Source organism: Biomphalaria glabrata, chromosome 12 (genome assembly GCF_947242115.1).
Source record: "Biomphalaria glabrata chromosome 12, xgBioGlab47.1, whole genome shotgun sequence".
In the NCBI taxonomy this organism is placed as follows: domain Eukaryota; kingdom Metazoa; phylum Mollusca; class Gastropoda; family Planorbidae; genus Biomphalaria; species Biomphalaria glabrata.
This window is the reverse complement of record NC_074722.1, coordinates 23,017,820-23,148,145: the sequence shown is the minus strand read 5'-3', so window position 1 is coordinate 23,148,145 and position 130,326 is coordinate 23,017,820. Positions and strand designations below refer to the sequence as shown.

The following is a 130,326-nucleotide window of genomic DNA, read 5'->3' as shown; positions in this document are numbered from 1 at the left end:
ACCTATCACTTTTTAAGCTTCCTCCAATTAATCGACTATTCACCACTTTTCAGCTTTTGAATTCTGTATATAGCACCTTAGTATTTTTTTTTTATTCTTTAATCTTAAAGTAGGCAACTTTCGGCATCTTCCGAAGGCCCCAATTCAATGCCACACTACTGTTTCCGACTCTATAATTATTTAGGTATTGTGTTCTCTAAATAAAAAGAAATATCAATTATTTGATTATTAATTCTAATCGTTTATCTGACCACTTTTGAATATAGGAAAATGATAATAGATCTAGATATATGTTTTGGATGGTATTAGGATTATTTTTTTTTATTTAGTCAACGTCTAAAGTGAAACGGAAGTGACGTAAGATTTTTGTTAAAGTTCACACTTTTGAGTGTGTGTGTGTGTGTGTGTGTTTTTTTTTTTTTTTGGGGGGGGGGGGCTACTTCTATTTATGCTTTATATTAGACTTCGGTCTTTTGGTGAAATACCGAAAATAAAATACAAATGTTTGATAGAAAGCTTGAGGTTTTTTGTAAGTTGCGGTAGTCGATTTGTGAATCAGTCAGATTAGTTCCTCAGTGAACGCCTATGAGGTAATAAAAACAAAACTGTGTATGAAACTTCATGCGAATCCGTATGACAATTGATGAGATCTCTTGATCAGTAAGTCAGTAGTACCTTGTAAATATGTAGTAGATTCTTTTTTTTTTTAGTTTGCTTCCCTACAATGATAAAGGAAATTTTAAAGCAAATCTTAACGTTGTTTGAATCCCCCGTTGCATACTATCATATTCAATTACCACGCATTACACACTTTTTTTTCACCCCTATGTTTATAAAGTACTCTGTGACAAATTTAGGATGTTTAACTTTTATTACAAATAGAGGCCTGCTTGTAGATTTAGATCTAGTAGTAATAAATTATTCTACAAATTATCAAATACTACGCTCAGCCTTTACATTTGAAACTGTAGTAATTGTCTTCCCACACACACACACACACACACATACACACACAGCCCGCTACAGATGTTTCGTGTTGTTTGTTTGTTAACTAAAACATTTGATAATCAGAGACTAATCTAAGGATAATCCTTCACATTCACTCTAACAATCAAATTAGATCTGGAGTAGAACTGCATTTGAGATCTAGATCTGTGTGAGATAAAAAAAAAACACATTTATGACAGAACAGGCACAAATGCACCACAGAAGTATTAGTAAGTGCTTAAATCGGCAAGAAATACAGTTTTATATTTGAGACATTTAAATGTCAGCTTTAAAAAAAACATTACGGATAAATTGCTAATAAAAATCGTTTTTGATAAATTTAAACACTGCGATTTCGATCGTGATAATGGCATAGTTGTTCTATGTACCCGAAAAGTAATAACAGGTTTATAGTTTCATATTTTATCTCAAGGGATAATTAGTGATTACCTGTGAGTGAATGAATCACCGGGGCCAAGAGCTTTATATTGTAGACACCTTGATTTGTTCCCAGGCCTTGTATTGATTATTAGGCCTGGAACATCCCCTTCTTGTTCTCTTTTGAATTGTAATAGGATACAAGGGCCACATTTTAACAATCAACCAAACATACTTTTTAAGTCCGTCAATTAGTGTATCTGTTGTAATTAAAGTTTACGTCACCTCTCTCTCTCTCTCTATTATATATATATATATATATATCTGCGCATCGTAATTTCTCCGACATAGACTTTTGACTTCATTTGGAAACACTCGCTCCATTATGCGCCCACGACACATATACGCACTCATATGACTTTTCTTCAGCTTTTCTTTCAATCTATATTATATTTCGATCGTGACTTCCTTATCTCTTTTTGATTAGTTTTACTTTTTTTAGCGGCCCCCGAAAGGGGAAAAGACGCTATTAGTTTTGTGTGGCCTGTCTGTCCGTCCGTCCCGTTTAGATATCAGAAACTAGAAGAGAAAATGAAAATCAGACATCATGATATTTTAGATCATTCTAAGTTCTGATGAAACGGCTACTTTTTTTTCTTTTCCGAAAGTGAACCATCTAATTTTTAAAATTATATATGGAAGCAGATTTTTCAAAAAATTACACCACTTTTTAATGAAAAGCTTTAGGGGAAGTAAGTCTTATTAAAAATTTCACAAGCTTCTTCATTAATAAATCAAGCTTCATTCATAGATTCGCGCATTGGTACAAAAAAATTGCATCTAAGGTCACGATTGAAAAAGTATCAATGGATCATTATAAAAAAAATGTCCGTGTATTAACTAATTCATGGAATAGAATACTGATTCGAATGTTGTTTTTAAAAACTTCGTTTCAATTGTTTGTTTAAAAAAAAACAAAAAAAAACTACTTTTTACCGCGCAGTTTTCACACATCCTCATTAGGCTATACACTTGACAACAATTTGAAACTAAATTACAATAAATAGAGTCCAGATCTACATAGATCTATATAGGAGTTCTAGTCTAGATATAGGATTCTATATCAAGATTCTAGATCTAGACATAAATACAGACTTAGACTATTTGATCTAACTCTAGATCTAGACTTAGTAGATATAGACTGAAAGTATAAGGAAATATTTCAAATATATTGTACATTTAGATATGTGTTTCCGTAGTGTAGTGGTTATCACATCTGCCTTACACACAGTAGGTCCCGTGTTGGAAACCCAGCTGAATCATTGAATAATGTTTTTAGTAAATAAATATTTCTACATTTTTTTGTGAGTCACATTCTGTAAAATAGATATGCATTTTTTGATGATTATTTTTTTGACAGCCTAATATGTTCTATCTTCTACCTTTGTCTCGATCTGTCCATCTGTCTCTAGGCGGACCACTTCGGGGGCCGATTTTGAGTTTGTGTGTCCACACAAACTTTCTTTGTAACCTTGGTTTTTTTTTATTTGTGCCACGTTTTAGTTGAATGCAAGAAATGTACGGAACAAGGCACCGAATACATTTCTTCATACCATCCGTTTCAGGCCTAGAACAAACAAATGCATTTTCCAAAGGCCTCAATTGAATGTCACATTGACATTCCCCTTTTACATTTATTTGGATATTTTGTTCTCTAAAAGCAAACCGTTTTGTTTTTAAAATGAATTAAATTAATAAATTTAATTAAAGCGATCTTTTGTTTCATAAAAATAAAGCACTTCTAAGACAAGACATAAATGTAAGGGAGATGATATGAACACTATGTTAACATAGAAGTTTATTTTGTGTACTTTTAGTATCACTTAGTCAAATACATTTCACAACAAATATAAATAGCTACTCAAATTAAAACGACAACATTTATATTTGTGCCTTCTAAAGAATGCACTATGTGTGTATATGTCATCCACATTTTTTAAAACCGACTTTTTATGCAGCGACTTTCGTGTAATAGCGTATCGGCCGCGCCCAACAATACTGCATTAATCACCTTAAAAGTTTTAAATAATCAGATTTTATTTATTTTTGTTTAGTGCCGGGTTACAGCCTCTTACTTTTATGTGTTTTGTCTTTCGCTGTCCGTCACGTTAAGATCGAAAAAAAAATGAAACTCCAATATCACCTTTAATTTTCCTTCCAAATCATCAAAAAAATTTAAATATCTATTTTTAGTTAGTTCGGATGTTTGTTTTATTTTGAAAACTAAATAAACGCCAATGAATGTTTGTAATTGCTGTTTTAACTTATATTAAATTTAATTTTCTTGCTTAAATGGTGCAAAAACTCTTTAACAACAAAAAATAAGCTATTAAGGATTTTTTAAAATAAATAACATATATGAATTAATTGATTATTTTAAATCTCTAAACTGTATTATGTTTCATTAAATCTCATTACCGTTATAAGTTGTTCCAGTTATTGTCTTATATGAAAAAAAAAGAAAAGAAATTTACATGATAGGATTGAAATCTCTTTTCTGATTTTATACACTTAATATTCTTGGACAAAACATCAGAATTAATTATCGATAATAAATTGTTCAGGATTTTGAACTAAAAACAAATTATGTAAAATGACTTATTAACAAAAATATCGACAGTCGGCAGATCAGGATTTTAAAAGGAGGAAATATTGTTCCTAATTTTCTATGGAAATTTAACTAACACTAAATTACTGTTTGAAATCGCTCTTCTAATTTGTGCAATAATTAATTTTCTTGCTAAAAATTCGCAAAAAACTCATTATCGAAATTCGGTTGGTCCGGATATTTTATGAAAGACTCTAAATAATTGTTTAAAATTACAATTCTAGCTTATATTACTTTTAATTGTCCTGCTAAAACGTCACCAAAATCTCATTAAAGTTAATAATAGCTTTGTATACAAATGTCTCTTCTCAGTATTGGTACATTTAATTTTTATATTAAACCATCCCGAAAATGTAATTATCGGGATTATATTATTCCGGGATATTGAATAAATACATTGCTATTACATGACGCAAATGCTATAAGAACTCGTGCGCCAATCTGCATTAGCCCTCGTCAATTCTCTCGTGTTGAAAAAAGACATTTTTTAAAGTCTAACTAAGCCGTGTGATGCACTAGAGATCTTTTTCCTCTTTGACGTGATTTGGAATGAACATAGGGCTTCAGTAAAACACGCCACTCTCCACGGTCCCTTGCTAGTTTTTTAATGGCTGATTTTATGAATTGAAGAGCATTAATAACCTGCTCTGTTAAATGATTTGTTTAAGAACCAAGAGTACCGATGTCTTTCACGAATTCCTCGTATTTGAGTATAGGATATTTATACATAAAATTGCTCGTATTTGAGTATAGGATATTTATACATAAAATTGCTCGTATTTGAGTATAGGATATTTATACATAAAATTGCTCGTATTTGAGTATAGGATATTTATACATAAAATTGCTCGTATTTGAGTATAGGATATTTATACATAAAATTGCTCGTATTTGAGTATAGGATATTTATACATAAAATTGCTCGTATTTGAGTATAGGATATTTATACATAAAATTGCTCGTATTTGAGTATAGGATATTTATACATAAAATTGCTCGTATTTGAGTATAGGATATTTAGACATAAAATTGCTCGTATTTGAGTATAGGATATTTAGACATAAAATTCCTCGTATTTGAGTATAGGATATTTAGACATAAAATTGCTCGTATCGACTATATGATACATACACCGACATTTATTAGAATCTCATTTGACTAATTAAAGATCTGTGACTATGTGTGTTGTCATTACGTTTCGATATTTTTATGAACTTTGCTTGAATACTTAGCTATGGTCAGTCGGTGGCCGCCTCTAAGTTTATGTTATCACACAATCTCTGTTTGTAATCTTGCACTTGGTTGTTGTTTCATTAAATATTGGTTTTAAGACTAAAAGGAACCACACGAAAGTAGAGAACTTTTTATACTGCATTGATTTTATCAAACTTGATATAATACTTGTGTGTATTTTAGGGGAAAACTCTGGTTTGACCTTTATAATTCAAATATAATCGCTTGAAATTAATTATAGCTTAACTCTTTCTCTCCTAACTGACGATGCCAACGTTGATTTGACCCCATTAAACTAAATTGATTTATGGATTTATGTAATTTAACTTGTGTTATGTAAAAATAGCACACATTCGTCTATAATTCTATACCAGATATAACTTTCTGATAACAAACGAAAAAGTTATTGAAGTTCAATCACAACAGGACAGTGAAATACAATTGAACAAAATGAATAATTCTATCGGAACGAGGAACTAATTACGGAGTGAAAGCGTTCATTCTTTTTTTTTTTCGGGAAATATCGCATTCTACTCATATGTTTCTTTGTATCCTAGGGACACGCGTAGGACGTAATCATCTTCTTTTCTGAAGTAATGTCTGCATTTGAAAAGACAAGATAAGATAAATAGCTCAATCAATAAATAGACGTACAAAAACATTCTGCGCACAGTCTTATGTGGACATGACGTTCCAGCCCACATTGTACTTGGTTGTACAAAGCTAACCGGAAACTGGAAAAACTCCTTGCTATAATGAAGAATTACAACACCAAAAAAATGTAGACCTGATAGACCACTATTTTCAAAAAGAAGAAATCGTCAAGTTGCTTTTCTGAGACTGTATGTTAGTTGACAAATTGTTTATGGGAGTATTCAAAGCCATTCTTCCTTTTCGTTAGGGAAGACAATATAAATCTGTAACTTACGAATCAAAGAATGATCCAAAGTGTATTGTGAGGTGTTTATGTATAAGTGTAGGCAAAGAAGGATTAAAACTGTCGGGCCAAAAATGTTAGTACAATCATGGTACAATACATAAATGTAAGGGAGATTATGTTTACAATATGTTAACAAAGAAAGATAATTTCATTTTTTTTTTTATTTTCAGAATCACTTATTCAAATATATTTATAAAATGTACAAGAAATGTTCGTAACAAATATAAATATTAGTTAACTGTGCTTTTCTGGTACGTTTGCTATTAAAATTAAACACCACCTAATTAGACTAAAAATGCCATTATTAACAAACCTATTGGCGGCTTTTCCCCTTACGGAGACCGCTAAAAATCATAAATGAAGTGTGAAACAGGAACAGGGCCTTCTGAAAATGCATTTTTTTTTACACTAGGCCTGAAACTGAAGCTCTAAAGAAATGTGGTTATTTATACCGTATATTGCTTCCCTCGTGACAAAAAAAAATGCAAATAAAAAAAGGAGCAACTAACTAAAGGTGCTATATATAAATGTGAAAACTGGTTGCTGGCAGAAGAAAAACGCCAGAGAAGAAAAGCAAGGCCAATGACACTAGCTCCAGCTGGAATAACCTGCCCAGTGTGCAGCCGAACATTCCGGGCTCACATAGGTCTCACCAGCCACAGGAGGAGGCATAAAACCCCAGCGCAAAGCCCTCAGCCCCCTGGATGACAAAGTGGTCATCATCGAACCACGATGGACGAACTATATATATCTCTCTATATATATAAAGAATTTAAAAACTGCACATGTGTGGTGAAAGGTCGATCAATCGGAGAATAAGAAAAAAGTTATGGATTTTCATCGTAATAACAAGGTTACAAAGACAGTTTGTGTGGAAACACAAACTCAAAATCGGCCCCCGAAGTGGTCCACCCAGGAAGGTAAAAAGGCAGGTTTCAATATTTTTAGAAAGAACATCAGAATGAAATTCTATTAAAGACAAATGACAGAGAAGAATGGAGAAAGAAGGTTGACAGATCTTGTGTGGTGCCCCAACGGTCCACCAGACCAAAGGATAGGTGTTTTAGGATGTAAAGTTCGATGTGAACCTTGCCTAATTGATGTCTTATAATGAGGATTTTAAATTATATCCAACTTATATGCATACTTAACACTGGCGGATCCAGGGAGGGGGGGGCGGTAGGGGCGATCGCCCCCCCCCCCACTCGGCCGACCCCCCCCCCCGAAGGGGGGGCGGACGAATTTTAGTTTAGAATTCACACAATTTGTATACGAATTTATTACTTATGTTAATAATATATACTAATTATTTATATTTCAACCTATTTTTAGATTATTTCGCCCCCCCCTCTAGTATTTTGGCCGATTTGGTAGGGTCGGGAGGGGGCGATGGCATCAATCCGCCCCCCCCCCCCCCACCATAAGCTTTCGAGTGGGGGGGGGCGGTCCTATTTATTTGTAGAAATCACAGCTTACTAACAGAATCAATTAAATATCTATATGATTAAAACTTGTCATTGGTATTTTAACCGGTCTTTATATTATGTCGTTCACCTGTTGGCCGATTGGAAGGGGAGGAGCGAATACCTCTACTGCCCTTCCCATCTAAACCCTTTGAGTTGGGGGGGGGGCGGTCCTACATTAATGGAGAAATCATAGTATGTGAACAAAATTAGTCGAATATCTATATAATATAAACAGATGGAAGTGCGATACATGCAATCACCTTCTCCCCATCTGACAAACCAATACTTTTTCTTTTTGTATTATAGTGAGAAATTACAAAATAAAAAAAATCCGTTACTAATATAATTTATATATGCTATAAAGTAAATTATTATATCGAGTCGCCCAACCCCTATTCTTTAATGCAAAATGCAATCAATAGCAGAAATTATAAAAGAAGCGAGGATTAATCGTTTTCATTTTACCCCTTTCCAGACAGAGTTTGTGTAATTTCACATTAATTTATCATAACTATTTTAAGAAAGACTTTGCTTTGGAAAAGTTATAATTCAAACGAAATTTTTCAATATAACAGTCACGGTTGAGATGAGTTCAAAAGCCAGATAATCTTTTCCTAGTCGACTTTTTCCAACCTTTACTCTATCTCATATTTTTCTAGTTAAATAAATTTAGGACTATAACTCACAATTTATACTTAAATTCTATTGAATATTATTAATCGAATTTTTTATCGGCGGCAATCCTCAAAGCCTTAATCTAAATATGTGGGTTATCTTATCTTTTCAAAGAACAAATCGGTTGTATTAGCAATGTATTAAGGAACTATAAATTCATATTAGAATATTTTTCCACATTATTCAAAAGGTCCTTTATAATAGAATGAATAATGAGCTGTAGATGTCAGGAGAATGCGTTTCAGCAGTGAAAAATGCAAGAAAACGCTTTTGGCCTTGGGGCTTCGCCCCGAACCCCACTAATAAGTAATGAGCTGTAGATGTCAGGAGAATGCGTTTCAGCAGTGAAAAGTGCAAGAAAACGCTTTTGGCCTCGGGGCTTCGCCCCGAACCCCACTAATAAGTAATGAGCTGTAGATGTCAGGAGAATGCGTTTCAGCAGTGAAAAGTGCAAGAAAACGCTTTTGGCGTCGGGGCATCGCCCCGAACCCCACTAATAAGTAATGAGCTGTAGATGTCAGGAGAATGCGTTTCAGCAGTGAAAAGTGCAAGAAAACGCTTTTGGCGTCGGGGCTTCGACCCGAACCCCAGTAAGAAGTAATGAGCTGTAGATGTCAGGAGAATGCGTTTCTGCAGTGAAAAATGCAAGAAAACGCTTTTGGTGTCGGGGCTTCGCCCCGAACCCAACTGAGGAAGGTTACAGCGCTCTCCCAGACCCCCAAGCTTGCAAGAGAAAGGCCTCAACATGACAGTTTTTTTTTTTGTTTTTTTTTCGCCGAAGATTGAGAAACAATCTTATTTTATTTTCATCTATCGAATATATGTATATATATATATATATATATATATATATATATATATATATATATATATATATATATATATATATATATATGTTGTACGCACGTTTATGCATAGGGTTAGGGTTTACTGGGCGATAAGGTTAGGGTTTGGAAAAAAATCGCCCCCCCCCCCCACTCCAAAGTTCTGGATCCGCCAGTGATACTTAATAGGTTTTTTCTCTTTAAAAAAAAGAAAACATTTTTTTTGTGTGTTTGTAAATGTAGTTAGTATAACAACTTACTTAACTTAGTAATACAAATGTAAAAAAAAAAACTTTTGACACTATATATTCTACATTCTCGCCTGGTTTCGCACAAAAAGTTTACACACAGATTGGAAACATGCTTTCTGAATTTTAATAATTTCCGTAGATTGTCAGGAGATTTTTCATATATTTTGCAATTTCAGGAGATTTCCAGGAGCTGCTTGAAAATCAGGAAGCCGTGTTAACCCTATTATAATGGTTTAATTTAATAATTTACACCTAGAATTAGCGCGGGCCTTTGAAAATGCTGGGCCCACTGCGGCCGAATAGGTTGCAGTTGCCTAAGACCGGCCCTGGTGTTGCGCGTGCATAGTTCTATATTTCTTCAACAGAACATTGGCGTAGCCAGGATTTTTTCAGGGAGGATTTTTTTTTTTGGGGGGTGGGTAATTTTATATATACGCTATAAATGTATGTTTGTGTCTAAACGTGAGTCATCTTTATCTCGTTCCAACGTTTCATTCTTTTGGACGTTTTTTGTAGCCTGGAATAGATTCACTCTGGAGTTCATGGAAAGACACCCCGCCCTTGCATAATGTACTTTATAAATATATGTCTAATTTCCAATAGTAGGCCTATTTAAGTAAGATTCACAAAAAATAATCACTAGTACTCTATAAATGAATAGTACCGTTGTTTATTGGCAAGAAAATCTCAATTCATATCGTGCTTTCTAAGCAGCAAAGGCATCTATAACATCATCTAGATTAGAGTGGGCAAATTACGGACGCAGGCTAGTTGGAGTGTTTTATGCGGTCCGCGGAAACCTACTAAAATCAGGTAAGCCCACAATTTATACATATAAAAATGCAAATATATTAAAAATGAATAGTTTTAAATACCTATATAAATTATTGAAACTAACCCTAACCCTAATGCTAATCACTTATGATGAAGAGGCTAAAGAAACATTGTCTCTACAGGTCATTCTAAAAAGTTTAAAGTAAAAGAAAATTATTTTTATGGTAATATTTCTAAACATCAGTCAAAGACTCAAACCCAGGCCAGCATTTATTCAAGCTATGAAGAATTCGGTTGAAAATATTGGGTTGGTTTAAAATAAGATGGTAACTTTAACATCTGATAAAGCCCGTGCTATGTCTGAGAAAAACATGTTTTTTAATAAATTAAAGAACAATATCCCAACCATAGACTATAAATGGGAATGTTTGCGCATAGCTGCATCGAATATCAGACATATTATTGACACAATTACCTCAGTGATCAAATTTATCAGAGCTAGGGGTCTTAATCATAGGCAGTTCTTAAAAGTATTAAAAAATTTGAAGAAAAAAAATTCAGATGTGAATGGAAAAAGGTTGCGTACCCCTGATCTAGATCTATGCTGTCTAGTATATTTTGACTCCACATAAATAGCAATATTATAAGACAGTGTCGTAATATTTAATATTTGATGAAAAAAAATTAGGACATTCATTTGGGGCACCTTAAAGTAGAACCTGTGGGACTTTCGCATTTCGACCCTCCTCTCCCCTCCACCCTAGCTACGCCACTGCGCCCTTGCCAGCTAGGGAGTCTGGGGGAGCGATGGGAGCTACCCCAGCGGGGTCCAGGGTGGTGCCCCGACGCCAAGCATATTTTCGGTATTTAAAACAAAAAAAAATGCATAATCTGAGATGTCTTCAGTGCCGTATCCTGCATCACTTCTTTAAAAAAAAAATTATTCACTGCACTTTATTAATGGAGACATCAACTAGTAAATAGATTTTCGCTTTAATTTTCTGTTGGATGGTAAGGGTTACCACAAAACCCCTTTTGACTACGCTCATGAAATTTGGTGTTTGTTTCAGTTTTTTTTTATTGAAAAAATGAGTTTTTTCGTCAAAACATCTGTTGGGGGTGGGGAAGGGGAAGAGTAAACTCAAAATCATCTGGAGGGGATTTTTAAACTCTAACTCAGACTCTCTGTAGGGAGTTTTTAAGATCAAAACCCTCTGGAGGGTGTTTAAACAAACCCCTCCCCTTCAGCTACGTTTATATAATTTGTTGACTGCAGTGTGCTTTAGTTTTATAGCAGAGATGGGGGTTTAAATCTCAAAATCCGTAGGAGAGAGGGTTTTTTTTTACCACAAAACACTCTGGAGGGGGAGTTTAAACTGAAAACCTGGCTACGCTCATAGAATATGGTGACTGTTGTTTGCTATAGTCTTGTATTGAAGAAAGGGGTTTTAACGTCAAAAAAAAAAAAAAGGTGGGGGGTTTTAAAATCAAAGCCCTCTTTGGCTACGCTCATAGCATTTGGTAACTGTCGTTTTCTTAATTTTTTGTTTTATTGAAGAGGAGTGTTTTAAATTCAAAACCCCCCTTGGCTGCGCTGGGGTAAGTGATGGTTTAACATTAAAATCTCAATACAAATTTCATTTCGGAAGGGGGGGGGTTTCATGCAACAGAGGGTGACCAAACCAGACTGACTATTGCTCTTGCCGTTGGCTTAAATAATCATCAGAATAGTCGAAAAGTAGAAACTTTATGCAACTTGATCTGTTTCATTGACATGAACTAAATTTAAGCAAAAATATCTTAATATTTGATTTTTTTTTTGTCACATCGGCACAATTTAGGCCATGTAGTGCCCATTACATAATCCCTTCAAGGGCTACTTCCCCTTTATAGCTCAAGTGCTAAACGTTACACAACTAAGTTTATTAAAAATAAGGTCCACTCAAAACTCAAATTAGTAGTAATTTTATATAATTTAATAAAAACCTGTTGTAATTACATCTTATAAATTACAGATGTTCCATATAATAGGCCTATTTGATTACGCCTATAGTTCTTCGAACTTGCAATATGTTCAGCTCGGGCCCTGCAGAAAAATGTTCATATATATATATATATATTTATATATATGATATAGAAACATATACTTGATTTTAAAAAAAAAAAAGAATTATAAATAGGCCTTAAGCGACTGACAATTTAATGGAAGTTTCTATCAGCCCCTACGTGTCAATTAATGTCAGAAGTCTAGGCTCAATATAGAAATTAATCCTTTTCTTCATTACAGTTGACAACTGCGTTTCAAAATTTAGACGGTGTTGCTTCATTGTGGGAATTGCTGTATAGATTATGAATCTAGGTCTATAGTGTCTTATAAATCTGGACTCTGTTGTCTCTATCAGCCTAGATTTTTTATTTCAGTGTTATTTACATTCTCAGAGATAAATCTAGATCTGGATCTAGCTAGGCTTAGTAAGATGTAGATTCTACGTCACATCCGCTAGCCCTATTCAACTGACAACAAAAAGCTTGCCGCCATGGAGCTCTCGGTTTAGAGATAAATATTGTGCGAAGCGAAGTGCTGAAAAAAAATGTGGTCGTTGAAATGTAAGTGATGGTACTTCTGTATACACACTAGAACTAGATGATGTTTATTTTCTAGAACCTTAACTATCTAGATCTAATCCTAGAGCTCTAGTGAGTGTGATTGTTATCATTTTGACAATGTTTGGGACTAAAAACGTTATCGATTTTAAAGGGGGACAAAGTTCTATGAAAAAGGCGAAGGACAGAATGTTACAATAGCGCTATTAGGCAGTAGGCTTACATGGTGGCACCGCTAAACGTGCCAGATGTGATATTGGTACGATATCGTAGATCTAGACTTGAGACTTCTAGATCTGTATTAATTAAAATTTAAATGTATGATGATTGTATCTAGACTCTACTCTAAATTATAGATAGATCTCTAGATCTACTCTAGACTCTAGAAAAAGAATAGACTAAAAATCTAGATCTAGTTCTAGATTTCTAGATCTAAATTTCTAAATATTATTTTATTAGATCTAGATTCTAATTCTAGATAAGATTATCATTAGATTGAGTCCAGTGATTCACTCTAGACTAGAGACTAGAGTAGTCTAGAACTAGATCTAACAGTTTAATAGTTAACTTTATTTTAAAAAATGACTTTTTAATACTATTCAATATTGTAACTGTTTACTAGATCTAGACTCTAGTCTATAATTTTTAGAGTATAAGATCTATTTTATTTAAAAAATATTATTTTAATTATATATAGAGTTATACTATACTAGATACTAGATCTATAACATATAAATAACTATTTTTACTATAGTAAAGACTAGATCTACTATCTAATAGAATAGTATATACTGAGTATAGAGTATAATTATAATATACTTAATATAGAGTAGATATCTATAATTAATTTAGATTTAGTAGATATTTTATTTAGAATTTTAATTTACTAACCATCTACTTCTAGTCATTCTAGATCTGGACTAGATATATATATATTCTATCTAGAATTAATCTAGATTATAGATCTAGATTTCTATACTCAGTATAAAGTATACATATAGACTATTATAGACAATACTCAGAATATCAATATAGATCTACTCATTATACTACTTTATTAGATTAGTAGATACTAAGTTACTAAGATTAAGATACTTGACTTTCACTAGACCCAAGACAGTCAATATCATACTATCGTCGTCTATTAGATCTAGACTCTAGTCTTATATGACTTATGACAAGTGACAGTAATAATAAAATATATATATATATATATATATATATATATATATATATATATATATATATATATATATTATTAATCATTATTATATAATAAATAATTATTATTATTTATTATAATCGAGTCTACATCTAGATCTATAAATGCTTCTAAAGTCCTAGATCTAGTTAAATCTAATTCTAGGTCTAAGATTTTGTTTTAAATTTTAAAGGTTTGTTAATCATTAATGGTATTACTAACTAGACTAGATTATATATATATATATATATATATATATATATATATATATATATATATATATATATATATATATATATATATATATATATATGTATATATATATATATATATATGTATATATATATATATATATATATATATATATATATATATATATATATATTCATGAGTGTTTCTCCAGTACTGGTGTCAAAAAGCGTCACATAAGGCCAAAAATTAAAGTGGAAGTTTTTGGTTTCATTTTAAGTGTATTCACTTCTTCACCCATTGTACTTTAAGAATTTATCAATAGAAAATGAATTGGAATACATACATTTCCTCAGCAGTGCTGTTAATTTGTTTGCTTTTTTAGCATAATTTAAATGTTTCTATTGTATTAAGCAGCTAGATAGAGAAATAGAAGTTTTTGAGCACTTATGTTATGTTTGCGCTCAATTTAAAAAATGGGACACCATAGCACCTGTAACACTACTGACAAAAGTTTTTAAAATAAGATTTTTATAAGAAAATAGAATTTATGCTATACTTGCATTTTTATAGCTAAATATAATAGGTTATTATTAGCTGCAATATCTCAATTTATTATAACATGGACTGTTATATCACAAAATGTTGCGGGTGCTACAACGGGACACCAATATGAAATACATAGGTTTTTTTTTGTTAATACATGCTGCAATTTTTTAAAAGTCTGTATATACATTACCAATTAGTGCTTCACAAAATAGTTTTCTATAGTTAACCACAAATAAATGTACTAGGCCTTTGTGTGTGTGTATTCAACAATCCTTTAAATATATATTAGACATAACTACGTCAAACATGACTAAAAGGTGCAGCTTTCTGACTTTCAATGCACCAAGAAAAAAATCCAAAACTAGATTTACATATAAATTGAAATATAGAGTAGATTTAAATCAACACGAGACATATTTATAATTCAAAACTTTGATGAGAAAAATACTTTATCTAGATCTCTGAGATTTTCTGGTATGATTCAACATGTTGTGTTTCGGGTGCTACAGTGAAAAAATGTCTCCTGTTAATTACTATATGTAGCCTTTTCCCAAGAAAATGGAGCTAATTGTGTACTAAGCAGTATCATAGATACCATTAAGTAATTCCCATCACATTAATAACTTTGTTTAATAAAATACTTTTCTTTTTGTCAAGCGCATTTGAGGTGCTTCTCCTGGGACACCAAGACATTTTACTAAGATTATATAAATTTTTACAGTTTTAAAGAAAAATTACACTGTGTAAATTAATCATTGATGCTTTTAGTAACAGAAACACAATTTGGAGCAGAATCCTTTACTTTGTTTACAATTGATAAAGGTTTAAAATTTCAAATTTAGTGGGACACCAAGTGATGCACCTGTGACGAATTTTTTACGGCGACATCTGAGTAATACCAAAGTAAATATAAAATAAAAAGATATAGATAATGCGATAACATTATATTGTTAACCTATTTCAACAAAAATGTCTGTTCAATAATCCTTGCTTTTAGTAGAATATTACTTCAACCAAAGCCAGTTGTTCCATGTTACATCAAAAGATGCCATTTTGTGCTTTATTTCACACATTTTCTACAATTTAAAAATTCCACTATGCACCTTTCAAGCTCAAAATATCACTATTTATACATAAACCATTTCTAAGTGCAATGAAAAGAAAATTGACATTTGAATTTAATAAGTTTTTGAGCTATAGACTTTTTAGTGAACCAATACCTATTTGTCACCAGTACTGGTTCAGATGTCCAAATGGTTCGAGGCAAGCACACCCCTTTTATAAACCATGTGACCAGAGAAAGGCTTTTATCTCGTGGCCAGAATGAGAAATTGGCTCTTCACCAATCTCTCTGTCAGGAGACCCCCGTCGACTAAGTGATCCTTTATTCACACCAGTCTTGGCATGTTGCACGCTCTTCCAAACCTCTGCACAAATTCCTCCTTTCATGTGTGGCTGGAGGCTCAATCCCCACGTGGGGGCCATCCTTATGCCTATGCTGTCCCATCGTACCCGTGAGAAACACTCATATATATATATAGAGAGAGAGAGAGAGAGAGTCTACAGTTGTATTAAACTTTTGACATGTATTTTCTTAGTCTATATAGATTTAAAAATCCTGTATACTTCTTTTTCTTTAGCTGATTCATTAATTCAATTAATTAGCTTAAAAATATCATTTAGCTCTGTCCTACCCTAATTGTTCACTCGGAAGTAGAAAAATGACTTTTGCATACTAGTGAAATTTGACCCCAATAAAAACTGTTGTCAAGTTTTACAATACAAAATGAAGCCCACGTGTTGAAAGTGTTAAAAAATTGTGCATTCACAATACCAATGAAGCAGTTCCACTGTAACCATTATAATGAGGTTATAACAATAATACGCCGATGAGAGATAGATCTTCAATAATGCTTTAGGACTAGAGATCAATTTCTAAATATTCGATTATTTAAAAAATATTTTTAATGAAATTCCACAGCCTTTAAAATTCATCAGGGTCATACCATTTTTTTATGAAATGTTATGATGATTATTATTAAGAGGGTAGAAAATAAAAATTAAAACATTCTTCTTAATGTAATTGCTTAGAATCTAAACCTATAAGTATGCTTTTAATGTACATAATACAGATTTGCAATTTCTAGCTTATCCTTAGACCAAGTAGAACTTTTAATTTATTTACTTGGGCTTCTGGTATCATACCCAGTAACTTCTATAACCTTTAATAAAGCCAGGGGCTCATTTCTTTACATCTGCTTGCAGTTGCAGACTAAAGTTGGTCACATATAATATTTAAGGTTAAGTTTGCCGAAAATCTTTCTGATACTTTATAAACATGTTATATACATTTAGACACCTCAATATACAAAATAAGCTTGGCCAACTGAAGAAAAAAAAAAGTCTTTTCTGATGAGCTGCCATGCATTGAATAAAAAATGGATAATCATAAAGTTTAGTTGGTATTGGTATGTTATACCATCTGAAAATAAAATAGGTTACGGATAAAATACCATTTTTGTATTTATGTGATAATAGGCCTGTGTTTCTTTCTAACGTCTGAAAATCTGAATACTTTTTGACTGTATTGTCTACACTAAAAATAAATCTTTTAATTCAGTATATTTTAATGTAAAAATATTAAGCTTTGAAGTATCTCAGGAAATTTCAGGAAACATCTGATAACAACTAGCATGAATTTTTACAAATTTATAACATTTGGTGTAACATTTTATTAAATTAACACATTTACATTCTCACAGAAGATGTCTCTATTAAAAGTACCTAAAGAAACATCATGAAACGTTTAAGTCAGATATCTTCTGACAGGAGTAGAGCTACAACTAGGAAATCACAAGGTTTATCAAAGATTGCAGAAAAAATGGATGACCAATTTATAGGTAATAGAAGATTGCTTTATATATATATGTATATATGCAGCATTGTTTGAATTCTTTTTTAAAACATAACAAGAAATGCTATTTTTATTTATTTTGTTTACAGATAAAAAAGCTTTGACTGGTGAGCTGCAATCTGGTGATCAGTCAGAACTAAATGTGTCAAAAGTACTTAAAAAAAGAATTGCAGTTAGTCCAGTTGGAGATGGACATGAAGAAAAAAGACGAAGAAACTCATTAGATACAACTGCTAGCAAACGGAAAGGTCCTACAAAGCTCAGAGCTACAAATGCTTTAGATTTGTCATTACCAAAAGCTAAAGGAAAACAATCCCTGGATACACATAACAAAAACTCTGGAGACTTGGATACTTATGAAAAAAATAGTTTTTCTCAGAATGTACCAAAAGAAGTTGTGAAAGACTTGAAAGAAGTTAGGACTCAAGAAATCAAACGCCTGGCTACTACAGATGGTTTCTGGTCATCAAAACCAACCAGTAGATCTAACAGCCCAGTTATAATGAGTGATCTAGTAGATAGCCATTTGCATCAGAAAACACCAGTAGCCTCATTAAGAGGCAGTCGCAATGCCACACCTGATGTGTCTCCTTCCTCAGCAAGGTCAAGGTTGTCACTAAAACAGCAGAAAAAGGAGCTGGAAGGTGAGGAGTTAGCTAAATTGAACCAACTTTTGGAGTTGAAACGTTTAAAAACAACTGATGGCTTCTGGTCCCCTAATACACTGCAGTTTGGGCCAAGAAATGCTGGCTCCCGGGATGAAAGCCCTTCTTCGGCTTCATCCTCCTTAGAAAGACTAAGTAAAAAAAATAAACAATTGGTGCAAATGATTGAAGAAGAAAAAGTTGGAAACTTCAGCAACATGAAGAAAGATAAGCTTGAGAAAGCAAAGTCAAGGAATGCTCCTAATTCTAAAGAGCAACAGCAAACTATAAAAGAAAGTACAGGCTCTGCTATGGAAAAAGAAACTGTGTTCATTAAACGTCGTGGTAGACCTAAGAAAAAAATATCCATTGGGAATGCAGCAGCTATATCAGTAGTGAAGAAAATAATGAAAAAGACAGTTGCAAAAGCACATTATAGTAATGATCAAAGCTTAAAGACTGTAAAACCAAAAGGTAGGCCTAAAAGGCAGAACCCTTCATTGTCAGCAGATGAGATGAAACAGACTGCTGGATCTATCCTAAGTAAAACTAGCTCAAATGAAGAGATACAGTCAGTGCCATTGCAAGGTCCTTCATTGTTTGCAGAGGTTTCAAGTAATAAGCCAAAAAGAGGCAGACCTAAACTGATAAACCAAGTTGGTAAACAATTAGGCAAACCTAGAATGTCTGGGAGACATAAAAATTTAGGTACAACTAACCAGCAAAATCAACATGTTTCAACAACAAAAATCAATGGAAAAAAAGTTAAAAATACTGGTTCTGAGATGGCCTTTTTGAAGCAAGATTCTAGTAAAATCAGTCCTGTTGCTTCATCTGTAGATAAGAAATTTAAAGTTCACATGCAAACAGAAACATCAAAGCTAGAGAAATTAAACAATCAAGAGACACACTGTCTAGAAAATGTAGCTGTGAAGAAAAGAAGAAAAAAGAAAGTAAAAGTTATTGACAGTGATAATGTCAACATGAAACCTACTGATGTAAGCAATGAATATGAAGAACAGAAGAACATTATTATTCCTGAAAATTTATCATTATCTCTTGCAACTAATCAACCATTAGTCAAGCCAAGGAGAAAGAAGAAAAATAAAATAGCTTCAGTCGATGTGAAGACAGAAGCATCACTTGAGTCACAGTTAAGGTCTGAGTCTAACATTGCACCATCTGTAGTTGCTGATGGCACACTTGTCAAACCAAGAAAAAAAAGGAAAAAGAAGATCAAATCAGTCGATGGTGATACTGCTAGTATTAATCTGCCATCAGTAGCCAGTTTACCAAGTTTGACTGAAGAACTTTCAAGCAATACCCCATCTATTGTCACTGAAGTTAAACCTGTAAAGCCCAGGAGAAAAAGGAGAAAGAAAATGAATGCTATCAATGGTACTGAGACTTTCTTGGAACATGGTGATAGTGTTGGCATAGCACCTGAACTCACATCTGGGATAAACTTAGAGGATGTTGCACCAACTTCTGATCTCACCACATTTCAGCCTGTCAAGAAGAGGAAAAAGAAAATCAGATCATTAGATAGTCAAGAAGCTACTACAGACACTAACACTTCAAATATTGAGGCAACTATTGAATGCCAGTCAGTGACAAATGTTTCTTTTCTAGAAAATTCAGTAGTTACAGAAACTATAGAAGTACCTCCTACAAAGCACAAGAAAAGAAGAAAAAAGAAAATACTAGATGTGCATAAAATATCTGAAAGTCAAAATGATGAAAAACTAGCCAAATGTAGCCCAACTTCTACTGACCTAAAGCCTTTGACTTCCGATATTCGCATAACACCTGAACTTCGACGCTTAAACACCACAGCTGGATTTTGGGCACCAACCCCAGATTTTGGATCTGTTTTAAATATGCCTAACTTTAGAAGGTCAGTAGTGAAAAACAAGACACCAAAGACCACTCAAAGTTTTCCCTGGGTTGCTAAGCCAGAAAGTAGTTTGCTCCAACATCGCAAAAAAAAGTTGAATTCCTTAAAACAAACCTTACATAAAGTCAGAAACTTGTCCAAATTAGATATAAATGAAGGCATTCATCATCCTGACACTGGCAGCATTGGCATTAGTGCCATGCTCACAGACAGCTCTTCACCCGCAAGAGTTATCAAAAAGATGAGCAGGCGACAAAGACTAAAGAAGATTTTGTCTAAAATTAAGAGTGATACAGTGAAATTAGAAAATAGTGAAAGCAGTGTCATTAGCACATCTAAGGAAATTTTAGACAAAGAATCTGAAAGTGCATCTTATTTGGAGAGAGATATACAACTAAATACATTTCAAACTGAAGAATGTGCTAAAGAGCAAGAAAGCACAAAGTTGTGTGGCTCAGTAACTGATTCAACACAAAATATCACTGAAGATATGCAAGTAGACAGTGTAAAGTTTGAGGATAGAAATGAAAAAGTTTCCTCAGTTTTACAACTTTCTGGTGGCTGTTTAAATCCAATTGACCAACATGCTTGCACAAGTAGTGTTGAAGAAAATAGTTTAGAAGCTGAAGACAGAACTATAGTTACCAGTAGTTGCTTCAATCCAAGTGATACGGCAGATCTAGAAAAGCTTGCTACTAACTTAGGGAATCTCACTAATGATCTTGAGACAAACATTTTAGCACCAGATCTCATCAGAAATAGGACAGACTCTTCACCAGAAGAGCTGTCTCTGACAACCAATCAGCATTTGGTTGAGAGTAGTGATGAGCTGCAGCATGGAAATGAATCTGTGTCGGGTGAGACAAGTGCTTTGCTGAACTTGCAGAAACAAGAAAGGGAGAACATATTTGATATGTTCAGTCAAGCAGTTAGTGAAGCAAAACAGGAGAGTGAGAAAAAAGCAGATGATCAGCTATCTATACAATCTGAGGGAAAAGCAGATGATCAGCTATCTATACAATCTGAGGGAAAAGCAGAGATTGTGAGTGAAAGCATGGAGGAAAAGCTTAAAACAGAGCCAAGCACCATTTCCCTTTCTACTTCTGATCAAGAATCTATGGTCATGATCAGTTGTGAAATGGTAGTGTATGATAATAAATCCAATACAACTGAAAGCACAGAAAGTTCAGGAAAGAAAAAGTTTGAGGTCACATCTTTAAAAGACACCATCATTGCACAGACTTTATCAAGGAATAATTCTTTGCTGACTGCTCCAGTTGTCAAACATTCATTTGATACCAGTTCCACTACAGAACTTAGTTCTGGCCATTCAGAACAATTAGAAAATCCTGATAAAACCTCTAAAAAACTTAGTGAGGACGATGCAAAATATGAACTAAACAAAACTGTAACAAATGGAAACTTGATAGATGATATCATTCAGCCTGAAATTAACACTATTCAAGACTTCAATGATGAACAACAGTTGACATTCACAGAGGAAACAGGTCAAGCTTGTAATTCAGCAGTTTCTGCCTTGGCTGATAACTTAGAAAATTGTCTGTACAAAATTGTTGGTCCAACTGCTACAAACTTACTTTCTAAATTGTCTCATATTGAGAACAGAACCTTCAGAAAAAGGAAAGGTAAGAAGACAAAGACACTTTGTTTTGTCCAGCACAAGTCACACAAGGCTGTGCAACTTACAAAATCTGATCTGAAATTGGATGAATTGGCTGACAGTAAGACAATACCTTCCCAGAAATATTTCCCAGAGTCCAGCTCTTCATTATCAACTATCACAGCAGCTTCAACATCTCTCAGTACTGAACATCAGGATCAATCTATTCCATTGATTTCAGTACAACAAATACCCATGAAAACTCCACTGCGACGTGTTCGAAAAAAGAAAAGAAATATTTGGAAAAAAGGTGTTGTGAAAAAAAAGTCAACCTGTTTTGCAAATAGAATGAAGAAACAGCTCCAATCTGAGCAGTTGCTTCCATCAGATGATAAAAGTTCAAAAATACTAATAGCTAAAGACAATCCACAAGATGTTAAAGGTGATGATTCTGTTGAGCAGGTTTCATGTCATGGTCAAACTAATACTCCATTGTCCGCGATGAGTTCTTTAAAAGAAAAAAGAATGCTCAAAAGACTTCAGACCAATGCAAATTTAGCTAATGCAGTTTTAAATGATGAAGTCCTTAAAGGCAGATTTCTAAGACGTTCACATCCTAAAGATGGGATTGATTTTGAAAGCAGTTCTGAGGGTTCTAACATGATGACTGCCTTGCGGGTAGATATTCCAGAAGAAACAAAACGGAGAAGAGGGAGACCCAGAAAGTTGCACAACTCTTTGCCCCAGTTAACTCCATCTCATCTAAGTGGACCAGTAAGCAGGGCATTAAGAGGGAAATCCCCTCCGCACTTGTCACCACAGGTTGACCCTAGTTCTAAGAAAAATGGTTCAACTCCTAACTTGTTTACATTTGATGACTACAGATTCAATCAGGACGGGGATATCCCTTTTGAAAATGTTGATGAAACTGACCTTCATTTGTACCTCTCTGGAGTTAGTGATGAAGATCAGTCACCACAGAAAGATACTTCTACTGGTTCTGTGTTTGCCCATTCATCTCATGAAAATGTTGAACTTTTAAACTTCTGTGCACTGCCACCAACAAAAGAAGCCCTAACCTCCTCTTTAGATATACTTCAGTCAGTAGCACACTCATCTCCCTCACTCCCTAAAGAACCTAAAAAGGTTGGTCGTCCAAAGATGAAGGGTCGAAGAGGAAAGCCCCCAGGCATGCCAATGACAGAGGAGGAAAAGACTAAAAAGCAACACAAAGCAGATGCCAAACGGTCAAAAAATGTTACCAATCTAGTACCTGCAATTACCTACCAACAGCAGCCAACTATCTACCAGTTTTTTAAACGACCAAGAACAGCCAGAAAATCTCTCAAAACCTCACCAGACAGCATGCCAAGCAGCACATTTTCACTGAGGAAAAAATTCACTCGTTCCCCGTTAGAAATGCTTGAAATAAAAAGAAGACAAGAGGAAGCTATCTATGATATGGAAGAAGAAAGAAAGCAAACTAGGCGCATTCTTTTGAGAGAAAAGCGTGTAGCAAAAGAATCATCAGATGGATCTCTTGAAGAGGACATTGAGGTTGGGGAACTGGTAATAAAACCCTGTTCAGTTCTCTTATCTGACTTTGTCAAGAAATTGCAGTTGGACAGCATAGAATCATTCTCTGACAATTCTGCTCATGAAGAACTTGAGAAAAGTGTGAATATATCTCCTACCAAATATGCTAGTATAGAAGATGATCTAGATGATGAAGATTGGTGTGCAGATTTAGAGAGCTTTGAAAGTGACGATGAAGAGGAAGAATGGAGAGTAAATGAGATGCAGGAGTATCGTCCTTACATTCCAAGGTTAAAGCTTAAGAGAGTTGTGAAAAAAGACAAAGCTCTAGAGGCTGGAAAGAAAAGCCCACTGTCCAGTACTCCTAAACCAGTACAAGAGCCTATCAAACTAGTCATTAAAGCTGAGTCTGTCACTGACTGCAGCTATAGTGGATTCAAATCTAGTCTAGATTTGTTAACAGTGGTACCCAGTGGGTTTGAAGCAAGTTATGTGGATTTTTTAAAAGATTGTCAAAGCAAGGATAAAGGCCAAAACAAGAGGAGTTTTTCCTCCAAGCCTTTACAAGATAGAATGCAAAGTAATTTACTCAATGCAACTGTTAGTGAGGCATGCCAAGAAAACCCCACAGTGTCTAGAAAGACTTTACCTGGTGAGGAGGAGGATGAAGATTTGCTGATTGTTGATCTGGAAGATGGGGTCCATGAACAGAACTCTATTGACTCCAATAAAGACAGTGATTCTGTAATAACAGAAGGCAACCCAGATGAGAACTCAGAAATGACCCAACAAAATGTCATTCAGAGAACCATTTCCAATGATGAAATGGGACTAATGCTATCTTCATATCATGATGGCAAAGATGTCGTAGTTCCTGACCAACTTAATTTGTCTCTTGAGAAGCCATCTGATCAAATAGATACAAATTGTGAAGTACAAAAGACTGCATTTCAAGAAAGTAATATTACTGTCAAAGACAATGCAGTTTTAGTATGTAGTATTAATACTTCAGACATAAACAAAGACCAAGAGAAAAATACAGATGTTATACCAAAGCAAGTACAGAAGCAGAGAACAGAAACTAGGCTAGAAACAAGTAATGAGATTCATGAAAAAACACCACAGTCATTGAATGCCTCTGAGAATAGTACATGTGAACATAGTGCAGATAAAAGAGCATCAGAAGACATAAGCTATCAATCTCCCAAAGCAGTTGTAGATGGGAAGAAAAAATCAATGATCTCAGACCAGAGTCCTATACATTCCACACAAGATGACTCCTCACCCGATGGCTGGAGGCTAAAGGTCATCCATCAAAAAGACAAAGTCTCATGTGGTCAGTATAAATGTAGACGTTGTGACTTTACAAGCTCAGTCAAACTGACCATCGAGTCGCACATATATAGCCACCATCATGGAGTTCAGTTTCGATGTGGCTATTGTGAGTCAGAGTTCAGCACTGTTGTGGCAACTGTGACACACCTGAAGAACATTCATTCTGGAAAAGAGGCCCAATTGTACATCAACCGCCACATTGATGAAAGAAATTATTATGAAATAGATGAAGCTGTTGTATCTGATGAGAACACTCATTTGGCTAAATCCCAGACGTCCAATATAGGTGGGGATGGTCAGTCACCTCCTTTAATCATATCTCTGGTTGTAAAACGTGACAACAGAAGGTCATCTGCTCCACTTAGGCGCTATGTTTGTACACACTGTGGTTTCTCCACTAATGTAAAAGAGGATGCAGAGCACCACAAGAATGACCTTCATGGGTCAGATAACCTCTTTGCCTGTGTTCTTTGCAAGGAAACAATTTTCTCTTCCGAGGCAGAAATTAAGCAGCATAGTATCTCAGTGCACCCGTCTCATGCTCGCTCATACAGAAAGTTGCCAGATTATTATGATTCAGAACATCTAAATGCAAAGGGGAGTAGTCCAAGCCAAGAAGGAGATGATATTTTGGAGAAACTGACCTCTATTCTTCATGGAGAGAAACCTGTTCAGGACTCTGTAACTGTTGACCACAGACAGAAGGCCAAAGACTATCTCTATTTGCAAGAAGAATGGAAAGAAAAGACCACAGTTGAGGCTGACAGCACAACAGAAGTAGAGTTTTCTGAAGAGGGTCTTGTAGATACAGCATCTGAGTCTTTGAGTCAAGGGAAGGAAAACAAAGAAACCTCTGACAACTCTGAAACTTCTGCAGTCTTATCTAATGTCGCTTTAACATCCACGGAGCTGGAACCACAACCAATGGTCACTATAAGTATAAGCTCATCCAGTACTGTTGAAGTAAAGGAGGTACCTATTACTAAAGAAGAAGAAGAACAGATAGGCCAAAACTTAGAGTGTGCTGAGAAAACTCTACACCATTCAAGGTATAACCTTATTTTTTTTAATGTAAACATTTCTCATTAAAACGTTTTTCTTTAAGTTAATTATTTTAAAATTAAAAATTTACTTAATTAATATCTCTATATATACATACCGGTATATGAATTTTTCAAGCAACATTTTTTGTTTCTTCTTAAAAAAGTACTGAGCAGTCAGTGAAAGTAGGCATTAAACCACATAATACAGCAGTGGAAGGAGGCATTGAACCCTCTGATACAGCAGTGGAAGATGAAGAAACTACCAACACTGATAATTTAGATATATCTGCTGATGATAGTATGGGCTTGAAAATTATTCAGGTTGTCAGTCTGAGTGAGGCCCCTGAGAATTTAATCAAAGATCCCATCGCCAAAGAAGTTTTAGAAGCTTTGGCAGGTGAAACAGACCAGCAGGTAAATCCATAAATTAAAAAATTAATGAAACTCACTGCTTTATTTATATTCACAAGCTTTTTTTTTTTTAATTTTAGACAATATATAATTTAAACACACTGGGCTATCAGATTTAAACAATAAAGATTAAATATAATCTATTATAATTACACAATTTTAATATTGTCAAGTAATGCCTCACTATAAAACTTAGCTTGGCTACTTGATGTTCATTCCAACTCATGTTGTTCCACCTGGGATTTTTTATTTCTGGTCTTTGGGCGTCTCTGGGTTCACCCAGCATAATGGTTACCTGACATTAGCTGGGGAAAAGTAAAGGCAGTTGGTCGTTGTGCTGGCCACATGACATCTTTGTTAACCGTGGGCCACAGAAACAGATGCTCTATAGACCGCAATGTCTAAAAGGGGAACTTTACTCGGATCAAGTTGAAATTTTGCTAAATTATTCATAGTCGATGACAATACACAGATTAATAAAAACTCAACCCATTAATTAATTAATTAATACAAATAAATTAATTTTGTTTATATAGCACAAAGGGAGATAAACCCTGCCATTTTCGGATAAATGGAAGTAATTAGGCGTTCTTTCCCATAGATAAGCATTGTTTATTATAAAGTTATCTTTTGTTCTATTGCTTGTTTTTCAGAATATTGCAGAGCAAACTGAAACAAGTGATGATATTACAGATGATACTCCACAAGATCTTACAGTCAACAAGCAAGCTAGTACTAAAGATCAGCACAATATTACCACATTAACTACGTCTGCTCCAGCCCCAGTTACAGCATCTACTACTGCTTCTGCTGGCCAGACATCATCATCATCTTCTGCCAACAGTGGATTGCCTCTTTCTTACAAATGTAATGCTTGCAAAGTGCATACCCCATATTTGCTCATGATGGTGAAGCACCTGAAAGCTAGACACCCCAACATGCGCTGCTTTGCCTGTCCGTATTGCAAGGCCATCAACAGTTTTATCAGCCAGAAGCAACTCAGACATCATGTTAAAAATGCACATCCAGATAAAATTGGCAGAAACGAAATAGCTCTTTCAGATGAAGCAAAAAAATTTGTAGAAGCCATGGTGCTTCCCAACAGCTCAGAATGTATTCGTGTAGGTAATAGGATAGTGCTGGAGGAAGATCTTCACACATGTACATACTGTCAGCTGAAGATGACATCATTGGCTCAGGTTTATGAGCACCTGAACAACAAGCACTCTGATCTCTTTGAATTTGTCTGTCCAGTGTGTCAGGGTTTTAAGAGCAAAGCTCTGCAAGAGATATCTATCCACTGTGTGCAGGCACACAACTCTGCTCTCGATACTGATAAGGTCCATGTTTCTGTGCCCAAAAACTTGTTTCATGTTCTGAACTGCATTTCCAAAGGTGGAAAGTACATTGAAAAAAGTCTTAGTGCTTCTGAGGATCCTTCCATTAAGCAGACTGTGGATGCAGGGCAAACTGTATCACAGGATGCCTCCACAACAGCAGCAGCACGCCTGACAGGAGAAAGTTCTAAAGACATGTCTAAGTTGTCACCAGGAAGAGCTTCAGTAATGCCACCATTGATAGCTGCAGTGAATCAGTTGCCTGCAGTCCAGCAGCAAGTTCCACACATGGTCTTCTCACAGGCTCCACTCATAGCTATTCCTTTAATGCCTGGTAGCATAAGTAATCTTCCAACAGCAGCCGGGGCTAGGCCAATGATTGCATTTTCCAGTGCCCTTTTTGATACATCCACTTTGACATCTCCTCCTCAGTTAATATCATCTGTTGCTCCTAGCCCAGCTTCAGTCTTGCCTAGTACCTCTGGATTACCAAGCTTTTTATCCCCAGCATTTCAACAGCAGAACACTACTGACTTAAAGGCCACATCCCCTGTCCGACAGATCAAACCAAAGCATTTGCCAGTGTTGAATGTCCCAAATATTAAGCCTAGGGTATCCCAGCCATCAACATTGGTTCCAGTGTCTAGCCCCTCTGATCAGTCTCATAGACACATTCCAGTACATACTATCTCATCACCGATCAAAGGATTTAGCCCTGCATCACATGAGGTCAACAATTTGCCAGATACTGATCCAAGTCCTGATGCTTTCAAAATATTCAATCTTCGTCCAACAGCCCCTCTCCCCCCATCATCTTCCCCATCTGCAAATGCGCCTATGGTCTTCCCTCCTGTTTCATCTTCTGGATTTATTCAGGGACCAATTGCAGGCTTTCCAGCTGGCATGGTAGTTCCACAAAACTTAGTGCCTTTTGTTTTTAATCAACCTCAACCCATGATGATTGCACCCAGACAATCAACAGTACATGGTGGTAAAAGCATGAGGCCATCTACCATGTCTGCTTTAACCTCAACACCTGAGCAACGGATAAAGCTATCAATGCCTTCAGAGCAACGTATGAGACCAACAAATATGCCCTCTCCATTAGCAGAATTTGAGCCATCCTCATCTAAGAGTCAGCCTTCATACTTTAAAACTAGAAATGTTCCTCTTTTAAAAGAGCAACAGCTGGAGCTCCAAAGACAAAGACCTACTCACCCCTCAGGAGCTCGCTCTGTATCAACACTTGCTGGAGCTTTCCGCTCCTCCTCCTCTGCTACAGCCACATCACAATCTTTGGAACATAGGAAACATTCAGAAGGCCTGACAAGTGTGCCAGCTAGTCCTGGCTTGCCCAGGCCTTCAAAGGGTATTCACAAGCGAAGCAGCTCCATCTATCAGTGTCCATATTGCCCAGGAATAGTTACACTAAAAGCTCTGGAAGTTGCTTCTCACATACAGAATTACCATCCAGGGCATCAAGTCACATTTAAGAAAATAGCTCACTAAAACAAGAGCTAAACCTGTCACACTTAAGTGTAGTACGAATGTCATTTAATCTATTGATGAATTTTGTTTGAGAATACTTAGCAAGGCTAATTGCCAAAAAACTAAGTGGTTGTCTTAGTTCAATAATTTTAAGCCTTAGACATTGTAAAACTGGTTCACTTACTAGGACTACAAGTAATGAAGGTATTTGTCTATTAGAACTTAAAATTGGCACCTGATCAAGAAGTTGTTAAAAGATTTTCATGGAAAAATGTTGTTTGAGTGCTTTCATCTAAATATCATTTGGATTGTTGGCTACCTCTTGCAGTGGATAAAGCTTAGCAGTTATCAATTCTATTCTAACTCATACATGACTTCTAAAAGGAAGTGATGTTTCTCTAATCAACAGTTGGATTTATCATCAATTAATTTCAATATAAATCTTAGATGTCAATTTTTGTGGGGGGGTTTTTAACATTCAAGTTAATGGCTTCAGAATTTTGAAGCAATTAAAATGTTTAATTCATTGGATACTATTCTATTTTTATTACCAATGTAAATAATATATTTTATGTATTTGTCAAACCATGAAGTTATTTTAGGTTTTTAAAACTGGCCACTTGATTGCTGAATACAATGTTCTTACACTTTTAGTTGATGACTACAAAGTATTGAATACCATTCACTCTATATACTGAAACTATTCTTATTCTAACCTAGCACTTTACAAAAGTTGACTTTTGGAGGAATGAGAACCTTGAGCCCACTGATACAAATAGAGATCTAGGTATTTCTAACCTTGTAGTATCTAGGGGCTATCCTCTTCCTAGTAGTATGTATACTCTTGTTGTAGTGAATAGCTTTTTATATATTTTTCTTTCCACATTCTGTATCCTCTATGTTGACATTCTGCCTTCTATTCAAGTGCCTTGTGTGACCTAATGTGATGTGTGAGAGGGGGAGGGCTATCTCTCCTAGCTTGCATTGAGTTTGTTGTGCTGTGCTGAGTCTAACAACAAAGCTAGGAATGTACAGGATACAAGAACTGTTGTGACTGTGTAGTTTTCTACTGAAGAATGAGTGCCATGGCTTCACAACCACCAGTCTACACTTATGAGCTGTTAGGGAGTTTGTATGTTTGTCTTATAATGTCTCTATCCTTCAAATTAGAAATCAGTTTGTGGTTCTTCCTCTTTTTTTATAGTTTTCTCCTCTGTTATGGCATATGAAGTTAGGGTTCTGATTGTCTGTTTTTGAAAGTTATGTAATGACTGTTTCCTATTTAGCCAGATAGTAGTTTACAGTGATAACATCATGTGTCAAGTCTTGAAGGATTTTATTGTTACTTAACAGACAACTTGCAAATGAATTTATTATATATACATCATAGACAAGTCCTGTTTTATTTCATAGAACTTAAACAATTATATAGTATCTGTGCTGTTCATAAGATGAAAACTTATTTTGTACAGTTTTCATTTTGTTTAAAAAAAAAAAAAATATAGTTACTTGTTTTAAAACTTATCTTGAATATTAATATGATACTACAAGGCATTTATGTATAAACTATTTATTGAGAAGAGTTTTGTTTATTCTCTGATGTATTATGGCTATAGACAAGACTGTGTTGTTATATGGTCTACATTATGCATTATGTACATAGTCAATTTATGCCATGAACTTAGCAGTTAATGAAAATGTTAAATCATTTTGTATTCATTCAGTTTGAACTCGGACTATTTCATCATTAAACATTGTCTACAAGAAGTGTATTTTAGTCTTTCTTGATCAGGTTTTGGGGGATACTTTGGAAAGTATTGAATCTTAAAGCACTAGATATTTATACTTGGGATATACTCTTACATACCACCCTTTAAGGAGTTTCCAGCAGTTTTCTATAATTATTCACACAAAAATAGTGCTGAGACTTACAGTATTATGTCAACTCATGAAGTCTCTTCAACCTGAAGGCACACCTTTTACCCTGCTTGTAAAATTAAACATTTAATATCAACATTGTCATATTGATCATTCAAAAGTAAACAAAAAAACTACTTTTTAAATTGTAGAAAAATATTTGTATTGTGAATATAACAAAAAATCATGTGACCTGCAGCCATGGAAATTTGGATGTCCTCTTAAATGAAGAGATTACCTCCCATCTTTGTCATCATTAGTCTTACAGCTAAATGATGATGCTTCAGTTGGAATCCATTCACCTCACTATTGATGTTTCATTACCAGAGACTTGGAGGCTGAGATTTGAATATATTTCTTGGAATTCATTTAGTATTGAAAACAAAGCCCCGCATGTTTTCCTGAAGATAATCTGTTGACTGGAACTTTCATATTTCCACTGTTCTTTTATGAGAAATTTTAGCAGCTGTGGACACTGGTGACTCATTTTTCAAATAGCTAACGTTTCGTTACTTTGAGGTTCCCTCCCTTTGCCCACGACTACAAAAGTGTCAACCTTCTGATAAAGAAAAAAAAAAGGATATAGCGAAACAATGTCATGAGGGGACTGAACAACAACGATAGTAAAGGAGCACACAATGTCAAAACACAGAACAACTACCACAATACAAGACAACAAATGTTTCACTGAGGTAAAAGGTGTGATACCAGATGGACTGAATACTGGTCAGAGTTGTTGAACTTTGAAATCTGAAGAGATCCAGAATTTCTATAAGTCCATGCAGTATCCAACATCGATGCATATCCTTCTTCCCTCGGAAGTAGCATTAGTGGTTAAAGCCTTGAAAAAAAGTGAAAATCAGCCAGAATTGGCAACATTCCTGCCGAACTTCTACAGACTGAAGGAGAAGCCATGATAAACGCACTTTTTAAGTAGCCCAGACCCTGGACCCAATTGTCACCTTGCGAAAAAAAAAAGGCAACTCTTTCAGCCTCGTAAGCCATCCCAACAAAGTTACAAATATATGAAACTGTCTTCATCCGATGGCAGACACAATTATATTAGAAAAACAAGCAGATTTTAGACTAAGTCACAATACAACAAAACAAATTCTAAAACTCAGGATACTCTGCGAGAAATACCTTCCACACCAACAGAATATTTTTCATGTCTTTATAAATTGATTTCAAGAATACTTTGGACAGAGTATGGCATGAGACACTCTATACGTTTATGGTTAAGTACAAAAGAATAAAAAAAAGATTACAAAAAAACTAAGGGGAAACACAAACTCGGTCTCCAAAGTGATCCAGTCAGACAGGCAGGTAGAATGGCAGGTTTCAATATTTTCAGCATGAATATCAGAAATGATGAGCTACAAATGATCAACAAGCCCAACCCTATGCTTGCCTATACAAATAGAAGAGACGTGTTGAAAGTGTTGCTGGTGTACGACATGAGAACTCGAAACTTGTCCATTATATCGAAGTGTGTTTCATTTGGACAGCTATCCACTTCTGTATTATGCAACACTGCTTATTAATTGTTGTTTTATATTATATTCGACTTATATACATACTAAACGCATTCTTTCTCTTAAAATAAAAGTAAACATTTAGTACAAATGTAGGTAGCTTGTATGACAGAAACTATCAAATTATGTAATACAGATATTTTGTTTACATTATTTTAAGAAAAAAGAAAACGTTTGCATTTCACAATATGGAAAGACAAGGGCATATCTCTCAAAACCATAATCAGACTTAATACGCTTCCATGGTCATGACCACATTCTTATATGCTTGCGAATATTGGACGCTGACTGCAGAACTAGAGGATCCTAGCAATGGAGCTAAGATGCTACAGAAAGAGCTTACGTACCGGTATCCCAGACAATGACCGCATCACAAACGAAGAGATGAGAGACAGATTGGATCCCACGACACCTGCTAACTACTGTCAAAAAGAGCAAACTCTTTGGTCTATCACAAGGTCCTCAGCATTAGCAAAGATCTTCTTTCAGGGAACAGTACCAGGAAAAAAAAGAAGAGGCAGAGACAAATAAAAGAATGGATGGGTTTGTCATTGAAAGAGATTTTTTCCAAGGTAAAAGACGGAGATGGATGGAGAAAGACGGTCAACAGGCTAAGGGATAGGTGATGTGAGGTGAGGTGAGGTGATGTTAGGTGAGGTGATATGAGGTGATGTGAGGTGAGGTTAGGTGAGGTGATGTTAGGTGATGTTAGTAAGTGAGGTGATGTTAAGTGATGTGAGGTGTTTAAATGTGTTAAAATTTATTGGCAAGTCACCTCCCTTCTTTATGTAGTCTTCTGTGTTGTTGTTACTATAAATAATGAACTTTTGTATTGTTAGGAACAAAGTTAATTCCTATTCTATAACTTTTTTTTTCAGAACTTTAAAAGATAACATCGTTAGATATTGAATTTTGTATACATGGGCCAGTTTTTGAGATCTCAGCGTGACCACAGAAGCCACACAACTGTATGACGTTCCAGTGGTATAACTGTTTAAATTATATAAGCCAATAGTTTCGTAGTACAAATGAAGTTGAAATTTAATTTAGAAGACATTTGTCCAGATATTAAGATGGCCTCCTCTAAAAACTAATGAGTGTTTTCATTTTCAACCAATCACCGCAACTCAAAAACGAACATGCTCGAGAATGATACAAAAGCATTATTTCCCTTGCATTTGTGTGAGCCAGTGGAAGGTTAGGCCTAATTATAAATATAATTAGAATATTTTAGTGGAATTCAAGCAAAATATAATAATACTAAAAATGGCAATGTCTTCGATTCCGAAGATTAAGGATGCATGCAGTGATTCACATGACTATGCAGACCAAATTGCGACCTGCATATTTTCACGCATCTCGTGCAGACAAAGCCGTTGTCCGCTGGCGATATAAGTTTTCTTTAAGCAAAATATAAAAAAAACTGGTAGCCTATGACAGGGTTCGTTGTTTGGTAAATATTACTGTTCACAAGAGAGATTCTTAAAATATTTTAAATCACTACGGTGGTGAAATAGATTACAATAACGCTTTTCAATTTTCATAAATGATAAAGCCGTTAACGACCTTTTCTAGTAATTGTTAAAAAAGATGTTAAGCAAGCTTTTGGGTTTACATTTGTAGATTTCAGAAACTATGAGTTACAAACTAAACATTTCAAATCTTCTAGAATCTAGAATATATTAGACATTACAATAGCACTATATGCTTCCAACATTCATTCTCTAAAAATCGAGTTTATAACTCTATGCTTTCAAAGCTGCTATCTTTCTCTTTGATCGCTGAGTTGTTAGTTGGCACCAGGTCCAAGAGGTTGTTATCCAAGTAATTCTTTCACACTGCTGCCACTGTCTCTCTACTGTGATATAATTTTATTTAGACCTCTTATTAATCATATTAATTTTCAAAGTTGTCAAACTAGTTGAAAAGGTCAAGTAGATTAATGGTTAAAACGTTTATGAACGTTGGCAATTTAGTTGCAGGTTGTTTTTTTTTATCCTTATGAAATACTCAGAGTGGTATGTCCAATCACTTTCGTGGACCTGAAAAAAAAAAGTGGGGGGGGGGGGGGGGGAATTATTTTGGAGAAGGTTTCTGTGCTGCCTTTTCAAAACAAATAAAAAAAAAAAAGAAAGAAAGTTGCTAGAGTCAGAATTCTACGATGAAAGGCCAAGTACTTATACAAATAGAAAGTTTATAGTTAATTCTCCACACAAGGCTTATCTCCTCTTAGATAAGTACATTTTATATATAAAAACACATTTAATTAATTACGATAAATTGATCTAATTTGATATTGTTTATTGCTTCACGCGTTGTCATAGACTATAAATAATTGTGAAAAGCTTCAACTTGATCCGAGAATGGAAGTATCGTGAACTGGATTTTTACCGGATGACAGACAGACAGACGGAGTGACTTCTGTGACAAACCATTTTAGCTCACTCAAGGTATCACTCAGGTCTAAGCATTAATTAACTTAAATTTAACATCTTATCGTCAATTTTACTAATTTAGCCAATCAAGAGCTAAAACATCACCACCACCCCTCCAATCCAACCCCTACGTCCCTAGACACCGTCGTCACATTGACTATCCCCACCCTAGCCACACTAGACTCTTGACAAGAGTACACTCCCTACATCTATCTTGGCAAACATCCGTTGACCCCCCCCCCCCCCATCCCGGAAGCGGCTGGTCACTTCAAAGTGCCCATTCAACTCAACGCCTCGGGCAACACTGTTCGTCTAGCACTAGCCATTATCAAGGTATAATCTCCCTTAATCCGGCCGAGCTCTGATAATCCCCCCTCCTTTTATATCCTCTGACCACCTGGGAGAACTCTCTGGACTTTCAATTCGCGCGGTGTCTATCTCCCGGAAACGCCGGCACGGTCAAGCGAGGATCTCTCTGTCAAAGACGCCGGATAGTCTAGACCACCTTTGCACTTATCTCCCGCCTCACCCCCTCTCCACGTGTATATGGACAAGACTTTATCGCCCGATCTCATTCTCGCTGGAGAGCTGACAGAGAGCTATCTCTTGCTCGACCTCTGGACTATTTTCATTCACTTATTTCACTTTGGATTGGTGGTATGTAACTTAGTAAAGTGTTTGAGAACCATTTTACTTAGTAATGTATATATATATATATATATATATATATATATATATATATATATATATATATATATATATATATATATATATTTGTGCATTTATTACCACATTATTTGTGTATATATTTGTGCATTCTTATCATGGATAATGTTTGTGCTTTTGTTCTGGTTTCTATAACACTATTTTTTTTCATGGACAGGTTGTTAGCCTATCGCACAACCAAGCAGTTTCACAGAAAGTCACCAAAATGATTAAAGACAAACGATCATTTTACAATAATCTGGCAGAACAGGCAAAAGAAGCAGCAGGTAAAGGAGATATAAAACAACTGTACAAAATCACCAAACTTCTCAGAACCAAAAAGGCTAATTGCAATGTTCCAGTCCGAGACAAATACGGAAAACTACTTTCTCCAATAAATGAACAACTTGAAAGATGGAAAGAATATTTTCAAGAAGTGCTCAATAGACCTAAACCACGAAATCCACCAGATCTAAATGCAGGACCAACACTAGACATAAACATGGAAGAAATAACAAAAGAAGAAATAAGGAATGCACTTAAACAAATGAAGACAGGTAAAGCAGCATGAATTGACAACATACCACCCGAAGTCCTAAAAGAAGGAGGAAGTGAAGTAGTTGACCAAATGCACAAACTATTCAACAAAATTTGGTTAACAGAAACACCTCCGGGTGAGTGGAAAAAGGGCTTGCTAATAAAAATACCAAAGAGTGGAGATCTATCACAATGTGAGAAATGGCGAGGCATCACTTTGCTGTCAGTACCAAGCAAGATTTTTAGCAGAATCCTACTAAAAAGAATAAAGGGAGCATGTGATGAACACCTAAGAGAAGAACAGGTCGGATTCAGAAAATGGAGATCTTGTGCTGACCAAATAGCTACACTCAGGATAATTGTAGAACAATGTGTCGAATGGCAACTTTTGTCGACTTTGAAAAAGCTTTTGATAGTGTCGACAGAGAATCTATCTGGACTGTAATGAGGCATTATGGGATCCCAAATAAAATAATAACCATAATCAAGAACCTTTATGCTGGTTTCACCTGCCAAGTAACCCACTGTGGCAAGCTGTCAGAGGAATTTCCAGTCACAAAAGGAGTCAAACAGGGATGTCTTCTTTCACCACTCCTGTTCCTTCTAGTATTGGATTGGGTCACAAAAGAAGCCTACTCTAACGCAGGGATAGGAATCCAATGGACTCTCACACAAAAGCTGGAAGATCTGGAATTCGCTGATGACATAGCCCTATTATCACACAGACTACAGGATATGCAAGAAAAGGTCACAGCTTTAAGCGAAGTAGGAAAAAGAGTAGGCCTCAAAATAAACCACCAAAAACTAAAGTACTTAAAGTAAACAATAAAGAAATTGGAGACATAGTATTGGATTCTCAGACAATAGACCAAGTAGAAAATTTTATATAACTTGGGAGTGTAGTCAGTATATCAGGTGGAACAGATGAAGGCATTAAACGCCGTATAAATCTAGCGCGTCAGACATTTACACAGCTAAAACCAACCTGGAAATCTCCTTACATCTCAAACAAGACTAAACTAAGAATCTTTAACTCTAATGTCAAGGCTGTCCTACTGTATGGTTCTGAAACATGGAGAACAACTGAAGCCACAACAAAAAAAAAATACAGACCTTCATCAACAGATGCCTGAGAAATATCCTAAAAATACACTGGTATGACAAAGTAGAAAACACCAAACTGTGGGAGATGAGTGGTCAGAAAAATATAGAAGTACAGATCTTAGAGAGGAAGTGGAGATGGATTGGTCACACCCTTAGAAAAGATACCAGCAATAGAGCTAGGCAGGCCTTAGAGTGGAACCCCCAGGGAGCAAGACCAAAAAGAACATGGCGACGCAGTGTACTTGAAGAAGCAGAGAAGACCGGGAAGAGCTGGGACACCATCAAAAAGCTAGCAAGAGACCGTGGAGAGTGGCGTGTTTTTGTCGAGGCCCTATGTTCCATGAGGAACTCAAAGGAGTGATGATGATGATCATGGATAATGTAAGTAGATTACTGTATACTTATATTTTATATCATGACTTTGTGGCTAAATGTTCAAGCCATCTGGACTAGAATTTCTTAACAATCCCTACCAGATATATTTAGCTCTTTAACTATTATTAATTTAACTCTGATATATTAGCGCTCAGCACGAGCCTTCAATATACTAGCATTGATTGATTCCTTGGCAGGGATTTATCAAATCATTTCTGTAAACATGTCTTATTACTGAGTATGTATTTACTTATGCTCTATGTTTACTTATGTGAGAACATGGGCGAGTATCAGACGTTGATCTCCCCTTCCCCTTACACCTCATTTATCTAAGCGATGTATGTACTTGCTATTCACCGTGACTGGTGAACATCACTTGTATTACTTATCATATATCACTTATCACTGTTTGTTATTTCCCTTTATGGGAGTCCTCATTATTATTGTTATCTCCCTTGAGGGGACACTATATTCACTTGTTAGTTCCCTTTGATATTTATGAAACTAGCTTATAGTTTCTCTACATTATTCTGTAGATGTCCATCACGAAAAAGCATCCACCTTCTCAGTGATGTCATTTAGGCTAACCGACTTATACATCATGTCGTTGCAGCTTTTATTTGTAGGCAACATCCGCCTGAAATCTTAGCAACCTAAAGCTGATACCAGATTTGTTGACCCCAGATCTGCAGACATCAGTCCTACTCATCCTTCAAGAGTCCAAGTAACAACGCTAGCCACAGACTCGTCACTGGCTTGACTGAATGGTAGACGCAGCTTAGCTATGCAACCATACAACGTTGGACTGCACCCGGAGCCTGGATCCACTACGCCAGCCCACCAGCACACAGCATCAGTACCAGCCACACCCGTCTCATCAGTGCAGCACCGGACCCAAAGCTAAGCAACCAGCCTAATGACACTCAGACCACTTGGTTCTCAAATCTAATGATGATAGATCTATATATGTAAATAAGCTAGATCCCAAATCTAATGATGATAGATCTATATATGTAAATAAGCTAGATCCCATCCTAGCAACTGTACAGCATTTTACCTTTTGATTATCCTTTGTATAATAAACTGTACATACTTTTACAGCTAAATATAGTATTTGTTGCCTGCATTATAACGCTGTGCCTTTACGTTAAATGTGCAAGTGTGGGTTCACAAACTATAAAATCCCCTAGACACCCAAACGGCCAATATTTTAATCCAACTTGTCACAACTTGATATCAGCTTAGTAATTATAAAAGTAGCCAATCAAGCTAAAATGCTTCTAAAATTACACAATTTAATTAAAATCTTATAAAAAATGGAAAGCTTATAAAAAACAACAACACACTAACAGAAACGTTTATAAAAAACAGTCACACTACTTGATAAGTTTAATTTTAAAAAGTCACACAAGTTGAACAAACTTGTAGAAGTTTTATAAAAGTAAACAAACTAGTTGATATGTTTATAAAAGTAAACAAACTAGTTGACATGTTTATAAAAGTAAACAAACTAGTTGATATGTTTATAAAAGTAAACAAACTAGTTGACATGTTTATAAAAGTAAACAAACTAGTTGACATGTTTATAAAAGTAAACAAACTAGTTGACATGTTTATAAAAGTAAACAAACTAGTTGATATGTTTATAAAAGTAAACAAACTAGTTGACATGTTTATAAAAGTAAACAAACTAGTTGATATGTTTATAAAAGTAAACAAACTAGTTGACATGTTTATAAAAGTAAACAAACTAGTTGACATGTTTATAAAAGTAAACAAACTAGTTGACATGTTTATAAAAGTAAACAAACTAGTTGATATGTTTATAAAAGTAAACAAACTAGTTGACATGTTTATAAAAGTAAGCTAACTTGTTGAATAATTTATAAAAGTAGGCAATTTGAACAAACAGAAAGGTTTGTTAAAGTAAGCCAACTGGTTGAAAGATTTAGGAAACTAGTTGAAAAGCTTATAAAAGTAGACAAAGTAGTTTGAAAGGTTGATATCGTAGGAGATCTAATGAAAAGGCACAACTAGTAGGCAAAGTAGTTAAATAGTTTTTCAAAAAGTAAATTATATATCTATAGTACATTTCTATGGGCCCTGACTGACTCATCACTGATTCTCCCATCTGCAATGGATGAAAACAGGGCCGGCCTTAGGGCACTGCAACCTATGCGGCCGCAGTAATCCCCGCACTTTCATAGGCCCCGCGCTAACTCTACATGTAAATAATTAAATTTAACCCATAGACTTATATATATGCTATCTAGACTGGACATGGAGATCTTTTAACACTACAAAAAATGTCGTGAGTTTTTTTTAAAAGTTGAAACAAGACGTTGTTTTGCAAATTAGTTATTAGAAGTAAAGTTTTTTTTTTTTTTTGTTTTTTGTTTTTTTTCAACCCTAACCTATGTAACATATAATTTAATTTTTAGATCTAGATCTAGTAATTGAATATCAAAAATATGAGTAGGCCTACTCTCGTCTCATAATTATTATTTTGCAATTTCTAGATACATAATCTAGAAAGATCTAGGTAATCAATCTATTTAAATGTAGGCTACATAAGATGTTTCAAATCAACAGACATGAATTATTTCGATCTAGGATTTTTAAAACATTATTCAATGGAAACTAACAGGAAATTGCTTTGTTTCATATATTTGCGTGAATATATAGTTCTGTGATTAATAGCACATTCTAAAGAAAATCCGAGAAATGATTTTGCATTATTTCTAAACTTTGAAAACTAAAGATCATTAAAGACAGAAACGATCTATTGGGGCGACTTCCATTAGTGCTTCAAAAAGAGTTACGTACATAAAAATCTCTCTCTCTCTCTCTCTCTATATATATATATATATATATAGGTCTGTGAATCGATCGATCGTGGATAAGAATTTGTTTCCGATTTCCAGTCTAGATCTTATCTTATCTTATATAATACAGACGTGACTTCAAAAAAGAAGATGATATACTATATAAGTCTATGATGTAACCATTTTTACTTATACAGGGTTTCCCGTCCTCCTAATTTTCCAGGAGCTCCTGGAAATCTCCTGAAATGATTAAAATATCCTGAAAAACTTATAAAAATGTCCTGAAAATAGACAAAATTGACATTTTGGGGTGTCATTCAATATGGAAAACGTCAATCCTACTTGCGATTAAAAAAAACAACAACAACAAAAAAACGGCATTGTCAGCTTTCATTTAATAAAAATAATAAAGGCGAATTTTAACCATAACAGGAAGTTCCAATACTTAATTTACTGTAATAGTCAATGGCAAAATCACGATCAAATTAACTTAACGAGCCATCTACAATAGAAGGTAGTTTTCCAACAAAAAGCCGATAAGCAGATCTAAATCTATCATCTCGATCTCTTAAAAAAATAAAATGCGATATTTTGCTAGTCGATAGTAAATCTAAAAGGCAGACCTGAATGTTTATCGGCTTTTTGTTATGTTACAACACCGTTGAAATGAGAGGTGAGAGATGTGGAAAGGATGTTTGACAAAAATCGTATTTGAGCGTTTGGTGCTCCGGATGCAACAACGAGAAAGGAGATCATAGAGATTTTCAAATATTTCGATCTAGAAGGAAAGGCCGAAGAATATTCAGAGATTTTCTAAGGCGTAGGGCGGTGTGAAATATTGATACGGCAATCGAATTCATGGGCTAAAACTATATGTTTTAAAAGGGGGGCATTATAAAGCAGGCCTTTCTTAATTGAGAGTGCCTAAATATCTTATTTCGATTAAGAACTGAACTGCAGAAGAATATTCAGAAGGTGTAAAATAGAAATAGTATTAAGACTTATATTTTTGGAGATCTGGAAGAAATAATAACGAATTTTACGAATCTGTCCATATCAAAGTAATACATACAAAATTCGCTGGCCAATGTATAGGGAAGCGTTTACTTATGGGCTTTTAGAATATTAATTTTATTATTAAGGAAAAAAAAAAGAAAAACGAGGGGTCCATGGCAAAATAATATATTGCCACGGAACAACTCAACGGGTGTAGCCGGTGGGTAATGCTACTTGTATTATTATATGTAACTCACCATACCCAGCATTTGATTATTAATATTGTAGTGTCTAAACTAAACTTCTGACCTCAAAACGTGATCTCCTAAGTAAGAAGAGCTGAAAGATTATCTCTTTACAGCACAGTCTTCTCAACATCAAGGAACAGAGAAATGCTTGTTTACTTGGCTTTAACTCATTGAGAGTCTGTTTCATTGTTTTCTTTGCCACACAGAACTTCATATCTGGAGTTCTGACTCTCTGTTGGGTGTTGTGGTTGATCTTTAAATAATTTTAAAGTTTTCTTTGCCACACAGAACTTCATATCTGGAGTTCTGACTCTCTGTTGGCTGTTGTGGTTGATCTTTAAATAATTGGAAAGCCCTCTAGTCAACATCAAAAAGCTTTTATAAATATAAATATATATAAATATATAAGTATAAATTTACTTCAGTTAAAGATGTTTCATTTATTTTAATTTTACATAGCAAAATGTAATGTCTGTAAACTAAGCCTTTCTTCAAATTAATTGAGTTACTTGTTGCACATGCCTAAAATTAGAGAACAAGTTGCATATTTTACTATAGTTAAGACTGATGATTCTAGCCCCCCCCCCCCCCCCCCCCCAAAAAAAAATAGGTAGTTTGAAAGCGATGGATGGCTGTAGAAAGAGAATTAGATCAACTGCAATCACTAGGTACACTTCCTGACAGTTTATTGCCATGCCCATTGAATTAATGACATGAGTTGGTGCTGAATGATTCATGTAGACACTAAGTAAAATCTAAAATCCAGTAAGACCAGACAGGAGTCACACATACAGTGTATTTAGAAATTTCCAAAAAAAAAAAAAAAAAAAAAAAAAATCAAGAACATTGACCTACTTATTCTATAACAGTTGTGTAACAAACAACATTAGACACGATTCTATTCTTAAGAGAAAGTTTTATGAAAAATTAGATTTGGTGAATTGAATACAAGATAACAAAGGAGGCGGCCCCCGTCGGAGTCGGATCCCTGTCGGATCCGCCTATTCGCAAGGTATATTCAAGACGTGATTTTGTTTTGATTGTCAAAAGATTCAAAGATTCATTTGGCATTGTAAATTTTTTTTTCTGTCAAATGTTTTACATGTTTCGGATCTCCTTCAAAGTTAACGATAATTGACTTCCTTATCCAAACCTCACGCTGGACGACGGGGGATGGCAGCGAGCAGGGTATGAATCAGGGACCGTTGAGATAATCAATCCTATGCACTAACCGCACGACCAGGAATTGCTGTTAACTAAATAACAAACTAATAGCCTATTATTGATAAAGAGATATAGGCCTATTACGCATTATAACTACCGAATATGTAAAATATGTCAGACGGGCGATTTTAGATAATTTTTTTGGTATTGATTTGTTATTGAAAAAAAAAAAAAAAGAACAGGTATCAAGCTTGTACTTCGGTAACGTCTGCTCGATGTCCCAGCACAGTTACCAACAGAGCTATTGGCATTTTCATGTAAATAAAACTAGAAATAAAATGTTGTTGTACCTAAACTAAACATATGATTTAGCACTCTAAAGATCTATATTTACTAGATCTAGATCTAAAAGATACATATGTAATAATGTATATGTTGGCCTAATTTAGATAAGATTTATGTAAAAAAAAAAGATAATCTTTCAATAGACTGAATGCAATATAAAATTTAAAAATAGTAGATTAGTTTTAGTATTTTATAACATTGCAATATTGATCTAGACATTTGGAAATAAAAATCTACATCTCGATCTAGTCTATATCATTCTAAACTAGACCTAGAAATTCTAGATCTAGAATCTACAATGATTTTAGTTAGAATCTAAATCTGGTTAAAAAAAATCTAGATCTAGTGTAAAAAAATCTAGATCTAGTAAATACAATTTCTTTCACTTGTTCGAGATACCAAACCAAATAATTAATTACCGATAGTTATTGATAATTGTTTTTTAGCGGCCCCCTAAAGAGCAAAGGACGCTATTAGTTTTGTGACCTGTCTGTCCGTCCGTCCGTCCCGCTTAGATCTCAGAAACTAGAAGAGAAAATGAAAATCGGACATCATGATATTTTAGATCATTTAAAGTTCTGATGCAACGGCTACTTTTTTTCTTTTCTGAAAGCGAAAAATCAAAATATAATTTTTTAAATAAATTATGCAAGCAGTTTTTTCATAAAAATACACTATTTCTAAAAACTATTCACTATTAATAGTAACAAACAAACACTGGAGGCTTTTAGTAAGGGAGATGACTATTTGCCATTTTTTAACACATTTATGCAAATGGATTTAGATTTTTGGTCAAATTATTTTTCAATTGTATTGCTATGTTATGTAAGTTCTGTCTTACTAAATGCTATATTTACAAAAAAAAATGTTAACCTTTTTTTAAAAGAAAAAATCTATTTACTATGCAAATAACTTGTGGATAATTTAAAACAACAATTAATAATATTGAAAATATTGAAACCTGTGGACCACCCCGCAATCTGCCAGAAAGTATATATTTCCACACCAACTGTCTTTGTAATCTTTTTTTTTTTTTTTTTTTTTTAATTAATTCTTGTGTCGTCAGGTAAAAGAAATTAGTGTGCTAAATTTCAGCTTGATCCGAGATTGGGTATCAGAGAAATAACAATAAGAAACTTTTTACAAGACAGACGGGCAGACAGAGTGAGTTGATACAATAAGCTTTGTAAAAAAAATTACTTTTGCATAATATTTACATCATCTGCTCCCCCCTCCCCCCCCCCCCCGATCGTAATATTTATAAAGAGATATAATACTTTCTATTATTATTGTGTTTTTTTTTTGTTGTTTTTTTTTATTTTATAAACATTATTTTGTGTTCTATAAAAAGATCATGCATTCCCCTTTAATTTTATACCAAATAAAACATTTTCTGATAACAAATGACAAAGCTATTGAAGCTCAATCATAACAGGGTAGTGAAATAGTATTGAGCGAAGTGAAGAAATCCGTGGACAAATAATTACATAGAGAAAGAGTTAAAACATAAAAATATCAAGGTGAGATTCCATTGGGATGGTTTCTATTGGTCAAGGGTAATGGTGCAGAGTGTAATACCATTGGTGCATTGCTCCGGCTACACCAGTCCAAGTAACGCACTCAGTCCTAATTCCTTAAATAAATTTAAAAAAAAACGCTCTATGGCTACACCCTTATAGATCTTAGACACCCTATCCCTCAACTGACCTCGCCCCTACTGTCCACCCACATGCCACCATTTTCCTACCATCTGTACTCCCGCTCTCTCTCAGAGAATGGACGCTTAAGTCGGTCACGTCCTTGTTGTGGCCACTCGAGTGCAATTGGTTTATCTAGATCTAGTGCGTTTATTCTCTCCCTTTTAAACTCATATCACCTATTTGTCTCCCCTTTCTTTAAACCCGTCTTTTCTCCCCATCCCCCCCAATGTCTTTTAACTAGACCGTTGCAGTGTCGCGGTCATATCTGCACGTACTAATTAGATCCTAGTACCTGTGTTCTTGCTGTTTGCATCATCGCCTGGCTGCGATCAAAGTTGGTTTATTGTCTTTCAATAGTAAGTATTTATTTCAATAATTTATCAGCTTACAGTCTGTCTAATAACTTATAGTTTATCTTTTAACGTGTAGTCTGTCTTTTAACTTATAGTCTGTCTTTTAACTTACAGTCTGTCTTTTAACTTACAGTCTGTCTTTTAACTTATAGTCTGTCTTTTAACTTACAGTCTGTCTTTTAACTTACAGTCTGTCTTTTAACTTATAGTCTGTCTTTTAACTTATAGTCTGTCTTTTAACTTACAGTCTGTCTTTTAACTTACAGTCTGTCTTTTAACTTACAGTCTGTCTTTTAACTTACAGTCTGTCTTTTAACTTACAGTCTGTCTTTAATGAAAGAGAAATAAAAACGAATCTTTTGAATAAAGTTAAACATACAGCTCTCTAATTAAATGTACATATACTGTGCGATCTAATAAATGGTACATGTATCTTCCTATTCTATTGAACAAACGTTTACCGGAACAAGGGGATAATGGCCATGTCTATAGAAATATGTAGAGATGCATAATCTACATTAAACATGCTGTTTCACTTCTAATCGAGTTGCTTGTTAGACCATCCTTCTTTTACTGAATAAACGAACAGGATCTAGATAAACCAATTGAACCTGTTCAAGTAACGCTCTCTTTCTGAACTCTTATAATAAACAATTTTCCCATGCTAGCTACACATGTACATATCTTTGACACCATTTTATGGCTTCTATGAATTAATTGTTATGCTTATGTGCTTATAATAAAGAGACGTTATTGATATTGTATAATACTATTTCTTTATTATAGTTACACAAAAGTTACCTAAAATTTAATGCAGTTCTTAAGTAAACTTATAGTCTAATGTTGCATGGTACATTTATTGATGAAAAGAAATTATTTTTTTAATTAGCCAGATTAATTAACTAAAGTCTTAAAGGTGTACATAATCGTTGCGGTCTAAGTCTAGTTAAGGAAATATTTGTAGCGTTGAAGCCCTCAAGGGATACTAATTTCAAGGCAATGCGTGCCATTTAATCATATTTAATATTTTCAGCATGGAATGCTAATTTTTTTTTAATCGCTCCACAAGCAAAATAAAAAAAAATCTTTATTTAAAACAAAGCGTATCTTATCCTATCTTATCTTATCTTATCTTATCTTATCTTATCTTATATAATACAGACGTTACTTCAAAGGGGAAGAACCACAAAATCACTACATATATTTCAATACTGCAGGAATAAGCTGCCTTTATTATATGAAAAAAAAATTAATTACCACTAAATGATTAAATAAGTGGTTACCTTTTTTTGATTGGTTCACGTATTGTTATCGACAATAGATAATTGTGCAAAAGTTTCAACTTGTTCCAAGTGTGGGTGTGGGAGAAAGAACGTGTACACTATTTGCAACGGACGGACAGACAGACAGACAGATTGAGTTGTCATAAGCTTTGTAATAAACAAATAAACAACCTGTGGGTTTGATCTACTTATTGCTCGCAGACCTAAGTGAGATGATGCTGTATCGAATCAGTTCTCACTGCAAGAAGGATGGACTTAAAATAAACTCGGTTAGAAGTAAAACATTAGAGTCACAAACTATTCCCAACAGTTTGTCTAGGGTGCAAGCTATATGCAATCATTCATTAGGTGTATAGGTTGAAGTTTCTTTTCTCTTTTTATCATCGGCCAAACACTTATTAAGATGTCCTTTGTAAATCTGTCAACAATGTAACAGACTCCTAGTATTTGTAGCTGTACACATGGGCACACATTCTAAGCTATATTTTAAAACTTAATTAATACAGATGAATATAATAATTTAAATAAGAGCACTGGGAGTGGATCTAAGATAAAACTAATTTGTCCTTGATTGATTCTTAAACAAGTAGGTCAAGTATTGATTTCTGTTTTGTCTCTGTGGGGTGACGTAAAATGACACTATCCACTTGATCAGTTATGTTAATGGTGTGGATTGATTCTGAACTAAGTAATGATCAGTTGTATCCAGCACAGTGTGATAAACATCTATAGTAGCACATTAAGTTCTCTTTCATTCAATAAGGATTATCTATCTATCTATCTATCTATCTATCTATCTATCTATCTATCTATCTATCTATCTATCTATCTATCTATCTATCTATCTATCTATCTATCTGTCTGTCTGTCTTTCAGTCTGTCTATAAATATTATATATATACATATTTTTTTACCTTTACCTATCCCTTAGTCTGTTGGACCGTTGGGGCACCAAGCAAGATTTGTCGACCGCCTTTCTCTATTCCTCCCAGTCTTTTGCCTTGTTTAAAACCTCTATCAATGGTAGGCCAGTCTATTCTTTTATTATGTTGTCCTCCCATCGCTTTCTCTGTCTGCCTCTTCTTCTTTTTCCTGGTACTGTTCCCTGAAGGAAGGTCTTTGCGAGCCCCGTTGATCTTGTAATATGGCCATTAGGCCATATATTTTAAGCTTGCGTTTCTTTACAATAGTTAAGAATATATATAATTATAATATAAAAGAAAGAAAGATAGAGAGATACAGAGGCGTAGTGATAGGTGGTAATCTGCATCACGCCCTTGGCGCCACTATGAGAAGGGGTGCCAAAAGATTCTCAACCGTTCCTCAACCCGAAATTCTGCACAAGTTATAACTATAAATCTGCCAATCTATCAATGTATGCTATTTAAAAACAATATTCCCTATCAGTCAATGTCTCTATTTATTCTATTGGTCCGTCTATGGGATCGTCCTCTCGTCAGTGTGTCTCTCTCTTCTCTTTGTATATTTGTACATCCTTAGATCTAGTGGCTCTGAGACATTGTTCAAATTTATTCTTAGTTGTCAAGTAACATAAATCAGCTAGTGCACTGGTCTATTCTTAGATTGAATATTTGCAGCGCAAGGTCATGTTTGTATGTTGTTGACAAGTTTAATTCAAACGATGACGGTATTTCCATCTGCTTTAATAGTAGCATACTCGATGCTATATGGGGGTAAGAGGTAGTATTTAAAATACTTGCATTCTTAGTTTCGAGGGAGGTCTGCAGTAATTGAATATAAATTGAATTGTATCGTTATTAAGGTAATGTGTATTTTATTCAAGTGATTCAAGTGATTCTAAGTTCAGTAATAAAAGCTATGTATTTATTTAAGAAGATTTCAGTGTAAAGTTTAAAGTAGTATCTCAGCATCACGCTATTGTTGGAGAATTCAGAAGTTGTCTAACAGAGGGCACTATACGAAATTAAAATATCAGAAACGCTTTGTTTGTTCATCACAATCTAATGGTAACATCAACCAACACATCTAGACAATCAGCATCAAACGTATCGTGTCAATAGTCGTTATATTTTCAAAAATACCACACGGGAATCTCCACTGATGGTCTAAGTGACAGAAGAGTTCATCCTAAGTTCAAAGTGATAGCCCAAACAAACGTTAGCCTGACATGTACGTACAATCTATAGATAGCTCTCAGTTCTATGCTCAAGGCTGTTCGGTATTTTTTATTGATCCTGTTTATTGTAAGGCTCCAACAAAACATCCGGCATGCCTACATCTAGCCAGGTCTATTGCAGAAGGGAAAACTTGATTTTTCATGAAAGTTGCGTGGTTAATTAAAACAGAATTGTCTTCACTGGATACTAGGGATTTCAAAAAGTGAATTCCACAAACAAAGCTATTAAAAGTTTATTACCGGATATTGTCTGTTTGTGTGTGTGTTTGTGTGGTATGTTCTAATAGCTCTTGGCTGTTAGTTCTATTCTTACCCGTCATTCTTGGCGGTGAAAACTAGTTCAACTATATACATCTATTGATATATTAATATATAATGTAATGACACAATAATAAGGCCATTGACTAATGAATTTTAAAGTTGCCTACAATAATAAACAAACGCCAACATTTCTGCTAATGCTCACTACTGAGTGCAATGAGGTGTCGTCTGAAAAAGGCGTGTATTAGCAAAAAATCATTCAACAAAATTTCTTAAAACCTTAAAATAAGAGTTCAAGAGAAGTCAAATGAGAGAGCGTGTGTGTTTGTGAGAGAGAGAGAGAGAGAGAGAGAGAGACAGAGAGAGAGAGAGAGAGAGAGACTGAAATGAGTTCTAGACATAAACTAGAATTATGATTTCATCGTCGTTAAATTCATAAAACACAACGTAATATGGCTTAGACTTAGAAGCAAGAACTTAAACAGGTAAATGCACAAATTGGTTGAAAATTTTTGTTTTTGCTTTTACCCCATCAACCGGTCATATCTGGTTTTGTTTTCAACTTTTGATTTTAATAATTGATGAAAAATAAGTTACTTAGACTGAAAATGATATAGTACAAATCATTAAAATAATAACTTGTCTAGAAATGTACAAATTTAAATAGAACGGTATAACCTAAATAATGTGGTTTGAAACTCACAACTTCATAATCTTTTATTTTTTAGTACAAACTTTTCCCTATGTCATAATCAGCCTGGCCTATACCCGCCTTTGTATAGTCTGGTCTGAATACACTACTGCCGAAGTCTACATTTATTTATAGCTTTAAATGTGTTAATTTTAAAAAAATTAAATATTCATAAAAAACACTGACCTTGAAAAAAAAAAGTTTCTAACCTCATAAACAGGACGTTAACGAAACGAGAAGAAAAAAATCCGCATGGAAATGAGGTCAAAGCAGCTACCTGGAAAGCGTGTCGAAAATACAAGTCATAAAATATTTGAATAGGTCGACCTTACTGAGCATCGTCTCCAGATTTTAACCTACAAGGTCATATCTTATGTTTTATGCTCTATGGAAACTTTTGAAAAACGTAAAAGGTACTTTTAAGACGGAGGTTTTTGTTGCAACAATCAAAGAGATATTGTCAGCCGACAAGCAGAGGCCAAGAGGTATCGCATTGGTCAAACCAAGCACCACGATTTTAAACTTCCGATGTAAGATTCTGTCTAGTTTCTAGAAAACAGTTCTCCTGATGCTAATGTGTGTGTGTGTGGGTCCTTACTAGAATTGTGGAAAGTCCTTTGTGTTAGCTCTATAAACCTCATTTTAACCGTTTGTTCAGAAGCAAGGTGCACTGACCATCTGTCCGTGGGGCCGGCAGCTTGATCATTTAAAAAAACCTTTAAATTTAGACACAGCAAGTCTGATCGTTCAAATCCTATTTATCTAGCCTATTACTTGACTCCGACACAATGCTTGTAATCTATGTCCTGTAGAAATAGCTTTAGCCTATTAATAATATATGTAGGATTTCAGCAATAAAACGAGCTATAACAGGAGACTATATAAAAAGAGTCCAATGTTATCTTTATACACGCCATTGTGTTACCCTACTAGGTCACAGTTGACAGAGCCATCTGGCCAGGAATCGAGGGAATAAAAAAACAACTGGGTTTATTTATTCTTAAAAGGGGAAAGAAACTTTGGCCAGATTTCTTGACTGCAGGATGGATTCAATTTGTAGTGAAATCGAATAGACTATTTGTGAACATGCCATGATTTGAAATTATAGACATTTGACAGCAAATACAGTGAATACACATTGGACTGTCTATTGGACAGTACCCATGGACTACAACTTAATAGTGGGATAGATCAAACTTTTCACAGATCATGTTACAAATATTGTTTCATTTCTTTAAACAAAAAGTATGCCCTTCATTGGGGGAAGTGGTTGACTTTTAATGTCCTCCACCCCTTCCCCGATAGGGAAAAGATGTGAGAGTAGTTTCAGTGCTAAAAAAATAACAACAACAAAAAACAACATAAAAAGATATTTAACAAAAAAAACAACCCCAACAAAGCTTATATTGAGTGTAATTATATTAATTATCAATCAATTAGTTTGGATTAGTAATGTAATTACATTTTAATTGTAATAGATCTACACTAACTAAAATAAATGTTTGCGATTAGAAACTATTTACCATTTGTTTTTGTTTAGCGAAATTTCATGTTTTTAGTTTTTTTCAATGCACTATGATCCCATCACTTGTCAGCACCATTTAGAAAGGAGGATGGGAAGAACGGGGCATCTGTGTGAATGTTACGGTGATCGCTTTATAAATGCATAACAAAAATGTGTACGACTTGATCTCGATTTCCAACCTCCTCAAGGGGACTAATTCAACTTATACCACCACATCTGTTAAGTAAGTAACAGTTTCTTTCCTTTGTTCGATGCCAAACAAAGCAACTATTTACTTATAGTTAATAAACTAATTGGTTAAATTTTAAAAGTTGATTCTTGTTTTGTCAGCTACATAAAATAAGTGTGCAAAATTTCAACTTGATATAAGATTTGGAGAGGGAGAAATAACAACAACCTTTTTACCAGACAGACAGACAGACAGAGTGAGTTGATGGAAGTTTTGTAAAAATGTCAACTTCACAATTCAAGCAGATCAAAGTGAATGTTTTCAGCTTATAAGATTTTCGGGACGCAATTGTCCAAGCTTAGTTTTGACTTTGTTTTGTTGCATTGAATACACACACATTCAGATGTATCGCCTTAAAATAAAATTCTCCCGCTAAGAGATATGACCATCATAATAATTTGAAGTTCAACACTAGTTCTACCTTTTTTTTTTTTTTTTAAGTATTTTTTTTTTTTTAACTTCAGGATATGGAGAGTTCAGTTGACAAAGGGAGATAGATGTGGGGGATATTTCTTCAGAACGAAACACAAACATAATCTTATAATATTTAAATGAAATAATAAAAATGCTTTATGTGCAGTTTGAAATAGAGGCAACATTTTCTGAATTAATTAACTTTTCAACGAGTGTGTCACGAAACAGACTGACAGACAGACGCAACTTAGGTCAGACAGTTGGCAAGCCAGTGCTGGAGGATTGAGTGACTGTTACTTTAACACACTCAACCTTGTCTTAAATCAAGGACCTTCCACCTGTCAGGTAGATAAATCTAAATTCACTGCATAACTTTACAAACAAAACAATTGAGTTACGAAAGTATTTTAAGCGCGATCTCATTACGTCATTTCTGAAGGAATGGTTTTGAATCTAAACAAAATAACTTAAAGTACTACTTTATTTAAATTAGCAAAAAACTAGGTCGACAATGTCCTTATAGTATAAGTTTAAAAATGCACAATATACTAATAACATCAACAAAAAAAAACAAACAATAAAACAATAATAACAAGATAAAATTACAATATGATAATATTTGTCCATTCTTCGAATGTTTGCACAGACAAGAAATTAATAACACTTAAAAAAAACAATAAAGTTTATTTAAGGGACGTACTGCACATTTACAGCCATACCTTTCAATATTGTAAGATTTATTTCCACTTTTCTAAATCAAACAATTTTTTTTTCACTAAATCATTAATTAATTTTGTGATTTTTAAAAAATTGATTCTTAATTCGTTATGGACAATGAATAATTGTGAAAAGCTTCAACTTGAACCGACAACGGGAAACGGGAGAACAAATGTGTACAAAATTTGTTCCAGACAGACAGACAGACGGACTGAGTTCATATAAGCTTTGTAAAAAGAGGAATTTCTCGTTTTCATGTAAAACAAACTGTTAGATAAAACTTTTTTTAATCAATGGGTTTGTTTGCAAAAAGATATTAGTTTTATTATTTAATTATTTTTTTAGTCTGCTATGTCAAATGCACACACACGGACGCACACACACACACGAAAATCGGAAGTAAGGTCTCCCTTTCAGACTTGCAATCTCTGGGGGAGAAGATGTAAAGGTCACCTGTTTCTATGGTTCACGGTTAAAGATGTCATGTGATCAACACAACGACCAACGTCTTTACTGTTCCCCTATTAACGTTAGTTAACCATTAATATCGTGTGGTTTCAGGGGCGCCCTAAACAATCCTATAATTCAAAATACAAGTTTTCATTGAGATTCGAACCCGGGACCCCTCGATTCGGCTGTGTAATGAAATTAAACAATCTACATAAGTCGTAGGGCTCAATCAATATAAGTGAAGGGTTAATTATGTGCTAAGTATAACATTGACTTACTCGAGGAAACATTGTGGGAAAAAACAAACAATCTTATGCGTTTTGTGGTATCGGCCAGTTGACTTGTAGTTAGCTATTCTCTGGTCGACCAACCAACACATAGTCTAGTAGTTCAGTACACTCTGACTGTTTCATCAACTCTGTTTTACTACCTTAGCAGTAATCTGACGAATTTATTCGTTTTTAGCGTTTAAGCATCAAATCTTTTGTGTACCGAAAGTAGGACTCTTGTCAGTCGTTGCATAATAGCATACGCATTTATTATCTCTGCCTATATCTTAACATTACAGCTATGTCTCCTGTTTCCCCACCCCCACCCACCTCCATCTCCTTCATCGCGCTCTGTCAATAGAGTAACGTTGTATTTCACCTATCTCGGTTATCTGTGGCTGGGAGAAACTTGAACCAGCACCTATTAGAACTGGAGTCTGGAAGCCATAGCATGATCAGTGGTAGTTACATGCTGAACTTAGGACCCAGACAAATCTAATGGCTGGCAAGTTTTTACTTATTTTCATTCCACTGATTCAGAACAACTTTCTAGGCGGTCTTTTTGTTGTTGTTTCCTGTAGTCACATCTAATTGAACCGTTTCGTTTTTCCCCAGTCCTCGTTTTGTTTTCCAATGAAAGTGTTTTGTGTTTTTGTTTCTTTGTTCCATAAGTTTCAAAGTTTCTTCTGAAGATTTCTACGTCCTATTCAAATCTCCTGCAGGACTCAAACACGGGACCATCATCTTGACACATGCTCATGTCAAGCCAAAACGAGTCAGGTTATGGCATCTGAAGGAAAAGTTTCTTTCATTCTTGGACTTTGGGACACACACACACAAAAATAATTACAAGAATGACCTTATACCCATCTCTCAAACTGCCAAGAATAACCATGGACTCTACTCTCAAACTGGCAAGAATGACATTATACCCTCGTTTCAAACTTTCATGTTAGTATCTTTGAATTTAATAAAAAAACAACTGATATTTTACATTAAAATATAAAGTGAATTATTCTCTTTTTGATATTGTCAAAGTCTGTTGACAAATTCTCTTATTTCTAACATTTAATTGACCGACGTAAAACAAGAATGTTGTGATCAAAAGTCAGTGTTTCAAGTTTGGTTCTAGTTGTCACCCTTGAATGTAACTAGCTTGTCAGTTGTTTTGTTCTAACTGCATGTGGTTCTTGGTTGAGGATTTTAATAATCACATTCAATCTCGCAGGTTTCTCACGTGTCATAATCGTATAATGCAGGACAGTTCAGGACAGTGCCTGCAGTAGTCGTCTCTTTTGTCACTGTGGATGAGACAATATGAACATACATCACTGTGGATGAGACAATATGAACATATATCAATGTGGATGAGACAATATAAACATATCTCAAAGTGGGTGAGACTATATGAACAAATATCTCATAGTGGATGAGACAATATAAACATATCTCATAGTGGATGAGACACTATAAACATATCTCACAGTGGATGAAACAATATGAACATATCTCACAGTGGATGAGACTATATAAACATATCTCACAGTGGATGAGACTATATAAACATATCTCACAGTGGATGAAACAATATGAACATATCTCACAGTGGATGAGACTATATAAACATATCTCACAGTGGATGAGACTATATAAACATATCTCACAGTGGATGAGACAATATGAACATATCTCACTGTGGATGAGACTATATAAACATATCTCACTGTGGATGAGACTATATAAACATATCTCACTGTGGATGAGACTATATAAACATATCTCACAGTGGATGAGACAATATGAACATATCTCAAAGTGGGTGAGACTATATGAACATATCTCATTGTGGATGAGACAATATAAACATATCTCACAGTGGATAAGACAATATGAACATATCTCACAGTGGATGAGACTATATGAACATATCTCACTGTGGATGAGACAATATAAACATATCTCACAGTGGATGAGACTATATGAACATATCTCACTGTGGATGAGACAATATAAACATATCTCAAAGTGGGTGAGAAAATATAAACATATCTCACTGTGGATGAGACAATATGAACATATCTCACAGTGGATGAGACAATATGAACATATCTCACAGTGGATGAGACAATATAAACATATCTCAAAGTGGGTGAGAAAATAAAAAAAATATCTCACTGTGGATGAAATTATATGAACATATCTCACAGTGGATGAGACTATATCAACATATCTCACTGTGGAGGAGACTATATGAACATATCTCACTGTGGATGAAACTATATGAACATATCTCACTGTGGATGAAACTATATGAACATATCTCACTGTGGATGAAACTATATGAACATATCTCACTGTGGATGAAACTATATGAGCATATCTCACAGTGGATGAGACTATATGAACATATCTCACAGTGGATGAAACTATATGAACATATCTCACTGTGGATGAGACATTATGAACATATCTCACTGTAGATGAGACATTATGAACATATCTCACTGTGGATGAGACAATATGAACATATCTCACTGTAGATGAGACATTATGAACATATCTCACAGTGAATGAGACAATATGAACATATCTCACTGTGAATGATACTATCATATCGTCAGAAATACAGAGAAATGGAAAGAATTCCTTATTCATAACAATTTGAAATTTCTTTAATTCAAAAGTAATTATATGTTAATTTTTATTTTTTTTTAAACACGATTTCACAAGTTATGTATAGGCCTACTATATAGAAACGTAGATTATGTATAATGATTCAGTTGTAAAGAGAGTGTATAAACCTGGAATTTGCAGACGATACCTTGCAGAACAAAACTTCTCGTCACGTTCTAAAGCTAGATCATCAGATTGTCAGCAAAGTTTCTCCTTGAAAACTAACAAGATAAAAATAGTTTATAATGACTAGCCATACAAAACAAGCAATATAACACAAGTAATATAAAACAAGCAATACAAAACAAGCAATATAAAACAAGCAATATAAAACAAGCAATATAAAACAAGCAATATAAAACAAGCAATATAAAACAAGTAATATAGAACGAGCAATATAACACAAGCAATATAAAACAAGTAATATAAAACAAGCAATATAACACAAGTAATATAAAACAAGCAATACAAAACAAGCAATATAAAACAAGCAATATAAAACAAGCAATATAAAACAAGCAATATAAAACAAGCAATATAAAACAAGTAATATAGAACGAGCAATATAACACAAGCAATATAAAACAAGTAATATAAAACAAGCAATATAACACAAGTAATATAAAACAAGCAATACAAAACAAGCAATATAAAACAAGCAATATAAAACAAGCAATATAAAACAAGCAATATAACACAAGCAATATAAAACAAGCAGTACAAAACAAGCAATATAACACAAGCAATATAAAACAAGCAGTACAAAACAAGCAATATAACACAAGCAATATAACACAAGCAATATAAAACAAGCAGTACAAAACAAGCAGTATAAAACAAGCAATATAAAACAAGCAGTACAAAACAAGCAATATAACACAAGCAATATAAAACAAGCAGTACAAAACAAGCAATATAACACAAGCAATATAAAACAAGCAGTACAAAACAAGCAATATAAAACAAGCAATATAAAACAAGCAATATAACACAAGCAATATAAAACAAGCAGTACAAAACAAGCAACATAACACAAGCAATATAAAACAAGCAGTACAAAACAAGCAACATAACACAAGTAATATAAAACAAGCAATATAACACAAGCAATATAAAACAAGCAATATAACACAAGCAATATAACACAAGCAATATAAAACAAGCAATATAAAACAAGCAGTACAAAACAAGCAATATAAAGCAAGCAGTACAAAACAAGCAGTATAAAACATGCAATATTAAACAAGCAATATAAAACAAGCAATATTAAACAAGCAATATAAAACAAGCAGTATAAAACAAGCAGTATAAAACAAGCAGTACAAAACAAGCAATATAAAGCAAGCAATATAAAACGAGCAATATAAAACAAGCAATATAAAACAAACAGCATAAATACCACTAGAAATATATTATAAGGCGTATATTACAAATACCCAAAAATTACTTTTATAGTATTAATTATATAGCCTTTGTAATTAAGTAAAATAGCACAGTTATTCTTAATCTTTGGGCTAAAAGGCAATGCCCTCTATTAGAAGTATGCGTTTTCCTTGGTTTGAGTCTTCTAATTTTCATTTTTAATAAGAAACACATTCTGAAGCTTAGGCTTCAGTCAAATTCAGTCCTACATGTCCAGTGGTTTCCTATCATTCTAAAACTTATTTCTATAATTTACAAATAAATGGAGTCGTTTTTTTTTTGTTAAAGTGTATATGAATGTATAATGTATATATATATATATTTTAGTGGTGTCAAACCCATGGGCGTAGCCAGGATTTTTTTTCGGGGAGGGTTTTAGGGGGGGGGATTCCCCCCGACCCCCCCCCCCCCCCCGCGGAAAAAAAAATATATATGTGTGTGTGTGTGTGTACATAATTAATCTTTATTACATTCTGACCCTTTCGGAAGACGTTTATTATTTATTGTAGACTCCCCGCCCTTGCTAGCAAGGGGGTCTGGGGGAGTTCGCAGCGCTCCCCCAGCGCGGGGCGAAGCCCCGCCGCCGAGCACTATTTCTGGTTTTGTAAGCCAACAAAATGCATATTCTGAGGTATCTACAGTGCATTATCTTGCTATTAAAAAGTTTTATTTCAAAAACCTAATGTGCTATTCTTACTGACTTAGACCATCTCGCGCCGTTCGGCGCATTTTCCGGTAAGCTGTTTCCGCAACTCTTATTTTGCGTAATTCATTTTGTGTGAGAACACGTCCCGCAAAACCTCATGCGACGCTCTATCACAACCTTACTAAGGATTCGACTCCCAGTTCGGCATATGATTTTTTTGATTTAGACCCGATCTCTATGACTGACTCCTAAAATCTGTCTTAGCCATCTTTGTTGAGATACATTTAATGATTTTCAATTTCGGCAGAAGACTATTCACACTTTATTAATGGAGCCCAAGCCACTGGTAGAAATTTGTAACCTTTCTTGACTACGCGCTTGGAATTACATGCCTGTATTTCGCATTAGATTTTATATCGAAAAGGAAAGTTTTTTCGTCAAATCATCTGTTGAGGGGTTTTAAACTAAGAAATCTCGAGTTTTTTTGTTTTGTTTTTCATTCAAAACCCCATTTAGCTACGATCATAAAATTTGGTGACTGTAGTTTGCTTTAAAATTATATTGAAGAGAGAGGTTTTTAACTCTAAACGCTCTGTAGGGGAATTTTAAACTCAAAACCATCTGGAGGGGTTTTAAACTTTAAAGAAAAAGCCATCTGGAGGAAGGGGATTTAAACTCAAAACCCCTTTGGCTACGCTCATGGATTTTATAGTGTGTAATTTGCTTTTTTTTATATTGAAGAGGTACTTTTTAGCTTCAAACCCCAACTGGAGGGAGGGGAGGGGTTTAAACTCAAAACCCCTTTGGCTACGCTCATAGAATTTTGAATGTGTAATTTGCTTTTTTTATATTGAAGATGGGGTTTATCGTAAATTTTGGAGGGGGTTTTAAAATCAAAATTTTCCTCAACTGTGCTGTTGGAATTTGGGGATTGTTGTTTGCATTTTTTTTTGTTTTGTTTTATAGAAGAGGGGGATTTAACTGCAAAAACCTCTGGTAGGGGGTTTAAAATTCAAAACCCCCTGCAGGGGGTTTTAAACTCAAAGCCCCCTGGTAGAGAGATTTGTATCTCAAAACCCCCTGATAGGGGTTTTTTAAATCTCAAAACCCCCTGGTAGAGGGTTTTTAACTCAAAACTGCCTCGGATGTGCTGTGGTAAGTGATGATTTAGTATTAAAATCTCACCTAAAATAAACAAAATGAAAGCAAAAATCAGTCACTTAATTCCGTCCCTCCCCCTGCGGGGGGGGGGATTTCATTTCGGGGGGGGTTTGAACCCCAAGAACCCCCCCCCTGGCTACGCCCATGGTCAAACCCACCTTTTTGAGAAGCATTGGACATTCTATTATTACGTAAACTTTTAACTAGTGACAAGATGCGTAACTCTTTCATTGAGGTCACACTGAACAAGGTGAAGGCTACATTAATGAGAATCACGTCCGCCAACTCCTGGCACTATTACAGAAAAACTATAACAAATTGAAAGAAAGATAAAAATATACAACACTTTAACGAGATAAATATGACAAATGATTTAAAGAGATAAAGGGGGATCTATTATAATTAGAAAAATAAAAAATTTGATTATGTCGGGCTGTGTGTCTCATTGGAAGGTATTTCTGTATTGCTCTCCACACTACATTTCTTTCCATCAAAGATTATTTATAAAACGGAGCTATCATTATGAAGAAGGAGACATTACATAAAACTTAATTAAATCTTGGATTATCTCCTAACAGAAAAAGTTGCACTAAGTAAAAAAAAAACAAAAAAACTTTTACAACTTTTTAAATTTCTTTTTAATGAATTGAATCTATTTGAAATAAATGTAAGAATTTTTTTTTTTGAATGGTATCTTTTTGTTTTGTTCTACAACGCCTATATTAACTCTGTCTGTCTGGAGAAAAGTTTGTACACGTTGTTTCTTCCACACCCAATCTCGGATCGCATTGAATGTTTTGCACAATTATTTCTTTTACCTGACAACACAAGAAGAAATAAAAAAAAAATAGTTAATTTTGTATTGGTAAATAATAATTATTTTTGTTATCGAACAAGGGAAAGAAATTTTGCATTGTTATCCCCCTTTATACCTGGTGTAGAGAGTTAGGCCGTTGCTTAAAAGTTTGAAACTAACAATAGATAGCTTTGAAACCTTCTATTTTCACTAGCACTTCGCTGGCACAGTGGTTAGTGTAATGACTTGAGGAGGCTTGACCCCGTGAGTTCGAATTCAAGTTGTACAAAGTTTTTAAAAATAAAACACATTTTAAAATGCCATCCTGTTAACCCAGATACGACCTTCTTACTTCCCCCCCCCCTCCCTTTCCCAACTGGTCCAGACAAGTGATAGGATCATAGCGAGATGAGAAAGTGAAACAAGGAGATGATTGGTCAAACATTTCTAATCGCACAGATTCATTATTGTTTGTCTAGATGTGTGATACATTTAATTACAAGATTGATCCAAACTAATTGATACAATTACAACTAAATGATAGACACTCGACTTCTTGAAACTTGACTGCTAGACACTTGACTGCTAGACACTTGACTGCTAGAAACTTGACTGCTAGAAACTTGACTGCTAGACACTTGACTGCTAGAAACTTGACTGCTAGACACTTGACTGCTAGACACTTGACTGCTAGAAACTTGACTGCTAGACACTTGACTGCTAGAAACTTGACTGCTAGACACTTGACTGCTAGACACTTGACTGCTAGAAACTTGACTGCTAGACACGTAAATGTCGTAGTAACGGACACAAATGTAGCTACAAAAAGAAGGAATGAATCCACTGCACGCATGAACTGTTACAGACGACAGATGTCAGGGACTTGTACAAGCGCCACACACGTTGACAGCAGATTTAATGACTTCAACGTTTGGGACCCAGAATGGGAACAAAATGAACATAAAAATGTTGCTAGAGAATGTTGTCATAAATCCTTGGAAAAAAAAGACACTTGTCTTAGTAGAGATTCCGACATTGTTCAAGTCTTACAACAGAGACAGAGAAGTCAAGAAAACCTCATTACTACATCCCGACTTGTGGGAAATGAAAAGTGAAGTCAAGGGGAGTTAACGCTTTCGGCTCGTCTATCTCCCTTTGGAATGACTTCGATCACTAGGGAAGCATTGATTATCAAGATCTGTACATATTGGTTGTACTCTCAGAGTGGAGGAGAGTAGAATTAAAAAAAAAAACAAAACATTTTGCTAATTCTAGAATGGTCTTTAGTTCGAATCCCTAATAATATATTGACGTAGACACAATGCCAAAAACATAAATAAGTGGTACGACTTAGGATTCATTCTCTTTCCATCACTTGAGAAGCTCAAAGCTTTAGAAAACAATTTACGAATGTTATTACGCTAGTAGTCAAAGAGAAGAGCTTCACAGATCAGTCCTGCTCGACATGATAAAGTATAATGACAAATAATTTTTGTTGAATTAATTTCTTATTTATTCTATTTACGCTGACATGAATCAACAAACAATTAACTTTCTCCTTGTGGTCAGTCTCGCTGTCAGGCCAATGGGTCAACTTCTCTCGTTTCTATCTTTGCTGTGTTTCTGTAAAGTCTTTTCAACATTGCTTCCCTTCAATAGACAGTTACACCTCATTTAAAAAATATAACTACGACCCAGAACTGTCAAGTCAACTGTTGATGACAAGGAATCTCCTGAATAGTCGTTCTCGTTCATATGATTTGATATATGGACACTTTCCCAATGCTAAACTGCCTACAGCGGCTGCCTAGACTATCATTTAGCCGCGAAAAAAACTGTCGTTGTCGCCTCAATATGGTCCCCGATAGACTCAGACCAAGAGTTTGGGGAAAAACGGAAGCTCCGATAGAATTGAGGTCAAGAAAAACTGGTCGTCCCCACGTGCGTTATGTGGATGTAATCATGGAACCTCAAAGCAGTGAATTACATGATACTGACTCAATACTGATATTTCCATCGACAGATCTTTGTGGAAACAGCTTGACGGCCAATGCATCGAACGTCGTTGGAGGATCTTAGTTTAAGGTTCAAGTAAGTAAGACTCAATAGTCAATACTCAATACAAAGACATAGCACCATGTGGAGAGGGATGGTGACCAAGAAAACTATGGACAGTGAAAAAACATGGGCCTCAACTCTGGAAAAAAGCATGCCAAACGAAAAATGTCTGGCTTCTCTACAACCAAAGGGAAAGCCACCCTAACCAGCGGTAATAGGGTTCCATAATCACAAGAAAAAGATGAGCCATAGTTGCTACGCCAGAGGAGGCCAACAATGGTCAGCAATACAAGTACGTTACGATCAGCAGTGGTGTCCATGCGAAGCTAAATATACGTCTCCGTTTGATCAGACTAAATCGTCTACGTAATCTTCAGAATTTAGACTGCAATTTTTAGTTTACTTTAACAACTGACACACGCAGTAACCTTGACCGTCATCTCTGGCAGCTCTGTTAGGGAGGATTCAGAGCCCGTCGCCTCAGCGTGGCGCCTCCGTGGAAACGTCTAGTAGTTGACCTAGATAGGCTAAGAACGGAAATGGAACAAAGCTCATTCTCGCCTACCTTGGGTATGGCCTTTTTTTTAACTCACTTTGGGTGGGCCACAGAAACATATAACCTTTACATTATCTGCCCTATAGATCTCAGATCTGAAAGGGGAACTTACTTGGTGTCGAAATGGACAAACTTGCCCAGAGGCCATAATCTAAAAGAGTCGGAACAGTGGCGGTTACAGTAAAGGAATATAAGTCAAACTCCCCATGGTTAGCGCTGCCCTCGGTCACATAGTGGGACCAGGAACGAAGCGCGGCGCGCTCTGTACGCGGTACGGTCCTCTTACTCCGTCCACTGCCGTCACTGCTGGGAGCCCTCAGACAGGACTCGGGGTGAAGAGCTCCCGTTCGATAGATTAAAGCCTTTTTAACGATCAAGGGAATAAAGGCGCCTAGGGCGCAGATTCCCTACTTGACTTTTTTCAAGGTAGCTCTCCTACAAAATGGAAAATAAAAAAAAAACTGTCTGATGGCCCATAAACCTTGTATTTCTGATATTCTCTTAGTAATAATAATGACCGATCGGCATACTCACCACACAATTAATTTTAGTTAACTCGAACTTTCCAACACGAACTCGTTTCGACATCACTTCCGCCTTTTGTTTAATGCAGTATAACCACGCCCAGGGATGATGGAATCTGTGACTGCTAGTGATATGTAATTGTAGTCCTCTTGTGTCGTATAATGACTGAAACCAACTTGGTAAATAACAGATAGATGGCTGTTTATTAATAAACTTGTATCGAAGGGAAGGTCGAGTCTTTCAAATCTCTTTGTATTCTGTCTTGTTTCGTGGTGTTGCTATTCTCTGGTAGTTTCTAAGTGTTGCGTCTTACTCATTGGAGTAGAAGAGAGAGCCATCATAGATAGATTTCATTGGGATACTTGTTGCATAATTTAAGTTGCTCAACCAAGTGTGACGATACATATCAGAAGGGACGAGCTTAACAAGGAATGAATTAAGATTTTTTAAGTCCGTTGTGGCCGTGAGTTAAGTGTCCATCTAGGAGGAGGAGGAAGGCAGACATTGAATTGTAATGTGCCTAACCAAGGATGGTGTGGTTGAACTGTGTGGTCGTCAATACATGTTAGAGATTTCCCGAAATTTCTTGTCGGATCCTTTATCCTATTTGTGTTACATTTATTTTGAAAGGGATTAATGAGACAATGGAAGTAAGGGACACGAAAATGACTGTTTCAAATACATAGAATGGCACGAGGTATTGTAAGTAACATTAGGACAGTTCTCTTTTGACAAAGCTTCTATCAACTCACTCTGTCTGGCAAAATGTTTGTACACGTTATTTCTCCGACACTCAATCTCGAATCAAGCTGAAATTTTGCACAATTATTTCTTTTACCTGAAAACACATGGATAAATTAAAAAAAAAACAATTAGTTAATTAACTATTGGTTATTAAATATTTTGCTTAGTATATCGAACAAGAGAAAGAAACTGTACTTGACTTAAGTGGTGGTATAAGGCAGTATAAACTGAATTAGTCCCCTTTATAGGTCACCACTCTAAATAGAAACAAACACTATATAACTATACAAGTACCTTACTAGCCGAGTCTTTAGCACGTCTGCCTGAGCCACGTGTTAGAATTCAGCTGTCTCCTCCTCCCCCGCTTTAAAAAAAACAATTACGGTCAAATCCACCCAGATATTCTTTTCTTTCTTCCCCCCCCCCTCCCCCATTTTCTCAACAGGTCCAGATAAGTCATAGGTTCACAGCGTCATAATCTGTTATGATCCCACAGATTTATTGTTGTTGGTCTAGATCAGTGTTTCCCATACACTGTTCCGTAGAGCCCTTGTATTCCGCGAGGCTTGAATAGGTGTGTCCACAAACTACTAGAATAATTACTAGTAGGCCACCACGTGAATTAATCTGTCTAAAACAAATAAACAGTTTTCCGCTAAATACTCAGAATGTGCGAAGTAATCCGTTAAGGAAAAAAATTGGGAAACACTGATCTAGATCTATTACAAATTGAATGACATGACCGATCCAAACGTATTGATACAATGACACTTTGTATAAGCATTGCCCTTTTTTCTTCGTTGTTGTTTTTAAAGTATTTTTTATGTTATACTTGTCAATGCTCCTTTTTGTGTTAGTTTCCTGTTTATGAATGCTAAATGTCAACAACTTACTAGCTTGTTTGGTAAACGTAAAGACGTAATCAGATTTTAAGATTGAAAATGATGTATCAGGGCAAGTAGAAGTTAATGATTGGTAATATATTTCATTAAAATGTTTGATCTATATATACATGTCAATGTGAAGCTAGGTACTGAAACGAATGAATGAAACATACATATTGAACATAAATGAAAAGCAGAACCAGGGACACAGTTTTTAAATGAGTGAAAGAAGTGAATTTAATGCGACAAAATAAGGGATTGTGTTGACCGAGGCTGTGGCATGTGACCATTGACCACTGGGGTGGTAATTTACATACGGATGAATGACTCTGGGCCAGAAAAATATTTTGGACATTCCGATGGTCTAGAGGCTAAGTCCTATTGGCAGTGTTTTATTGTTAGGCGTTGTTGGAATTGGAATTAAAATCCAATTAATTCACTACTTACTCTCTTCTAGAACATGGTCCCTGTGGTTTTCATTTTATGTACAATATGTATGCATCATTTATATTGTATCATTTATCAATATATACGTATTTAAGAACAATCAAGTCAGGAAGGTATATTTTTTTATTGTTTACAGTAATTTCTATCTGTTTTTACGAAAAAGATTATTTTAATTACAATACCTCTCGTCAGATCAGAACTTTATGGAAACCTTGTACGCGGATATCAAAAACAGCTCTAACGATTTTTCCCAGGAATTTATAGTTGATGTATAAGTAAACAAAAAGAGAAGTAAAGTTCGAATTATTAACTCGTTGAACGTTATAATTTTTTAAAGTAAAAAAAGAAATACATTTAGAGTTGGCTATAGAAGTAGGCCTAGATCTAGATCCAGCATCGGTTTTGTAAGGACTTTCGTGTTCTTGAAAGGACTATCGTGTTCGGGAATTTCCGAATCAAAGGCATTATTGAGTTCAACAAATTAATGTTCAGGAAAGTTTTGCGCATCGTATTCTAAGTCTTTAAAATCTGAAAACCTATCATTGTAATATTATAACGCCTAGTTGATCTATACCTTCACTTAACCAGGGTTCTTCTTCTGGAGGAGAGGGGGCGGGGTAAAACAGTTTCCATTGTTTTTAATCTAACATTCATGAGTTATTTAGATAAAAACAATCGCTCTATACGTTGTATAAATGAGGTATTGTCTTTAGAAAAAGACAGTATGTGGGATGCGTGGTCGAGAGGCTAAGTACGTTTGAACTTGGCTTGGCTTGGCTTGGCTTGGCTTGGCTTGGCTACCTATGAAGGTTCGACACCGACTCGGGCAGAGTTGTTTACTGAGCGCCTAAGAGCAGCACGGAAAACCTTCTCCCAGATATCCCATTGATCCACAAATGAGATTGGACCAAAGCGCTCTAAGCATGCTATAGGCATGAAAGTAGCGTTTTATAAAAGCTATTTAATTTAATAATTTATTAAGGCGTATCCTCAAAATATGGTGGAAAGGAAGAAAGCGAAAAATGCTTTAGCGTCTGTTGATGACAAAGTGACAGTTATTGTGACAGTTGATGTGTATCAAAGATTGGTCTCGCCTCTTTAGTCACATAAGAAGTTGCAAAAAAAAAAATTCTTCACTCGAGATTTTTAATGCTGCAGAGAGACTAGTATTATTATTACAACAACTGACATATAAATAGTCTAGACTCTAGATCCTAGACCAAACACAATATACTTGTTTTTACTTCTTCAAGTCTTTATGTTCTTGTACATGTGGAGGACCTACTTCCTGCAGTCACATGTATCGTAAACTATGGCGTTAGGATTACAAAGCAATACATTTATGATGTTATAAACCTTTAGAAATATGTCAGTTGAGAACTCGAAGCCCTTAAAGGGGGAAATAGAAACGATCCCAGTTTACTGTACCAAGGTACCAAGGTTCATGTTCATCTAAAAAATATCGGCAACACTTGAAATAGAATCCTGAACTAGAAGCTGTGAGATAAAAACAGACCATGGAAAAAGTGTTTCTTGAAAAAAGGTAGAATTTCTTTTTCTAACTCACAAAGAACACTTTGTTTATTTTTTTGTTTAAATATCTGTAGAGTATCTCGTGTTTAAGTTGAGATGGGTTTTTTTTTCGTTAGATATAAATGAGGGTGTTTAAGTGAATTCATGTTTACACTTTCCAAGAATACAGTTATACTCTTTGTACTGTTTCAAGTTGCTCCATTTCACATCCCCGCCTCTTTTTATCTTCTTCTGACGCTTTAGTTTTGCTTCAAATTTGGGGAATTTACGTTTTTTTTTAAATAAGTTAAAACATTTTACTATTTAGCACATTGAACTAGCACCTTTTAAAAACTATTATCTAGCACATTTAACTATCAATCTTTGCTAGCACATTTTTAGCACATTCAACTAGCATAATTTAGCACATTCAACTAGCATATTTTCAGAACATTAAACTAGCACATTTAAGCACATTTAACTAGCAACCTTTACTAGCACATTCTAGCAGTAGGCTACACATTTATTGCTTTTATTTTATGTATGGACATATTTCTAGAATGTAAAACTGGAACAAACAAAATGAAAGAAGACAATGAAATATTTGGATGTCTTTCTTTCTTCACTCTCTCTTCTTTCACTCTCATCTTTATCATCCTCATTCTATTCCTCTTTATACAACCCTCTGTCTTTCACTCCCATTAGTGCACAGTTTTTGTCCACGTTCTTTTTATTTCTCCAGCGAGTCGATTCTTTCTCTTCTGAACTTTCTTGTCCAGCAGGTACTCTCCAATCTTAAAAACACATTCTTTCGACTTTATTTCATACTTGCTTCTGTATCTTATTCCTCTCTGCTGACTGTGGCTTTGTTTCTTCCTCTTTTCTTTCCTTTCTTAGTCCTGCCATATGTCACTACCTGTGACTCTTAGCCTTGACCTCATTCGACTTTCTTTTTGGCTTCTTTTATGAGATCTTGAGTTGAATGATAGTAACTTTGAACTGATAACAGGACTACAGAAACTAGAAACGATTTGAAGCAATGCAGTGCTACGTTTCATTGTACCTGCATGTCTTTGTTTTAAATATCAAAACGTGTGTAGATATCACGTCTTATTGACGTCACTGTGGTCATTGTATTGGGACAGTTTGATCTCGCCTATTAATATGAACGCATCTCTTTTTTCGTTTCTATAAATAGACTTAAGAGTTTGCAGACGTGACTTCAAAGTCTACTGGATTAAAAGGAACAAGTTGATTGAGCACTAAGTGGGAGCTAACTCTTGGAAATATTTCTGACCATGGCGTTTAAAACTTGGCTACGGAGTTTCTGGCAGTCCCACACCTTCTGGTTGTCTCTCTTGGTGCCACTTCTAGCTTCTCCGCTGCCTCTTATGTTTCCCGGACCGGTAAGTAGCTTATAGAGGACAGTGTAGAGGCCATACTGGCTACACGTGTTGATTTATAAATAGCATTGTTTAGGATATAGTGTTTAATAATATACATATTTATGTCTTTTAAATGTGGGTAAGTGGGTTATGCGTAACTGTGTCTAGGATATATTAGACAATTATATACATTTTTATATTCTATTATTGAATATACTGGTGTATATGTTACATTTAACAATAATTCATATTTATAAATCAAGGCTATTTTCGTCAATATATAAGTGTCAATTATATACTGGTCAATGCTTTACACATCTAGTCTATATGTCTTTTTCATCATGTTGAATTTTAGAGACATAGATAAATGTCATGATGTGTAATGTTGTATTCATCTACATATCTATGTTAATTAGCATCTTGATAATTACCTCATATGTTTCTATTATGCAAGTATATTTCATATGCAAAAAGCTTGTAAAATAAAGAAAATTGTGCATGCGTTTGGCAAAAAATGTGTGTATGTGTTACAATTTTGTGTGTATATGATTTTTTTTTACCTTTACCTGATACCTACATGTTATTTCTCCTGTTTGGCTGTCGATTTCTGTTACATCCTCAAGACAAAACACATCAAGGTCTGCGCATGAGTTTAACATTTACGACATTTGTACAAATAAAAAAAGTTATTTTAAAGCTGCTGAGATTGCAAATCAATTAGTTTTATACCAACACAATATAAACACTTCAACGACAAGAATAGAAGGTAGAGTATTCACCGCATGATCTTTGATTCAAATTATAGTGAAGAAAGTTATTTAAATTTAAAATTCGGACGTAGCCTGTTTATTTATTAACTCACCAGGGGATCGCATTTTTTAAAAATTCGCATTACAGATCTTAAATTCTCTGCAGAGAAAAAAAATTAAGTCAATATTACGAGAAAAACAGGAATTCGATTTCTCCTAAAGTACAGCTCCAAACATTGACTTATTTACGTGAAGGTAAGTCTTTATCAGGAGAGCTCAGGTCAATGCCAGCCTTGTTTCTATATTCAACTTTCCTTTAACAGTGTGCGATTAGATTAGTGCAAATACCAGGGCGTTCTCTGATACGGTGACATTTGAGTTTGTGTTCAAGATATATTTACGCTTAGAGTTATATAAGCCTTCAGTTCAAAAGTATGCCAATGTTTGCACATTGTGATTACCAAGTTATAATACTTAATATTATATATATTTATTTATATATAGGGCTTATTTGTGACGGTACGCACACCTCATTCATTGTGGTGAAAAAAATATTACTTTTCTTATATTTTAACGTTTATTATTAATTTATTGGTAGTTAAAAGTTAGGCAATCCATTACTGAGTACTGGTACCTATTTATTTTACAACAAAGCACTGAATATATATATATATTATAATAAAAATAATAATATATATTTCCCCTTTTAGACCTTGCGATCTGTATGTAAAGCTCGTGTTTCTGTGATCCAAAATTAACGAGGGTGTGACGTGGCCAGCACACGACCAACCAATTAATGTAAGGGCTGGGTGGACTCAAAGGCGCCCTATAGAACCCGAAATAAAAAATCCCAGTCATCACCCTCGGACCCTCGGTTAGAAAGGCAAGTGCTTAACCACTCAGCCACCAAGCCCCTTCTATATTCATAAATAAAATAAATTGAATTTCACGAACTCACTTTCAAAATCTCTAAACGTTTCGCCTCTCATTGAAACAGAAAGCATTAAATCAAAGAAACATTTCTATTCCATTTCTATTCCATTGCTATTTCATTTCTATTTCATTTCTATTTCATTTCTATTTCATTTCTATTTCATTTCTATTTCATTTCTATTTCATTGCTATGTCTCACGTCTGTATGCAAATAAGTTCATTATCACTCGATAAAAGGGATTTTTTTGTATGTTTAATTGGTCGTCAATGAACAATTATTGTACAGACCTTTAAGCAGGACACTCAACATAATAACAACAGAAGACTTTACTTAAGTTATTATGTTTTTATTTACTGATGGAGCGTTTCATACAATAGCGTCCATTGTTTTGATTTAAGTTACGGTCCAGGTACATGTAGATCTACCACGACTCGGAATCAAACCATGAGGGCTCTTTAGTGGTTGAAATAATTTTATCACTTGAATTGAGTCAATGATGCTATCTCAGCTTACAAACAAATTATAGAATTCAATATGAAATTGTTACGTTTTTTAGCTATAAATGGTCATATTTACATGTCTAGAGTCTATATAGTAGCTAAGTACCTGTCTGGCGTCTATATAGTAGCTAAGTACCTGTCTAGAGTCTATATAGTAGCTAAGTACCTGTCTATAGTCTATATAGTAGCTAAGTACCTGTCTATAGTCTAATAAGTAGCTAAGTTCCTGTCTATAGTCTATATAGTAGCTAAGTTCCTGTCTATAGTCTATATAGTAGCTAAGTACCTGTCTATAGTCTATATAGTAGCTAAGTATCTGTCTATAGTCTATATAGTAGCTAAGTATCTGTCTATAGTCTATATAGTAGCTAAGTATCTGTCTATAGTCTATATAGTAGCTAAGTACCTGTCTATAGTCTATATAGTAGCTAAGTACCTGTCTAGTGTCTATATAGTAGCTAAGTACCTGTCTATAGTCTATATAGTAGCTAAGTTCCTGTCTATAGTCTATATAGTAGCTAAGTTCCTGTCTATAGTCTATATAGTAGCTAAGTACCTGTCTGTAGTCTATATAGTAGCTAAGTATCTGTCTATAGTCTATATAGTAGCTAAGTATCTGTCTATAGTCTATATAGTAGCTAAGTATCTGTCTATAGTCTATATAGTAGCTAAGTATCTGTCTATAGTCTATATAGTAGCTAAGTATCTGTCTATAGTCTATATAGTAGCTAAGTACCTGTCTAGAGTCTATATAGTAGCCAAGTACCTGATACTTTCGTTCTGTTGTGTTTTTCCAGATCGCAAAATGCGGGTACTGCGTCATCGTCATTGGAGTTTTCTGGGTCACGGAAATCATTCCTCTAGCCATGACGTCACTACTGCCCGTATTCATGTTTCCGGTATTTGGCTTGATGCCAGCCAAAGAAGTCTGCATGACCTATGTCCAGGTTTGTAAGTCAACTAAATAATCATTGAGCGAGTCTCTCTTTTGGTTATTACGTCAGGTGTATATTGAGACATGGGTCTTGTAAAGATGGCGTTGTGGAATATTTGAAAGTTCTAGTTCAGTGATTGCAAAGTCTAGTTAGAAGCTGTTTAGATGTAAGACTTTGAATGCATTTCTAGCGATCCATGTATTTGTGAATGTGTCAGTGTATGGGAATGTGTGTGTGTTTGTGTGTGCACAGGTGTGTGAAAATGTATATTAAACTTTTTTATTTTGTAAATTAATAATTATTAGTCTTCATTTTATTCAGTACTAAGAGGCTTGTGGCAAACTATTAAAATATGTTCCATTTTTGGGTACATACAGTTTCTAGTTCATTGCCGAATGTTAGTAATGGTAGAATTTGTCAGACCCAAATAGCTTCTTCAAACTTGAATATAAATGCAATTAATAGAATTAAAATTCCAAAAACATGTCATATTTGGTAAGAAAAAATAGACTCTTTAAGCGAGACAAGTCTGCACAATCTTTCACTGTTGTCAATTAATTACTAGGTAGATGAAGATGTTTTTTTCTCAGATCGTATCCGTAGAATATTGCTCACTAGAAAAATTCTATTTCATGACACTGATGCTTTTTCTATTTTATGACTCTCTAATGTTGTTTCTATTTCAGGACACTCTGATGCTGTTTTTGGCCAGCTTGATTGTTGCTGTTGCTGTGGAGAAGTGGAACCTTCACAAACGTCTTGCTTTGAGGACACTGACTCTCGTGGGACCACAACCAAAATGGTAAATTTGAGTTTATTCTCTGAATAAATTTGACCTTTGAGTTGCAACTGAGTGTTAGATCCAAGGAAATGTGACTTTGTCTAAGATCTTTAAAGGAAAATAGAGTTTTATTTACATCCAAGAATTGAGTAAAATGTGAGAAATAAATTTTTAATGTCGTTAAAAAAAAAAGAAAAATAAAAAAAAAAAAATGAAAGCCACATCATTTTTAGCGGCCCTGAACTGTCATACTAACTACTACATTTACAAAAAATATTTACCTTTTTTTTAAGAGAAAAAATCTATTTAGTATGCATATAAGTGGAACATGATTTAAAACAACAATTAATAAGTAGATTTTCATATTATCGCTTGACTAGCAGGACAGCGGTTACAATGTAACACATAACTAAAGGAAATGTATTTTTTTTTACGGAAATGATTTTTTTTTTTGAGGCTTTGACCAAGAGATTGACCCTTTAAAAAACAATTAGATCAATTAGATACTCATTATAAGACATCAGTTAGGCCAGGTTCACATCAAACTTCACATTCACTTTCATCTACTTTGTCTGCTTGACAGTTGGGGTACCACACAAGATCTGTCAACCTTCTTTCTACATTCTTCTCTGTCATTTGCCTTTGATACAATTTCATTCTGATATTCTTTCTGAAAATATTGAAACCTGCCTGGGGGGGGGGGGACCACTTCGAGGGCCGATTTTGAGTTTATGTTCCCACACAAACTGTCTGTCTTTGTAACCTTGTTTTGTTTTTTGCCATTGTTGTCTTGTGAATATCACTGTTATCATTGGCGGATGTTTAGATAACATTCTGCCAGTAGTTGCTGTAGATTGTATGAATCAAAATGATAACATGTTTTGTTATTGTATCTGATGAAACTAAAACTGTCAACAAGAGGCTAGAGCCACGTCCTTGAAGATGTTCACTTTATCTCTAGTTCTAGATTTAACAAAACTTTGGGTCAGAAGTGTAATTATTATGATCTTCTCTAACGCAGTCGTAGCCTGTTTCAAATTGTGAAAAACAATTTTTAGAACATTTTCTATAGACATCCCTTTTAAAGAGCAACATTTAATTCATAACTGAATCATGTCCAAAAATAATTTTATAAACAACAAAGACAAAATTGACCAAGATTACAACAATCTTTTTTTTTTTTACTTTTGTCGTAAATCTCCAACGTATAGGTGTATATACTTCTAGAGAAGTTGAAGGCCCAACAGGAGAGTACAGTATAGGTATATACTTCTAGAGAAGTTGAAGGCCCAACAGGAGAGTACAGTATAGGTACATACTTCTAGAGAAGTTGAAGGCCCAACAGGAGAGTACAGTATAGGTGTACATACTTCTAGAGAAGTTGAAGGCCCAACAGGAGAGTACAGTATAGGTGTACATACTTCTAGAGAAGTTGAAGGCCCAACAGGAGAGTACAGTATAGGTGTACATACTTCTAGAGAAGTTGAAGGCCCAACAGGAGAGTACAGTATAGGTGTACATACTTCTAGAGAAGTTGAAGGCCCAACAGGAGAGTACAGTATAGGTGTACATACTTCTAGAGAAGTTGAAGGCCCAACAGGAGAGTACAGTATAGGTGTGTATACTTCTAGAGAAGTTGAAGGTCCAACAGGAGAGTACAGTATAGGTGTACATACTTCTAGAGAAGTTGAAGGCCCAACAGGAGAGTACAGTATAGGTGTACATACTTCTAGAGAAGTTGAAGGCCCAACAGGAGAGTACAGTATAGGTGTACATACTTCTAGAGAAGTTGAAGGCCCAACAGGAGAGTACAGTATAGGTGTATATACTTCTAGAGAAGTTGAAGGCCCAACAGGAGAGTACAGTATAGGTATACATACTTCTAGAGAAGTTGAAGGCCCAACAGGAGAGTACAGTATAGGTGTACATACTTCTAGAGAAGTTGAAGGCCCAACAGGAGAGTACAGTATAGGTGTACATACTTCTAGAGAAGTTGAAGGCCCAACAGGAGAGTACAGTATAGGGCTACATACTTCTAGAGAAGTTGAAGGCCCAACAGGAGAGTACAGTATAGGTGTATATACTTCTAGAGAAGTTGAAGGCCCAACAGGAGAGTACAGTATAGGTGTATATACTTCTAGAGAAGTTGAAGGCCCAACAGGAGAGTACAGTATAGGTATACATACTTCTAGAGAAGTTGAAGGCCCAACAGGAGAGTACAGTATAGGTGTATATACTTCTAGAGAAGTTGAAGGCCCAACAGGAGAGTACAGTATAGGTGTATATACTTCTAGAGAAGTTGAAGGCCCAACAGGAGAGTACAGTATAGGTGTATATACTTCTAGAGAAGTTGAAGGCCCAACAGGAGAGTACAGTATAGGTGTATATACTTCTAGAGAAGTTGAAGGCCCAACAGGAGAGTACAGTATAGGTGTGTATACTTCTAGAGAAGTTGAAGGTCCAACAGGAGAGTACAGTATAGGTGTACATACTTCTAGAGAAGTTGAAGGCCCAACAGGAGAGTACAGTATAGGTACATACTTCTAGAGAAGTTGAAGGCCCAACAGGAGAGTACAGTATAGGTGTATATACTTCTAGAGAAGTTGAAGGTCCAACAGGAGAGTACAGTATAGGTGTGTATACTTCTAGAGAAGTTGAAGGTCCAACAGGAGAGTACAGTATAGGTGTACATACTTCTAGAGAAGTTGAAGGCCCAACAGGAGAGTACAGTATAGGTGTATATACTTCTAGAGAAGTTGAAGGTCCAACAGGAGAGTACAGTATAGGTGTATATACTTCTAGAGAAGTTGAAGGTCCAACAGGAGAGTACAGTATAGGTGTACATACTTCTAGAGAAGTTGAAGGCCCAACAGGAGAGTACAGTATAGGTGTATATACTTCTAGAGAAGTTGAAGGTCCAACAGGAGAGTACAGTATAGGTGTGTATACTTCTAGAGAAGTTGAAGGCCCAACAGGAGAGTACAGTATAGGTGTATATACTTCTAGAGAAGTTGAAGGTCCAACAGGAGAGTACAGTATAGGTACATACTTCTAGAGAAGTTGAAGGTCCAACAGGAGAGTACAGTATAGGTGTACATACTTCTAGAGAAGTTGAAGGCCCAACAGGAGAGTACAGTATAGGTACATACTTCTAGAGAAGTTGAAGGCCCAACAGGAGAGTACAGTATAGGTGTATATACTTCTAGAGAAGTTGAAGGCCCAACAGGAGAGTACAGTATAGGTACATACTTCTAGAGAAGTTGAAGGTCCAACAGGAGAGTACAGTATAGGTGTGTATACTTCTAGAGAAGTTGAAGGCCCAACAGGAGAGTACAGTATAGGTGTATATACTTCTAGAGAAGTTGAAGGTCCAACAGGAGAGTACAGTATAGGTACATACTTCTAGAGAAGTTGAAGGCCCAACAGGAGAGTACAGTATAGGTACATACTTCTAGAGAAGTTGAAGGCCCAACAGGAGAGTACAGTATAGGTGTATATACTTCTAGAGAAGTTGAAGGTCCAACAGGAGAGTACAGTATAGGTGTATATACTTCTAGAGAAGTTGAAGGCCCAACAGGAGAACAAGACAATAAACTACACGAAATTTAAATATTGAAATTGAAGCCCACATTGCATCGTAAAAATAGCGCCACTAAATCTAAAACACGCTGGCGTATCTGTGAACATAAAAAAAAGTCATAACCTCCAAAGGTTATCTTGTTTCTAACGATATCCTACTGAGTTGGTAATCTTAAAGGACATGTCTTTATTTTTATTTGATTTGTTTGTTTCCTTTTGGTCGTTTTACCTTGTCGTCACACTAGGTCAGATAACTTTTTATCAAGTAATGAAACACACACAACAATAACATGATCGTAAAGACATATAAAACCTTAGTCTACTATTTGACGTCTGGAAATCGTCAAAGTAGACACAATCCCAGACCTCATTCTGCGTCTGTGGACACTGGACACCATTTTCTATTTAAACCAGTGGTTTCCAAACTTTTTTGTCTCGTAGACCCCTTGCCATGTTTTCTGCTTTTTTGTAGACCCCTTTCTTAACTTATATTCATTTTTTTTTTTTGCAATTTATTTTAAAACTAATTTCTAATTTTAGTGATTTGAAGAGTGAAAATGCAATTTAAATGCATATAAAGTATTAAATAATAACTCATTTTTATTGATAAAATTCAAATTTAACCAATTAAATATGTATTGCTGGAATCATCAAACACACTGGAAATGTTTTTTTACCCAGGCTTATCATCTGTTCCTATGGATGTCATGTTTCATACATTCTATGAAGAAGACATTCAAACAATAAATATTATTTAATTTGTTTTAAGTATCATTGTAAAAGTTTTCGCAAAGAGTTTCTCGTGTATCTTTCACGTGTCCGCCGAACTGTTTTCACTAAAGGAGAAGGGGCGAAGGCGAGTAACTGGCGCCTTAGCCAGTAGGCTTCAAGCAGGAAGAGCTCATTAGCCACATAGCAGAAGGAAAACTTAATTTAAAAATCTGCTGCCTTGCAACTATTCCCAAACATGGGAAAGCTGTCGTGGGTCAACCCTGAGCAAAAATAAGGAGCTGGCGACCCCTAGGCAGTTTACAGCACACAGCGCTACACCCCATCAGAGCCTGTGATGCCACTGGTCCCAAACTGATCCCAAACTGTATATATTTCCTTTGCAAAGAATCACATAAGAAGCTTTTAATTTGATAACTCATGCCACCGATGTGCCCTTGAACTGTATTTTTGCTTAAAGAAATTCTTTTAATAATATCAGATGTAGGTGTGTGTAAAACAGTTTTCACAACTACAACGGCTGGTAAAATCAATGTTTTACCTATGTTTCCGTATTTTGCTATAAGTAAAGAGATATTGGAAGACGCTCACAAACCAACATCTTCTCTCTCTATATATATGATGTTGAAGTGAGATTGTGTGGGTCTATTCTTAACTTTATCTTTGAGTGCTAGAAAATTTTTAAATCTTTATCTATTTTGTCAGGGTGACATTGTCTCAGATGATCCTCTAGCCATTGGTTTGGTATCATTATTTTAAAAAAGTCACTTAGGCAACCGCTTGTTTGACAAGGAAGGAATGAATCCCAGTTTTAAATAATCAACGCTGGACAGTGTACATTTCTTTTTGTTAAACATTTGTTACATGTAGACAAAATTAAAATTTTTAAATAAGTATTGAGACAATTCTTTGGTTTGATTAGCAGGATATATATTTAAATGATTTACCAAGATAAAAATCATATATTACTGTATAAAATAATTACATTAAATGAATGTAAAAATTAAAATGATCTGCTTTAAATGAAATCTATTATCGTAGACCCCCGTGGACCTCTCATAGACCCCCAATTTATTTTTTTACTTTCGTAGACCCCCTGGAAGTCTTCGTAGACCCCTGGGGGTCTATATAGACCACTTTAAGAATCACTGATTTAAACGAAGCCTTAGTTTAGCTCGAGATGAATTGATTGGTTCGCAATCTGGAATTTGTTTTGACCATAGACTTATAGAGATATTGTATCTAGACTGGACATGGAGATCTTTTAACAACTACAAAAAATGTCGTGAAATATTTGTAAAAAGTTGAAACAAGACGTTGTTTTGTAAAGTAATTATAAGATGCAAAGTTTTTTTCAAACCTACCCTATGTAACATATAATTTAATTTTTAGATCTAGATCCAGTAATTGAACATCGAAGATAATGGTACACTCGTCTCATAATTATTATTTTGCAATTTGTAGATACATAACCTAGAAAGATCTAGGTAATCTATCTATTTAAATGTACATAAGATGATTAAAATAACATATATGAATTATTTTGATCTAGGATTTTTGAATAAATATCTCAATGGAAACTAACAGGAAACGTCATTATTTCATATATTAGCGCGAATATATAGTTCTGTGATTAATAGCCCATTCTAAAGAAACTCCGAGAAATGATTTTGCATTATTTCTAAACTTTGAAAACTAAAGATCATTACTTTTCTAAGACAGAAAAGATTGATTGGGGCGACTTCCCATAGAGCTTAAAAAAGATTTACGTACATAAAAATCTATATATATAGGTCTGTGAATCGATCAATCGCAGATAAGAATTTTTTTCCGGTTTCCAGTCTATTTTTAGGTTTATTTTTTTTTTAAAGTAAAAACATTTCTTTTTTAATTATCAAAATCTAATATCGGTCATGGTGAGGACATGTGCTCCTAAAAGGGGGTCCAATTTCTTATTCAGCATGCTAGGATAGAGTCATACAAGCACTCCTTCTTTCCTAGTGCAATGAAAGCATAGAACGGGTTCACTGAATCAGCTAGGAAAACCGATAACCTAGCAGAGTTTACGTGTCTACTTAGCATGCACGACTGGATTTACACAGGGATAATACTTGTAGGACGTGTTGACCTTCATTTTGAAGGGACGTCTGTAAATTATAAGATAAAATAAGAAAACAAGCAAAATATTTTGTAAAAATCCTTTTTTTTTAAAAAAAAAAAGCTTATCAAAAGGGAGAGAACTCTGCCCTTAAAACTATATCTATTAATAGCAGTAGTAAAGTTATCCTTTCAGACCTTGTGGTCTACAAGGCAGATGATGTAAAGGTCATCTGTTTCTTTGGCCTACGGTCAACGAGGGTGTCATGCGGCCAGCACAACGACCAACCGCCTTTACTTTTCCCCAACTTATGTCAGGTACCCATTAGAGCTGGGTGGACTCAAAGGTGCCCAAAGATCCCGAAATTAAAAATCCTTGTCTTCACTGAGTTCGAACCTAGGACTTTCAGTTCGGAAGCCAAGCGCTTTACCGCTCAGCCACTGCGCCTCCATATCTATCAATAATGTACAAGTTATTTACTTTATTCGAAATCAAACAAAATAATTAATTACCAATAATTAATTGACTAATTGTTTTTTTTTTATCTATTCATGTTTTGTTTGATACAATAAATACTTGTTTCAAGTATCAACGTGATTGAAGAATGCGTGAGGGAGAAATAGCGTTAACACTTATTGAAGAGGACTAAAACCCAACCAATTTAGCCATATCTGTGAATACTGAAGGAGTAGTTTCCCCTGTTGTATCAATTAAAATAATTCATTACCAGTAATTAACAAACTATTTGATAACGTTTTTTTTTAATTTTATTTATGTCTTATCTATACCAATGAATAATTGTGCAAAGTTTCAACTTTATCCGAGAATGGATGGTTGGTTGCCTGGTCGTGCGGTTTGTGCACTGGACGGTCGAGGGTTCAAACCCTGCCCGTTCCCATCCCCCGTCGTCCTGCTGGAGAAACATCTGAAACATGTAAAACATTTTACAAAACATGGATGTGGGAAAAATATCGTATACACACTTTTTACTAGACAAACAGACAGACAGAGTAAGTTGATATAAGAACCAGAGATAAAATACTCAACGTCGTGCAAGAAATAAAATCCTCATTCATAATTAAAAAAATGACTACTTATAGAGACCAATGATAAAATTCCTTTTGTAAGATCAAGATATTTTTTTACTGCGTTTTTTGCTAGTTACAAATATAGACCAAAGAGTTTAATGATTACCAAGTTCTTAATATTCACGACATTAAAATGACAAATGATGTCAATATGTCAATAAATGTTGTTTTTTTTAAATGTGAAGGACAAAATGTTTCCAAACAAAACTTTAGACATCACTAAAAGTTCATCTTAATGCGAGGGTGTTTAGTTTCTCATTACCTTCTGTCATTGCTTATTATTACAAAGCTTCTATCAACTAACTCTGTCATTCTGTCTGGTAAAAAGTTTGTACATGTTATTTCTCTGACACCCAATCTCGGATCCAGCTGAAATTTTGCACAATTATTCTTTTTACCTGACATCACACGAATCAAGGGGAAAAAAATAGTTAATTAACTATTGGTAATTAATTTGTTTGTTTGGAACAACGGTAAGAAATACTACTTGACAGATGTGATGGTATACGTTGAATTAGTCCCTTTGAGGACTCGAGCCCTGAATGAACATTTTTTATGAATAAAAAAATACGATTAAGTAAACATTCACCAAGATACATTTTCAACCTCGTCCCGCCTTTCCCCCCACCCCCACCCCCACCCCTTCACAACTGGTCCAGACAGGATCATAGCGCAGTGAGAAAGATAAAAGCTAAACAAAAAACAATTGGTAAAAAATATTTGTAATGGCACAGATTTTTTTATATAACTAAACATTATGTAAGTTTCATTTTTAAAAAGCTATTTTTAATGGGTTTTGTTTGTGTTTTTAAAACTTCAAATCATACGCTTTTTTTTTTCGTTGGTTCTCAAGGATTTAGAGATAGAACAAAGTCGGCTTACTGTTTGACAGCAACCAGTTTTCTTCATGTTTGTCACCCTCACTTCCTAGCTTCACAATTTTCTTGATGTGGCCCCCCTCCCCCCTGCACAATGTCTTGAGAATTTCGTAGGCAGCTTTCTACCTTTCCCACGGCCAAAATGTTAACGCTCTACTCTAACATACTTTTAGACCATGAATTCTAGTATCTGTTACGTTGAACAGGAAAAGGCCGTTCTTTCTCTTTCTCAAAAAAAAAGCTATAATTCAAACAGTTTCATGTCACGAAAAATAACTCAATAATGTTTCTGTATGTTTTTGACTTGTCAGGCTGTTACTTGGTGTGATGGTGCCGACGTGGTTCCTGTCAATGTGGATGTCCAACACTGCCACTACTGCCATGATGGTGCCTATTGTTTCTGCTATACTAATTCAAATAAGAGAATGTCAAAATCTTGGTATGTACATTTATGTAAGAAAAAAAAGTTAACTTCCTTTAAAAGTTAAAATAGCATTTTGTGATTACAACTCCATTCAGCTGGGGGAACACATCAAGTAATGTAACAGACATGTCATAGTGACGTATGAAACACACACAAACACACATACTGCACAACACAACACACACATACAGCTTGCAAACACAGTCAATCACAAATAGACACCAAACATTCACACGTGGACACACTCAACGTGGACACACTCAACGCAACAAAGCATACACACACACACAGACACACGCCCATGTTTGCTGACTGTTGAAGTGTTTCTGTTGTTTCTGTGTCACCAGACAGCCTGGAAGAGCCTTTGATTAATGACGGCAATGACGTCATCATCAAGATGGATCAGAAAGGGAAAGAAGTTAATGAAAACATCAAGTAAGACAACTCGTCTGACTCAACTTAGGTCTTGGATTCCTAACAGAATTGAGCAAGTTGGTTAGACGAAATCAACTGAATGATATGAAAGACAATATTCACTCTAGGCACAAATCAGTTTCTGAGAAAACATAGCACACACTGACACAACTGTAGCCATGACTTTGTCACACATTTATTATACGATCTAGGATTGATGTTTACTATAACAAACTTTGAGAGATGACTATGAAATCAGATCCGGATTTAGGGTTGTACACATTGAGTGACCGCCTTGAGACAATACAGACCTCGACATTTCTTTTTTACCAAGATATACAGTAGAACGAATTAATAGGCCAATAATTAAAATTCCTTCCATTGATAGAGGGCCACAAGATTCATTGGACTTTATTCCATTGATACAGGGCCATGCCATTCATTTGACTTTCTTCCATTGGTACAGGGCCACAAGATTCATTGGAGATTCCTTCCATTTGTACAGGGCCACACCATTCTAAAGACCGCTCTAGAAAACACAGATTGCTAACAAATTTCATCGAACTAATTCTTGGGTAGAATTATTTTTAGGACCAACTTCCTGTCCAATTATTCGATTACTAGAATAAAGTGACAGTTGTTTTTTCTTTCCTTAGGTACATTTCCACCTTTGTTTGGAAACATCGTATTGAGTATCTCACAGTCTGCTCCCGGATTATGAAATAATTTTCTATGTGGCCTATAATCTAACTAATGTATTTAAAACCCTAGCTTAGGTCACGAAGGTTTTGGTAGCTCTGAAGTCCCCCCTCTCTCTCTTATTGTAGGTTGATTAGAATTCGGAAAGTCATTTTTTTAGCTTGTTTTGACCAAGTAATGCCCAAGTAATGACCAAGTAATGACCAAGTAATGCCCAAGTAATGCCCAAGTAATGCAGTCATATGGTAGTCCAAACAAAGTTCGTTAGTTCTCAACTTGCACATTTTATTCGAGAGATATTTCTATTTTTATCTCCACAACGATTAAGCAAAAGAAATAAAATAAATAAAATAAAAGGTGTAGTAACTTTGATGTACATCCTATGTTCATGTTTCTCTATTTAGATCCAGCTCAAGTCGTGAGGCCAAAGAGAAACAATTTCTAGCCTTTGCCAAGACATTTTCATTATCTACAGCATTTAGCGCCAACATTGGAGGTGTGGCCACATTAACAGGAACTCCACCAAATGTTATATTTAAAGGTCTGGCAGACGTGTAAGTTTTGAGTCATTACTTACATCTACATGAAACATTCAGTCTAAATAGAAAGTTATTTTGTAGTTGTTTTGAGATAGAGCTCTCCTTAGACTCTCCTATAACAGATTTTAGCTTGTAAAAATACAATAATTTCATAGGAACATGAAATTTACATAGTATGTAAACACAAACTGTTGACGTAAAAAATTCGATTCCTATATTAGTCTAGAGTCTAGAGTATTTATATTTGTATATATAAGCAAACCAGCCATACTATTATGTTTATAAACTGCTTAAAATAATTTTACTTTTTACTTAAGGTTTTCACTTGGGTCTTTTGACCACCTTCCATCTTTTAACTGTAAAGTAAGTGTGAGTTGATAGTAGGAATGCAGGTGTGGTGGTTGAGCGGTAAAGCGTTTGGCTTCCAAACCCGGGTTCGAATCCTGGTGAAAACTGGGATTTTTAATTTTGGGATCTTTGGCGCCTCTGATTCCATCCAGCTCTAATGGCTACCTGCCATTAGTTGACCTTTACATCATTTGCCCTATAGACCACAAGGTCTGAAAGGGGAACTTTACTTTTAATAGCAGGAATAGAAAGCATAAGACAAGAAACAAGTTCTGAACTGAGTGCTTACGATTTGAGTCTTGAGTAGTTTTTTTAAGGTGAAACTTGCACGTAATAGCCTCTCTCCCCAATGGGCTAAGTTCAGTAAAGACATCAAGATCTGCCTGCTCAATAATTAGTTACATTGAATTGTCATTTCAACAACTTTTGAATATGCTTGTTAACAGCGCGCACTATAAGGTATAGTGAATCTCCTTCATTCTTGACTCTCCTTCAGATTCTTTACACTCTCTCTGTTTGTATCTAATATAGTCTGTACGAATTTGTATAATTTCAGACTCTACAAAAAGTATGAGGTCAAAAATCCTGTCGACTTCGCTAATTGGTTGGGTATTGGAATGCCGCTTGCTGTTATACTAATTATTTTTCTTTGGCTGTGGATGCAGATGTATTCTGAGGGACTGAAGTGAGTCTACTGACGATAAATGTTACTGTACTAGAAATGTGTTGGTCTCTGGTCCTAGAAGTTTATGCCATTTCTTTCTCCATACACTTTATAAGCAGTAGAGAACGGTTAGATAATTTCTTACATTCATTTATTTTGCAGGTGTCTTATGTTCTGGAAGAAAGACAATACTTCTTACGAGAAAGTTCGAGTCTCTTTACAACAAGAGTATAAGAAGATGGGATCAATGAGGTAAATGATCTTTGGATTACTCTGCTCACCTTTATGTACTATTTAACTAGTGAGGCACCTGGCTTGTCACTAGCAACTATTATTAAAGGTAGAGGACGAAAATGTTTTTAAATGATGACACATAAGCTTTAATACATATATATATATATATAAGAAATTAAAATTCTGCTTTAGGGATTCAAAATGACTTCTACTACTTTGGCTCAAATGTTTTCTGCAAATATGTCAGTTGGAACCTAGATTTACTTTTAAAGACAACTAGCCGACGGGTAAAACAGGTTTTGGAAGCTATAGGCATATCTTTTTGAACGTTTGGACTTGTGCTTTATTACTTGTCATGGCAAAGGCTAATCTATCAGGGAATTGTCTGCGCGTAAAGGTTAAAGGCAAATTTGAATCTGATGGAGTCAGGGATATCCGGGAATTAACGACAGTTTGTAAAGAAGCGGCTGCGATAGTTTCAATACTCCAGTACGTGAATGCTGGTAACAGTCAGTCTAGTGCCATTACAGAGACCTCTTGCTGGCAGGAGGTTTCTAAGAAGCATGACGAATGAACCAATTTTAATTTTGAGTTTATGCGGAGACATGTCAGTAGTGGTTAGACTGTTAAGAAACTCTTCGGGGAATGAAAGTTGATCTGCGGGATCGTCTGTGACAACGCTGGTGAAAGTTACTTCGTCGCTTAAGATAAGTTTCAATACTTTGTTCATTCAGGCGCAGGGAGTCCACGTTCGTGACACTTAATTTAGCTCGCGTGCTGAGTTCTTCCGTAGTGACAGTTGAGAAGTCGAGGTCGCCATATAGTTGTTGAACGGGATCAGAATGAACAGGAACACAATGAGAAGTTACAGGTGTTCCATTTGTCCCGTCTCCAACTTCGAGAAGCCATTTTGCGAAATGTTGTTCGTCAGGAAGAGCTCTCATATTTATCGTCAGTGTAAATACATGACGCTCTAAAGGTTGCTTGTTAATGCTACTGGGACAGTGAGTGCTCGGGATCCAAGCAGAATGACGGGGAGTATTTGTCGGAAATCTCCACGCAATAGTTTTCTTATCCCTCAAAACGGGTGTGTCTCATCTGTGAGATCACGTGACAACCGGTCAGCAGCCTGGAATACTTATGCATGTTTTATTAGCGTCTCGTCCCATAGAATCCCTTTGGATTGCAGCCTACGTTGAGCTTGGTGCGAGGTTTAGATATTGCATGTCCAGTACGTCCACCCGGTCACAATGTTGCAGCTCTTCCTGTAGATTCAACTGTTGTAGGAATGTCTCCCCTGGCTCTGATGCTATAAGTCAAGGTTCTAAAGACAAAGGTTTTCCCTGTTTCTGCGGGACAATCTAAAAAGAAGCAGGTTTGTCGCGTAAGGGAGTTGGTCATTACCCGGAGAGCGAGGGAGGGCGCGGGTGCGGGCGGGAGGGGGCATGGTTGGGCGACGTATAGAGAATTATATATACAGAGAAGATTACTTGTTCTCCCCCTCCCCTCTTTTTTTCAGAGGCGTGCTCTCTGTCGCCGCGAAAGTTAGGTGGAGTAACTCTAGTCCGCGTGCATAAATAAAAGAGTTATCTTTCCATGACTTATTTCATTTAGCGTTAGAGAGTCGGCGTGCGTGAGTGGTGTCCCGCATGGTTGGGCGACGTAGAGAATTATATATAAAGATTATTACTCTGGATCTGTATCCGTTCTTATAAAATTTTCTTTCCTTCTTTCTTTTCAGCTTAACTGTTCTTTCTATATTCCTCTTAGTACACGTATATCAGGGCCGGTGTTAGGCATAGGCAAAACTAGGCAGCCTCTATGGCCTTCCATTGGTGGGGGCCTAGCACAGTAATGTATTAAGGAAAAATAGTCAAATCTCGAACAAAGAAGAGCTCTTTGGCTCTATGTCTACTAGCCTAGCTCTCAATTTCTACAATGATTCAAGGTTTAACCACGAATGTTAAGTACTAGGTTACTTGTTAGACTACATTTGTTAAAAGCCCCTTGTTGCTTCTGTTTGGTGAAAAAGCCGAAATGTTATTTGGAGTCTGGTGCATCGGAAAAACAAAGAAGCGGACAAAGTTCCCTTTGACCAATCCTACAATTTAAGACACAAATGGATGTTTTATTAATTGTCGATATTCATCTTCTACATTCGTCAGCATCAACCTGGGGTGGTCAAAGTAGTCAGATGGCTTAAGAAGGGGTCAACAAATCGACTAATTTATAGGAAAAAGTCATGGAATCGATCTCGGAAGATGCAGATTGAAGAGGTGCAGACGACAGCCAGTATATTGAGTTCGTTTGGAAGGATCCAGGCTTATGGCCATCCTAAATAAGCAATAAATTCATTTTTACTTAGTAGAAAGAGAACCGTTTCGTGATTCTGGAACAAACTATCAGCAAGATGATATTTATCTGTGTTTTTTTTTTTTGAGAAAGCTGCGAATAGGTGAATTCTAAGATTGTTGTTACCTGGTTTATTCGAACCCTAAAGAATGTATTTCGTTAGTTGCCGATTGAATTAAAATGGAAGGAAATAGAAAAACTTACTCTGATTGGTCATCGTTCATAAATTCGTGTTATCAGTGCTTAGAAATAGCTGAAAAATCGGTTGATAATGGTAGAGATTGGAGATTTACAGTAAATTTGGAAATATTTTGGGGAATTGTTATTGTAGGGTGGTGATGTGTGTCATTGTTAAAAAGGTATCGATGCACGCCGTTAATTAATTGATTGATTTAGATATAGTTTTTAATATCTTGCATATTTTTTGGTGTTTCTTTTAATGTTTATATATTATTTGGGACCACCAAATCCACTTTGCCTAGGACTATATCGCTCATTTTCTTTGATATATACTAGTTTTTAAAAATGAATACCCCACCCCCCAGCTACCACTAAACTCACTTATTTCCACTAACTCTTCCAGTTTTGCAGAGATTTCAGTGACTGTATTATTTGTTATCTTGGCGCTCTTATGGATTACTCGTAGTCCAGGTTTTATAAAAGGCTGGTCTGTCCTGTTTCTACCTGAGTAAGTCGCTGTAGTAGAAGAGTTATTAAAATCTTGGAAACAATGATATAATGTTTTGTAGATATAGTTTTCTATTATATCAAAGGTTGTATCTTTGATTTTCATCTAAGTTTTGTTTCGAAATGTTAAAGCCCTATTCATTTAAATATTAGTAGAATCTATCTATCTATCTATCTATCTATCTATCTATCTATCTATCTATCTATCTATCTATCTATCTATCTATCTATCTATCTATCTATTTATCTATCTATCTATCTATCTATCTATCTATCTATCTATCCCTCTGTCTGTTTGTCTATCTGTCTGTCTGCCTGTCTATCTTTCTATCTGATCGTTTTGCTTTCATGTTATATGCTCTTATATATATACGCATTAGATCGTTCTAAACTCCATGGGACTCCTCTCACTTGGTTAATGAAGGGGATACATCATGTACAACTTGAATAGAATGTATATTGCTTTAAAAGCTTGTTCTACATTTGTCTTATAATTTAGTGTTTGGTTCAATTTTTATTTTACACTTTTTTATTCCAGTTATGTCCGAGATTCCACGCCAGCTATTTTGATCTCTATTCTCCTGTTTATACTTCCTGCTCACCTGCCAGATTGGATGATGTGTTGCAAGTCAAAGTCAAAAGTTGTAGGTCAGGGCTGGAAATAGTTACTAAAAACTAAAACCATTAATTGATGAATTAACTTTCACTTACGAAGTACAATTTAAATGCGCTATTGAGACCATGAAGTTTTGATTCTTTCATTTAAACTATTTAGGAAACTGTACAGCAAAGTCTTATGTTCCATCTGTTACAGTTACATACGCTAGAGCAGGGGTGGGCAACCTTTTTGGATCGAGGGCCGCATTTCTTTAAATTTGGGAATGGCGGGCCGCATATGTATATACAACTTAGAAAGATACTCTAGCTAACTTTTAATTCATAGTTACACTGTACTATATTCACGTTTCTTTTTTTCCACACTCCACGTTAAGGAATTACAAGAAGAGGTAGCAATTTCTGAAATCAATTAATAACTTTTTTTTATTGCTGTTGTCTTTTTATATTACACTAACCCCACTAATATACAGTTGTACTTAATGTGCAGTATTTTACTTTTACACTCGTGCATAATGTTCCGGAACTGTGGAACTAGCTTACTAGTTGTTACCCTTGTGACTGCTGTCAAATTACAGTCAGTCAAAATCGACCAGTAATTATACTTGTTTAGTTTTCCCCAAAATATAATGCTTGTTCACTGGATGAGACAATATATGTTCCGGAAGTTAAATTTCGGGACGATCGAAACTTTCCCTTTTGGTGCATCACCAGAGAATGCTGACCATGTCCTTCAATGGTGCATACTAAATCAGAGACCCGAACAGGACTCTGACCCCAAAGCCCTCCTATAGAACCAAAACTATTCGGAGAACTGCCTGATATGGAAAACATTGCGCGGTTCACCTTAAATACTGTTCTGAACCCTCCAACATGTAAAATGAGAACAAAGAAGAAGAAGAACAGATGAATGTGTACACAAATAGTGTGAACAGCAGCACATTTTTAAAGTGTTGACATACAGCTTCTGGCACTCATAAGACTCCTGTGGAAATACTGACTGGAAATTCTCTTTGCTCGGAGTTATGTCCTCTGAAGCTAAATCAGCTTCTGCGCTAAATGGTGAGCTAATGGTATTGGAAACCGGTTCTTGACGTCTTAAAATTTGCTTTTATAAATTGCAAAATTAAGGGATCTAAATAAGTGTTGTACTTTTAATCATTTCACTAGAAATAATTTCACCTTTCTGCAAAGGAAAATGACAAAGCCTATCTTCTTTTTGCTTGCTTGTAGAGATGGGAAGGCCTTGTTTGAAAAGATTTAACATCCATTTACATTTCATATGCAAAAGGCTCATTGCAATGGCAATTATGAAACATGAAATCTGCCTTCCACGATTCATTAGAAATATTGGTAACAAGGTCACAGTCAATGTCCTTCAAGTTACATAACAATTTATTCCTGGGGATTTTACATTGTTCTCGTTTACCGTACCCATGATCATGTAATGGACATATTGAATTAGTTTGTTCACAATCGGAACTACTTGTGGTTGGCGAACTTTAGTCCTGATACATATGATTACTTTTATATATTTTGCTACTATGAAGTTGAAATTTTATAAAGCTTTGTGCAAACTTTCCTGTTTAAAGATTATGGATGGGATATAAGAAAAAACACACCATTTTACTCAGTCAAAGATCGAGCTCCACCAGTTGTCACCCTTGCCATCTTGTTCCAAGCATACCCAACATTCAACACAGTTCTTCATAGCATTGAATAAATATTGATCAGAGATTGTGTCTTGAATTGAGTGCATTGATGTATAGCCAATAATCATAGTCTTCGTTTGCTTAAAACTTTTTATAATGACAGTTTCAATAATTTATATTTTTATTATTTTTAATATATTTGCATTTTTATAAGTATATACAGTGGGCACACCTTACTTCTGTAGGTGTCGGCGGGCCGCATAAAACACTCCGGCGGGCCGCATGTGGCCCGCGGGCCCTAATTTGCCCACCCCTGCGCTAGAGTTTTCTCCTTTTTATATTAGAGAAGACAGTCTGGGAGAAGTAGAGCTGGTATCTGGTATCTTTCACATCAGCCTCATTTTCATGTCGGCATCACTTTTTTCTTCATGATTGATACTTTGTAAGAAAATGTCTTCCTTCAAATCTCATTCCCTAACGAGATAGAAATATTATCCGATCTTTATTTCACGTCTAATACCGAACTTTTTTACTTTTGTACAACGCGGAGTTATTTATATTTTTATGTTTATATATTTTGTATTTTTAAAAATCTATTTTATTTGAAGGTTTTGTTAAGATCTTATAGAAAAAAAAAGGATTATTATAGATTCTTTGATATTTGATTTGAGTTCAATCTGTTGTAACCTTTCTCCTTTGACTTCACTTTGAAGTTCTAAGACCAAACAAAACTCCCACGATGATGAGAAACAAACTCTTTGCTTAAACACTTCTTAATGTCTGCCATTCAAACAAAAGTATTTCTGTCCAGCTAACGCTCTGTCACCTCCACCCAAGTATGAGCCACTACTGGACTGGGCAACGGTCAACAAAAAGATGGCCTGGGGAGTTCTCTTGTTGATGGGAGGCGGGTTCGCAGTGGCTGAAGGCTGTGAAGTAAGTAGACTAGAGACCAATAGATAAGGAAATACGTTCTTTGAGAACCACAGTAAACAGAATATATTCATTTCTTCTTCGAATATAAAAAAAAATCATGAATCTTATATTGTATGTATTAAAAGTTGTGATAATTGGGGAAGTGCTAGCAGAGTGGTCATTCACTTCGATTATGTTTATATAAAAACAGACGACAGTAACATTTATCATCATTGTCTACGAGTAGATTTTGTTTTTAAAATATTCTATTGATTTTATATCTGAAACACGCTAGACATTTCAATAATTATTTGAATATTATCATCCCCACTATTATAAGGGATATAGATACGGTTTAAAAAAGTGGGTGTTTTTATAACTACAACTGCGATTTCACTTTTAAATGATTATAATAATAATAATAATAATAAAAATTTAAGAAAAATTGAGTTGTAAAAATATAAAAAATATGGGAACCTAGGCTTGGAGATTTGGCGTTTATGGAAATTATCTAAAACAACAATATACCTCATTGTTATACCGACCGAGGGGATAATAACAACTGACCTCACAGATACCTTCACGGCCCTTGGCATTCCTAAGAACATTCTCGTTGCCTGTCAGAGGGCAGACCTGTCACATTACCAGATAAGTCTTCAGTGGAAACTGATAAAGGGACTACAATAATTTTTTTTCTTTTTAACGGAACTCGACCCTGGCAGTGCTAGAGAAGGAATAATCGTTCGTTTCTAACATAGAAATTATCATAATAACAATAATAATAATGTAAATCTAAGACTAGCATTCAACAAAAGGAAAAATACAAGTACACAAGTTTAATAATGTACTAAAGGAATAAGGCAAATAGAGGCAACCTTCCCACAGGACACAGTCTCTCTTTTCTGTCTTCAATTCAACACACACCGTTGAGCCACATCTCAACTTTCTCTTCGTGCTCGTCTAAAAATGTGTTCACATCCCGAGCTGATCAACGTGTTGCGCACCAGAAGTGTCGGACCAAGAGCAGAGCTATTGCAATAGTTGTAAGAATAAAACTACGAAGAAGAAGAAGAACATAACCCAATTATTGTCGAGCTAATGTCTCTGTTCATTACACACACACACACACACCCAAAACACAACACACACGCTCCTACCACAGTTTCATTGAAACATTACATGTGACGTTAACATCAGAATGTAGGCTCTTATATTCCATGATTTCATTGCCACAAGAAGCAAACCAGTTGTTGTGTCTTGTTATCTGTGGTTGTAATGTGGTAGAATCCTGGCCGAAAGAGTGTTGATTTATGTTTTTAAATTCTTTATCTGCCTTAGATATGTTTAGATATTGAAATGTAAGACAAAGTTTTAAGATACTTAAATAAAAGACCAAGTTTTAAGATATTTTAATAAAAGACTACGTTTTAAGATATTTAAATAAAAGTCTAAATGTTTAAGATATTGAAATACAAGACTAAATGTTTAATAATAAGCCTACAATTTTTATTTTCTAAAGAAATCCGGACTCTCTGGATGGGTGTCCACTCATTTAGAAGGTCTGTCCTCACTGCCTACATGGTTGACGTGTACTATACTGACCCTGCTTGTAGCCATCACTACAGAGTTCACCAGTAACGCAGCCACAACTACACTGTTTGTCCCTATAGTGGGGGACCTGGTAGGTTATTGTTTTGAGAATCATTGTAAGACTTGAAAGTAAAGTAGGCTACTCATTTCTTTTTATGTTGGACTTACAATCGTCCTGATCATTTGGATTATGCCTCGAGTATAACTTCGCTATGCTTGTTTTTTGGTAACTTTAAAACACAACATACTCACCATTTATGCCTATTCGTTGGATCAAATTCACACATGGACGTAATTATCTTCTATTATAGAACGTCTGTAATTTATAAGATAAGATGTAAATATGTCAAATCTCAAAGAAATGAGATGAATGCCTGGGCATTACCTGTGGTCGAAACGATGTTGTCCTGATGCTTCCAAAAGAACGGCAAGTGCCAATACAGTTTGGAGTCAGCGGCGTGTATTGGGGGGGGGGGATTTCCACATGATAGAACATCTCTTCTTTTCTTTTGTTTGGCTGTTTATTGTTCTCTAGATTTATTCCCTAGTTATCAGATGGTTGTATAATAATATAATAAAATATCATTTCGTAATTTATTGAACCATACCCTTGCCCTAATGTAGTCAGCAGTCCAAAGATCAAACTTCGGCAGCTAAATCATGGTATGCATCCCCATCATTTGTTATGACGCTGCCAAGGTATGTCAACTTGTCCAACTCTTCAAGCTTTGACTCGCCAAGTCTGACGGGGGCACCCTTTGCCTTATATCCCACTCACAAAATTTTAGTCTTATCCAAGTTTATGCGGAGGCCAATTTTGGGTTCCTCTCTGTCTAGGCTCTCCGTCGTTTCTTGTATGCATTTATTTGTAGCCCCGAGTAGTGCAACGTCATCGGCAAAGTCCGTCTATCGGTTTTGTTCAAGCCATGGAATACCAAAGGCAGTCTGGTTCATTGCTCTCCTCATTATGTAGTCGATGGCTAGGAGGAAAAGGAATGGAGATATCATGCACCCCAGGCTCACAACTGTCTCGATGCTAAAAAAACTCTGATTAGGATGTAAATTCTACATAGTTTTAATACTTCTACACTACACGTGACTATAGAACTAAAGTCCATGTCAATTTAACTCCACGAACATTATATTATTTCAGGCACTGAAACTTGGAGTCAATCCACTGTACTTCATGATTCCATGCACTTTATCTGCATCTCTAGCATTCCTGCTACCTGTAGCCACACCTTCCAATGCCATTGTTTTTGCTACCGGGTACCTCAAAGTCAAAGACATGGTGGGTTATTATTGTCTTATAAACATATAATATATAGTTTATTTGTTTATATAAAGTTTGTGTTTAGTTAACTTCGTTGTACTTTGTTTATTGTTTTCAAATGATTTAACGTGAAACTTTAAATCAAACTACGAGGCTCTAGGCGAATACTTTTTACAATACCGCTATTAAAGTGAGAATTTTATGGAGGGCGGAACCTGGATGCTGATCTAAAAAAAAACGGCCCTAACGATTTTCCTAGAAATGTAACAGTTGATGTATATTGCTGAGAAAAGAATGACTTGCTTGTTGGCCAGACGCTGAAAAATCTAATTTGACCGTTATCATTTTTCATTGGCTAGAGATCTAGATCTAGATCTAGAGCCAACATGGATTTTGAAAAGACTACCGCGTTCTTGAGATAACTATCGTGAATTTCTGAATGCATGACTTTTTTGACCGAAAAGTTTAGTAATTGAATGTTCAGGAAAATTTTGCGCGTTGTCTTCTAGATCTAAGTCTAGATCTCAATGCTTGTCAATTGAATAGTATAAAGTGTATTAGATCTTTACATTCACTTCACCAGGATTCTTTCTCGGGGAGAAGGGGGTAGGGCTAACAACAAATGTTCCATTGTTTTTTAATCAAACAGACCTTGGTTTTTAAAAGAAAAACAATCGCTCTATAGGTTACATAAAAGGAGGTAGTGTCTTTTTAGAAAATTATTTCCAATGTTTTTCTTGTTGAGCTGATCATTTATTAGTTAAAGTAATAAATAACAATTTAATGTAAATAAATTTAGATTTATGTTTTCTTTAACATTGAACACTTTACTATGATTTTGAGTGGCTAGCGATTATCAATAACTATTATAGTAAATGGTAATGATTTTAAAGTCAATGTCAAGCAGGTAACCATTTAGAACTTATTAAATTTCTTAAATCAAGTCTGAGCCTCCTGTCCTTCAGTCGAATCGTCAGTTCAAACTTTCAGGACATTCAGTAGGACAACAATGGCAAACCTCCAGACCAGCTCATAGAGTGGTTTTCCCGTCATTACCTGGATTTTTACATCCGGGGTGAATGTATACATCCTCAAACATACCTCATACCTCAAACATACCTCATACCTCAAACATACCTCATACCTCAAACATGAGGTTCTTGTTCCCAATTATATTGTGAACTTTTAATCCACACCATAAGTTTAGACAGTCTACATCTCCCGTTCAAGTATTTATTTCATTCTCCCCATGCCAAATGTTTATCAGGTTAGAAGGTCGCTAGTTTAAAACTAGAACTCCTTATAATTCTGTCAAATATACAGCCTATATATCATTGTTTGTTTCGCAGGTGATAGCTGGTCTTCCAATTCAAATCTTCTCCATTGTTATATTGACCATTGCTTGCAACTCCTGGGTTGCGTCCCTGTTTAGCCTCTACCATATACCTCCAGAGTTCTCTTCCTTGCTGGTGAACAACTCAGTGCCCCACAACAGTTCCAGGGGAGTGTCATCACTTCTCAGTGTGGCACTGACCAATGTCACAGTAGGGTACAACCTGACACATTAGTAGACTTTGTTTTGATCTTGTTATTACATTTCCTCATAGTGCACAGGCACATAGAAAATATTTTATTTCTAGTTCTTGCATGACTTGAGAATTGTTTTAGATTGTAAGTCAGAGCAGCACTAAGAATTGTAGACCATTTACCTTGTGTTGAATAGAAAACTATACAGGACCACCGATAGTCAGTATTATTATTTAGAATGAAAGAATATATAATGTATTCCGTTAAAGATGAATGTCTTTTAACATTATTTTATAATAGTTAACAAAAGATAAAATGTCTTTAAAACTGTAATACGAAATTGTGGAATTTTGGCCATTAATACAAATGAGTTATTGGTGTGACGGTGTCAATCAAAAAGTTTTTTTAAATAAGTCTGAGAACTGTTGAACCAAGAAGCAACTTTTAAATTATAACGAAATGTTTTGTTTGTAATGTTAGAGAGATATGTTTGTATTGATTCATACTTAGTATTGTTATTAAATCATTAAAAGAGTTGAAGCCAGAGATTATGTAGTCTCTAGACTAGTCTTCATAGTAAAATCCGAGTGTTCTGAGGGTGTTAAATAGGGCTGCTGCCTCGGGTCCCGCTTTTGATATAGAACAGTTCTTTAGTTCTGTTGCAGCCGTCAAGTTTGTCAGCTGAGATAATGTTTTGTTTTAACTGGGAAAATGCTGATAGATGTTTTCTTCCTCTTGAATATCCAATATTATTTCCCTTGTCATTGTCTTCTGTACTGTGGTCGCTTCTATGAATCTGTCAAGAACTTTGTTTAGTCATTATCATGTTTCTTTTGTTTTCATTTGATTATTTTGAGTCTGTTATTTGTATACTGTTTGCAATGACTGCCTTTGTAGCGCTTGTGCTTTAGGGCAAAACAAAAAAATTGTAAAGATGTTGAAGGCTTTAGTCCCAGGTGTTTCATTCTTAGTATAATACATTTTTTTACCAAGGAAACCTCAGAATTTGCGCTATTCAATTTTAGCTTTATCATCATAGGAATCCTTGGGCCTTAGGCCTCTTTTCTTTGCCTCTTTTTTGGGCTTTATGTGCCTCTTTTATGGGCCATCTTGCCTCTTTTGTGGGCTTTCTTTTATTTTTTTTTTTATAGATTTTTATTTTTACCATACTTTATTGCTTAAGGACAATAACTTTTGTTTGATATGTGGAATTACCGAATTTCTCTAATTATTGACGAAATTTTATGTTTTAATTTTAGTTATACTGATGATAAAATGAATAGGTGGTTGTGTAACGCTCTAGCAGCCAAGACTAAATTAATGAAGCAAAGTTACAGCGTTCATTAAATTTTACTGTTAACCAACACATCAGCATTGACCATTCTACATAACTTACCACGTGACATGACGAGGTTAGCGGAGCAAGGATAGCATCAAGTCTTGAATGAAAGTAGTCCTAGTGAGAACCTCGGTACAGTAACCATGCGCCCTACTGTAGCACTATTTTCTCTTGATTGTTCTATGTCCCATAATTTGAACTAATTCCATAACGAACTAGTGAAACGAAATTAATGACCCCGCATTATGGTTAGTGTTGTGTAGATATGTAGGGGAAGTTTTATAACATTCCAAACATAACATTTTCTTCTTCATCTTCTGAGAGGCCTGGTGCATAAACAATGTACGAAAAACAAATGATGTTTAGAATTAGGTCAGAAAGTTTTTATCACATTGAATGAGATCTTAGGAGTTCAGACTTTGAGATTGACTTTGTCAAAAAATTTACCTTTTTAAAATATTGTCATTTTTTTAAATTGCTCGTCAACGAGACAAAGATTTTGAGCTCCTCTTTGTATACTGTTACCAATATAGAATAGATAGAAATGGCATTCGAAAAATATTTTTTTTGTATTTTTAATATTTGTAATAATCCATTTCACTAGCATTCCAAATTGTTGTTTTTACTTATGTAAATATGTATCTGTTTTTTTTTTGTGTGTGAAGTGTACCGTGATTAATGTATACAATATGTATAAACTCTAAAATGATGTTTTATTTTTTAATAATTCTCTCCACCCACGAGATGATGTTCATTTAAAACACCATTACTTTGCAGTCTTTAATCTTCAAATCAACAAAACATTTATTTCACATTAAGATCAAAACATTTTTTTATTGTTTTTGTTCTTTTTCTTAAATTCATGACAGGAGATTTGTAAGTAAAAAAATAATTAATTTAATTAATCTTTCCTGCCATCCCCAAACTTGGCGATGTATAGGCGATACTAGCATATCATCTAGGCATTCAAACTTGTGAGAGTATGTTTTAAATGTATGTTTCAAATCACATAATTTAAATGGTTTGATATTTTCTTTGATCCGATGAAACTGTATTTTGTAGACTTACATTTAGAAATGACGCTTGAATTCTGCTTGTTAGTGTTTCTCAAACATGAGCTACCAATGTAAATAGTGTACAGTACTGTTTATGACATGAAGCAACTCAAATTAAAATATTTGTCTAACTGTACAGTGGAAGTTTTATTTGTTCAAACTTTTTTTAATGGCGATGTCTGCATTGTAGGGAAGACTTTTAGAAGCTTCAAGGAACAGCAAGAATAACAAGACCTAAAGATCACAACTTTTAAGTAATTGATGACAACTTTTAGTAATAGATGACAAATTTTTTAGTAATCGTCTAGATAAGTCACATTAAAAGCAACCAAACAAAAAAAGCAAAATTTTTCAATACTTTTAATAATATCAAAGCGTATCTCCACATTTAATAATGTAGAAGCAATTTCCTTTTTTCGATATTTAAAAAAATAATTACAAATAATTAATTGACTAATTAAATTCAAAGAATATGACACTACGGAATTCATAATGATTTTTGAAATTACAACAGGAATCCAAAGAAATATAAAACTTGATGTTTGTGAAATAAGTCAAAGAATATGTCTTTTAAGCATGAATAAAATGTTTTTTGGATTTCGCACTTTGCTGGTAACATCAACAAGTTAATTATTTAATAGGACCCATCTCTCCAATTTCTTAAAATGTTACGACAGAAACAAAATAATTAGGGAAGGAAGTCCTTGGAAGTAATAAATGATAAACATTGTGCGCCTATGTTGTTACCATGGCAACATGAACGACCTAATGGAAATATTTTTCTCTTTGAGTTTGGAACGATTCAAACATTGTTTTGTATCTTATTAGGTCATGGTGGTGAATGTTAGGTCATGATGGTGAATGTTAGGTCATGATGGTGAATGTTAGGTCATGATGGTGAATGTTAGGTCATGATGGTGAATGTTAGGTCATGATGGTGAATGTTAGGTCATGATGGTGAATGTTAGGTCATGATGGTGAAAGTTAGGTCATGATAGTGAATGTTAGGTCATGATGGTCAACAACCTCTCATGAGATGGCAGTCTTTGTCCTCTCTACAAGTCAAGAAATAGCAACAACCTCTTGCGAGACGGCAGTCGTTGTCCTCTCTACAAGTCAAGAATTCCATCAACAAACAACCAGCTAAATCATTAACATCTATTACTTGTAATTAAGAAATAGTCTTGGCGCTTGCTGCCTCGTAAAGTTTTTCTGTTCCATCATGTTTGGACCAGTCTCAAGGCTACGTGACGTAATACTTGAATGAACGTAATAAGATCCAAGGTTCAACAGCATGCTAATAAGAATGACCAAAGTCCACTTAACATATCCTAACTCCAGCCCTCCTGCACCTGAAGTGGACCTGCTCTTGCAAACTGTCTTAAGTACGAGGTCGTTACTGACTCCCTCTGATTTAAGACACGCCCTGCGGTGTAGGATACAGATAAAGAGTTAAAGACTAGCAGATTTATATCTTTGAAAATGGTTGCAATACTTTTTAAAACCCGGGGCCATACAGATTTAATGTAATTTGTTTTTAAAAGCTGTTACAACAAAAAAAAAAAGGGGGGGGGGAATGACCTGAAACCGAACTCGTGGCTCACGCCTCCTCAGGCCAACGTGCTAACCACTCTGCTAGTAAGGTCTTTATGATTAGAGAAGATTGTCTAGTTCTGTATTGTTTGATTCAATTTAAAGCGGTAACCTATAAAGGGAGCTAATTCAGCCTATACTACCGCTTTCTTTCTCTTGTTAGAGATACTAAACAAACTAATCATTTACCAATAATTAATTAATCAATCGGAAGCAATGTGGCTGAGCGGTAAAGCGCTTGGCTTCCGAACCGGAGACCGGGGTTCGAATCCTGGTGAACACTGGGATATTTAATATCGGGATCTTGGGGCGCCTCTGAGTCCACCCAGCTCTAATGGGTACCTGACATTAGTTAGGGAAAAGTAAAGGCGGTTGGTCGTTGTGCTGGCCACATTAACCGTAGGCCACAGAAACAGATGACATCATCTGCCCTATAGACCACAAGGTCTGAAAGGGGAACTTTACTTATATTAATCAATCGGTTATATTTTTTTTTATTGAACTTGTGTTGTCAGGTTAAAGAAATACTTGTGCAATAATTCAGCTTGATTCAAGATCTATTTATTTATAAGTATAATGTGGGCTCTAGTTTCACCAACTTACCCTCCTAGTCTTGCAAAGAAATAAACAAAAAATATTTTATTGCTTTCATTACATCCCTTCCTGTAGGCATCCTCCAGGCATTTGTAGTGGTCAACGGAGGCCCTGAAACAGACAGGCAATGGTTCCGTAATGTGTTGTTCTGTAGTGAGCTAATATCACTGGCGGGTCCAGGGGGGGGGCGGTAGGGGCGGACGAATTCTAGTATAGAATTGACACAATTTGCATACGAATTTATTACTTATGTTATGGAGAAATCATAGTTTGTGACAAAATTAGTTGAATTAATATATAAACTTTATATAATGTCGCTCCCCTTCTGGTATTTTGGCCGATTCGGTGGGATAAAGGGAGGGCGATTGCATATACTGCCTTCCCCACTCTAGCCCTCTGAGTGGGGGCGGTACGGTCCTATTTTTATGGAGAAATCATTGTTTGTAAACAAAAATTAGTTGAATATATATATATTATAAACTACATATTCATATGTAAGCCCATTGTATATTATGTCGCACCCCACTCTAATCTCAAATTTTATCATTAGTAAATATAAAATAAAAAAGGGTTGTACCAGGTGGGAGGGGCGATACATGCAATCGCCTCCCCCCCCCCCCCATCGGACAAACCAATACTTTTTCTTTTGTATTATAGTTAAGAAATTACAAAATAAGAAAAATCTGTCACTAATATAATTTATCTCTGCTATACATTAAACTTTTTTTATCGAATTGCCCCACCCCTATTCTTTAATGCCAAATGCAATCATTAGCAGAAATGATAAAAAGGAGCGAGGATTAATCATTTTCACTCTACCACCCCTCCCCTTTTCCAGACAAAGTTTATGTAATTTCACATGAATTAATCATAATTATTTTAAGAAAGACTTTGCTTTGGAAAAGTTAGAATTCAAACGAAATTTTTTCAGTATAAGAGTCCATATTGAGATGAGTTCTAAACCCAGATAATGATTTCTTAGTCGTCTTTTTCCAACCTTTTCTCAATCTGATATTTTTCTAGTTAAATAAATTTTGGACTATAACTTACATATTATGGTTAGATTTTATTATTTATCGAATAATTTTTTTTCGGCGCGATCCTAAAAGCCTTAATCTAAATATGTGAGGTATGTTATCTTTTCAAGGGACACATCGGTTTTATTTGCAATGTATTAAAGGCCCATACATTCATATAAGAATATTTGTCAACATTATTCAAAAGGTCTTTTGGATGAATAATGAGCTTTAGATGTCAGGAGAATGCGTTTCTACAGTGAAGAATGCAGGAAAACGCTTTTGACGTCGGGGCTTCGCCCCGAACCCCACTTGTAAAGCTTTCGGCGCTCCCCCAGAACCCCAAGCTTGCAAGAGGAAGGCCTCAACATGACTTGTTTTCTCGCCGAAGGTTGAGAAACACTGCTTTTTGTTTTCCAAATATATATATATGCATATATTTATAATATGTATATATGCTGTACGCACGTTTATGCATAGGGTTAGGGTTTAATGGGCGTTGGGGTTAGGGTTCGGAAAAAAAATCGCCCCCCCCCACTCCAAAGTTCTGGATCCGCTAGTGGCTAATATAGACATATTTATGACGAACTAAGCACAGTACTCATACTCATCCTGAAACATTCACATCAGCTCAATAGTACTCACAGACGCAGGCGCACAACAATAGTGTCAAATATATGTATGCAAATGTCCTAGTACATTTTTGCTTTGGCTACAAGTCAACAAGTACCCCCGACAACAGTGGGCGTAGAGAGTATAGCCAGATTGAGCAGTTCACCTACTTAGCCAACTGTTTCAAAACATGTTTAGTGCAATGGTGGGCTAAATTTAGAGTTTGACTCTACCTCGGGTGTTGAAATGTTGACCATGGCTAGCGCGAGCTGATGAGATCCTTGTTTACGTGAATGTGTTTTGGGATATACGAGGTGTGTACGATTGGAAGTGGGTTGGTGACTGGGCTCTGGGAGAGTTGGTCAGAGTTGGAGACTGGAGATTGAGAGAGTTAGTCAGGGTTGGAGACTGGAGATGGAGAGAGTTAGTCAGGGTTGGAGACTGGAGATGGAGAGAGTTGGTCAGGGTTGGAGACTGGAGATTGAGAGAGTTAGTCAGGGTTGGAGACTGGAGATTGAGAGAGTTAGTCAGGGTTAGAGACTGGAGATGGAGAGAGTTAGTCAGGGTTGGAGACTGGAGATTGAGAGAGTTAGTCAGAGTTGGAGACTGGAGATGGAGAGAGTTAGTCAGAGTTGGAGACTGTAGATTGTCTAACTATACATAAACTCTTTTATTTTCCTGTAGATAAGGATTTTAAATTGATGTCAAAATGCATTTGGTCGACTCTTACTTGCATGCGAGGGTAGAGGCGTCGTTGCTGCGACTGTCAATTGCAGCTTTAAGCTTGTTCATCAGTTCAGAGCCGGGTCTACTTTTGCAGCTGCCAGGAACTTTGTAAAGCTGTTCACAGTTGTAGAGATTATTGTCTGAAATCTCACGGACCTCATCTCTATGAACTAAACAATACATAAGTAATACTCAATGTCTACACAAGAACTGTAGAAAATAAATATTGGTAAAATCTCAATGACAGTTATTCTTTATAATTCTTTTCAATAGCTACATTTTAAAAATGTATGGTGGTTACCATGGAAACGGATACCCTACAAAATTTTTTTCTCAAACTGTGCACCCCCCAGGAGTTCTCAAAGAAGTCGAGAGTCCTGACGATCGGAAGAGCCAGTCAATTTTTTTTTCAAAAGGACAAAAAGTTGCACTTTCATTGTAGTTATCAATTCCTGTTGAACTATGAACCAGGTTCTATTGACTTTATTGTCAATGTTGATTTGAAACGCCGTTTCATCGACTAAAAAGGGAAACTTGAAAATCAATTTCGTGAGAGGTGCCTGCAGCAACGTCTACTCCATTGTTCAAGACGTCTCCGCCTAATGTGATGCTTCTTGGCGACTAGTTTAGGTTCAAATGGTCGACATTCTCCTGACAGCAGAAATTAAGACGGTCTGTAGAAGGCATGTTACTTAAAAAGAACGTTATCTTACGTCTCTCACGGCCATTACGCACAAAACATAAGTCAAATGTACCCAAATAATTATATTGTCCAGCGCGGCCTCATTCTTTATTATACTGAATTTGATTGGAGACTTTGTTTGTTACTAGAAAGAATAGTGTGCTCTATTGCAAAAATAAATAAGTAAATAAATAAACACTTCATTATCGACCTGTCTCACCCTTTGAAACTTTAACTCTTTTTGAATAGCTCTATTGTTACTATGAGAAAACTGAAACACAAAACACGATGACTTGTTGGAGAAGCATGTAATGTAGACTGACAAATGAACTGCCACATTAACCCTTTAAATACTGGCATTAAAAAAAATCATAAATTGAGAATATTAAAAAAGCCATGGGGGAGGGCTGGTTTAACAATTTGATAAAGATTGAGATCTGGCGTATAGTTTACAAGTGTAAACAACAAAACAACTTGATAAAGATTGAGATCTGGCGTATAGTTTACAAGTGTAAAACAACTAAGCAACTTACAATTAGGAAGTGTTTTTGTGCAGAATTCGTAGCCAGCTCTGTAGATATCGAAGCTTATAGGAAATTGCAACTCATAGTACGAAATGTTGAGAGTTTTTGGAGGTTTGAATCTTGTGTTTACCAAACAGTTACTATATTGTTTCACACTGCTGTGGACAAGAATCATGGTAGTTTTAAGAACTAAATTGTTGCAACAAAAATATAACAGTGGGCTAGTTTAAATCCAGAACATGTTCGGAACAGGTCCGTATTGTGATATCTTCCTTATCTAAATTGTTCATGTTCCATTGATAGAGCAACGATTGGTAAAAAAGGTCCTGGGCAACGCTTATCAGTCTCAAAGTAGCACGCGGAAGAAAATAAAAAAATTAGATTAGGCCAATAAAAACAACGAAACAGAACCAACGTTGGGGTGACTATGGACCAAGTCCATTGCACTAGCAGGGATAGAAAACAGCCTTAATAACTATATCGCTATCCATACACCATTTCTCAGTAGACTATTTTATGTGGTATATCGAGGAGATTCCCTGGTTTGCTCGGCCTTCAGCTTCGCCTATAACCCAAGCGTCCTTGAATGCTAGCCAAAGTTTACAATCTTGGATTCCTCCCAGACAGACAGAACGGTTATTGAGAAGATCGATAAAGGAGAGATTCCATAGGTCTATACAGGGGCGGACTGGCTGTCAAAATCGGCCTCGGCATTTCTTTACCATTCGGCCCAAAACTTGAATATCATATAATGGGCATCCAACTCTAGTTCTACTTGTCCTAAAAAATCAATTTGTTAAGTTTTATAATGTATCGATAACTGAACGCATGCACACAGCGAACTCTATATCTGTATAAGAAATATAAGCGTTATGTTGCTTTGTAATGGCTAAGTATGTAGAGGCCCTTCAAGGATGACGCCTACTACGGCTGTTGGCTATTACATTATTTCGGAAAATGTGATAGATAAAATTAGCTTTATACTGTAAGAGTCTGTTAAAGTTGTTTCTTAAACACGACGCTCAGAGTGTCCCTTTTGCAACAGAATGCTATAAAACCTTTAACAATGTAATACTTTCTATAGTGGCATTCGTGAGGCCCTTTAGATGGCTTTACCGGCCCATTCAGGTACCGGCCCACCGGGCATTTGCCCTAATGCCCATATAGCCAGTCCGCCCCTGGGTCTATAGCTCCACCAGTCTTTGACTCTCACGACAATCATAAAGAATTAGGACAAGAAATTAACAAAGTATTTTCACAATGGTCTTAATGTAACTCTACGAGTTTCGTGGAAGTGTAGGTATAAAAATAGGCAGAATAAACTGTCATGCTCACAGAGGGCTGATAACTTTGTACAAACAATTTTACAAAGCTGATATCAAATTATTTAATCTGTCTGGAGAATAGTCTGTACACGTTATTTCTCCGACAATCTATCTCGGATTAAGCTGAAATTTTGCACAAATATTTATGTTACATTACAACACAAGAATCAATAAAAAATTTTAACTAGTTAGTTAATTATCGATAACTAATTATTTTGTTTGGTAATCAAACAAGGGAAAGAAACTGTACTTGACTGAAGGGGAGGTATAGCTTAATTAGTTCCCTTGATAGGCCATTTCGCTTTTTTTTTTGTGTAAATGCTTTTAATAACTAATGACGGTAAAATCCATTGAGATATCCTTTTCTTTTCAACCCCTCTCTCTCTCTCTCCTTTGTCCCGACTGGTCCAGATAAATGATAGGATCATAACATGTTGAGAAAGCTAAAAGCATGAAACAGCCCTAAAAAAAAAATTGGTAAAAATAGTATTAATCGCACAGTTGTTCTAGAATTTAGTCTAGATCTATTACAAATGGAATGACATGACTGATTGATACAACAAACTTTCGTATAAGCTTTGTTTTTTAAAAGAAGTATTTTTAAAAAGTTTTTTCTTCTTTCTATTTCCTTCAGCCAATCCAAAATGTACGTCTGCTAATCATAGAGTAGTTCTTATTCTGTCGTCAGAAAAGATTCTTCTGAAAAGTCTCTTACCTGCACATGCGTAAAAAGTTCACATAGGAAAGTTTGCTTCGGATAGTTCTTTGAGTCTTTGGTTGTTTGTCCAGACAGTATTGATCTAACTCATCAATTCCTTTCACTCCATTCAGTAGACACATACAAACTGAAAAAACAATCAAATCTGGTGAACTTACTCGATAGAAGGAAGCACACAGATGTAAGAGAGAGTGGACCTTGTCACGGATGAATCTAGGTGGATTCTATGATTTAATTTGATTTGTATAGGTCAGTTGGAATGAATGAGCAAACGACCGGAAGTGTGTATGAGGACAGTTGACAGTTTGGGATATAGGGAGGAGGTTATCAAGTTTGTTGATGTCGATAAGCTTCTTAGTTACAAACTCGAGGACGTTTAGACAGTGGAGAGACACAAGTTTAGTTTCAACAGAATTACATATTTAAAAAGTATCAACATATTTATTTAGCTGGCTGTAAGGGAAATTGGTTTCTACACTATGTCTATAAACATGGTGCCAAATTATTTTGATTCTTTTAAGAAACTATAATGAAAATGAAACAAAGTTTGAAATCTTTTTTTTTTTTAGATAATTCTTTTAATATAATAATAGTTTTTTAAAAAATGTATTGGAAATCCATAATTTCTGTTATTCAAAGCAATTTATTTTATTACACGTGGAAATTGAAACTTGCTACTTCTATTCTATTACACGTGGAAATTGAAACTTGCTACTTCTATTCTATTACACGTGGAAATTGAAACTTGCTACTTCTATTCTATTACACGTGGAAATTGAAACTTGCTACTTCTATTCTATTACACGTGGAAATTGAAACTTGCTACATCTATTCTATTACACGTGGAAATTGAAACTTGCTACTTCTATTCTATTACACGTGGAAATTGAAACTTGCTACTTCTATTCTATTACACGTGGAAATTGAAACTTGCTACTTCTATTTTACTTCCTTCTTAAATTCAACAGGTTTCCAAATGTCGAGATATACAACTTGAATGTGTTACTTTAGTGTCTATTCGTTTGTATATGTCTAGTGCTACAATAAAATAAAGTAAAAAGGTTAATAAAGTAATAGCTTTCCCCTTTAATAAAATACAATTTGTGTAGGTCTCCTTTACTAACTTGGAAAGATTGCTTCAAAAAGAAATAGAACGCATTTAATAGTGTTTATGTTCCTTAAATGTTAATGCTGTAGCGACTGTCACTATCCAGGCTCTCTGCAAACTGCTTAACACGACACTACCAACTCAAAGCAGAACTGGACAACTCAGGGCTCTAAAGTAACGTTAACACTGTGTCGACAAAATCACAGCCAATATTGTACAATTGGCAGCACGTAACACAGACTTTACAAATATCTCTCCCTTAACCACCGTATGCAACCTATTGCTGACCTCTCCGCATCGTCCCGGACTTGTTCAGGGTTCAACTGTTCAGGACTGACCTCACACACTGGGCTCGTTGTGTCAAACTTGATCGCAGATGAAGATCAAGAAGTCGTCTGGTACTAGCCAGGTGTCTTGACAGTACTTCCCATGGAACCGTCGTAATGTGACGTACAAAACCACACCGCTGAACCATACTGAGCCAAGTCGTTTCTAGTGAACCGTCTTGGTGGTGTCATTTTCGCTCTTTACATACATATCACAAATCGATACTGTGATCTAATTCTACCTCTTTCCAGAAATCAGGGTCAGGTCAAAGAAGTTGCAGAACAAGCACGTGTCAATTATAATCATCCAATCAGGGAGAAAAGTCAGGAAAAGTTGCATATGTCAATTTCATGAGATAAAAGTTCATAAAATATTTAGAATTTTCTAGAAATTTCTAGGATTATGGAAAATACGGTTTAAAAACGTATAAATTTTGGAAAGCAAAAGTTAGTTGCGGTTATTGCATTGTAAATGTCCTGACCTTGTAATGAGTTCTTAAATAGTTGCGGGTCCAATGGTTGAAATTAAAGTTGTATTAGTAGAGAATTGAATATAAACAAGATATTTAGGTCAAGTTGTTGTTGAATCGAAAATCTCTTTGTATTGTTTGAAAAAGTGAATAAAGAATAAAAAAGATGCCTGAAGTTTCTCCGTGTATTTTAAAGCTTTACAAATGTCTCCGGCAAGTGATTCTGTTTATGTCATTGTTCTCTAGAGTAAGCCGAGATACGAGACGTATTGGAAGAATAGGACATATTAAATCATCAGTAGATATTGGCACTGGAGAAACTGAAATCATCACAGTTCCCTCTAGACTTCCAGGAACCGTCGGAACATCGCTCTAGAATTTCGGTTGACCACATGACCTTATCTGGCGTGACTGGACTGAGAACTATTTACAACACAGATCCTTCCCGAATGGTCGTGCTGTCACTTGTCGCTGCTGACCGTCGCCACTCATCACGGTTGACCGCACCACAACCAAAGTTATAACACTACTTTAGCGTGACATGAAAACATTTTTTAGCTTTTATATAGTGCTACTCTCATGCATATGGAATGCTCAGAGCGCTATGGTCCAATCTCATTTGTGGACCAGTGGCAGGAGGGGGTATCTGGGAGAAGGTTTTCGTGCTGCCCTTAGGCGCTCAGTAAACACAACTCTGCTCGAGTCGGGTGTGGAACCTCGAGCCCCCTTCGTAGATAGCCAAGCCAATCCAAGTTCAAGCGCACTTAGCCTCTCGACCACGAGAAAGAAATATTTCATTCACATTACTTGACGCCTATCACATTAATAAATGCTTAATTGACTCATAATTACAAATATCAATGATAAAATCAGAGCAAGAGTGATATTAATCAAGACACAATAATATAATCAGAGTGATAGTGTAACAATGAAACTAATAATACTAAAGTAGTCTCTAGCTCAGATTTGGTAGGCATGGTAACCTAGTAGACTCTATTTAAAAACAAATAATTATCTATTTGAATTTGGTTTTAACATGAAGGAAAAAAATATATCTAACATAAGTTGAGTAGAACCACCTTTTATATTCTTATCTTTAGACGAAGTAAGAATATTAAAATAAAGTACAAAAACAAGCCCGCAGATAGAGTTGAAATGTCAAGATTCTGTAAGACTATTTAACCAAGGTTTCGCATCTCGGTAGTTTAAGTTATCTATAAATAAAGACGGATTCTTATTGATGTCAAAGATAGCTTTGAGCAATTCTTGCATAAAAGTCTTAAAATTAAAGTGGTGTATCTTTCCAGTAGCAATGGACAATGACTTAGTTTTTACTTTTCTTATTGTTAGATCAGTAAGAGTCTTCTCGTTTTAGGTAGCCGCGTAAGATGAGCTGAAGCAGGAATACAGTTTTTATAACAACTATTCGTTTTGTTGTTCTGCTGTTCTAATCACTTTTCTTGTTCCAATTATTTTTGTTGTTTTCACAACGTCTGTTGTATCATCACTTCTACAGTTCCCATCACTTCTACAGTTCCAGTCAGTTCTGCTGTTTCCATCACTTTTACTGTTCCCGTCAGTTATGCTGTTCCCATCACTCTACAGTTCCCATCACTTCTACAGTTCCCATCACTTCTACAGTTCCCATCACTTCTACTGTTCCCGTCACTTCTACAGTTCCCATCACTTCTGCTGTTCCCGTCACTTCTACAGTTCCCATCACTTCTACAGTTCCCATCACTTCTACAGTTCCCATCACTTCAACAGTTCCCATCACTTCTACAGTTCCCATCACTTCTACAGTTCCCATCACTTCTACTGTTCCCGTCAGTTCTGCTGTTCCCATCACTCTACAGTTCCCATCACTTCTACAGTTCCCATCACTTCTACAGTTCCCATCACTCTACAGTTCCCATCACTTCTACAGTTCCCATCACTTCTACAGTTCCCATCACTTCTACAGTTCCCATCACTTCTACAGTTCCCATCACTTCTACAGTTCCCATCACTTCTACTGTTCCCGTCAGTTCTGCTGTTCCCATCACTTCTACAGTTCCCGTCAGTTCTGCTGTTCCCATCACTTCTACAGTTCCCGTCAGTTCTGCTGTTCCCATCACTTCTACAGTTCCCATCAGTTCTGCTGTTCCCATCACTTCTACAGTTCCCATCACTTCTACAGTTCCCATCACTTCTACAGTTCCCATCACTTCTACAGTTCCCATCACTTCTACAGTTCCCGTCAGTTCTGCTGTTTCCATCACTTCTACTGTTCCCGTCAGTTCTGCTGTTCCCATCACTCTAAGTTCCCATCACTTCTACAGTTCCCATCACTTCTACTGTTCCCGTCAGTTCTGCTGTTTCCATCACTTCTACAGTTCCCATCACTTCTACAGTTCCCATCACTTCTACAGTTCCCATCACTTCTACAGTTCCCATCACTTCTACAGTTCCCGTCAGTTCTGCTGTTTCCATCACTTCTACTGTTCCCGTCAGTTCTGCTGTTCCCATCACTCTAAGTTCCCATCACTTCTACAGTTCCCATCACTTCTACTGTTCCCGTCAGTTCTGCTGTTTCCATCACTTCTACAGTTCCCATCACTTCTACAGTTCCCATCACTTCTACTGTTCCCGTCAGTTCTGCTGTTCCCATCACTTCTACAGTTCCCGTCAGTTCTGCTGTTCCCATCACTTCTACAGTTCCCATCACTTCTACAGTTTCCATCACTTCTACAGTTCCCATCACTTCTACAGTTCCCATCACTTCTACAGTTCCCGTCAGTTCTGCTGTTTCCATCACTTCTACTGTTCCCGTCAGTTCTGCTGTTCCCATCACTTCTACTGTTCCCGTCAGTTCTGCTGTTCCCATCACTCTACAGTTCCCATCACTTCTACTGTTCCCGTCAGTTCTGCTGATCTCGACACTTCTGCTGTTCTAATCACTAACTAGGTTTGTCTTGTAAAATAAGTAGACCTATAATAGGTCGATAAGGTCAAGAAAATTTGTCTTCGACAGATTCGATAAAAAAAGGTCTAAAAATCACCTGAGCACACCACAAGAAGTCCAGTCTATTCTAAAGTCAGTTTCATTGCTGAGTGAAATTGGACTAAGCATCCAATGTCAAGGTTGGTGTCATAGCACAACAATTGCTTTAGAATTAGGTCTATATAGATCTTAGTCTTCTTCTAAGATATTCTTAAGTCTAAGATTTGTTAAAATTACAACAAAGATATAAAGAGATATTTGATATCATCTTGACTAGATCTACGAATCTTGTAGATAGATTCAGATACTTCCACTCTTCCACAATTAGTTTAATTCATGAAACTTACCAAACAATATACGAACGAAGTCAGAAGTTAAAGCCATGCAGATGTTTCGCTGACTTTGAAATCAAGTTTTTCTATTCAACCTTTCAAGCTGAAGAATTGATCTGCTTCTCCAGAAACGGAAATGTAGGAAATGTTGTTTTTAAATAGAACATGACACCATGATTACACGACTCAAAAATAGTTGTTCAATAATTGCGCGCCAAGAAGTTGAACTTTGTAAAATTTGGCGCGCTAAAATAATAATAATAATAAGGCTTGTCTTCGAGTCTGAAGATAAATGGGGGTGCAGTATTTCATTTGACTGCGCTGCCACATATTTCGCCATATCAAGCGTAGTTATCAGTTATAACCATTGTCCACCCGTGGTCGATTTAGATTCTCTTCGCTGTCTACGCTAAAAATATGAATACCAATAATTAGGTATAGTCTTCAAAAGATGAGCCAAGTGACCACAGGGAATCACTTAGGACGTTTTTAGTTGTCCCAGGTAGTCCTGGTCTTTGTCAGCCGATGGTATGTTAATTCCATTTTCGTATGCGCCTGTCTTCTGCGTGGGCTTTTCGTTGGGTTTTAAATGTGTGGTCAGCGACTTTGTATGAGATTTCAACTGTCTTACATATGTTAGACAGAAACAACATACTATTAAAATATAGTCCCAAATTTCATTAGTGTAGTCTGTTAATACAATAGTTTCATTTATTTATTGTCATCTTTTTTTAAAAACACTTTTTCATGGTATGTATCTCCAGCAAGGAAAATAGTAATACTTCTTCATATCAATCATAGGGTTAGTGATTCCTAGATATACTTTCACTTTTACTTTGGCTGAGAATTTAATTTCTATGAATGATAATTTGAAGTACATAAACATGCAAGATCAAAGTTTTTGTTTGTTTCATTATATGGTGTCGGCAGGGTTTGAACCCTGGAACATCGAAACGAAAGTACATAGTGCATACCACACGACCATGCAGCAAGTTCTAGATTAAACATCAGCACTAATAGCACTAGGTAAGAAGGAGCATTTGTACAAATTTGTCCTAGCATATGGAACGAGGTATGTCTCTTTATCTTTGTGTCTTTCTGAGTATTTTATTTTGTATTTGAAGATTATGGTTCAGTGTTTTATGTATAATTGCTACTTTACTTTTGAGTCTTCTGTCCTGAGCTCTTTCTATAAATAGAAGTAGAACGAAAATAGGACTCAACTATTAAAAAAAATACTTAGTCAGCTTTTAGACGCGCTAAAAATAATTTAAAAAATAATAATTATGAAATAATCCTAATAGTATCGAAAAAATAGAGTCTATTTCTTTTTTTTTAATGATACTGTTTTGCACTGTCATTTCTCTACAAAGGTATCAAAGAATGATTACAATTAATAAATCCAAATTTATATTTCGCTATAGTTAGAGGATGCAAAACAAAACTAATTGTACTGTGGAGAACGGGGTTGGAGCTTTTAATTGGAGCTTTTAATTGTAAGTAGCACTAACTCTAAAAGTCAGAGATTGTAAGTAGCACTAACTCTAAAAGTCAGAGATTGTAAGTAGCACTAACTCTAAAAGTCAGAGATTGTAAGTAGCACTAACTCTAAAAGTCAGAGATTGTAAGTAGCACTAACTCTAAAAGTCAGAGATTGTAAGTAGCACTGACTCTAAAAGTCAGAGATTGTAAGTAGCACTAACTCTAAAAGTCAGAGATTGTAAGTAGCACTAACTCTAACGGAGACACTAATTCATGGGCTACAAAGTATGAGCACTTCCAAATGGACCGCACTACACTTTTTAGTCTTCTATTTACACATTACTTGTTTAAATACTCCTGTTTTAGATCTAGAATTTACATTGTCTTTTTATCCAGTGACGCATGTACATATAAATGTATTTTTCTCATTATTTATATCTCGTCGAGATCCAAGTGTCCACTGCCACTGCCACAAAATGTATTAAAGAACATATCCTCTCCAGTGACTGCTATGTGGGAATTATAACATTGTGCTTATCATCGATCTCAAAGGAAATTTGTATCAAATTCGAGATCTAAATAGTTCTGTTTAAATTAAAGTTTACATTTTCTACTATTAGTTTTGGTTTGGTGTATCTGGTGAACATAATCGGGAAGTGTTAATACACTATTTTTATAAACATTTTAAAACTACCATATCTTTTTTTTTATTTTCTTTATTGGTATAGAATTATTTTTTTTTAGAAAGAGAGAAAATTTATGTGCGTAACCTTTTGGTATGCAAATCCCCTACGATATTTAGTTTGTGTTAGCTATGTCATCATGTTAGCACTAACCTTTGGGTTCGAGGCTATGTGTTCTAAATCTTATTTTGTTTACAAAGATGGGACTACAAATGCATTTCCTGAAATGGAACTCCCACACCAAAGACACATAAGACTTAAGAAGTAAAATTACTATGGACATATACTATTTCATAATTACAATTTCAGGTCTGGTGTTTAAGTATCTGTAATAAGTAATTTAAAAAAACAACAACTAAAATATTCGTGTCCTTGCACAATGATTGATCGAGTCTAGACTCTAGCATTACTTTACCCATGGGAATTAAGTCCATTTTAAATTTACAATTCCTGTTCTGCCGGTTGATATTTCTTATTGTTTAAAGCCAACTTGTGGCATGTGCTCTCCTCTGTTGTCTCGTTGGTCACCGGGTTGGTAGACTGCCCGCCGCCATCTCCCGCGGTCCTGCAAAAGTTTTTGTCTAGGATGTCATACATTTCAATGCTAAAGAAACACTTGAAGCACGTGAAACAGACAAAGCAATGATTATTTAATATTATGATATTATATCAATCCATTTTGTAAAACTTATTTCTCCCACTCAGTAACTTAAAAAAAACCAATACTTTTCAAAAGGCAGAATGGAAACTTTCTCCCAGATACCTTCCCCCCCCTCCAGTGTATCACAATAATAATTTGACCATAGCGCAATGAGTTTTTTATAAACATGAAAGTTTTGGTAAACAAAGACAATTCTGAACACCAATAGGGGAAGGGCGAACCCGTGACAAAATCACACACAATAGCACTCCTGACCAATAAGTGATCGATACTCCATAACTTTTTTAAATATAAACTTCAACACCCATTATAAAATGAGGTTATTGTAGTCCTAGTCAATCCTAATAGTAAAGATGGAAGTACAGGCGAAGAAACACAAATTGTACCATAAACCTTGGATAACGATCTGCAATACAGCACAGACCATCCATATGTAGAGACGGCTTGTAGTAGTCTCCTTTAGATAAATATAAAATGTCTTTCGTATTTGTTTGTATTTTGCTTGTTTACTTCTACTGCCGGATGTTTGAATCTAGAGAATCAGGCTCTTGAGGTCTCAAGGTGGCCCATCAAATGGTCACTTGACGTTTGTTTGAGAATGAATAGCCAGTTGGTCTCTTCTACGAATGTATAATATCCTATTAAAAGCTTGGGTAGACACAAAACAAGCAAAATAAAAAAAAATACTTAAAAAAAAAAAAAAAAAAAAAAAAAAAAAAAAGTTTATTTAATGAGAATAACCGCCCATTGCTGCCACACCACTCAATACTCAAATATTTATATCTCCTTTTCTAAATAAAACAATATGAATTGATTACCAAAACTAATTACTAATAGATTTATTTTGTGATTGTTACTTGCATTGTCATCGACAATTCATCATTGTGCAAAGTTTCAAAGTGATCTAAGAATGGGAAGTGGGAGAAATAACGTGTACAAGATTTGTACCAGACAGACAGAGTGAACTGATGTAAGTGAAAAGTCAACAAATCCTTAATTTTGTTTTTCAGAAAATAGCTTCTACCTTTGGTAATCTTGGCAGCAATATTGTTAACATTGTTGAAAGTCACTTAGGTAGTTAAAATGTGTCAAAGTGCAAAAGATGTTCTTGACTGGTTTTGGCAGAAGAAACTTGAGTTGAGATTTGCCTTACAACTAAAACCAGACTAGCCAATAAAAACGTTGTTTAAGAATCCGGTATGGTGTAAACTGTCATGGTAGCGACTACGTTCTGTCAGTTGTCAGGAATGTTCCGAGTACGAGCCCTTACATCCCCTGCCGCTTTGGACGCAATAATCTTCAAGTGAGAAGAATCGCCAAGTCAAGTTCTTTTTCAGTCCTAAAACGTTCATAAATTTTGCTTTCTCCTTATCAAACTACATTTCAAATGGAGACCTAGTCAATGATCTTTTCAAAAGGGCGCAATACCAAGAGCATGGTAAAAAAAAATTGAAGCACCTCTCCAAGTTACACTAGACATGGTTGAATACTTTGTGAATAAAATAATGAGTGCAAGTTCATAAAGATTTTTTTTTAAACTTTTTTGTTTTAGTCCTGGTCTGTTGCACTGTTGACGTGTTCTGTCAGAATTCCAACCTCGATCAATACTGCTTCAATAAGATACAACGTGGAAAGAGACCAGTCCTGACCAAAATGGGATTTTGGAACTTTATTCTCATTTGTAGGTAAATGTAGACATTAACTGCTCATAAAATCAACGGCTATAACCAGAAAAACATTTAAAAAAAAAAGACTTTTAAAGAAGTGTAATTGTATCAATTAGTTTGGATCAGTCATGTAATTAAATGTGTAATAGATCTAGACTAGCAACAATAAATCTGTGCGATTAGAAATATTTTTACCAATCAATTTTGTTAAGCGCAATTTCATGCTTTTAGTTTTCTGGCTATGCTATGATCCTATCACTTGTCTGGACCAGTTAAAGAGGAAAGGTTGGGGGAGAGAGACTATCTGTGTGAATGTTACCGTGATCGCTTTATGCATGGTGCGACATGAATTTGAGCTCAAGCCTCCTCAAGGGGATTAATTCAACTTATACCACCACATGTGTTAAGTAAAATTTCTTTCCCTTGCGCGATACCTAAATATAATTAATTACCGATAGTTAATTTACAAATAATGTTTTTTTTTATTGATTCTTGTTTTGTCAGGTACAAGAAATAATTGTGCAAATTTCAACTTGATCCGAGATTGGATGTGTAAAAAATAATGTGTACACATTTTGTACCAGACAGAATGAGTTGATATAAGCTTTGTACACATGTAATATTGGTTATCAAACTACTTTGAAGTCTTTTTTTTGCTATTCTAAAGTTATGCAGTAATCTTTCAATTGTTTACATTTTCATGTGTAAGATCTGGTTTATATTCACTAAGCAATGCAGTTAAGTAAGAGATAAAAAGAGGAGAAAGCGATACGGAGAAAGGTTGTGGTGATATAATTGGGAAAAAAAATAAAATAGAAAATAGGTGGGGTAGAGAATAACAACACCAAAGCTTATGTACGAGAAACACATAAAAAACACACAAACTCCCTAACAATCTCATGGTTACATCAGAAACACACACACTCCCTATCATTCTCATGGTTACATCAGAAACACACACACTCCCTATCAATCTCATGGTCACATCAGAAACACACACACTCCCTATCAATCTCATGGTTACATCAGAAACACACACACTCCCTATCATTCTCATGGTTACATCAGAAACACACACACACACTCTCCCTAACAATCTCATGGTTACATCAGAAACACACACACTCCCTATCAATCTCATGGTTACATCAGAAACACACACACTCCCTATCATTCTCATGGTTACATCAGAAACACACACACACACTCTCCCTAACAATCTCATGGTTACATCAGAAACACACACACACACTCTCCCTAACAATCTCATGGTTACATCAGAAACACACACACTCCCTATCATTCTCATGGTTACATCAGAAACACACACACTCCCTATCATTCTCATGGTTACATCAGAAACACACACACTCCCTAACAATCTCATGTTACATCAGAAAGGGCCAACACACACTCACTAACAATCTCATGGTTACATCAGAAACACACACACACTCACTAACAATCTCATGGTTACATCAGAAACACACACACACTCCCTAACAATCTCATGGTTACATCACAAAGGGCCCACACACAAACTCAATAACCATCTCATGGTTACATCAGAAACACACACACACTCCCTAACAATCTCATGGTTACATCAGAAAGGGCACACACACACACTCAATAACAATCTTATGGTTACATCAGAAACACACACACACACTCAATAACAATCTCATGGTTACATCAGAAAGGGCCCACACACACGCCCAAACAATCTCATGGTTACATCAGAAAGGGCCCACACACACACACACAATAACAATCTCATGGTTACATCAGAAAGGGCCGACACACACACTCAATAACAATCTCATGGTTACATTAGAAACACACACATACTCCCTACCAATCTCATGGTTACATCAGAAACACACACACACTCCCTAACAATCTCATGGTTACAACAGAAATGGCCGACACACACACTCAATAACAATCTCATGGTTACATCAGAAAGGGCGCACGCACACACTCTCTAACAATCTCATGGTTACATAAGAAACACATACACACTCCCTAACAATCTCATGGTTACATCAGAAACACACACACACTCCCTAACAATCTCATGGTTACAACAGAAATGGCCCACACACACACGCCCTAACAATCTCATGGTTACATCAGAAACACACACACACTCCCTAACAATCCCATGGTTACATCAGAAACACACACACACTCCCTAACAATCTCATGGTTACATCAGAAACACCCACTCACTGCCTAACAATCTCATGGTTACATCAGAAACACACACACACACTCCCTAACAATCTCATGGTTACATCAGAAACACACACACACACACACCTAACAATCTTCTCTCACGTTCTGCTTCTGGTTTTGAAATGAAAAGCACATCATGGATCATTATGTCCTAGAACTTATTCTCTGTTTCAAGATTTGTATTTTTTGTCACCAGCAACATTGAACAGTACAGCAATTGCCTTGTAGACACCAGAAGATCGAAGCCAAGTCAGGTCAAAATTCAAACCTACGAAGTAGATTTCCCTCCTGAATACGACGTGAAGAGAGCGGGCTTTCTCTTTTGTTCTTTTCACTTTCTGCAACGTAATCTTTTTTTTTTTTTATAACTATTTTTTATTTTTTCCAATGTAGATCCATATACACCTGTTACATTCACTGTAGATCCATATACACCTGTTACATTCACTGTAGATCCATATACACCTGTTACATTCACTGTAGATCCATATACACCTGTTACATTCACTGTAGATCCATATACACCTGTTACATTCACTGTAGATCCATATACACCTGTTACATTCACTGTAGATCCATATACACCTGTTACATTCACTGTAGATCCATATACACCTGTTACATTCACTGTAGATCCATATACACCTATTACATTCTTGTTTGTTGTATATAAATAATCATCAATGCACATTCTAGTTTTCACACATGTGTACATCAAATTTCAAATGTACAATCAAAACAAAAACAAACCAAAAGTATTGTAGCATCCGCATAAATTAATTTAAAAAAAAAGACTAGAGTATAACCTTATAAAGACAGTGAAACCAATACCATATACCAAGTTACTCGACCAGAGTGTTAATACAAAACTGGACAACTAAATTGAAATGTGATATTATGAATGTGTCATATTCTGTAAACTGCTTAGATATTAGCCTCATTTCTAAATGACATGAATGTTTCATTTTGCATTCTAAATCGACTGACACCAGAAAGACAACAAAAACTACTATCTGCTCAACTGGAAATAGAGAAAACGAACAAAACATTGTTAATTCTAGAATTTATGAAATTAAATTATTGTTTTTTTATAAACGTGACTTTGTCTTGTATACAAAGAGCCTGCATTCCCCTTTAACTCTAGACCAAATAAAACATTGTCTGATACTAAACGAAAACGCTAATGAAGCTTAATCCTAACAGGCTAAGTAAATACTACTGAACAAAATGAAGAGTTCCGTCTAAACTCTAAACATGGAAAATAATTACGGGGAGAAAGAGTTAATCAAACTAATCTTTGTCAAAATATAATGTATCTCTTGAGTACATTCTTCAGTTTGAGTACACCTAACAGATTACAAGTTACATAAGTTCTCATTTCCTTTCAAATTTTGGGAATATAAGAAACTGGGACGAATTGGAAAGTCTGACCATCTTTTTTCTTATCCCAGATAATGTTAGTATTTGTTATTACCTTGATGACTACTGCACAAGACAAACGCCACCATCCCGTTCACGAGAATTACGTCCTGAAATAGGTGACTTGGGTTCTTTAAGACAAGAACTTGATGCTAGAGAAATGTGTTTGTTCATGAAACTATTAGTTAGTGCTGTGACACGCAAACAAGCAAAATTTTTTTTTCAAGTCAAAAGAAAACAAAGCTTATCTAAGGGGAAGAACTCCGCAGTTACGACTATATATCTCTATAATGTACAAGTTATTTTCCGTATTCAATAACAAACAACAAAATAATTAATTACCAATAATTAAATAGCTAATTGGTCCCTTCTGTGTATACTGAAGGATTAATTTCCCTTTTCGTTATTCAACAAAATAATTAATTGCCAGTAATTGATTGACTAATTGGTTAATTTTTATTGATTAATGTCTTGTCTATGCCAATGAATAATTGTGCAAAGTTTCAACTTGATCCGAGAATGGGAAGTGGGAGAAATAACGTGTACAAACTTTTCACCAGACAGACAGACAGAGTCTCTGTAAAAAAAAAAGATCTCCATGTGTTGGGGTAACTCAATGATTCTCATTGGATGTTGTGTTTGTTTTCTTTTGTTCTTGTGCTTTCGATTGGAAAAAAATATCTAGGTTATTATTACACATGTCTAGTAAGGATCGATAGAGCAGTCAAAAGTCAAAGTCTATTTCTAAGTCTTTGTCTAAGTTTTTGGCTTAGTCTTTAAAACTGAAAGTTCTATCACTCTAAACAAGCTTAGGCCTGGTGTGATACCAAAGTTTCACTTTGACAGGTCCTGAAGATTACATGCCTGATGAGAAGCAGTTGAGCAGCTGTGAGAGGTCTATATCTTACAGCCAATGTCTAACCAAGGCTACAACGAAATACAGCAACAACATGAAGTTTAGGGACACAACCTTCAACTCCTCTTGTAGGTGAGTGACTTGTGTCTTGTGACATCTAGTGCGTTTGACATCGAATGTAATATCCAGTGTGTGTGACATCGAATGTGACATCCTGTATGTGTGACATTGAATGTGGCATCTAGTGCGTGTGACATCGAATGTGATATCCATTGTGTGTGACATCGAATGTGACATCCGGTGCGTGTGACATCGAATGTTACCTCTAGTGCGTGTGACATCGAATGTGACATCTAGTGCGTGTGACATCGAATGTGACATCCGGTGCGTGTAACAGCAAATGTGACATCCGGTGCGTGTAACAGCAAATGTGACATCCGGTGCGTTTGACATCGAATGTAACATCCAGTGTGTGTGACATCGAACGTGACATCCTGTGTGTATGACATTGAATGTGACATCTAGTGCGTGTGACATCGAATGTTACATCTAGTGCGTGTGACAAAGAATTTGATATTTAATGTTACAATTTCTGTCTTTCTTTATTAGTATTAATTATCTCTCTATGAAAAACAAAGACAATTACAAGTAAACTTTGTCACTGATCTAAAAGTTTCAAAATATTCTTCTGTTTTGGACTATAGACCTACTTTTATATAAAAACATTGCTGAACAACACTAAATGTAATTTTGTACACCTGATATGAATTATCCTCCATGTATAAAATAGAAGTCTTTCAAGTCAGGTTTACGTCGTCAAGTTCTTTTATGAACAGTCCAAGTAATGATTTCTGTGTAAATCGGGGGTACAAAATGGTCATTCACGTCTTTTTATTTATTCCACTCTTTATTGAATAAAAACATTTGAGTTTAATGCGGGAATTCCCGTTATAACACCTTTTTCAAAATAAATAGCCGTTAGCCAAATTGAATTTTAAGATTATTATTTTTTTAATTACAAGGGTCAAAACAGAGTTTTCCTGTATCGCCGATTAGGTAGCCTGAGTGTGTTCCTAAGGAAATAAACTATCACCTTTTTTTAGGAAAATTATAACTTGTAACTTCAAATGAGTCGTCAACTCAGTTCCCACATTTTTTAAGAGTTTACAAGCTGAAAGGAGGAATTGTGATATGTTTGGATTCGATTCAATTATTTCATATGAAAGAAAATATTTCAAAGTTCTTAGGTAAAACGGATGGTTCATGTTAATACATGAAAACACTAGGTCACAACTAAACTTAGTGCTAACGATTCAGTGATTCTTAAATTTAGGCTCGAGATACCAAAGTTTCAAGTTGTATAGATATATTGTTGTTTTTCTTTTCCCATTCTTGGATGTGAATGACGCACTACAGAGCTATGCTGGAGTACTCCAACTGCTTAAAAGAAGCTTACGTGAAATGTAATTCCACATATGAATATTTGTTTGATTATTACTACGCCAGAATTGGATCGTAAGTATCGTGGTTTGATGTAGTACAGCAAAAGTTAATTAATTAAGCAACACCACCAGTGGTGTCAGTGAGAGAGGGAATCCCGTGTGGACTGCACACAGTGACATCAAAGAGGGGGGGACTACCAAGTGAAAAAAACGCATTTTTTGCAAAAAAAAAACAGACAACTATTTAATAAAATGAGTGACTGTAGATAGATACCTAAACCTGCGTCTAATTGTTTAATAAATCGATCTAGTTCAGCGTTCTCCAACTTCGAGGCGTACCCCCATATCTGTTGATGTGTATTTGCATTTTAGTTATAAATCCATAATTAAGTGAATAGTAGTTCGTTTGTATTTGATTATATTTTTTTTTCCTTCAGAAAAGGGAAAGGGGTGACGGGGGTGACACCCTGAACTAAATGACACCGATGCTAGTGACGCAACTAAATACCAATATATGTCATATCGTTTACTAAACGTAGAGGTTTTCGTGGAAAGGTCAAACCGACATCCCTAATTATTTCCTGTCAGCAGCTGTCCTTGTAAGACTCTAAAGAGAGAGGCCGGTCCATTCTTTCCTGTCAGCAGCTGTCCTTCGCAGACTCTAAAGAGAGAGGCCGGTCCATTCTTTCCTGTCAGCAGCTGTCCTTCGCAGACTCTAAAGAGAGAGGCCGGTCCATTCTTTCCTGTCAGCAGCTGTCCTTGTCAGACTCTAAAGAGAGAGGCCGGTCCATTCTTTCCTGTCAGCAGCTGTCCTTCGCAGACTCTAAAGAGAGAGGCCGGTCCATTCTTTCCTGTCAACAGCTGTCCTTGTCAGACTCTAAAGAGAGAGGCCGGTCCATTCTTTCCTGTCAGCAGCTGTCCTTCGCAGACTCTAAAGAGAGAGGCCGGTCCATTCTTTCCTGTCAGCAGCTGTCCTTGTCAGACTCTAAAGAGACAGGCCGGTCCATTCTTTCCTGTCAGCAGCTGTCCTTTGCAGACTCTAAAGAGAGAGGCCGGTCCATTCTTTCCTGTCAGCAGCTGTTCTTGTCAGACTCTAAAGAGACAGGCCGGTCCATTCTTTCTTGTCAGCAGCTGTTCTTGTCAGACTCTAAAGAGACAGGCCGGTCCATTCTTTCCTGTCAGCAGCTGTCCTTCGCAGACTCTAAAGAGAGAGGCCGGTCCATTCTTTCCTGTCAGCAGCTGTTCTTGTCAGACTCTAAAGAGAGAGGCCGGTCCATTCTTTCCTGTCAGCAGCTGTCCTTGTCAGACTCTAAAGAGACAGGCCGGTCCATTCTTTCCTGTCAGCAGCTGTCCTTCGCAGACTCTAAAGAGAGAGGCCGGTCCATTCTTTCCTGTCAGCAGCTGTCCTTCGCAGACTCTAAAGAGAGAGGCCGGTCCATTCTTTTTCGTTGATCTGTAAAGTTTTTCTTTGCTTGACCTTTCTTCATACTACCTCCATTGTACCTTGAGATGAGTGTCTTACCACAGAACTGAACCAGCTCAACTTTCATCTCTTCACAGTATAGAAGAGTTCCTTTTAGCCTGGCTGCCACGGTATTCTTATGTGATATGTAATATGTTTAAATAGATTCTAGTATTAATCTTTCAGTACATATCAAGCATTTGTAAGATTTAGACAAGGTACAGTCAGTAGTCAGTGAGTATTTGCGATAAAAAATACAAGGGTTCAATGAGTGAGTCAATGTTTGTGACCAGATTTTTCAAAAGCGTTCAGCCAGTAAGTCAGTGTTTGTGATTACAGTGTTTTTCAGGTGGGTTTTGTCGCTTAGGTAGGGTATGATATTATAGTCCCGTATCCCCAGCCTCAACAGAGTAACACAAGAACCTAAAGGTAATAGCATGTAAATTACAAACATTGAATAACAGTTATTCAACTGAACAGTTAGTGAATAACAACAGTTGTCAGAAGGAACAGTATTTAATTATACTTAATTGTAATTTTCATATTTACATATACATCAATATCATTGAAGTTAGCATTTAATTAATAATTAGTCTAGTATCACACCAGCAAGTTTCCATAACACACCTTCACGCTCACACTCCATCTCGGCGCCCAACAGAACCTCAACTCTCTACACCTCAACACCGATAGTTACTACACAACTCCAAGGGCGGAAGGACGACACACTTTCCCATAGCCCAAAGCCTAACACCCTGAAACGAAAAGAAAACCTAGATCTAGCGATGCCGCTACAAGAAAGAACTTTTCAATAGCGACACCCGTACCGAAAGATCAGCTTACTTAATAGAACTATGTACTTACGTACCCTTACAAGGGGGAACCCAAAAAAAACAGCTACCTAGCTCACAAAAGAGGCTCTCTCTCTCTTTTGCGGGAACTAAGGATGACGTAAACACACACACAATATTCTAGACAACAAAACACACTTAAAAGAAACTACTTCCTATACGCTAAAACACCAATATTAAATGCAAAGAAAACTTCACGCACGCACGACAGTGTTTACTTGATCTAATCTACTCCCTCTCTAAGCATGTATTACTATATATCTATATTCTTCCTCCCCAGTGACTGCCTGATATCACAAAATGTATTTAACTCTATAGTGGTCGTAGAAAAATGTAACGGCAATGAGTTAAGAAGAGCTAATTCAGACGTGAGTGTTTTCGAACAGAACTCCTGGCTCTACTTACTTCCCATGTTGACTTACTGGCTAAATCAATGTCAATGAGTTTACTTTCTTCACGTCTATAAGTGTAGATAATTAAATGGACCAAACCAAATCAAATCTCTGTAATAAAAATAAAAACTATCGGTTTTTGTGTGTGTTTTTTTGTTTTGTATTTTCTATATTCAGATAATTAATTAATCATTATTACATTTTTGTTCGACGAAACTTAACAGCATGAATTTAAAAAAATGCAATTTAAAATCCTGTTCACCTTTACTAATTGTGGTTAAAAGGCAACTTGTGGACTTCTTCGGAGCCTAAAAACAGAGCCAAGATAGAGAGCTAGTATAAGTAATACATCTTCAGCGCATGACTGTATCAAACATTTCAATTAAAACTATGTTATACCAAAATTATGTTCTAAATTGTAATATAAATAATACAAAACAAAAACAATGTTTAATTGTCACTCTACGTCTATAGAAGTAGAATGTAGATGTGACCATCCAGTGTCACTCTACGTCTATAGAAGTAGAATGTAGATGTGACCATTCAGTGTCACTCTACGTCTATAGAAGTAGAATGTAGATGTGACCATCCAGTGTCACTCTACGTCTATAGAAGTAGAATGTAGATGTGACCATCCAGTGTCACTCTACATCTATAGAAGTAGAATGTAGATGTGACCATCCAGTGTCACTCTACGTCTATAGAAGTAGAATGTAGATGTGACCATCCAGTGTCACTCTACGTCTATAGAAGTAGAATGTAGATGTGACCATCCAGAGATTAGACAGAATCATAGTACTTTTAAATAAATAAATTAAAGTATAGATGGCTATTAATACTTGAGATTGGAATAAAGTCAATTACTATTAGATTTTTTTTTGAAATATAATCACTAGATATAAAAACTTCTGAAAGTAGAAAGCAGGCTCAAAGATTCAAATCAATGAAATACAAATGTATAGTAACACTATGATGTGCTCACTGAAGTTGTCTATAGCACTGAGGACGAGTAAACACAAATAAAAACACAAAGAACACTTCATTTCAAGAGACAAGCCGCTAGCCAACTTGAAATATTTTTCTGAATAATTTTTTTTGTGTGGGGAAAAACAGGAGAAAATAAGACTATGTTCTTGTGTCACTATGTGCAGACAGACTATGTTCTTGTGTCCCTATGTGCAGACAGACTATGTTCTTGTGTCACTATGTGCAGACAGACTATGTTCTTGTGTCACTATGTGCAGACAGACTATGTTCTTGTTTCACTAAGTAAAGACAGACTATGTTCTTGTGTCCCTATGTGCAGACAGACTATGTTCTTGTGTCACTATGTGCAGACAGACTATGTTCTTGTGTCACTGTGTGCAGACAGAATATGTTCTTGTGTCACTATGTGCAGACAGACTATGTTCTTGTGTCCCTTCAGACAGAATGTGTTCTTGTGTCCCTGTGTGCAGACAGACTATGTTCTTGTGTCCATATGTGCAGACATACTATGTTCTTGTGTCCCTATGTGCAGACAGACTATGTTCTTGTGTCACTATGTGCAGACAGACTATGTTCTTGTGTCCCTATGTGCAGACAGACTATGTTCTTGTGTCACTAAGTAAAGACAGACTATGTTCTTGTGTCACTAAGTAAAGACAGACTATGTTCTTGTGTCACTAAGTAAAGACAGACTATGTTCTTGTGTCACTATGTGCAGACAGACTATGTTCTTGTGTCACTATGTGCAGACAGACTATGTTCTTGTGTCACTAAGTAAAGACAGACTATGTTCTTGTGTCACTAAGTAAAGACAGACTATGTTCTTGTGTCACTAAGTAAAGACAGAATATGTTCTTGTGTCACTATGTGCAGACAGACTATGTTCTTGTGTCCCTATGAGCAGACAGACTATGTTCTTGTGTCACTAAGTAAAGACAGACTATGTTCTTGTGTCACTAAGTAAAGACAGACTATGTTCTTGTGTCACTAAGTAAAGACAGACTATGTTCTTGTGTCACTAAGTAAAGACAGACTATGTTCTTGTGTCACTAAGTAAAGACAGAATATGTTCTTGTATCACTATGTGCAGACAGACTATGTTCTTGTATCACTTGGCCTAAGTGTATAGATGAGGGGGATTCTGTTGAATTGTTGAGTGTTATTAAGAAATATTCGCTATACCCACTTAGTAAGCAAATATTAATGTTACTTAAACTAATATAAGGTTCTACTGGATATTGAACAAAAAAAATCTTTTCTTTTTTGTGACAGATTTTAAAATGTTATTTATCACACGACTAGAATTCTGACTGATAACACAATAGACTGCCCAAATTAGAAAGTATGTCACGCACGACTGCCCATTCAGTCCAGCAGACGATATGTTTTCAATGTCTTCACCAGTTGTTTTAGTGTCAACAAATAAACCAAGACAAGATCCAGAATCCAAGCTGTTTCTATAAATGTCCTTATACAAGACGAGAGGCTGCGCTATGGTTGAAAGCTCCTAATATAGAGCATTAACTATAAACAAAACACTTCTTAGGCCCATCAGTTGTGACCTTCTCCTAGGCCAGCATTAAAACGACCACACACATACAATACACGCAATACACACAATACACGCAATTATTTTAATGAAACGTTTTCCCCCCAACAATACACTTTTTAGACTTTGTATATTAATGGAACAGCCAGCATTACGATAGCATCGGATAATTATTATTTTTTTCCATCATTCAATAGAAAGTCCTCATTGCCAACTAGGAACGTTTAGCCCGCACACCTTTTCTTTGCATCTCTCATAGGAAAGTAATGTCCAGTTTTCAACAAAGCATACCACTCTAATATAAACATCTACGGCATATACTTTGGCTCCACAAGGGACATGAAAAGGTTCAAAACAGTAGGTATATATTATATAGGCCTATATCTAGACAGGAAAACGGAAACCAATGCTTATCTTTAAGTAACTCTTTAAGTAACTCTTTAAGTAACTCTTTCAGTAACTCTTGAAGTAACTCTTGTTCAAGCTGTAAGGAAAGTCACTTTGTTTCAACTTTTTGAAGTTTTTCACGACATTATTTCTATATCCAGCCTAGATATAATTTATAACAAGATTACAAAGAGAGTTTGTGTTACACAAACTCAGAGGCGGCCCCCGTCGAGGTCGGATCCCTGTCGGTTCTACATATTCGCAAATAATATTCAAGAGGTAATTTAATTTTGATGGTCAAAAGTAATAATGTTTCAAAGATTCATTTGCCGTAAGTTTAAATTTAAATTAAATAAAAAAAAGTAGATTAGTTTTAGTATATTAAAACATTGCAATATTGATCAAAACGTTTGGAAATGAAAATCTACACTTTTTTTTACACTTTAAGTTTAGAAATTGAAATTCTACATCTTAATCTAGTCTATTTTAGTCTTAACTAGATCTAGAAATTGTAGATCAAGACTCTAAAATAATTTTAATTAGAATATAAATCCAGATCTAAATATACTGTAATAAAAATCTAGATCTAGTTTTAAAAATCTAGATTAGATCTAAATCAAGATATCATTCCTTTTTTTAAACGCGAGTCACATAACGAGGCTTAATAAACATTACTATACCGAGTTCTTTTTTCATTTCATTTAAAGAATTCATTCCATATGACGTCAAAGGAAAAAAAAAACCCACTACGTCACACGGCCTAGCTAGACTAAAAATCGCCTTCATCATTACAACCATTTATCGAGTGTTCATAGACATTGGTGCACCGAGTGCGTTCTTTTAGCATTTCTTTTAAAGAATACATTCCATATGACGTCAAAGAAAAAAAAAACACTACGTCACACGGCCTAGCTAGACTAATAATCACCTTCACCAATAAGAGCCATTTATCGAGTGTTCATAGACATTGGTGCACCGAGTGCGTTCTTTTAGCATTTCTTTTAAAGAATTCATTCCATATGACGTCAAAGGAAAAAAAAACACTACGCCACAGTGCCTAGCTAGACTAAAAATCGCCTTCATCATTACGAGCCATTTATCGAGTGTTCATAGACATTGGTGCACCGAGTGCGTTCTTTTAGCATTTCATTTAAAGAATTCATTCCATATGACGTCAAAGGAAAAAAAACACTACGTCACACGGCTTAGTTAGACTAAAATATGTTTTCATCAATACGAGCAATTTTCGAGGGTTAATAGACATTGGTGCACCGAGTGCGTTCTTTTAGCATTACATTTAAAGAGTCATTTATATGACGTCAAAGAAAAAAAATTCCATTACCTCACAATAGGCTAGTACCGGTACAATAAAAAAATGTCTTTATTTACACGAGATATTTAACGAGGGTTCATAGACAATGGTGCACTGAGTTCTAATAGAATTTATTTAAAAAGGATCAAAGCCGCATTGTTTTTGCGTTTTGTCTGTCAGTCGGTCTGTCCGTCATCTTGATATAAAAAAACAACTAAAAGTTATTAAAAATTGATTAACCTTTATTTTACGTTTCAAAACATCGCAATAATTTTTAGGTATGAACACAATTGAAAAGTTTATATAATAGATTGTTCCGGATGTTTGTATAAATAGTAAAAGAAAAAGAGAATTTCAGATAAATGTAATACCGTTAATTAAATTTTTTGGATGGTCTCGTATAAAAGTTAGATGTACTACAGCCATGTGGAGAGATTTTCATACCTTACTTTGGTGTTTGGATTCTGTTTTCCTTAAAAATCGGAAAATAATATTAACGATAATTAGATTTTTTAATGTTTTAGGTAGAAAGTTAAATGTACTGTAAGAGAGTAGTGAGTTAAAATATTTTTCATAAAAATCCGTAAAAACATTATTTCGTAAAAGAGAAGATTATTTGTTTATTAATTAGAAGAGGGAGTTCAAACAATTATTTGGCGTTAGTAGATTTTAAAAAAAATTCGGAACTTTCTGGCGACGATTTGTAAGAAACAAAATCCGGAACATTCTTTATTGATAACAAAACTTCTATGTTATGTTTCAGCAAGAAAATTAAATGTCTAAAAAGTAATGTTCAGTAATCAATTCTAGTAAATTACTTTTTTTAAAGCCCTGAACAACCTATTGTCGATATTTTTAAAATTTGTTTAAAGACGAAAATACGGAACAATTTGATATTGATAACCAAATTATAGTGACGCATTGTCAAATAATATAAGTGTAATATTAGTAAATTATGCGATTTCAAACAATCATTAGGCATAATTCATGTTTTATAAAACAATATCCGGAACATTTTTACACTTAATGAAATATAAGTCAGTATAGAGATTTTGATTTAGCATTAATATGCTATTTACATAAAAAACGGAACAACATATTATTAATAATGTGTTTTTGCAACGTTTAATCATGGAGATTGAATGTAATATAAATTAGAAGAGCAAACAAACATTTGTTGGGGTTGATTAGTTTTACACAAAAAAATCCGGAACAATAAATTTTTAGATAATTAAAACTATTGAGATGTTACGGGAGGAAAATAAAAGGGTAAATCAGATTTTCAATTGCTTTTAGAGTTCTAGTTTTTTTAATCTAATCGTGACGGACAGACCGACCAACAGACAAAACGCACAAAAATAATCTTCTTTTATTCGGATGGGGGCACTAAACAAAAAATAAATAAAATCTGTTTTTTTTTAAAGTTTAAGGAATTGGTTTAGCACCTGGTCATGTTGCGACGTTACGCTACTGCACGAAAATCGCTGCATAAAAAGTCCATTTAAAAAAAATGTGCGTGATATTTACATACAAAGTGCATTATTAGCCTTTATAAACAAACAGAAATGTTTTCTTTTTAATTTTAGCAGCTAGTTGACCAGAAAAAACATTTTTAACTATTATTTATATTTGTTGTAAACATTTCCTGTACATTTTTAAAATATATTTGACTTAGTGATACTGAAAATACACAAAAATTGTCCATCTTTGTTAGCATATTGTAACATTGCCTCCCTTACATTTACGTAATTGTTTTAGAACTGGTGTATTTTTATGAAAAAATCGCTTGCATAATTAATTTTATAAATTAAACGGTTTGCTTTTAGAAAACCAAAAGTAGCCGTTGCACCTAAACTTTTCAAGCCGCATTTAATGATGAAATAATATTTTTCATATCTCTTCTAGTTTTCGAGATCTGAGTGTGACAGACGGACAGACGGACATTTTGCACAAACCTAATAGCGGCTTTTTCCCATTACGGGGGCCGCTAAAAATCTGTGATTGAGAAATAGTTCCCCTTGTCACAAGTGGTTATTCTTTTTGACTAGAACCCCAGTTATATGTTTTGATCCCACAGTCAGGAATTTTGTTTTTAATTTTCAGCAGCTTAAATAATATCTGTATAAAGTATATCCATCTCGCAATAATGTGTTTTAAAACAAATTTTAAAAGTTCAGTAGCTTGCTACAATATAACTGACTACAATGGCAGACATTTGCTTGAATAAGACTTCATTTCTTATTGCAGAGGTTGGAGGGAGAGGGGGGGGGGGAGAGATGCTTTTAGAAAGTGTGGCAACTATGAAATTAATGGTTGGCTTTTCTATTAGTGGATTGTCAGGTTCTTGTATTCTTGTATTTATCAAATTATTATTATATATTTCCAATGCAAATATTTATTAATATTAAATATTATTTCAATTTGTATTATTGTTATTATTTTCTGAACTTATAATATTTTGGCTCAAGTTCAGCCTGACAAGCACACCATACACATATAGTTGTAGATAAACTAATAAACTAAGTGTATGATGTAAATAACAATAAAATTTATTCTTGTGATATATTTACAAATGACTGATTCATGATGACTGATAATAATAGTATGAAATATCAATATGTAATAATATGTAATCTACAATGATCCAGTTAGTCTCCTTAGATAAAGATCATTCATATAATTATGAAACACATAGTATATTACCTTAACTATAATAAGTAGTTCAATGGATCACATAGTCCTTCAATCTCAAAAACAACAACTGGTAATATATGTAGATCTAGCCTCTAGATCAGGTACTGTCCACTGACGACAATTCCAAAAAGTAGAAGTTCATAGTTGACACTACACCATCAGGTCTGACCACTGCAACCCGCAGTCTGGAATCTTGAACTTCAAACTCATGTACAAATCCACGTGCACACCAGACGACCAACTGAGAGAAAGACCTCAGTCCTGTAGAACTAAAGTTGTACTCTCAATATAGAACTGAGACTGAGAGAAAGACCTCAGTCCTGTAGACTGGAGACCTCAAGTTGTACTCTCAATATAGAACTGAGACTGAATAAACAAGTCTTGACACTGAGACTTGACACAGAGTCTAACACATAGACTTGACACTAATACTTGAAATAGAGTCTTCGACTGAGACTGCGACTAAAACTTAGTCTTGACGCTAAAACCCTATAGAAGATAAAAGAAAGGATTCTTCTAATCATCTATATCTAGTCTAATTATAGACTTACAAATACGAACGAATTCAAAAAGAAAAACTATACAATGAAAAATAAAACTCACCCTAAACAGGGGTCAAGATAA

General features: G+C 35.4%; 5 protein-coding genes across 12 annotated transcripts; 4 read left to right on the top strand and 1 right to left on the bottom strand.

The window, feature by feature from the left end:
• Positions 1-12,656: 12,656 nt before the first annotated feature.
• On the top strand, positions 12,657-30,732 carry LOC106054257 (uncharacterized). Of its 3 annotated transcripts, none has more exons than XM_056005106.1 (5): positions 12,657-12,803; positions 17,502-17,639; positions 17,743-25,735; positions 25,894-26,143; positions 26,794-30,732. In XM_056005106.1, the coding sequence occupies exons 2-5, from the start codon at positions 17,537-17,539 to the stop codon at positions 28,984-28,986; spliced, it is 10,539 nt and encodes a 3,512-aa protein (XP_055861081.1). In that variant the 5' UTR covers positions 12,657-12,803; positions 17,502-17,536; the 3' UTR covers positions 28,987-30,732. The 3 variants fall into 3 exon arrangements, with proteins under 3 accessions (XP_055861081.1, XP_055861083.1, XP_055861082.1); XM_056005108.1 differs by lacking the exon at positions 12,657-12,803 and adding an exon at positions 12,892-13,059; XM_056005107.1 differs by lacking the exon at positions 12,657-12,803 and adding an exon at positions 12,992-13,118.
• Positions 30,733-35,244: 4,512 nt separating this feature from the next.
• Positions 35,245-38,589, top strand: LOC129921913 (uncharacterized). Of its 2 annotated transcripts, XR_008773862.1 has the most exons (3): positions 35,245-35,509; positions 35,736-37,579; positions 38,187-38,589. XR_008773862.1 is itself a non-coding variant. In XM_056005184.1 (2 exons), exons 1-2 carry the CDS (start codon positions 35,399-35,401, stop codon positions 36,126-36,128), a joined length of 504 nt encoding a protein of 167 aa, XP_055861159.1. In that variant the 5' UTR covers positions 35,245-35,398; the 3' UTR covers positions 36,129-38,589. The 2 variants fall into 2 exon arrangements, 1 of the variants encoding a protein (XP_055861159.1); XM_056005184.1 differs by having other exon boundaries at positions 35,736-38,589.
• Positions 38,590-45,065: 6,476 nt separating this feature from the next.
• LOC106053549 (Na(+)/citrate cotransporter-like) lies at positions 45,066-96,744 on the top strand. 2 transcript variants are annotated; one of them, XM_056005550.1, is made up of 15 exons: positions 45,066-45,207; positions 67,824-68,031; positions 70,991-71,140; positions 71,815-71,930; positions 80,593-80,720; positions 81,053-81,140; positions 82,223-82,372; positions 83,262-83,390; positions 83,532-83,621; positions 86,539-86,643; positions 87,181-87,290; positions 89,721-89,845; positions 91,344-91,505; positions 92,568-92,705; positions 94,037-96,744. In XM_056005550.1, the coding sequence occupies exons 2-15, from the start codon at positions 67,924-67,926 to the stop codon at positions 94,253-94,255; spliced, it is 1,818 nt and encodes a 605-aa protein (XP_055861525.1). In that variant the 5' UTR covers positions 45,066-45,207; positions 67,824-67,923; the 3' UTR covers positions 94,256-96,744. The 2 variants fall into 2 exon arrangements, with proteins under 2 accessions (XP_055861525.1, XP_055861524.1); XM_056005549.1 differs by lacking the exon at positions 45,066-45,207 and adding an exon at positions 66,352-66,656.
• A 208-nt stretch (positions 96,745-96,952) lies between these two features.
• On the bottom strand, positions 96,953-111,526 carry LOC106053552 (uncharacterized). Of its 2 annotated transcripts, none has more exons than XM_056005552.1 (6): positions 111,443-111,526; positions 104,396-104,525; positions 102,365-102,513; positions 101,154-101,319; positions 98,805-98,906; positions 96,953-98,034 (listed from the first exon to the last, which is right to left on the bottom strand). In XM_056005552.1, the coding sequence occupies exons 2-6, from the start codon at positions 104,518-104,520 to the stop codon at positions 97,770-97,772; spliced, it is 807 nt and encodes a 268-aa protein (XP_055861527.1). In that variant the 5' UTR covers positions 104,521-104,525; positions 111,443-111,526; the 3' UTR covers positions 96,953-97,769. The 2 variants fall into 2 exon arrangements, with proteins under 2 accessions (XP_055861527.1, XP_055861526.1); XM_056005551.1 differs by lacking the exon at positions 111,443-111,526 and adding an exon at positions 109,633-109,828.
• Positions 111,527-111,934: 408 nt separating this feature from the next.
• Positions 111,935-122,909, top strand: LOC106053551 (uncharacterized). Of its 3 annotated transcripts, none has more exons than XR_008773856.1 (6): positions 111,935-112,091; positions 113,996-114,124; positions 116,548-116,696; positions 118,617-118,758; positions 120,043-120,141; positions 122,662-122,909. XR_008773856.1 is itself a non-coding variant. In XM_056005123.1 (6 exons), exons 1-6 carry the CDS (start codon positions 112,058-112,060, stop codon positions 122,822-122,824), a joined length of 720 nt encoding a protein of 239 aa, XP_055861098.1. In that variant the 5' UTR covers positions 111,935-112,057; the 3' UTR covers positions 122,825-122,909. The 3 variants fall into 3 exon arrangements, 2 of the variants coding, with proteins under 2 accessions (XP_055861098.1, XP_055861099.1); XM_056005123.1 differs by having other exon boundaries at positions 113,996-114,128; XM_056005124.1 differs by lacking the exon at positions 116,548-116,696.
• The last annotated feature ends 7,417 nt before the right edge of the window (positions 122,910-130,326 follow it).

Coding starts and splice junctions, on each gene's coding strand:
- LOC106054257 (XM_056005106.1), top strand. CDS start 17,537: ATGAAACGTTTAAGTCAGATATCTTCTGACAGGAGTAGAGCTACAACT. Junction 25,736..25,893: donor AAAACTCTACACCATTCAAG/GTATAACCTTAT, acceptor TTCTTAAAAAAG/TACTGAGCAGTCAGTGAAAG. Junction 26,144..26,793: donor CAGGTGAAACAGACCAGCAG/GTAAATCCATAA, acceptor CTTGTTTTTCAG/AATATTGCAGAGCAAACTGA.
- LOC129921913 (XM_056005184.1), top strand. CDS start 35,399: ATGGACAAGACTTTATCGCCCGATCTCATTCTCGCTGGAGAGCTGACA. Junction 35,510..35,735: donor TATTTCACTTTGGATTGGTG/GTATGTAACTTA, acceptor TTTCATGGACAG/GTTGTTAGCCTATCGCACAA.
- LOC106053549 (XM_056005550.1), top strand. CDS start 67,924: ATGGCGTTTAAAACTTGGCTACGGAGTTTCTGGCAGTCCCACACCTTC. Junction 80,721..81,052: donor AAGAGAATGTCAAAATCTTG/GTATGTACATTT, acceptor CTGTGTCACCAG/ACAGCCTGGAAGAGCCTTTG. Junction 89,846..91,343: donor CAGTGGCTGAAGGCTGTGAA/GTAAGTAGACTA, acceptor TATTTTCTAAAG/AAATCCGGACTCTCTGGATG.
- LOC106053552 (XM_056005551.1), bottom strand. CDS start 109,669: ATGGCTTTAACTTCTGACTTCGTTCGTATATTGTTTG. Junction 102,514..104,395: donor AACTTTTTACGCATGTGCAG/GTAAGAGACTTT, acceptor TCTTGTCCACAG/CAGTGTGAAACAATATAGTA. Junction 101,320..102,364: donor CACAAAAACACTTCCTAATT/GTAAGTTGCTTA, acceptor TGTATTGTTTAG/TTCATAGAGATGAGGTCCGT.
- LOC106053551 (XM_056005123.1), top strand. CDS start 112,058: ATGGACATATACTATTTCATAATTACAATTTCAG. Junction 114,129..116,547: donor AACTTTATTCTCATTTGTAG/GTAAATGTAGAC, acceptor TTTTGTCACCAG/CAACATTGAACAGTACAGCA. Junction 120,142..122,661: donor TACTACGCCAGAATTGGATC/GTAAGTATCGTG, acceptor CTTCCTCCCCAG/TGACTGCCTGATATCACAAA.